This window comes from Zonotrichia leucophrys, chromosome 5, assembly GCF_028769735.1.
Source record: "Zonotrichia leucophrys gambelii isolate GWCS_2022_RI chromosome 5, RI_Zleu_2.0, whole genome shotgun sequence".
Taxonomy (NCBI): Eukaryota; Metazoa; Chordata; class Aves; order Passeriformes; family Passerellidae; genus Zonotrichia; species Zonotrichia leucophrys.
In genome coordinates, this window is record NC_088175.1 from 28,369,175 (window position 1) to 28,512,468 (window position 143,294).

The window sequence follows — 143,294 nt, forward strand, 5'->3', positions numbered from 1 at the left end:
TACCTCTTCTTTTCAAGGCTCTAGACTAAGAGCCTTTTCAGATTTTAACTTTGGCTATACCAATGGGTGCTCACTTCCCTTAAGAGAGTATCCTGGAGCATCCCACCTCTGTGAACCACAAAGTAATATCTATGGGACTCTGATCGAGGAAAAATCAGTTGCCACACAACACCAGAGAGCTGGCTGTTGGGTTAAACAAATCCAGCATGTGTGTAGGACCCTGCTGAACCTGATCTCAGGGTCTCCAGTGATGTATCACACCTACATACACACATATGAGAGAAATTTTAAGTCCGAACTGAAACATCTGCTCTGGACCTGGATCTTTCCAGATCCACATAGTGCAAGAGATTTCTAGAGTGGAAAAAGAGACAATTGGTAAAGACCATGTTCATCCCTGGTTACAGGAAACTGCCATCACACTACACAAAAACATCATTCATTGCCAGTGAAACTCTCTATTTTAAGTCCTTTGTTAATCCTGAAAACCAAGTTTTGTCATACATTATTCCTTCCCTCATCACTCCCTCAGGGTCTTAGGCCCAGCAAATCAATAGTAGTGAATATCCTTTGAACACCTTGAGACTACCCAGACAGAGTTACCATTAGCTGGTATTCCACTACAGCATGTAACTGGCCTTGTTCCTAACCCCAGCCTGTCAATCCTTGCACTTTCCTCTTCATGCTGACCTAAGGCCTGAATGGCTCCCTGATGTTTCTGCTGCATCCCCTCCTTTAGGCTGGCATGCATGAAGCCTTGTGCCAGGTATAACTGTTGGCTGATCAGCAATATTGTCCCAGTACATCACCCGGGGTGAAAGGCTAACAATTCTCCAGCAGGTTTGCAGAGAGGAGGTGAAGGGGGACCTGACTGCAGGACTGGAGAAATGGGAAATGTGCCCTCGAGTACTGGATGCACAAAGCACTTTGCCAGCAAACAATGGCTATGGAGTGGAAATGAAGGGAACAGATGGGAAATGACATGCTTCCAAAACCTCTGTAAGATGACTAATTCCACTCTGGAGCTGTACAAGTTAGCTCCAGATTGAGGAGTGGCAGGAGGTGGCAGAGTAGAGAAATTCCAGCCCTGGCACTCAAGGCCCTTGACCCTTTGCGGGAGCGGGGCAGAGCGATGCAGGTATGGATCCTGGGGCTGCTCCTACTCGGCATCACGTTGTTCCTCCAGCACGGTTTTGAAAGACGTCCTCGAACACAGGCCACACCCTTCTCAGCCCCTTCACAGTCCCAGGAGCAGTGGCACAAGGACAGCCAGTAGATGGCACGAGCTGGAGCCAAACCTGCTCAGTGAGGAATCCTGGCCTTCCTGGCAGGAATATTCCTCCTCCTCCTCCTCACCTCCTTTTGTTTGGCAACCACAGCTGAGCACACACACAACGCTCGCTTTCCTTTTCTCATCAATAAAGCAGAGATGTGATGTGGCCAAGCACAATAAAGTTTATCTTCATGAACCACTGGGATACCCTTGGATGAAAAGCCGTGTGTTAAACTGACAGAAATGTATTTGGTAATAAAGAAGTGCCATAAACATCACAGAAAATATGCTCTTGTTTTGGGGGGATGATGCAGCCAGTTGCTGAAATGCAAATAATTGCAGTGCTTGACTTCCAGGTGAGTGTACCCCGTGCTGCAAGCAGTGCGTGCTGTAGGATAAGGCTTCCTTCCCTTAGGAGGAAAATGTCCTGTGGTAAGAGAACTGCTAGCACATCATGCCAAACATTGCAAAGAAGGAAAGAATAGTTTGGGTGGGAAGTGACCCTAAAAATCTAGTTCCAAACCCCTGCCATGGCAGGGTCACCAGCAACTTGGCTTTACAAAGGGTGTTAGCCTTGAAGCCTTATATGTACACAAGTTGTGTAGGCAATGTAAGAATCTCCAGTACAGTATGTCAGAAGTGACAAATGAATTTACCTATAGTAAGATTCCAACACCCATGGCCATTTGGTTGTTGGTTCCTCTGTTGAAGTGTCAGAGCAGAAGGTATCACACAAACCTGTTTGCAAGGACTGCAGAAAGAATCCTTTTGCCATTTATTCAAACAGCCACTGCTGGCCATGACAGTAAAATCCTATCCTGTCCTCCAGTTAGTCAGCATCTGGTCACTTATAACTGGTTTCTAATTTTCATTTTCTTGCTTCTATACAGGTATACCTACAAATAAATTTCTTTGTGATCATGTCAGAGAGACTAAAGTGAGCTACAGCAACAATTAAACAAAACTGCAAAATAAGCCAGAAAAAGGATTGATTTTATTAGGAATGGTACATTTAAATACATGTAAGACTTTGGGATTAATTTACATATTTCTTCCAAAAATGTTTCCCTTCTTTGACAATACAGAAGTTAAAAAAAATTATCTAATTCCAAATTGTAAGAACAACAGTATTTGCAGTGGAAATTTCTATTAATCAAAACAAGTGTGCATTCCGGAGATTTTGACTACACTTTTCCTGGGAATTTTTTTTGCTGCTCTCATTACTAAAATAACCTTCCTTTCCATCAAGACTATTGCTAGTCATACACATGTTATTCAGTATCACACTTTTGGGTATGAAAGCTATGTCACTTTTATAAACATCAAAAACATGGACATGCATATTGACATTTCTGTGCAGTTTTATGAAGTCACCTGTCAAATAAGGCCTATACATACAATACCACATACTAGTGAATTACTGTAAAATTATTATAATGGATTCCCAATAAACCTGACATCAGGATGGTATGTCTCATTTTAACAGAAAATTCCAGCTTTCATTACTGCTTAACATTGTATTAATCCATTATCCAAGTGAGCAATATTCAACTAACCAATGTGTATTCCTGAAAGTCTTTTGCAAATTAAGCATATTGTCAAGGTCATGTAAAGCTGGAACTTAAACAGCCTGTTAAGCCAAGCAACAGGGAAAAAGGGGAACTCTAAACTAATTTTATCTGGTCCATTCATTCTCGCACAGAAAAGTAGCCACAGAACCTTAAAGGAATTAAATCTATACTTCCTGTTCTCAGACTTAATACCAAGGACAAAAGCTAACATAGTATTTTGGAAGTCAAAGGCCTTGGAGGTGGAGGGGAAAGTAGGGGCAAGAGAGGGAGAAAGCAGCGTATTGTCTCATCCCATTACCTCAGCATTATGTGTACATAATATATCTATGATAGAAATGTTTACTAATAGCAGGGAAAAAAATAAAAAAGACTTCCCACTCCAGACTTCACTGAAAGAAGAAAGCTGACAGCCAGCCCCTCCTCACAGAGATGGCCTATTTGATGACAGGCACTTTGGCAATGTAAGAGGAGGTCACCCTTTCATCATGTTAACTCTTCCCCTCCCAGATCTCACATAAAACTTGTCTCAAGTCTTGAAGAAACTTGAATCAAATTAATTAATACATCTCTCAAAGCAGGTTAACTACGGCTGTGAGCAGAGCTCGACCTAGAACGAGATTTTCTTTTAGAAGAAGAGGGAGAGGGGGAAGAAGCTATCAAGCTGGAGCGGTGGCTTTTGTGGGAGTAACTCTTTTTAGGAGTACGACTGCGAGAACGAGAGCGGGATCGAGAGCGAGAGCGGGATCGAGAGCGAGACCTGGACCTGGAGCGGGACCTGGAGCGGGAGCGGGACCGGCTGTCCGATCGGGAAGATCCCGTAGACCTGGACCTGCTGCGAGATCTTGAGTAACTCCTTGACCGAGATCTGCTTCTAGAAAAACAAAATTAAAAGCTGTAGTCTCACCTCTTGCTAAATTTAAAACAATTGTGTAAAATTTACAGCTTCTCTGTACGCACGGCCCATCCATGTGAACCTGTGAAAGCGCTATTCACAGCATTCAGCCATTTCACAGGGCTGCTAGATTTCTGCTCTGCTCCATCATGACAGCATCTTCCTAGGTGAAGGCCAGCAGGAACTGCTGGCCTTGACACTCTCTGCTAGTGGCACAATATGAACTGCCTAATAAAAGATGACTCTCCCCAGCTCCTGCCAGGAGGAGAAATCAACTTTTAGGCAGCGGAATCTCTATCAAAGAATAATTCTTTGTCGGCAAACATCCTGCCTTGAAGTATCATTTAATTTATCAAGAAAAACACAGAAATGGAACTTTATACCTGTGGTGTTTATTCTCTGTAGAAATGCCATGCAAACCAGAGTTTCTTTCAAGAGGCTAAGTCTCTAAAGGTGTGGATCACCAGCACACTTTAAGGCCATAGAGTTCTAACACCTTCACTAGTAATGCATCCCTTTTTTCATGGAAAGAGATAATGAAAGAGCTGCAGCCAACATGTTTTTTAGTGACTGAACAGCAGAACTGCTTAGGAATAATGCAAGCAAGCTAACTGATTATCTTTTATTCTCACGAACAAGTTGGCTTTCACAACTATTTGAGAAATATTTCACAGGACTGTGAAACAGCTTTCCTTTAAATAACATTTTTAACACCAAAATTCATGTTTTAAGAAGTTCTTTCTTTATAACACCACAGTTTGTCTTTAAAAAAAAAAATTTACATCCAAAAGTGTTCTTTTTACCCTGTTTAAGCAAGTTAGTTCTTATCTTAATCTGTTTACACTGCTAAAAAGTGGTTCTGTGCAGTGATATTTAGTTTGGGGCCAAAAAAACTACATAATCAAACTTTGGCACAAATACTACTCAAATCCATGCCCTCAGCAGAAGTTTATCATGCCAAGTGACATACCTATGCCTTCTGTGGTCTTCAGTCAGTTTAATTCTGCGTCCATTCAGCTCAGTGCCATCCAGTTTTTCCAGAGCACTCTTCATGTCACTGTAAGATGCAAACTCCACAACCCTGTATACCATAATGAAATGAAAGAAAAGTTACAGAGAAGCAAAAAAAGTAAGGAAAGCAGGTGTTTTTTAATCTGTTGATTCACAGCTGTTTTATCTTCTGAAAGCTAGTTTTTAACATTGTAAATAAGAAAATATGACACCAACAGTCCTAGCTATCCATACCTCTCACATCTACTTAAACAATAGCAGAACTGCCATCTGCAAGGAGATGGAGAAAGTGCAGAAAGCTACACAAACCTGCATCAGCTGAGAAATACCTTTCAGTCCTCCACTAAACTGCATCCCAAAGCTGCCCATGAAACAAAACAAGTTTGCAGACTCTTCTGACCTATTTAAGAATTTTAACAGTGAATAGAAAAGTCCAGTCTTTATGGTTTTTTAAGTTTGAACTCTAAAAAGGGTCTATGTTGCATTGGTTTGCAGTGGTCCAAGAGCAGTTTTGCCAGCACAGACACTTTATTCACCCTTCCTTCCCTCCTGCTTTGTTGTGCAGGACCTTTGCAGTCTGCAGAACTGAGAACGGAGAGTGGGCAGGTAGGTATTCCCCATGGAAGTTGGTTATGTTCATTTCCCATGACTTTGACTGCTGAACCAGTGTAGAGCAGCCACAGACAGGAGGTGTTTTAGCCTCAGGCCTCAGATCATAAATGATTATATAAAAATAAGACAGGCAGGGCTTAACGTTTGAAAGGAATTCTCCCTTCCTTTCCTGCTTTCATGACAGAGAATAGAAACTGAACTCCTAGTTAGTTACTATCAGTTCATGTTTTGGCTTGTTTTGGTTCCTTAACTGGAGAAATTTCAGCATCTAAGCCACCCCATAGATTTATATTTCACTTTTTCTGTATTAGAGGAAAAATCATGCCCTTAGTAGTTTCAGCTATCATATCACACAAAGACACAAAATGAACTTACCCTTCATTCCTGTTGTTTCTGTGTGCATCCACATAAGTGACCTCTCCTGCCTTTCTCATGACATCTTTCAAGTCCTACAGCAAAAGTTAACATTTTAGTTTGAACAGGACACAAATCAGTCAGGTAGCAGAATACTCCCCTAAAACTTTCCCTGCTGAAACTGCTTAATGCTTTTTAATTTCTATATATTAAAAAAAAATATATAATTTAGAAAAAGTTTCTGAAACAGCTTATGTAATAGCAGCTGCATATAGAGAGGATGCATCATTTTACAGCTACAGTGAATAAACCACTGCTTTCAAGATAATCCTACATCCCAAAACCAGCTGTTATGAAAACACAATGCAATACTTAAAATACCAACATGTCCCCTGAAATCAGAACTGAGAAGTGCAGTAGTATTAAATCCAGATTTTCATAACTAAAGTCCCAGTTAAATGACATTCCAATAAGTGTAGACAAATTCAACCTTTATGCTCACCTCCCCCAGCTTCAAAGCAAAATTAAAAGCAAAAAGGTCTAACTACAATGTAATTAAAAATTTTACAAAGGAATTTTTCTTTAAAAGTTTCATTTGAATATCCGTCACGCTACAGTGTCACATCAATAGACATCCTTGTCTTAAACTTAACAGAGGCTAAACGTGGACAAGTAAAATTACTTGCTTAGCAATAGGAGAAAGTACAAACAAATAATGCAAGAGGTCACTAAAAAGCTAAACATTTGTCTAAGTTAAGGCAGCACTTTTACCCAACAGTATCTGGCATTTGATAATCCCACACTACTTACCGCAGCACACCACAAGTGGCAGGTGATATAAGAAGGTACCTTAAGCAAAGAGCTGCTTGTCCAATACCTAGCTGGCCAAGAGGAACTCTCTTACATGAGAAAGGCAGTGATGGCTCATAGCAATATGCTTCACGGAGGTACCAGAGGCCCTGAAAGCACTGGACATAGTCTCCAGTCTCCAGAAGTGGCTAAAGAACCCGAGGATGATCTGTGCTAGCCAATCGAGATCAAACCCAGGCAAACCAAGATCTAGACTGCCAAAAAACAGGAGTGTCATAGGAACCAAAAGGAAAATTCAGAACAGGCCAAACCCTAGAATTTCAGCCACTAGAAAACCCCCAAATCTTTGGTTCTTTTTCCTCCACACAAGAAAAATGAAGGTTAACCAAATCAAGGTTGTTAGAAGAAGTTCAAAATGCACTTGGTTAGAATTAGAAATACGCTTAAGGAACAAAAGACTACAAAACAAAAAGCCAAGAAAAAACTTTGTAACACTTGCCAGAGAATATAAAAAAGCTCAGTTTTATCTAGTATTTTGATTCAATAGTTTTATGTTAAAAACTGGTATATGGAAAGTAGTAGATGTTTTCCTTGTTTCACAGGTCTTAATATAAAGAAACCCTAATAGCAAATGAAAATTGGTCCCTATTAGTACCATTAAAAACAATACTTCAAACGACCTCAATTTAGAGATGATGGACAAAATTTTGGCTCTGCTCAAGTCAATGAGACTTTAACCAGACCAGGACTGGTAAGTCAAAAGGGAGTTAAAAAATGTTAATCTACACAATTATTTCCCAAATCAGTAACTTTAGGTTTTAAGACTGAGGCTCCCACAATCCTGCCACACTACGTGCTGAATCCTAAGAAACATTAACATGAAATATAATTTGCAATCGCAATGTCAACACAATTAAGACGCCAACATTACTTCTCAAAAGAGGAAGTGTGCATGTGTTATAAAAGCTCAACATTCTGTAATTAGGGAAATGTTTTAAAAGTTATCTGGTATCACCTAACCAGTGCAACAATCAAATTTTATCTTAAGTTTACTGTTCTGGGTCACCTTAAATAGCACAAGAAAACCCTGCTGTCCTTAGCACCAGAGAGATATAAGGTGTAGGACAACCATAAGTAGGAAAATATATCTTGATGTAATACAGACCTACTTTTCTCAACTGCTTGAAAATTTGATACAGGGAAACTGATGAGGTTGGTTGGAAAGCTCTAAACATGCAGAAATACATGTTTGCTAAAAAAAAAAAAAGGAGAGCATCTAGCAGTTTGTCCACTACTTAGAGATGGGATTATCTATTAACAATACAGTCAACAATCTGAGGAAATTGATCTGAATAGAAATTTTTCTGGCTTTTTCTATGTTTAAATATCCCAACACGGTAACTTTTAAGGGAGATAAATGATCTCAAAGTATGGGGATCTGGACACACCAAAGATTAAATTCTGTGTGCAAGTTTAAAAGCAAGGGTCCATAACGTGTGTGCTTCCTAGCAGGGATTAGAAGGGAAGAATAATGGCACTACTGTTAATGGATTAGCTATTTTAATGTGTTATACGTAGCACAGTTAGAAGTTAAAACACTACAGTCAGTACCAAAGCAGTACAACTTCAAAAGTAAATGTAGCTTGCATATGGTTGTTACCTTCAAACGATGTCTGCTTAGGCAGGTATCGAAAAGTCTCTTATGATAACTTATAATATATTTAAGAGACATTAAAACATTTAATTAGAATACTAAAAGATTCATCAGTATGAAATCTGAATTGGGTGGGCTTCAGATTAAAATGTAAGTACACATAAAGCCATTATAAATATTCACAAGTAAAAGAAAGTTACAAAAATGTTAATTTTTTTTCAAGTTATGCATTTAACACTGAACAGCCTTATAGGATTTGTTTTCCTTAACACTCCATTATAGCTTACTTCTCTGGTCCCTACTGTTGTTTCCAAGTGACAATCTCTTCATATATGTAACTGCGTAGCAAACCCACAAGATATTTAGATTAAATCCAGTTGATGATCACCTCAACTCAGCTGGTTTTCTTTAGTTATTCAATAATTAACACAACTGTTCTGTTACAAACCCTTTGAACCTGTCATGCAGAAGATAAAGTGAGTTCGACCGTTGATCTGAATGGATCGCACCCAACTCTTACGAAACACATCAGCAGAGCTCCAGGCAAACCAAGAAGCCTCCTTGTGGGGAAGCAGCTCCAAGGCCGAGGCTTTGCACATTCAACATGTCCTACTGCATCTTTCAGGACTTTAATCAAAGTCTCTTTATTCAAAGAATATATAGCTTAATGAACAACACTAAACTCCACTATTCACTCACCTTTTGTAAATAGCATCTGTTGCTATGTCCTTACAAAGTGAACTTTCTATACACCGTACACTACACAGAACATAACTAAAACAACTGATTACATGGCTATTCTGTTAAAAGCCAGCTAAATATTAGCAAAACATTAGCAAGAGGTGAAAAAACAACAAAAAAAAAGAAAGATGGTAAGAAAGCTTCAAATTACAAGTACTGAAAGTTTGGGTTCTAAAAAAAAGGATCTACAATAAGCATACTCAACACAGTCACTCTCTTAAAATTTCCTCTCTTAATGATGTATTACCAGAATTCTCAATCATTAACTGGGTCACAAAAATATTTTGCAAAACGTAAGAAAAGACTATAAATTACAACCAAAACAAAGGCATGCATCTCCAGGTGTAACAATATAAAAGAAAGACATAGTTTGAATTAATGCAATGTTTCAATATTTTAGAAACAATTTAGAGTCTTTTAAAGTTTTACCAGCTGGCAAATAGAATTAGGAATCTGTTCCCAACTACAAAATCTAGTTACAGAATATTTGCACAGCTTTGAAACAAAGGACTTCTGTAAGTGCTTGAATGCTAATTTTCACCGATCCCTGAAGTTTTTTTCTTATTTTTTGTTGACATTAAATATTTATGATGGCTTTATTAAGAAATTAGACTGAACACAGTCTACTTACGGCGTAGTAAAATAAGGTGTAAAAAAGCGAAGGCAAGATGCTAACTCACCTGCCAGCTGATACGGGATGAAAGGTTTTCAACAATGATCCTGTGCTCAGTACGAACAGGAGGCCCATACCGGCTGGAAGAATTCAAAGGGGACAAAAAAGAAAAAAATCTCCAGTGTAAGGAATGTAAAGCTTAAGAAATCTGACATTTTCTACAGGTCGCTGAAAGATTCAAGTATTTTCCTTGCTGGACTGCAGACTTGATTCTTCTTAGTCAAGAGTATATTAAAGACTCCGCTAGAAGAGTATCCCGAGCTCTTTTGGAACACCCGGATCTGCCAAGTATTTAAACAAGAGGACTCAGAGATGTAACAGTGGCAGGATGACTTTCATTTTTCCATTACTGCAAACCTCTTCTTGTCCAGTACTAGCAGTCTGACATCATGAACATGATCACAACGTCAGATGCCCACGACCTTCAATCAAACAAACTTGCTACTTTGAAAATTCACTTGTAGCCAGGACCTTGGAGCAATTATACCACACCAAGGTTACTGCCACTAAAGTAAAAAAATCTAATTAACACACTTGCATATGCAAATCAGATGTTCCAGACATTGGTTGGTAACTGGCAGCAATTCTGACTTTGCGACAGATGGGAAGGTTTATGTCCCATGTAGCTTCATCTTTCTTCCAAACTCTACTCTGCACAGGCCACAGCTATGAATGTTTCTACAGAGTAAATTCTTCCACACATATTTCCTTCACACACGTAGATATAAAGTAAAAAGATGTAATGTGTAGTTGGCTGGCAGAATACATGCAAATCTGCAGAACTTTCACTGCATGTTGGCACAAGGTTCACCACTGGCTCTGATCACTGAAAGTGAACAACTCCACAAATACTGTGTGTCCTCTAGAGGTATTCTAGAGATGAGCTGTGTCCTGGTTTGCACATTCCATCACTGGAGAGAGACTCTCCTGCTTGGTCAGCAAACGCAGTCAACTGGTATTTACTAACACATGCAGAAGTGTTTATCCTGTGCCCTAGAACTGCTCCTTTTCTGGGCTGTGCTGAAATAAGCATTTGGATAATCATACAATTGGAAATGTGAAAACTTGGTTAGACAGTAAATACCTTGAATTACTGCTCTACAATATCCTACTTATCATGTAAGCTCAATTTGGTGCCAAAAGCTGCAATAAAGAAGCTCTGCATTTCTCTTGACTTGGTGTTAAAATCAGCCAATCCACTGCAGCAATACTCCTTCACATCATTTACACGACACCAGGAAACAAGACCGGCATAGTGCCTACAATATGGCAAAGGCACATTTCATAACAGGTTTGTGAACCTCTGCGAGACAGTTAAACTGCTTTAAAATCCCCACTCTCCTCAGCCTGAGAGGGCAAGTAATAGTAATGAATCTGCAAGGTTTGAGAACATAAAACTTTTTTTGTGAAGCTATACAGGGAACCAGAGCTGGATCCCTAAATCACAAAAAGAAAACTCCAGCTCTTTTGTGACTGGAAGTGGAAAAGGACACAGTTCTTTTGTGACTGGAAAAGGAAAAGGACAGAGAGGCCAGACCACCTACCTAGATCCACTCTGCGACTGGTAATAACTGAACCGTTGTGAGAATCTTCCCCTTCCTCTTCGGGCTCGAGCATGTTCAATTGTGACCCTTATGACAGGAACAAAAAAAAAAAACAAGCACATAAAAAAATTAAAACAACAAACTTTAAGTATTTGACATTGACTGGAAGCAAATGTGCACAAGCAAGAATTATCTTGCCCTTGCAAGCAATGATTTATAACACAACCACTGGCATTTCTTAAAGAGCCAGACCAGTGTTTTTTCTCATTGGTCTCCCTCAGATTTTCATGACAATTTTCATTGAGTCTGTAATTCAGACAAACACTTGAATATGCTCAACCAGTCCAGGAGTATTCACAGAGAGAAAAGAATACTAAAATAACCACCAACAACCTAATGACCTAACATACAGCTTCCATAATCACAATAAAAATTACTGCAACATTCAGTGACTATAGTTCACATTGCTGCCAACTGAAGGGCAATGATCCAAATGATAACAGGCTATCATCAGCTTGTCTTCCGGTCAATAGGCAGATAAATACTAAATAATTTCAAGTCACTGTTACTAATATTCCTAATGAGAAGATCCTGAGGTACCTCTGAAAGAGAACTAAGTGCAAGTAGAGAAAATGGTTAGCCCTGTTCTAAACCACTCCTCCCCCAGCCCCAAACTAATCTTTGCCTTAAACAAGACTGGATCCCAATGAGTATCTTGAAAGTTATGGAAGGTACACCCCACCATAGAACCACAGGAAATGGGTGTGAGAGAACAAGATGATGAACTGCATTTAGATGCAAAGCACTTTCTCTATTCTTAAGGGAAAATATGGTATCACACTTACCTTTCATCACACAGCTCTTTACCATTTAGTTCATAAATTGCATCATCAGCATCCCTGTGGTCTTCGAATTCCTAAGAAGAAAATAGAAATAAAAATGTATTTTCCCTCACAGTACATGCAAATACTGATAAATATGCTTCTTTATAAATTTTACATTTCTACAGCAAGTATCACCAAGAACTTTGAATAAGGAAACTAGCTCCTGGTACATTTATGACTGAAAAGCCAACACATTCCTAGCCATGATAATTTCTTCTCCCTCCATCCCACAAACTCCTTTTGCCTCCCCAGTTGTTTCAGTATAACTTATTTGCAGGACCTAATAATTAAATTACCTGGTTTGCTAAAAAATATCTAAAATACTTTTGGGGACAGGTAGGGGAAACTACTTAAAGGCATATAATTTAAAACACAGCTCCACATCCAGGAAAACTGAATATAACAGCATGAGCTAATCAAATGTGGGAGAGCTGTGCACTGCCAATACTCCCTTAAGATTAAATTCTTACTGAACCGGCAAAGAAAGAGTGAATCAGAAAAAAAAGCCCTCCTAATTTTTTCAGAGTGAATTCAGTTCACTAGCTGGGCAAAAAGATGCCCATGTAGGAAGCATATGAAACATAAGCTCTTCTTCAGCGCTGGCCACCTGCAGGTCCAGATCAGCCGTAACAAGCATAATTCCCTTCACTGTTGCAATGGAATCTGTCACTTTGCTTTTGGCAGAAATGCTGCTTTAGTCAGCCTGAGTAGCCTCTGCCCACTATCCAGCCTACTGGTTCTTGGCAAAGCTGCTTGCACAGCTCTGCAGGAAACTAGGTCAAGAAACCTACCCAGATGAAAAAACAGCCCACTGTGTGCAGGAGGTGGGGGTCAAAAAGTGTTATTTTTCAATCAGATCAGCTTCCCAGGTAGGTTCATTATGTGTGGCTGGATAACTGCAGCAACACCACGAGAGGCAAGGGGACAAAGGAAAGAAATAAAGCAGAGAGAACAAGCAGCTGGGTAGGGACTGCTGGCAGCAACAGTGCAGATGGAGAGAAAAAATTGTGGAACTGCAGCTTGCAAGGAACGAACAACAGAGAAGAAGCTTCCCAAGTTGAAGAAAGTGTTTGCATAACTATAAACTGCTTTTCAGAAGCAATACTGGCTTAAGCAATCTTCCCCCTTCTGCACTGAAATTTGCTTCACTACCAAGTGAAACATCACACATCCTTGCATAATGATGCAAAGATTATCTTAGAACACATAATTTAAGTCCAGCATTTAAAAGTATCAATAGCTGGCAACTGCAAGTTCCATTATGTCAACTACTTTCTAACAAACTGACCATGTGCAAGTCTATCTAGCTTTATGGTCTGAAGTTTGAAAACACTATGTTCTGAAATCTACAAAATTTAAGTAAACATAATTAGCTTCAAAGATTAAGCAATGATTTTAATCAAGCACAACAAAACATGCTTTTAGCACTATAAGAATGTTCACTTGGTTTTATAATATGTTTTATAAACACAAGTCTTAAATAACAGAAAATAAAGATGGAACTGACAGCACAAGGCCAATAAAGTGCCATGAAGGATAATGCCATTCCATGTGTTTATAAATGACATGGATGACAGGATCAAGCACAGCCTCAGCAGTTCTGTGTCTGACACTGAAGTGGGAGGACAAATAAATTTACCAGAATGAAAAACCATCCCACATAAAGACCTTGATGGGCTGAAAGATTAAGCAAGCAAGAATCACAAATCTTAATGAAAGACAGTGCATGACGTGCTGCATGTGGCGTAAGACAATCCCAAGCAGCAGAAGAATGGGCTGGGGGCTGAGAGGCTGGAGAGCAGCTCGGCTGGAAAGGCCATGGAAATGCTCGTGGAGAGTCAGCTAAGCATGAGTCAGCAGCACGGCCTTGCTGCAATGACAGCAAATCGCATCCTGGGCTGATCCGTAGGAGTAGAAGCAGCAAACCGAGGGGTGCTATTATTCCACCCCACTTGGCATTTGTTAGGCCACACCTGGAACACTGTGTCCAGTTTTGGTCTCTCCAGCTCATAAAAGACATTGAAAAATTGGACTGAGACTAGCAGAGGGCAACCAAAACTCATCAGAAGGTTGGATAACAAAGAGAAGCTGAGAGAGCTGTGTTTGTTCAGCAGGAAGAAAAGGCAGCTTCAAGGGAATACAGTCAGTCTTCCAAAACCTAGAACACAGTTACACAAAATGGAAGTGATTTCTGATATGGGTGCACAGTGATAGGATGACAAGTATGGGAAGGAAAGTTGTTTAGCTGCAAAGAAAAAGCATTTTATTCTGAGAACAACTGCATTATTTATATAAATTTATGAGACAATTATTCAAGCTTACTAGTGATCTTTGCAAAGAAAATGGCTCCACCTAGGAACTAGAGAGAAGGGAGGACTGACTGACTCGCTTACAGGAGTTGAACAGAAGCTGTTCCTGAATGAGTCAACAGCCCTGCCCAGGAAGAGAAGAGGAACACTCAAGGAAAGGGGACTGAGAAGTAGCAGCAATTGGAAAGAGCACTCTAAATATAAACTCAGGCTCGTGTCTACATCAGCCACTTACCTCCAGACTTTTAAGAGACAGGTATTTACCTGCTGGCAGTCAACAAGCAGCTCATAATGCAAGGGAACCAGAAACCACTATGTGTAGGAGTTAAGGAGCAATACTCCCATGAAACTAAAGTAGGCAAAGCCTGTCCTTTTGTTCCTTTCCAATAACTTCACTCAAGGGATTGATCTTGGCAGAAAGAGTGACATGTAAGCCTGCCATTATGTGAGGGCAGTATCAGCCTTTCAAGTCTGAACTAAGTGCTGCACAACAGCTAATTCTCAATTCTCATGAGATAAGTTAAAACACAGGCTGATTCTGAGTCAACCTGTAAAGCTGCAAAATTTGGAACTTAGGAGCAGAGAGCTCTAGACAGCAGTGGTAGGTAACTGAGATACAATGAACTGTCTATTTCATTTCACAGTCTGACAAGCATATATGCCCTACAAACATGTACTGATGATGAGTATGTTGAATTTCAGCTGCACAAGCCTTCAAAGCTGTGCTGCTTGGATCCACCAGCCAGCACCCACTACACCAGCTGTCTTAGCCAACTACTCTGCTTTTATATCAGGCCATTATTTAAGAAATATGACCAAGCAGACTGCAAGGGCTGAGTGGCACTTAAGTGGTTCTTATAAACTCTTCTTCTGGGTCAAGACTGCAAAACTTTGTACTGCCATAACAATATTTATACAGTCTCCCACGGAAGACTATGATCAAACAATGTATTTAATGTAGCTGGAATATTACACAGAGTTTGAGCAAAACCTGGCCAAAACTGTAATCCAAAATTATGAAAAGCTTTCTGAAATGTTTATTAATATTTTCCATTTCCCACTGCAAATGTTAGCTCAAACATCCTCCTTCCTTGACATCATCCTAGCAAGGTTAGTACCTGCAAGAAGAGCAAGGAAAACAAAGCTGTAACTTACCACAAAGCCAAATCCATTTTTCAGATGGATTTCTCGTATGCGCCCATATCCCTTGAAGAACTTCTCCACATCCCGTTCACGAGCACGTGAGCTCAAGTGTCCAACAAAGACACGGCAGCCACTCATCTTAAGGGTGATGCTAAAAAAGAAAACAGCACCGTTTAGCAGATTAACAAACTTAAAATAGGGTGATTAAGATCACTTTTACATCTCAGAAATCTTCCTTAAATAGGATTTGATTTTACTGCCCTCCAGGTACACATGTTAAAAGCCTGATTCTCTACAGCCAGAGAAAGGATAAAATCCTGTCTTGCTGACTTCTAGCAGAACCTACAAAGAACTTCCAGTTTTGCACTTCTTAATCATAAAGCTTAAAATCCCAAATCTGTAATTTCAAAGATTTTACTGGGTTAGCAGCTGCTCGGAAAAAAAAATTCGTATGCTAATCATTAGAATAACAACAAACAACAAAAAACATTCTTAAAACTTTTGCTTTCATCTAGAAAAATCTCTGCAATAAAATTTTATCAGCACACAAACAATAAATGGTAGCCATCAAATTATTTTCATTTCCAGTAACCATAAATATAAGTTATTTTAACAGTCTATCAGGCTTTGAAGAAGAATTTTGTATTATGAGATTTCAACAATGGCAAAAATAAAAAAGGCTATTTGAGGCACTCAAATTTTTAAAGCTATCCACTGATCCAGTATATATAATTAGAGATACTCTATGTAAAACTCTATTTTTAACCTTAAGGTGTCGCTTTTTCAATTTATGTGGTTCAAAAAATTTTAACATCTCATAACTGGGAAATATTATTTGTCTCACTCAATGCACCTGCTGGCACAGAAAAAATGCAAAGATTTTGAGCCCTAAGGAATGGAAATATGACGTGATCTTGCACGACAATACTGGGCTATAATGCAGGCAGAGTAAACAGACAACATGTCACGTTAGCTGTGAAAATAACTCCCGTCAGTCGGGATGCAGTATTTTTAATTAATGTGATTTACCTTCTCTGTTACCGTACACCCATTAGGTTTCTATCGAATACTTTCTTTACTCAGCCTTACCGTGCCCTCACAGAAGTGCCGGAGTTTTGGAAGCCTGGCTACTGGGCCTTTTGTGGGGCGAGGGGTTGCACTGCGACAGCACTTACTTAGATTGGCCTCAGCCGCGAACCTCGGAAGAGCCTACGCTGCCCTTTGTAGCCATTCTCTCCTTTGTGCTCACCCGTGCATTGTGATGCCCACAGGGAAATCCAGTTCGGGGGGGGGGCTGGTTCAGCTCCCTCGCGGAGTGCCCAGTGTTCAGCACGCGGCTTCCCTGGGCGCCCTTACCGCACCAACACCGGCCAGGCCAGCCGCGGGCATTAGGGAAAGGCAGGCCCTCCAGAGGAAGGAAGGACAGCCTTACGTAACTGTATGCTTTAAAACACGGCACGAACAGCCACTTTGGTAACAGCGCTCATTTTGGGAACAACAGAGATTTGAAAGATTAAAATGACAGCGTAAGTGCTGTTGGGTATTTTTAGTTCTAGAAAAATAAAGCGGGGAGAAGAATCACAAAAGGAAATGAACACGGGGTGGGTGGGTGGAACTGATCACCGCTGAAACTGTCAAATATACTGCGAAAGACTTACGAACAACCCATCCGCGCGTTATTTACTCATTATCAAGGAGCACAAAGGATGCGAGATCTGCATTGACACCTGCGAGGCGCGGAGCTTCACGCGTCGCTCCTACCACAATGAAATCGAGCTCGCTCGCTGACGACCCAGTAGGTGCGGAAAAGCCCTCGGGAAGCACGGACCCGCAGCAAGCGGCCATCTGCTCCGCCCTCCTTTCGAGCAGCCGTGAGGATCCGGGACTGCGCCAGGCCTGCGGCCTGCCCAAGGCGGCCGGGCCCTCTTCACACACAGGCCCGCCGCCATCACGGCGCCGGCCCACGCAGCGGCGTCGGCCCTTCGGCTCTTCGAAGCTTTGCGCTCGCCTCCAATCCGCGACGGCTCCTCGCAGCCATCCCGCCGGGATCAGCCCCCCCGCTCGGGGCAGCGATGGATGGTGGTGCCCTCCCCCTCCTCCCCCCCGCCCGCGGCCCCGCCGAGCGCTCGGGCCTGCGGCGCCGCGCGGCGCCAGCGCGGCCTCCGCCCGCCGCCCCCGGGCCTCGACCCGTTCCCGCCCCGCCGCAGGGTACCGCCGCCAGAACCCCGCCGGGAGCTCCCCGCGCCCGCCCCGGCCCCCCCGCGGTGGAGGGGCGGCCACGCACCGTCGCGGAGCGGCGAGTCCTGCTGGCCGTGAGGGAACCGCTCTGCGGCCGCGGCGACAATGGCTGCCGGCTGCTCCACCGACCGACCGCCGCGCGACCGCCGCGCCTGCGCACAGCCGCGCGCGCCGCCCCGCCCGCAGCGCGCCGCGCGGCACGACGGGAGATGTAGGCGCGGGGGGGCAATGGCGGAGGGCTCCGAGAGCATCCCGCTCCCGGCCGCCGCCGCGGACAGGGACATTTCCCGCTACACCGGGATGCTCTGAGCCCCGTCCAGCCCGGCCTTGCACACTGCCACGGATGGGGCATCCACAGCTCCCATGGGCGGAACTGCCCGTGACTTTTTGTCTAAGACCTGGCAAAAGAGATAAAACCAATTCTGCTTAACACGTCGAGGAGAAAAGTCAGACGTGCGGAGAATTCATCCGGAGTGATGCCCTCGGCAGCTCAGCCCTGCCAACACTCGTGTGCCGCGGCCAGCCCCTCAGCACCATCTTCCCTTGGGCACACAGAATGACTCCGCTTTGGACAACGCCATAATGTTTATTGGTAATCGCTGACACCAGGGGGAAACCTTGGCTGGGGAAAAGCGTCTGGTGAACATCCAGGCCTGGATGGCAGAAGCAGTTTTTCCATGAATAAACGGCACACTCCTGCTTTATCAGTCAGATATATGACTTTATGGACTTCTTACAGTGTCATTAATGACAGTTTACAGTATGATGACCAAGATGAAAATGATCTCTTTTGTCAATGTAGCATAGCTTGTTAAGTCTTCACTGTCCCAATGCTTAAAATATATCTACGGTTTGGTTTGCCCATTTTCCCCCCCTTGTCTGACAGCATCGTGTCTGGATTTCCTGTTTTAACTTGAAGTAAAAATCTAAGTTGCATCATTCAAATATTTTGCCCTCTCTAGGAGGGAGATAACCTAGACATTAAATATCCACATAATAAATAGAATCTTTTCGGTTGCAAGTGATCCTCTTCATTCTTTCCCATTCAGGTATTGACACTCATTCAGCCTTCTCCAGCTGAGCAATCCCAGCTTGCTTGGCCTCTCCTTACATGAGAAGTGCTCCAGTCTCACACTCATCTTTGAGGTGATGTGCTGGATTTGCTTCAGTGAGTCCATGTCTCTTTTGTGGAGATAACACTCCAGATGTGGCCTCACCAGTGCTGTGTGGAGGGGCAGAGTGACTGACCCTCCAGTGATGCCCTGGCTAGTGCAGCTAGTGCAGCCCAGGATGTGGCTCTTGCCACAAGGCAGCTGATGTGAACTGAGCTACCTGTGGTTAAAATAGAAAATGTGGGTAGCTGTATCTGGTGCAAGTATGTCTTACAACTCTGAATACAATGTGTAGTTGTAAGGCTGCTTTATTTGATAAGACAGTCCAGGACACTCAAAAGGCAGTGCTGTGACGTTTTGTGCAAATTCTGTGTAGGTGGCAGAGCTGGACTATTACAGGAGCAGCAGCAGACTCTGTGTGACTGTGTGCTTGAGCTGCTGTGTTAAGAAGCTCAGAAGCAGAAAAAAGCTCCTTAAGTGGCAGTCTTGGAATGGTGTGGATGTAATAGGGATTGGAGTTACTGGCAGTAATGAAGATAAGTCATGCTAGAAGCCCAATTAAAGATTTTTGGTTTTATCTTGCTTCTCCTCAGCCTCTGGGATGGTGTCAGCAGGGAGGAATGCAGCTGTGCATCTGGAACACAGCTCTGCTGCTCCGGTAGTGCCTGAGCCAGCCTGGAGTCCTGCTTTCCTTTCTTGGACACCCTGCATGGGTGGTAAAGGCATGAAATACATCAGTAGGAGAATCTGCAGCATTGCCTCTTGTGTGTGGGTAGTGTTTCTGGAAGCTATCACGTGCAAAATCAACTTTAGTAATAATGCTGTGTTTTAGCTCCCTTGTTATTTTGCTTGCATTGAAAGGCTGGTCTCTCAGAAGCACATCTGAAAGCCCACTGGGAACTATTACTGTCCTGGCTGCACATCTACAGATGTAAACAAACACTTATCTGGAATCAGAATACTTAAAAACCACAATCTGTTTATTGTTGGGGTAAATTAACTGCTTTCTCACTTCCCTGAAGAAGAAATTTTGTTTTCTCTGTCCCAGAAAGCAGGACGCTGTGGCTCGGCACCACAGATTAAATATTATGTCCTATTCATTAAGGAATGAAAGTCTTCATTAAAGTGATGGTGATGATGGTGATGATGGTGATGATGGTGATGATGATGACTGAATGTGCTTAATTAGTAAAGGTATAAAATGCTTTCTTAACTCTGAAGATTAAAGCAGTAATTTTTAGGCAAATCTGTACAATGAAAGCCACAGGGTCATACAAAAAAGCCACAACAGCCATAAAAGTCTAGGGGATGATCTGAGAAAAGGTTTTAACTAGTTGTAGGATGGCTGCAGCACTCAGGCTGGAAGGTGACAGAGCTGGGCCAGTTCATTGCTCCACCACGAACCTTCCTGAGCACCACAGGCAAGTCACCCCTGCCTGGAGGCAATAACCACTGCAGCGCTTAACAGGTGCCAGCCATCCAGAGAGAATCCGAGCCAAGATGTAAAGCTAGATCTTGCACAGGACGTTTGGAGACCAAAAATGCTAGCAAATGAAAATGCAAATGAGTGAGGTGCTGCTAGGAAGCACTGGTGAGAGGTGTAGGTCTGAATATCCTGCCCCTGCTCGACAAAAATGCACCTACCTGCAGCTGGTGCCAGAGCCACCTTCTACCTGGGATCCAAAGGATGGTCTTGTCTCCAAGAAGAGTGCCAACTTGTGTTTGTAACAGGGACTAACTAGGGCTTGCTCTCTTCTTTGGCTGCCAAAAGATATGTACAGACCAACAGCTGCATTTTGTAGAATGCCTTATCATTTGAAACACTCATTACTCTGGAAGCTCAGGTTTGCTGTTTTCCTCAGATTGAAGATTCAGGCTCCCACCCACCAGAATGTCCTAACCTCTGTGTGAGCCTGTGGAGGAGGGAGGCTCCTCTCACTCAAATTCTGCCACTGTGGAGCAGACAGCTGAGGGAGGGCAAGTGCAAGGAGAGAGAGGCCCAGTGCTTGGGGTGCTGGGAGAGGCGTGCTAGGGCCTGTCTTTATCCTGTGGCTGTTTAACAGAAAATACCCAAAGATACCTCTGTGAGGGACATAAATGCAGCATTCTTTCTGCAAACCCATTGCTTAAACCATGAGGCTATGGGCTCATTTTTTCTCTTCTATTGCTTGAGTGCTTATTTCAGGGAGAGGCTGAGGGCTGAGGAGATGCTCCTTGGCCAAGCCATTAGGTTTGCTGCTGGTTAGGGTGTAGGGCTAGAAGATGTGCATCCTGAGGAGGGATGAAGTGTTGAATTTCCATTATTCCCCTAATGTGAAGATATTTTAGGAAGCTAGGCTTCTATGGAGCAAATGGGAGGCAAACCCACCTTGAAACTTGGCAAAGGAAGCAGCCAGACTTGCTGGGTTGTACTGCTCTTTATACATGAGGTGAGATTTGTGGCCCCTGGTGATAAGGGCTGTTTGCAAGAGGGGTGCTTGGGCTCTGAAAGGGACTGTCCCATGGGACCAGGTGTCCAACAGTTTCTATCTCCCACTCCAGACATGCCCTGAAGTAGAAACAGATGTGTGCAGGGAATGTTTAGGTGCAACAGGGAAAAGCCTAGTGAGCAATACCTCCAGATCCGAGCACCAGTTTGGACTGCAACTGTAAATAAAGGCTTCATATTTCTACCTTCTAGTGACATCTAGCCCTTTTCCCTGTGCCTTCTGTATGTGCACAGTGGGAGTAAGACTCGGTGTTTGCTGCAGCAGCAGTGAGAGATCATGCCTTTGCAGACAGTCTGAGGGTCAGGGTCACTGAGGCATAATGGTAACTAGAGGTCCTCAATATTTTGCTTGAATGCTGGCATGGCCACCAGGATGTGAACTACTAATAGAAAGCAGCTGTAAAGAGACTTGCTAAGAAGAGGTAAGAGGAGGTAGTGACAGAAGGTAGTGCATTTTGTACCAACATATTTTCATGCATGTCCCAGAAGTCAAAGCAGAGAACAAAACTGAGATCCCCTCAGTTTTGTTCTCTGCTTTGACTTCTGGGACATACATACATATTTTCTGGCTGTTGCATGGTATTCATAGATAGGAAGAATCTATTTTAATATCTTATTGGTGAGATCTAGTCTGTAGTAGCTCAGAGCCTTCAGAATATAGAAGAGATTATTTTTCTCCTGACATTTTCAGTGGGTTTAAATTGCTGAGATTTAAATCTATCTGAAATAGCCTTACAGATGTACAGATGCAATCATCCAACTTCATCCTTTGCAATGGCTGACTTCTCTACCGAGTGCAGCACTTAGCACATTTTCTAAGTGTCTGCTGGGGAATGTTCTGATTACCTGTTTGCACCAGGATATGCCCTAGACTTTGTTAATCTATGTTTACTATGCTAAGACTTTCCCAGCAGCTTAGTGCTAATGCAGAGGATTTTAAGGGTTTGCACAGTAGCAACTCTTTCAGGAGCCAGAGTCACCTCGAGGGTTTAATTAATTCAACAGGATTAAGTTTTTTCGTAATCTGTGCTACCTCAGTATCTGTAGTGCAAGTAATGTACAAATAATCTTCAATAATGTTGTACAAATAATCTTCATGTTGTGGTATGAAAATTATATTTGCATTTTGTTTTCTTAACAAAGACATTTTAGTTCATGCTGTTCCTTTTCACAGCCATTACAACCCCCCACCCACTCCTTTATTTCCCTGATAAGACCAGTCAGTCTGATTCGTCTGGATGGAATCTCCATGGATATATGAATACTTCTTTGAAACCAAGTTCATTCAAGGTTGCAGACTAGTTTCCTTTCATTGTCTTCTGGCTCTGCTCCTGCACTCTACTCCAAACCAGATGCTGGCAGCACTGAAGACATGCAACAGTCACAAGATTTGAGAGGCTTTGGGAAATGTGGTTGACATTCTGGCTGGCAAGACAAGACCCATGTTGTTTTCTGCCCTGTACTATCAGATAGACAGGCTGAATAAGGCAGGTCCTTGAGATCTCAGCCGCCAAAGATATCAACAGTCATGAAAATAATTTCTTGGCTAATTTCTTCAAAAAGTATTTCAATTTCCACACCTGAAATAGTAAGGATGGGAGACTGACAGAAATGGTTTACCCCTGAATGGAAGGAGTAAGCTTGAAGTGGATTGTCCACTTATTCTGTTCCTAGCAGACAAAGGGGCAGTTGCTGAGCTGCAAACAGCTGCTTCCAGAGAGGAATTTCTTCAAGGCTGATGCCAGGCCTTGGCTAAAGAATGGTATGTTAGCTGCAAAACCATGAGCCTAATACCAAAAGCTGCTTTCACATTTCAGCATACTAAGTGCCACAGACTGTTAGGCCACACAATTGCAAGACAAATCTTGTGCTGCAGATGAGGAAGGTGAATGTCTTGCAGCAGGTCATGTAAGCTCTAGCCAGTTTGTTGGAGGCTGTGCCATCTGAGAAGAAACATGCCAGTATATTTTAGGCACACCTATTGCCAGTATTTTTACCCCATTTAAGTATTCAAGTACTCAGAAGCACAGGCCAGACCCTTCTGTAGCTGTTGACACCTCAGTTTCACCAAAGCAGTGCTGGGGTGCCAACTTTCACAAGGCTGGAGCCCACACATTGCCACCAATCTGTAGTGTCACCAGGGATGAGCCACCTGCTTTCTGGCATAAAACTAGGAATACTTACACCTAGCTGGTGCTTCCTGTAACACCTGGTCACACATTGCAACACTGCCACAGCTCAGAAAAAAGATTTTTATGAAGACTTCTGGAATCTCCAAGTACAGACTTGCAGAGTGCTTGTTGCCAGGATCACTCAACATAATTTGGCTTCATTCTCAGAGTGGTGGTAGACCTGGGCCCAAAATGATGGCCCAAGGAGCAGCTATGCTCTTTTCTACCCCTTTTTCAAAATAACATGGATCTCTTCTCCAGACAGTGGTCATTTAATAGCCCAACAGATATTCCCATTCTCCTCCACCCCAGTTTTATGTTTAAATAAGTAAATAAAAACGTATTAAAATATCATTGCATCTTCTGGGAGAGGTACAACCTACAGAGATAAATTTTTTTAAATCCATTTTTTTGACAGTGCAAATTTCCATTTTAGGTGCAGCAAATCAAGGACAGGGCAGCTACTGTGGAAGAGGAAAGAGGGTTACCAAAGCACGGGCAATGGATATTCAGAGGCAAACTTCAATATATATTATCTGTTCAGGCCTCTAAGTCATCCTCTCTGCTGTTTTAGCTTTCAAATAGATGAGTACTATGCTATATACTTTAAAACATGGCAAGGGGAATCAGTCTACCACACCTTTGAAGAGGACAGTCCCATTTGCAGCAACATAGTAGTGACATAGCTGAAAATCAAATGGATTAAATACTGCTCCAAGTCCTACATTACTGACAATCCATATCAACCCCTCCAGGCTTTTTAGTATCATGGGTTTCAACACAGGAGGCTTCAGCTCAATTCCAGCCCTCATTAACAGCACAACGATAGCTAAGTTGCACAGTGTCTCCTTTAAAGACAAACTGTGTCTATGTATGACGCTAAATGGCATTAATTTGCATGTTCCCTGTGTTATCCAGCCTGCAGGAGAATGCAGGTCTTGGTGTATGCTGGAAGTAAGTGTGGTAGCAGATATTAGCATCCCCTCTCCACACAGTAGGCAGATACTGTCATGTTGGGATACATCACAAGGCGCTGCTGTAATTTTACTGTGTCCTACTGAAGGTCAGGAATAAACCAGAAAGCTGTGCTGAACCCCAACCCACCCTGTATAATACCTTCCTCAGGTGGGTATGCTGAACCCAACCATGTACAATACCTTCCTCAGGACTCAGCTCTGTCCTGGGGAACAGAGGACAATGTTTCCAAGAAGCTCTTGGCGAATCTGACCAAAAATCCACCATTTCTGCAGTCGTTACTTCAAAATACAATCTGCCTTTGGGACTAGAGACAGAGGTATGTGCTTATACCTATAAAACACTTACTTGAAACATGTCATGAAGCAGTAATGTTATTTTAATGTTATTTCTCCTAACCCTATGTTTCCTAAGAAAGTTGTGGGAATGCAGGAAATGCACCTGTAATATGAGATGGCTGCTTCCCTTTTCTGGTTTCTGAACACATGCATGAGTGTATTACTTTATGACTCAATAAAACTCCCACAGGAGTTGTCCTAAAGGCTGCTTTCTTTTGTATGTCCAGTAGAAAGATGACCCCTGGAGGAATCTATGATGTCAGAAGATGCGGGATCAAAATCAGTCAGATGTTCAATATTGAGCATGGAACAGTAGATGAATTTTTCATGGATGGTTTAAGATACGGTGGTTGTTTGTACAGATCTAGTAACTAATTCTGTGCTAGCTTTTAAGGACTAACAAGAATAGTGCTTCTAAAGATAGGGGTGTATTGGGGATTTAAAGTGGTCATTTAAGCTGTGACAATTTCAACATTATTCAGCGAGAATGAAAAGGCTGTGGGGCTGAGAATATACCTTTATATGTAGTGCAACTTACTTCTCCTTACCACATTTAACTAAATAGGATTAAACTATTCCACTATACAAATGAATAGTCTAGAGTTGTTATCACAAGAAATTTTTAATATGATTTGTGACAAGCAATATCAAAGTTATCAACTCTCAAGCTTCATGTTCTGAAACCAGACAACTCTCAGCAACAAAAAAAGTTGTGCACTGATAAACATAGGAGGCGTATTGTATTTTTTAATTAAATATGAAAACATGAGCTGTGTACATTATTTTTTCCCTAGAAAACACAGCAATTTCAAAAGTTTATCATAAAATATTTTCATGAAATGAGTGAACCAGCAAACACATGCACTTGTGTGCCTTCCCCCCTCCCAAGATAAAAGTGATGAGAGAGACATACGCAAATGTAATAGTTAACAGAACAAGTGGAGTTTTGCCATAGTTTGGTTCTTTTTGGAAAGGATGGAATGTAACATTGTGCTTCCTATGTCACAACAAAAAATATTTGGTGCAATATTTTAACATTTTCTTTTTAAGTTTCAATCTGGTGGAGAAAAATACCTTTTTCTATAATAAAATATGTCTGTTCTTTTTAAAACGTAACTTTTTTTGCACAAAATAATTTTGTAAACTGTTATTTCAAGGGCAAGGTAGGCGGTCCCATGTCAATGTCCTCCCCCCCACTTAAAAATGTGATCTGTTATCTGAAGCAAAACAGGAAAACACAAAAAAGAGCGGAGCAGAGGTTGCTTTGCAAAGAGAAAATAGGGCGTGTTGGACGGGGGAGAGGGGAGGGAGCGTGTGGTGCGACAGAAAAAAGTTAAAGGTCACTTTCGCCGTAGAGCGCTGTGGAGAAGGACATGTAGTCCAGGGCACCAGGTACAGCATCACGGCCATTGTAGGGTGCCATCCTAGCAATGCAATATTCCGCCTGGTCAGGAGGCAGCTCCCGCCGCAGTTCATCCACAGTGATGTAGTTCTGCAATGAGGACAAAGGATAAGGCACTCGTCACTTCCTGGAAACTGACTTTCCCCGAGGGACAACCAACCCCTGTCACACCAGGGCAGCAGGTAACACTCAGGGACAGCATCCCAACCAGACCTGTACACCCACACAGGGAACTCTCTGCTCTTACACCCTGGGAGGACATGCACTCCCCTTCCCTACTGTTTGGACAAGCAAATGGTTTTTACAATGAAGATTGGTTTTGCATGAGAGATGCTGGTGCAGCTAAAGAAAGACCTGGAGAGAAGTCAGGCAAGTTATTAGTGTTAAGAATGTGCCTTCCTGCTGACAAAGGAGGTCCTGCTGAAGGCAGATGGGAGAAATTTAATTTGGATGCTGTTGCTCACCAGCAGCAGGTAGCAGCTGCTTGTGCTCTTTGGGAGTTGCTATTCCCTCCCTTCAGAGCAAGGGAAGGCCAATCCCCACTAGTTCTTGCTAGTGCACCAATACAAGCAGCAGACAAGCAAACACTTTGTATTGATTCCACAGTTCCAGCAACAGTCTTTTTACTGTGGACATTTTTAATGAGCAGGCAAAACTTATGTAAATTCAGCTTCTGGAGACTCACTGTGCTGAGCTGCGCTGAGCTAGCCCAGCCTCCCTCCAGGCAGCAGGTAACAGTAGCTGCCTGTTTGCTAATCATAATCACTATGTTGTCTTTAGCTAACTCCCTCACAGCCATTTGCAGTCTGTCTCAGCAATAGCTCAGGTTTCACACCATCCCTCTCTCTCCTGTGACTTCTTATAATTTCTTTTTCCCTTTCACTTTAATGACTGGGGTATGAGGGACTTTTCTTCATAATGAAATATTAATTCATGGTACAGCCACCAGAGCATGTTAAACACTGACAAGTATATGTAACATACTGCACAGAGTAAACAAGTTAATAAGTAATACTGCATCTCAAAGTACCTATTTATTCAGTGGTTAGCTTATCTGAGTAACATGGAATTTTCTGGCCTCAAAAGACAATGGAACTGGCTTTTGTCAGGTATATGTCTAAAGGACAGGTATCATGGGTTTCTAGATTATGATTAAAAAAAGATTCTTAATGAAGAATGGAAACCAGTACTGGATTGAAGGATAACTCATTACAATCTGAGAAATGGTATCCAATATTTCATGTGAGATAACTAGAATCATTAGCAAATAAAGACATACATTGATATTACACGTACATATTATTTGTTCAGTTACATAAAAGATTAGCGGGCATCGTTATATAAGAAAAATAAGATTACATATTTTATCAGCTGCTTCCCCTGATGATGTAAATTCCAAAAATTAATACTTTTCATATCACCCTAAGTTTTCCTACATTCAACCAATTTCTATGGTTAAAAGATGTCCCCTCTGCAGATACAGCATATCCTTAATGAAAGTCTATTGATTGAATATCCTCAATGAAAATCTATCGATTGTGTAACAACTGATAGAACTGATAGTGACATGTAGATCTGAGAAAGATTATCTCAAGTTTACAGCTGTCAATAATGAACTGTTTTCAAGACTAATCAAAACCATCTGCTGAACTTGTTAATTTTAAAATAACAAATTGCGACCAAGCTCTTAATTAAAATTTTGAAGCAAGAGTGGGCTGCAAAGTTCTGACAGCTGAGCAAGGCTTTTGAGTGCCTTAAGAGACTGCTCATTAACCCACAGTTTAACCCTGCACTCCTCCAGCACTACAGAATGCTCCTGTGAAAACAGCCTCCCATGGCAGAGTGCTTCCCTTGACACTTTCTCTCAGAGACAAGAGCAAAAAGAAAGCAGAAGTTAAGCAGCTAGAGGAAACTGAGGTGTGGAGCCTGACCTTGTCTCCAGCCAGGATCTTGAAGGAAGCCATAACCTGGTCAGCAGTATCTGTATCTGCCGTCTCGCGGGACATGAAGTCAATGAAGGCCTGGAAGGTCACGACACCCATACGGTTCGGGTCGACGATGCTCATGATGCGGGCAAACTCTGCCTCTCCCTGCAGAGCAAGAGAGTCATGTCAGCCTGGGGACTCAGGCAGCACTGCTACCAAAGTGAGGAGAAACTGTTCAGCAGCTCATCTCACAGGCTAGAAAACAAAGCCAAATAGAAAACACCTCTGTTTTTTTTTTTTTTAATCAGGATGTTCTTTTTTAGCTTGCTGTTGTGTACAAATGCTTCCCACTCATTTGTCCTCTGGAATAAAACATTGCCAGCTATGCCTGAGGATAACATCCAGATCTAGGACAATGCTCCTATTGGGGAACAATACCAGCTGACTTCAGAGGAAGACCCAAATTTCTCTATACATGTGCTAGATGTCTGTAGCACTATTTGAAGATATACACTCCTTGAATCCTTTTACTTTCATTTACTTAAAAGAGAACTTCTACAGTTTTTTTCCGCTGACAGAACAGAAGAGATATCTCTGGGGTATTTCACAGTACTGTACTTATCTTTAATAGCAGGCTTTGCAAAGAAGGACTTGCATATCTGGAGTGGCCTAGGGAAACAATCTCTACAGGGAAGATCCTACACAGAAGTTTTGCTACAAAAGCCAAAACATTATAGTGTAGTTTTCTTTATTTCCTTCTGCATTTAAATCAAAGGTCATCTGTTCTCATCTCTGGGATTCTTTCCTCCCCAGGTAAAGAGGAGGGAAGAGCAGAGCAGAGTCTTCTCCTGGGAACAGGCTCTCCTAACATATTCAGAACATTATACCTTCAGGAGTAATTAAGATACCTAATCAAATGTTACAGTCTTGGCACACTACACCCAAGAGTCTGCATTTATACTGGGCTGATGAGTAAGATGATTAAACACTGCTTTGCCTGATATCAGGAGTAAAGACACCAAGAGTGCAGGTGAATATGCCTGCACTGTGCTCTTCCCCTGCCCTCTGATGAGCATCAGTCTTTGGTGAAGCTCTTCCTATTAGCTGTCATGCCTCTCAAAGTGCCACAAGTTACTGCTCTGAATATTCAGGTATTCTGGTGAGGAAAAAGCTACAGGGAGAATGACTGGAACTTGAACTTACATGTCCAGGGAAGGAGATGTGAAACAAATGGCAGGAATGAGAGGGGCAGCATTTTGAGTGCATTCAGAAGTGAGGTCACATACACTTCTGAATGATTTCAACTGATATTCAGGGCTGGGGAGGTTGTGTGTGCTATGCAGAGAGCAGGCACCAACATGAGGAAGCTTGCTGATTCTTCCACTAGTAGCTACACAGTTTGATAAATATAATTTTTATTTGAAACATACAGGAATTAGACAATTATTTCTATTTTTGTACCTTTGGCTAGAGCTGTGAGACAAGAGTTTTACATGTACAACTAAGACTAGATTTAACAATGCTGATAATTCTGGAAAATAAAGCTATATTTACCTTGATTCACTACACATTCTCCCTGTATTTCTGAAGGTGCCTACAGAATCACTTTGAATAGGAGTGACAGAGGGCTCTACATTACCATATTGTAACCCATGGAGATAAGGCAGGCTCGGAAATCTTCACAATCCATCATACCAGTCTTCTTCTACAGAGAATGACGCAAAGATGGAAAAAGCCAAAAGAGAAAAGGGAGACCAGTCCAGGGAGAAATGAACCCACAGGAGACGTTACAAAGAATGAGTTTCAGGGGGGAGAAGATAGAAGGAGGATTTACAGGACAATGAAATTAACAGAGGAAAGGTAGTTTGTGAAACCATGAAGAAGCAAAGGTGGTTTTGGACATGGAATAGTTTATACACAAGAAACATATTGGTGATGAAAAAAGGGCAAGAAGATATTAAGCAAGATAGATTGAGGAATGGACAATGAAAGGAGTTTTAAGTGACACAGAAGTAAACAGAACAGTTTGAAGACATAAAAGAAATTATCCCAAAACAAAAAGTTAAGGAATTAAAAAGAAATAGATACCAAAGTGCATTTAGAGAGGAAGTAGTATAGAAAAGTGATGTATACATAGTCAAACACAAGAACAACAACAACAACAGATGGATTAAGACAAACAAGAAAAGAAAGGAAAAAACCTGTTATTTTTCACAGTTTAATATCTGGCTGTGTTCACCACTAGCTTTCAGTACCTGTGCATCGTTTCCAATATCGTAACCCAAGCTGATGAGACAGGCTTTGAACTCCTCAGGGCCAAGTGTGCCGGAGTGGTCCTGGTTATGCGGTGTGCCAGGCAGCAGGACATGCAGTGCCAGTGCGGTGACCGTGTGCGGCGGGAGGAGGGGACACACAGGACATCAAAGGCAGGTGAGAGGACAATGAACAGGTGCACCATGCAGTGGGTGAGGAGAGAGGAACAGGAAGAATGACATGCAGATAGAAAGACAGGGAAGAAAAATAAAAAGTGCACAACATTAGATATCACAATGACATTTCAGGATGTGCTAAAAATGCTCTTGGAACAGTTCCTTCTCAGAGAGCTCATGTTTAGAGCATCTGAATGACAAAAACAGCTGATGCTCAGAAGCCTCAAGATCTCAATCTCCCAAGTGAATTACTTGCATCACTGCTTGTTATCCAGTGTCAGAAGCCCTGTGTTTCACTAGTAACCCAGAGTGCAGGTAAGCAGGCAGAGGCAGTGGAAAGCATTGCCTTAATCTTACAGTCAACAGTTCCACTAAAGGAGTAGGTGAGGGCAGGTATGTTTGGCAACACACCCAAGGAAGCTTAGCTGTATCCCAGGAACAGACAAAGAAAACCAGCTGAAGCTCAGGGGAGCGGCGTTATGGCTGTATTTATGAGACCTGCACAGGGGGTGGAGCTTTGCCCGGCAAAGCTATTTCAAGTGCTCAGCTCTGCCAGCAGCACGGATGTACAGTGCACACAACACAGCCTGGCAGCTGCTCCTCCCTTTGCTCACTGCCCGCTCCCCCAGTATTTGGATGTACCCCTCAAATAATACACAAGCTACTACAGGAACTAAGAATCCCCATCCATCCTGCAGAATTTTAGCTTAGAACAGACTCAAAGCACTGAAGAGCCCCTGCCTGCTGCCACCACCTCTGGATAGATCAATGGAGCTACAGACAGGATGATGGGGCCAATTTCAAGTGACTTTCTTCAAGAAAAAACAGTTTTTTAAGTCAATGTTAAGCCTTCATAATCAAACAGTTGAAAGTGGGAAACCCCTATTCTGTCTGCATTAAAATTCAGACAGTTGTGAAGGAAGAGGCAAATGATATGAAGGTCAAAAAATAAAATCTACAGGGCTTCATGGGTCCCTCTCCTAAGAAAAGAACCCATGGTTTATTTTTCTTAGACAGCTAGGGAAGGGCTGAAATAGCCAGTGTTCAGCAATTTAAAAGCATTGCCAATCTCTAAGGTCAGGCTGTCCTCAGATATAGCAGAGATGGTATAGAAGACGGAGAACAGATGGTCCCAAGAATTTTATAAACCAAATAATAATTTGCTCTCTGGAGAGGAATGGATAAAAGTCTAATTGCCTAAAAAAGCCTTCAAACCTCTCCATAGTCTTGCTTTATCAGGAAATTTTGCAGTTTCCTATGAAGACATACCTCTCCCAGGCTAACAGTCACTTGGCAGTCTTCACAGAAATGAGTGATCCACAGGAGTGGCATTTTTAAGAATGAAACATCTTCTGTGACCCCATTTTATCACAGTGACTGCTTGTTTTTTATTGCACTGTGCAGTCCACATGGGAGCTTGTAGCTGCAGTCAGCACTGACTTACCCTGTCAAAGTGGTTGAAAGAAGCCCGGAACTCATTCATCTGTTCCTGGCTGATTCCTTTGGCATCACGGGTCAGGATCTGGTTTTCCACTTCGTTGATGGTTCTAGCAATTGTTGTTAGTAACTGCTCCCAGCCCACACGGATATGCTAGTAAAAGAGGTCAGGACAATATCGAGATTAAGAAGTCGCTCTTCTTTTTCTGAGGCCAGTGGATCAGATGTGCTACTTATTGCAAATTAAACAGTCCCAGTGTGCAAGGTAGTCCCTGGTGTCCATTCCTCAGAAAAGTCTCCTTCAAATCTGCAGGTGTTTAAAATCTGAATTTTAACTGAAAAAACCCATACTGAAGAGGCTGATTTCTGATCTTTCTTTGTCTTTGTAAAGAAAAACTTGGTCCTACTGCAAAATTCCTTTGCCTCGTCAAAGCAGCATATTGGAGGCCTTTAACACAAATGAGAGGCAAGCCCAGTGCTTCTAGGACTTAAGCAGAAGACTCTCCTTATCAAGTAACTGAATAAAACACAGTGTTTGGAAGACACTAGTGCTCCCCTGCTTCTGCTCTTGATTAATGGAAATGGCCAGAAACAAAAAAACAAGTTTCAAAGCCTGTGTTCAGCTGGACTAATGTTGAACTCTGATTGCTCCCAAGAAGCCTCACATTATCAACAGGAAGCCAGTCTCTGACTTTAAAAAAAACTTCTGTTGAACTTGTTTCTTCTGCCAGGTAGTGGCAGCTCAAAATCATCAGCACTTCCCTTTCTAATCCCAGCTAACACAATCAGGTGGCAGGAGAAATGAGACTTGTCAATTTTTCAAGGAACACTGTGGGATTCAGGTTGTTTCTGTTGTCTATATTTGGAAGTAATTGGAATGGGTTGGCATGAAGTACAGTAGGGCAAAAATGAAATTTAGTGACATGTCATTGCACACTTGGCCATATTATCAAGCTCTCTGTTTTCCTGAGAACCACAGCACATTGCCAGAATTTACCTCCATGGTGTAGTTGGTGTGCTTGTTGTCAAAGATAAGCGCCTCCTGGATCAGCTGGTGGTCTCCTTCCAGCTGGTCAATCTTTGGTTTGTAGTTCACAATGCTTTTCTCGTACTGCCGCAAGTGGTTGAGCTGGTCCTCCAGGGTCCCGTGCATCTCTATTGAAATGCGGCCAATCTCCTGCATTAGCAAACCCAAAGGAGTTAAGACTCCACTGAAAGGACAAGCTCCAACATGCTTGACATTTATTGCAGCAATTTCACTCTCACACAGCACGATGATTCAAAAAAAATAATCTCAGGGAGCAGTTACTTCACAGGAGCTGAGACAGTGTCAGCAAAAAATTTAGCACAGTGCTGAACATTTTTCAAGTGAGGTGAATCATGTAAGATGTGTCTAATACAAGGATACAAAAGAAAGGGAAGTTGCAGACCATAAGCTAGTAATCTACCAAGCCAAATCTTTTTTTGGTGTACGGTCTGCCATTAAGTTAGTTCTTCATAGAGACACTGCTGTAACTGCTCTCTTCTTTCCAGTTCCTGCCATCAGTAATAGCTTTATATTTTTACATTTTATCAACTCCAATGACTTTAATTCACATCTTACCTAAAGAGAGATCTCCCTTAAAAATGTCTCCTCTGCAGATGTTTGGTATATTAGTTGTATTTATTTAGTCACATGTATCAAGACCATTGCTGTGTAAGCAATTACACGACCTGTCTCTGATTTAGGATTTTGAGTTTCTTGCATATAAACACAAATCTTGAAATACCAGTGTTTCCCATTGTAAGTAAGTAGTTTTTTCTGGTACTACAGTTAGAGGAAGAAAAGTACAAGCACCTCAGTAACCAATATCAATCTTGGGATTCTTGATATTTTCTATGTTTCTCTTTCTGTAACTTGAAGAAAGAATGGCTGTGACGGTGGTCAGCAGAGATAATGAATAATAGTATCAGCGAAGACAGAGGAAAACAGTGTTTCAAACTTTGCAAAGCCCTACCTCCATCTTGGTCTGGATCCAGGGTCCAATGACGTTGGCCTGTGCACCAAACTGCTTACGAAGCCGTTCATTCTGCTGCTGGCGGGCGTGTTCTTCCATCAGGGCTTGATCCCTCCTGGGAACCAGCTGCCGCACCTACAACAAAGAGTAACAACTCAGTGTGCAGCTTGGACACACAAAGGCACATGTGCAGGAAATGCAGAAGTTGCCACAAGGGAGGGAGGAGTGGGCGTTTGCACTGAATACAAGCAGTCACATGGTTTAAGTCACAGTGGGCAAGCTCTCAGAATGTGAATCCTATCTGCTGTAGGATACACACAAACTCGTGTCAGGCCATGGAAGACCAGAAGCAGCTTCCATTCATTATTTGGGATTTTGGTGGCTAATGAGAACTGAGTTGCAGAATTCTGTTCAGATCTCACATGGGTGATTTTGTTTGCTAGTAAGAACCATAAGCACAACGGGTAGGGACAGTAGCAGCTCTTTTAGGATTACAGCAGAGATAGGCTACTTGGCTGCAGAGACAGGAACACCCGAGGGGCTAAATGGTGACAAAGGATATTGATTCACATGCTATACTTACCTGTAGGTCAACTGAAGACTAAAACACTCAAAGCTTTCAAATCTAGCAACTTTCATTTAAAATTAGCATGTAAAAGGGGGTCTGTGCCTTAGGCAATTGTACCAAGTATCTTTTCCACTTTCCAAGTATACAGCAACAGAGCCAAAACCAAATGACAAAACCCCACTAAACTCAGCAGTAAGCACAAGAGAGTAACTGCAGAGTAAATAATCCATTTCCTGGGCCCACAGTGGTTGAGCAGTGACACTGTCTCCCACTATCCTGCAAGGCTGGAAAGAACTCACATGTTCCCATTTGCCATTGATCTCATGTGGGGTGATTGTAGTGTAAGGATTCGTTCCTGCCATGTTGACATGGTATGTCTGGACAATCTTTGAGACTTCATTGTGGATTCCCAGGATGGCTTGTCGCTCCTTGTCCGCATCTGGCAACGTGGCTTTGAACTGCTCATGAGCTGTGGTCAATCCCTGCAGAAGGAAGGCAGCAGCAAAGGGAGGGTAAGAACATTACTTATGGAATAGCCTCTTCAGCAAATGTACTCCTGAAGTGACTGCAAAAGCTAACATATTCCCAGGACACAATGCAGGCTACTCTAATACACTTTTCAGGTTCTCTCAGTATCATTAAATGGGAAGTTTTAAGTAGATAAATTATGTGAAGTCTTGTTTTCCTTCTCTTTCTGTCCCATGTTCACCAGGGACAGAGATTACATACCAAAATAAGGAATAATAATGACTATAATTTAGGGGAAACTATTTCTCCAACGCTGCTTAGTGACTGCTTGTTAGCCTCTTTGGGGAAGAAGATCTGACTACTAGAATTACTATTAAAAAAGTCTCACTAGTTTAAATGTGCTATATGCTCTTCTCCCACTAGGTATGCACTATTTCTACACCCAAAGTAACTCCAGGTGAGTACTGATTCAATTTGGTCAGAGTCAGGTAGAACCAGGTGAAGGTCTTCCAGCCAACTACAAACTTGCACAAGCATCAATGCTCCTGCTGCTGGAAAACAGCTCCTTGTTCCTGACCACAACAGGCCCTTCCTGCTCCCCATCTCGCTGCGGTGCCCAGGCTGTGCTCCAAGGACTGAAGTTTGGGGCGTGCTTGCTGGTAGTTTGCAGCCAGCTGACAAGCCAGCTGGTCCTGGCTCATCTGCCACTGCTTCTACAGGCCTTTAAGGTACTTCATCCCAGAAACCTAGAAGATCAAGTCCAGGGAAAGAGGCAGGGAAATGCATGGGAAACAGAGGTGTGTGCAGGGATAAGCAAGGGAACAGTGTGGACAGAAGAAGGAATGAAGTAAACCATGTGATTGACTGCCCTCTCTCACAACACACACTGTTAAATACTTTCTGTAAAATTCCTTCCTTACAGGGTGACTCATTGCTTTGCAGCTGCTGTAGTGGCCATAGAGACTAATACAAGTCTGGGGGCTGGGAAAGACATTGCAAACAGTCACAAGGAGATGATGGAAATGGTTAAGTGCTGTTTATATTATTTTGCTTTAAGAAAGACTTAATGAACCCCTTTGTCCAAGAGGGAAGGATGGAAGAAACAAGTAACTGTCACACAGCAACTGTCACTACTGCCCCGCAGTCCTGGCTGTCCTGTTCCCGGTAGGTCTCCCATTTGCTGCCTCACTGATGATGGTCACACTTCTGTCAGCTATTCTGGCAAAGACCTGACTTGGATTCTTTTCACAAGCCCATCAGGCAGGTGAAATAGAAGTCCCCACTACAACTCAGGAAAGAATAATTCCTGCTCTCTAAGGTCTGCAAATTACCTGTGTATACCTCAAGTTGCTTTCCTAACATCCTTTCAGAAGGGGAAAAACTGAGATACTGTCTTTGTTGTCTTAGAGAAGGCAAGACAACTTTGATTTCAAATGGTAATTCAGCACCAAAATGGACAATTCTGGTTTTTCTTGTGCTCAGCACCAAAAACCAGCTAGTAGCTCAACTGTACCCACAGTATGTCCTATCACATAGGACCAAATGACCTGGACACAACATTCCATGCGAGAATTGACCTGCAGACCCTGTAAGCAGCACTAAGCTTTGCTCATGTGGGTTAAGAAAAATTCCACAAGACCCTAAAAGGTTCTTTCAGTTTTCAGGTTTCCATTAATATGGCTCTGGAGTTACTCTGAAAAATCTGTTGTCAGTTTTTGTGTCCAGCTAGGATGATGTATGTATGCTTTATACCTATTCAGATCCAAGTTTTAGGAGAAAATAAAGGAAAAACATACTTATTTTTGTTTATCTTGATAAGGCTCACTCAATAGAGCAGAAGCACCAAAATATAACCTATAAATTCATACTACTCTGAATTCATACAACTCAGGAGACCCCAAACTTCTCACAGTCCCCACCTAACTGGTACAAGCGACTGCTCTGTACCTGGATCTCCTCAATGGTGTGAACGATGAAAGTGTCCTGCAGGTCTTCCATGGCCCCTTCCATCCAGTTATTGAAAGGGGCAGCTCGTTTGGCATACTCCAGGTACAACTGGTCAATTGTTTCCAGTAGTTTCTCTGTCCTCTGTGCATGCACAAAAAAAATAAAAGAAAGAAAATCAGGAGAGATGGTTGGAGAAGAATAATCACATAGATACATGGGTTGTCTAAGCTGCTCCTTCCTTTCACACCTCCTTGGTGCTCCCTCCCAGGATGGCATAGCAGTAAAAATCTCTCTGCTGTTAAGAGATTACACACTGGACAGAATTATTCCCTCTAAGGGAAATAAAACAAATCCAAGGTCCTTTGAAATAAAACAAAACAAGGCAAAATTTCAGGCAGAATGAAATTACAAAACACGCTAAAAAGCAAAAATAAATCAATAGCCTGAGAAAACAAATGGCACCATATCTGAGCTGAAGAATGGCAGCCTAAGTCTACTGAAATGTAGGCCATGTTTACAGTGCAGGATGTTCCAGGAGTTCACAAGTGAGCTGATATTGCTTGTGCCCACTGCAGCTTGGCCCCCATGAATGCACTACCCAAAAGGTCCAACTTGTGACATGTCTCACCTCCAAGGCTTCTCTACGTTTCTGGGTTAGGGCACCCAGATTATCCCACTGATCACAGATCTTCTGGCACCTGGCATTGACACTGGGAGAGTCGTAATAGTCCAGCTCACTGTAAAGGGTGGGGAAAAAAATGACAAGAAGTCAAATAATGACCTGCACAGAAATAAGAGAAACCCGTTAGAAATCTTCATCCGTCTTGAAGACAGATTCAGACGAAGAGCTCATGGTCACTGCAAATAAAGCAAGTCAGGATGGTATCAGGATCTAGTTTAGGAGACACTATGTTATGCTGAACCAAACAGCATAGAACAGGACCACCCAAGGCCTCAACAAATATTGGGGCTGGCTATCTGATGGGAATAACTTGCCAAAAGGGGGAGGGAGCACAGACTTTTGCTCAAACTGGAAATAAGCAGATTATGATGAGAGCAATCTGCTCCTGTATTCTGCTTAAGAACATTATGCAGTCTAACAAACTGTGTCTTATACATCAGAATGGAAACAGAAGATTTTATTAGGAACACTAAGAAACTGCTTAAGATTGCCTTAAGAATTGCATAGTACAGGTGGCAAGGAATAGCTAAATTACATAACCCAGTACATTTATTTAGGACAATCCCAAAATAACTGCGTAGTTTCTCTCCTATATGCCTGACAAGAAGTGCTTTGCTGACATGTCTATAGGCTGACACTCAAGGAACACAGGCTGGTAAAAGTATGACTGGGGAAAGGAGAACAAAGGGGCACACTAAAGCTTGTAGCCTTGCATTGCTTCGTGCACTGCACATGGGCAAAGAGGGAGAAATCTGCAGAGGGAGACCAGCCAACCTGGGAAGTGTCAGCCTTGAGAAAAAACCCCAAAATAAATCACTAGGAATAAATCACTGAGTGACCCTGAGCCATCTGATGAGCAATTCTTTAGGTAGCAATGCTTCCCCCCAGCCTTATTTCTTCATGCCATTGTATTGCCCTCCTAGGGTATGTGGGCACAGCTGCTGGTGGAGTCCTCCAGTAAACTACCCAGGTAACTGATGTGGGCTAAATATAACTTCATTCCCAGGTTTTAAATCCAGATCAGTTGCTTGATCTACTTTGCTGCAAAGCCAGCACTGCAGATGAAAGAACTCCTTCTGAAAGCCTAACCTTTAACACACCTGTGCTGGACCACTGCAGCCAAGGAGGGCAACATGCCATGGCCCCAAATATTCCTGCCATGGGTAGCTGCAGTGGCTTCCTCCACGCCCTCTGCATCTCTGTAAGTGTGTCTCTGGGGAAGAAAAGAGCTCTGCCATGATATTTCAGGGCATGGCCTCTTTGCTGAAATGGAAGATGGCTTTTACAACATGAGCAGAGCCTGCTGTTCTCACACTTGAGAAGAAATAACCTCTCCCATATCTTAAGCCTCAGTCTTCCCTGTTGCTCTTAGAGCTGCAGCTGCTTTGCCTGACATGCAGTGTGCACTTTGGAAGTGGCAGGTCAGGTAATGCTTGCTGACTAGACAGACTCAGTTTTAATCTTACTGACATGGAGGATTGCCTTGAATCCTCCTCCTGTTCCAAGGTCAATCCTCCAGTGGAAAAGAGCAATTCTGTAAATCTCTGTTGTTAAAGAAGATAATGATCTTGATCCAATAATCCTAATTTTTTAGAGAAAAACAGCTCTTCAACCCAAGAGGACTGATCTTGGCCCAGACTCCAGATAGGCTAGTGTGATGTATAAATCTTTTAAAAATAGGAAACAGTCAAAACCAAGTAGTTCAGACTGTTTGTTGCCAAGAAACATGCAGGGTTTCAAAACCTCCCTGTGCTGCAGCTGCTAGCTCTTTGCCTGCCTGGTACCTCTAGCAATCCTGATGAGCCCCTCATTTCTCCTGGTAACCTGTATTATTCCAGGAAAAGGAGTGGAGCTGAAGGTTTCCAAGCTGGAGTGAAGCAGGGAAAGAGCTGATCTGCTGCAAGGATGCCCTGCAGCAAATGCTGAACAGAATGCACACAGTGCAGGTACTTGTGGGGGAATGAATGAGACCACGAAGGGCTCTTTCCTTCTGTTCCTGGAGAAGTATGACAGTATAACAAGTCTTAAATACAGCATGTGCCAGCAGCAGGTCAGACTCTGTAGGAAAGGGCTCATGGCAGCATAATGAACTGGAAGAGGATGGAAACTTGGCTTAGGAGTATAATTCCACCACCTCCTCAACAGCACCCACAGCTCATCCATTTTCTGGCCTGCTTTTCTGGTGTGTCCGGATACTGGATAGCAGTATCCTAGATACTGTTTGGAAACACTGGGAATTCCCAGCATTTTTGTATGGGGATGGATTTTTTGCTCTCCAGAGGGCAAAGCTGACTAAGCCTCCGTGGCCCCAAGGATGGGATGTGGCTGGGGTGCCGTACTTGAGCTCTTGTGCAATAGCAGCAATCTGTTCCACGCGGTCCTGGTGTGCAGCCAGGTCACTCTCAAAGGCCTCATGTTTCTTCAGCAGGGCCTTGATCTCCGACAGGGTTGCAGTTTCGTAATCCTTCTGCTGCAGCATTGCTTCCTTACCTGGGGAGGGAGCCAAAGGACACAAGAATGAAGGACAGGACCCAGGGTGGCCAAAGGCAGCTCTTGCCACCCAGGCACCCTCGAGGGCCCTCAAAAGGCATCAGCCTCACTCCAGCTGCCCCACCCGAGGCTTGTCCCCGTGCCTGCTGGCATAGAGAAGCTCCATGCTCACTTTCAAACCATGAAGTGTGAGTTTGCCATTAACAACACAGAAGGGCACATAATGTAGCTTAAGCCAGCACTGTCACAGTTTACACTGGACTTGTCTCAGTATGTGCAAAATGGGTTATGCTGATCCTGTTAGAGCCAATGGCAGCATTTACTGTACAGGAACTTCTCCTCTGCTCTGTGGCTCCTCTCTTCTAGCCAAAGTTCTCACTTTGCAGTTAGGAAATGCTAATGTTGACTGCATGATGCAGAACAGAGACCAAGCTGGTTTCCATACACTGCTTTCTAATAAAATAAGAAATAAATCTAGCCCTCTCAAGAGGAAACTCTCATGGAAGGACCCATGCACAATCCATCTCCTCCTCCCTACACAACAGTCAGCACTGTGTCAGGCTACAGGAAGCATGTAGGTTGGCATTACCATCTGTCCAGGACTCATGAATGGATGCCTTCTGCCGGAACTTCTCTGCCAGGTGATCCAGCCTCTCTAGCCTCCGGATCTCATTCAATAACCACTCCTCGTAGCCCTTCTCAGCCTGCTCAAGGCCAGCCCAGGCATTGTTTATATCCTAGAGACAGAAACATGAGAAGGAAAGGCAAGTTAGAAGCTGGAGGGAAGATGTTCACCAGCATTAATCTCAGTGAGCTACACGGCTCCAACTGATGGGAGGGAGTGAGCATGAGCTTTTCATCTCACAGGGCTCTGCAGACAAGTCAGGGAGACAAATTGTCAGACTTAAGGCAAGCAGGACTAGAAGCCCAGGATACAACCCTTTGCAAAAGAAAAGCCTCTCTAAACACCTCTGGAGTTTTAAGTTCCCCTCCATCAAACTTTAATAAAACTCAATCGTTTCTGAATCAGAACAACAAAAGCCACTGAGACATCTCATAAAGACATGCAACTTGTGAAGAGTCTCAGAGTCTGATTTAGACACAGGGAAGCAACAATCACTTGATCCTCTCCTATCATGGCCTCCCTGATCTGTATTTTTCAGGGTTCCTCTCACAGAATATGTCACTATGAAGGTAGGCATTCTCTGCCCACTCATGGGCAGAAAGGAGTTTTCATTTTTTAGGCATGTTTGGGGTATACAGAAGCAGTCCCCCGCACTCACCGAGACCATTTTCCCTTCGGAGGGCATGAAGGCTGGCCTATTGCTGAGGCGCAGCTTGGTCTGCAGGGTGTTGAAATTGATCTCAAGCTGGCACTTCTCCTGGACCTTGGGGGGCTTGTGCAGGCGCCGGTAGTCGCGGAAGTCCTCCAGCTTCTGCTGCATGGCCTGCATGGTGTTCTCCGGGGCCCGGTTCTCCAGCCAGGGGATGGTGCGACGAATCCACTCCAGCAGCTGTGAGGAGCAATAAGAAGCCTTGAACTGAAAATTGTGCTGAAACTGCAGGTGTTGCTCTGATTTCATAAGGGACCATTTACTTTTATGTTTGCTGTCAGAAAGATTCTGCCACCAGCAGGGTTCATAAGGGAAAGTTGGCCAGCTTTTTTGGAAGTACTTTTTTTTAATGAGCAGCACATTCCCTACCACACTAAGTAGTATTGCTAGCTGCAGCACTGCCAATCCAACATGCTTAAGACACAGTTTTTGCACAAGCAGGACCAAAACCATTATGTTAAAGCCCTTAAGAATTTTGGTGGACTGTTGCATAACTAAAAGATTCTGTCTTCAGAATCTTCAGATTCTGTCATCTTATCTCCAGAAGAATCTGACAGGAGAAATCAAGTTCTTGCCTTCAGTTCAGCCTTACACTTTGCCCACTCTAGTTTCCTCAAAGTCCCTGTTGCTTCTTGAATATACCTCCATAACAAATCCATCTGGAGAGCTGGCAAAATGCTAATGCAATAGGCAGTCTAGAGTGTGAGTGGAGAAGTGTCCTATGCTTTTCACATCAGGCTGAAACCAGGCTTATGGGTTATATTTGCCCTTCTATTGTCCATCTTTTTCCTACTTATCTACCACAAACATACTCCAGTCCACATTTGGGCTCTTGTAGTTTCCCTGTTTGTCAGTCTGTCAGCCTTCTCAGTTAACAAAGGCAGCCTCCAGCTTGTATCTGATACATTGTTTCCATTATCAGTAAATGCCTATTTCTTTCTTCAAGTATCACTAATTTTTATTCTCTGATCCAACTCCTGACTTCTACAGTATATTAAGATACAAGTTGTATGGAAGATGCAATGATCTTGTATAGTCCTGCCAAATTCAAGTTAAAGCAACTTGATTTTTCCTTCCATTTTAGCATTTCTGGGTTGGCTCCTAATAAACAGAGAAATTCAACGTCTCTCTGTGGAAACTTTTTGTTTTAAAGTAGATTGTCTTAAAGGTAACTTTGGTCCTTAATTTGAAGAGGAAAAACTAATTTTCTAGGGAAAATAGCAGTGGTTCAATAGCACTCCCCAAGATTACTTATCAGCATTAAATGCAATTCTTTTCTGCATATCACCACTCAGAAAACAACACCTACATCACTGGCCAATTTTTCGTAGTCTTCCATGAGCTGTTCATTTTCTTGGTTGACTGCCAGCACCTTGCAGATCCGATTTGCTGCTGTCTCCGCCTAACAAAGAGAAGAAAAATGGAAGAAGGGGAAAATGTGAAAAAAAATAAAACCCAAACCAAAACCTGCAGCTTAGCTTCCTGCTACATACCTGCAGGTACAATCTCCTACCCTTAGCTCTCTCAACCTATCTGCACTTTGAGACATCTGTCCTGACCTCTCTGTTTTCCATTTGGCCTTCTACAATGATTTGGTTTTTCCCTTCTATAATGATTTGGTTTTTCCCTTCTTCAGAGGTTCTCAGCTGTACTGATTCTACCCTATATGTTGTGGGACAACCAATGTTTCTATGCTTTTTCTGGAGCTGCTTCTGTAAGAGGGCCTTGTTGTTTGCTTACTACCCTGGCTACCTCTTCACAAAGACAGGTAGAGTTTCTGCTGCCATCTCCACTCCCCACACCAGCATTCTGAGCTGGAACAGCAGTAACAGACTAATGTCAAGCTGATGAGACTGTCTCCATACTTTTATCCCAGGAAAGAACTACCCAAACAGAGTTAAGCCACACCCTATACTTAGGAGAAAATTCCTAATTTTGTTTGGAAGATAAAATGGTAGATACTCCACTTAATCTTAAATTCTGCCCAGCAGAACTGTCTTCCAGTTTTCACTATATTTCTGGCACTGATTACAGGGCCACCTCCATGGTGAAGTATACACCTACCATATATTCAGAGTCTTATGATCCAGCTGAGAAGAGGATTTCTTTTCCCCCTACTTTTCTGGGTGATCTTTCTGCTTACTCTTCCAAAGCAAGTCTCACAATAAAAAAATATCCTACTGCTACTATTTAGGTTTGGAGTTTTTTTCTTTCCTTCTTTCTCTTCACTGTGAGACCAAAACCTGGTTCTCTGCAGGGAGCTCAACGTGTCAGAACATGAATTTGGAAAGTAAGGATCAGAAAAATTCCTGCTATGAACTCAGAAGCAGTGTCTGGCATGGGGGACATACAAGCAGGCTGATCCTTGTACAGAATGTATCTGGGGGTCATCAGCTTCCTTTATCATTACCCATGGTGTGTGCCATGCCCCAAAGCCTGAGGAGATGCCCCTGTGATGCATCAGGGGATTCCTCAGACCCCACAGTGCAGCTGTGGCCCTGGTGCCTGGGGAAGGTGTTACAGGTACCCACGGGCCCCACTGGGAGAACTACTCCTTAGAGAGGCTGAGTGCAAATGAGGAGGAGAGGCCAACACTACAGCAAACCAACTATGAACGCTGTGTCCTGCCTCAAAACTACATTTAGAACTGATGCCAAAATAAGTTTTGCTGAATTTATAGCTGGTACGTTTCAACCTTTTTCTATTTTTAAAAGACCTTTTATTATCTGTTTATTCAATCTTCAAGGACATTTGAGAAAAAAACTCTAAATTTTGCAGCTGATGTGAAGCAGCAAGAATAGCAATAAAGTCATAGGCTACACAGTGATGTAGGGATTGCTAAGGTCCCAGGGGACACAGCAATCTTATTCATTTGTAGAGTGAAACGGAGCTGTTAAAACATCTATTCAGTCATCTGCCCCTTCACTAAAGTGGACCAGCTATGAGTTACACAGATTATCAGCTAATTTAAAACACATCAGAGAGACCTGTACAGAAAAAGGAGCAGTTTCACTTAAAAAGAAACCTGCAAAAAGTGCAAACAATGGTTACATTTAAGAAAGCTTGTACTTTGACGTATTTTTAACTAAAGTTTGTACTCTAATGGAGTGGTTTCTGATATTCAGAGAAAACTATAGACATGGGACCAAATAGTATGGCAAAAAGACATTGCTAGAGCCCTACCATGATATGCCTAGTGACTGCAGGGAACTGGCAGTACCTAATGTTTATCTCAATCACTCCAGGAGAGGTATTCATTTAACTTTCTTACTCTTATACCCCATGAGCTCACTGCAGCAGCAGCCAGCTGTGCAGGCAGGATCCCCTTCCACTGAGGCATATTTACATGTATCTGATGATAGACTTTCTCCAGCTGCCCAAGTTTAAATATGTGTGTGTATATATGTGTGTTGAGCAACTGTCCAAACAAAAAGACCCCAAGAATGTCAGCAGTTACGACATTATTTGTGTTATCCTAATGGCAGGAGTGTAGAGGCTTTCTTTACCAGTACTTGCCACCAGTACTTGCCTCGGAACTGCTACTGCTCCAGGCAATAGTGTGCTGCTGCTGCTGCAGCCACAGGAAAGGCTCCTGGTGGCCACAATCACCATTAATATCACAAGCAACACGTTACAGTAGGACAAAAGGATGCCAGAGCTTTCAGGCAATCTTCACAAATACCCTCCACACTACTGCTAATGAGCTGATCCACAGGGATGGCAACCTCAAAACTAAAGTGAAACACTTTCAGGTCAAAGAAGAGTGGCACACCAAGATGTTTACATGAGGCCAAGGCAGCTCCCCCTACACCTTCATTAGTTCAGCGGAAAAAGCTGTTTTGGCTTTTTCCCCACACTGCTAAAGGCAACGATGCATTTAGGATGTTCACGCTAACTCCAAAAAAGCCAAGATGCCCACAAGGCACAGGGCTGCACTGAGAAGATGCAGAATCCTGGGCTCTGGAAGCTGCACACCTGTATTCTCGGAGAACCTGTGTGAGCTCATCAGCTTCAGTGCAGCACTGTGCTGACACACTGTACTGCTTGCACTCAGAGTCTTGGGGAGGGCAAGCTCATTTTGCTTTATACCACGCTGCTGTGTCGATGCACATGCTGTCTGGTGGAATCAAAACGAAAAACTGAATGGCAGCAATTTATCTGACTTTTGTCTTTTCTGTGCTTCTCAACCATAACTTGAACTGCCGAGGATAGGTGTAGAGTTTGCAGTCTCTCTAGTTCATGGATCCAAGTCTTTCTGCTGAGGAGGACCATGAAGGAAGGCATTCCCACAGTGCACTATGTAGGGATGCCTGCCTGTTGCTGTCCTCTAGCCTCAGGGGAAGATGCCTGGCTGCTGCTGTCCTCTGGCCTCAGAGGACCACTCCAAAATACTATACACCAAACACAATCTCTTAATAAAACAGTAAAACATTAGTTAGAAATTGCCACAAGTTTACAAAATATTAAGCCAACCAGTAGTTGCATGCATTTAGTGTGAAAGTCAGAAGCAGTTAGAAAACAAGCAAACCAACCAAAGCAAGTATACCTACAAATATATATATTTAAAAAAAGGCATAGAGAAAAAGCAGCCATCTACATACACAAGTCAGGCTGGGGACCCTGTACCTTCAAAGGCTCAGGATAAGAGAATGAAAGAAGCAGAAAGCAGTTCATGGGACTCTCCCTTCAGGCCTGGTGGCAGTAATGAAAAATCTGGGTGAAAAATTGAGCGATACCACAGTAAGTCATCTAACCCTGCATGAGATGGCAACACAGTAACATCTGGGCAGGGGCTTGTACTCAGCAATCACTTTGCATTTGCCTGCGGGTTTGAATCTATGTCACTTAGCTGGCTAATTTATGACTAGGGCAGCTCCAAAAAGGAGCTGCGCCCCTCCTGCCAGGGCACAGTTGAGTTGCTGGCCCATTAGGACTGCTAAAAAATGAATTATGTATTAAATCTTCACTGTAAGCCTGTTGGACTACGTGAGATTGAAACATTAACACTAAGAAACTTCATGTGTAGTTTTTGCGCCAGCTACATGGTTCAGGTCCTGAGGCAAGCAGAAGACTGTTTTCAGTGATCCCAGCAGACTGAGCATCCACATAAATTGCTGATCAGAGCATGGAACCTGCCGAACAGGTTTCCAACTCATGGAATAGGTGCAGAGAGAAAAGGAAGAGATTGGTAAGCGGAATGGCTGTTTCTGCAGCAGGCTACAACTCTCCTCATATTGTGGTTTGATGTTTCCTCATCTGGAGCTCCTCAGGTTAAGCAGACTGCATGGAGCAGTCCCTCAGGGGCACCTGGCAAACATCAGGCCTTTTCATGAGGCTGGCATGATTTCTCAAACTACAGTCTTCCTGGGCAAGTATCAGCTGGCTAGAGCTTGCAGACTGGTCTTGAGTGTTTTGAACAAAAACCCACAGGATCCTAGCGGAAAAGTCATGACTACACCAATTATGCCAAATGGGCAAGTCTACTGCACTGCCGTGGGACACATTCCCAGTTCCTTGGAAACAAGACAGTATCATGTAATTTATATGAAACTGGGCGAAGAACAAAAAGCTTGAACTAAAGAGCTGCTCCCTGGAAACTCCTGCTTGCATTTACCCTCTGAAAGCCAGCATCAGCATGGAAACTGAATCAATGCTGGGACCATCAGCACTGCTTCGAACAAAAGAGATGGAATCTTTCTGGAGTCAGATTAGCCCTCAAGCTGGGCAACACAAAGACTGTGTTTCAAATAGAAAAGGCCTGTCTGTAACATGAAGAACATAGTCTTGGATTTTGGATTTTACTGATCTAAAGTCTCCTATTTGAAATTAGCAGTAATCTTGTGGAAGGGCCACAGCCCAGGCAGGTAATGACATGGGAGAAAAGAATTGACCTTTTTCCTTCATTCAAAGGACTGCTAGGAAATTGCTTGCCCAAAAGTGATCTGCAACTGTTTAGTTCCAAACATCCTGATGTCAGGCAAAGGGACTTTGGAGTAAAGACGAATCAGAGGAAGAAGGAAGGCCTGAAGCTATGGAAATGGGCAAGGCAGAGGAAAGATAAAAAGACATATAGGTGGTTTGGGAAACAGGAGAATTACAAGGGAGAAACAAAGAATGGAAGTGAATTTGGGAAAGCTGAAGGCCTGGTAAAAATAAACTTCATGGCTGGAGCACAAAAGTGCTATGTAACCAGCTCACGGATGATTCAGCCTAGGAAAAGACCACTGATCTAGTGGAGTGTGGAAGGCAGGATGGCAGCCCAATAGGGACAGGCTGTGATTTCCTGGAGTGGGCAGATTTGACTGTGGTAGTTCTGGAGGTGCACTGCCTGGTCAGGACAATGCCCACTAATTACTGAAAGGGTACTGCCTCTGTCAGAGCAAACATCCGTTCATCTTCCAATGCCAGCTTTACCTAATGCTTTCTTCTCTGCTGTGCTGTGAGACTGGAGGGAAGGAGCAGCTCAAGTGTGTCCAAAAGGACATTTACATCACTTCTCCAGCAAGATTACAGACGGCATATCCAAATGCATCACTGGATGCACTGGCTGCCCTGCAGACGCCCTGGGGCGGACGGGGGTCTGGCATTCCTCACTGGAGAGGACAGGTGGGCAGGGCAGGGTGAAGGGAGGGGTTGTTAGCAGTAAAGTCTCACCTTCTGTGCCCCTGAGAAGGCGTGGTAGTAACATGAGACATAGGTCATTATGGCCTTCTCATCCGGCCTTAGCGTGCCTATAATATCTGTGCAGAGAAGGAAAAGAGGTTGAAAGGATAAAGTAAGAAGCAGCACATAGGATAAAACAAAACAATCATGGGTGGCGTGAGAGAGGGGGAGAAAACTTCCCATCATGCATTGCAGGACAGGCCAAACAGATTTCCATGCGGAGAGCTGGGAATTCGGACCAGAAGGTGGCTAGCAGTGTTGGCTTGTGGCTCAAAGCGGCACCCCTCCCTACCCCCCAATCCAGGGGGCTCCTGAGACGAGGATCTGGGCTCTGCACCTTCACAGCTGCAGTCTGGGGGCCCGGCCCAAGGATGCAAACAAGTTGTTTGGAGATCTGAACGCCCGCGCTCGAGGCCCTTCGTACGCCAAGGAGCTGGAGATCAGAGCCTTCCCACGCAGTGCACTTCCTACACAGGAGCTGCTCTGCTGCAACGTGCACTGCCTGTTCCTACGGCACTCAAGTACAGGAGGCTGCTTGGTTTTGGCAAGAGATGTGTACAAGGTTTCACCTACAAAATGTTTTCCCTAAGTGACTCCATTACCAACAGGAAAATGGCTAAGCCAGAAGTAGCGAGGACTCAACTGCCTGGTTTCCAACATGGATGAGAAAAGAGGGGGAAAAAAGGAAACAAATGAACAAAACCAGGCATCTCTGTCATGATGAGCAATGCTCTGTTTACAAAACCACCGTGGATGTACTTGTTAGACCTGCTTTATAAGCCCCAGGTGAACTGGGGCTGAATTTGTGGCACAATTTGAGAAAGCAGCAAGTTCAGACCTTAAAGCAAGGGTGCTGGAACCTGCAGCATACATAAGGCAAAGCTTTGGCCATTCATTAAACCCTTCATAAAACCTCAGTCAGCTTTGTTTCTCCATCTTTGGAAAAGACAAAAAAAAAAGTGAATAGGTATCTGTGTAATTTCCCATGGGGGGAGGCTGCAGTTTCCTGCTGGGCAGAGCATCTATGTGGTGATCTTTACTTTTTGTAAGACCAAGCATCCTAGCTCAGATTTACCAGGATCAAGAAGTCCAGGACAGCAGTTCATAAGGCAAATGGAGAAGGCAGAGCTCCCCACTCCCTTAAATTTGCATGTGTGCCAAAGTGTGGCATACCTAAGTGCCACTGGAAGTACTGCTGACTAGAGGGAAATGGGATTCCTGGCTTCCTTGCCCCGTGTATTGTATTTGGGGCACCACTTTGAACCAACAGCCAACTCTACCACGAACATAATAATAAAGATGCCCGTAGCTAGAGAGGAGAGAGAGAAAGAAAAAAAGGTTTGGACATTAGCAACGGCAGCAGGTGTGCTCTGTGGAGGGAGCTTGGGATCCTGCGATACCTTCTGGGCTCCTGAGAAGGCGTGGTAGAAGCTAGAAACATAGGTCATGATGGCCTTCTCGTCAGGACGGGCAGTTCCAACAATGTCTGTCAAAAAAAACCTCATGTTAAGAGCATAATCAACTGATGGGAGGAAAGCAGAGGAGGAGCAGAGCCACAAGTGTTCAGGAGGCCTGCTGCGGCGCAGGCGTGTCACAGCGATTTCACAGCGCTTCCCCAGGAGATGTGTGTGTCTCAGAACCCAGGATCACCCTTCTGGTTCCCCTCCCTCATCACACAATTTCCTCCAGAGTCTGGCCAGGCTAAGGCAGCCATACATCAGCATGTTTTGTGTCACAGCACTTCCCTGTCCTGAGAACATTACTGTGATTGGTGGATTGAATCAACCCAAACAGGCATCAGGTTGACATGACTTTTATAGACATATTACATTGCAATTCCTCCGTGCAGTTCTCTTCTTCTGGAAAGATACTTTCTCCCTTCTTTTCCATGTCTCCCTCCTCCATTTCAACACAATGATGGCTTGAATTTCAAAAGGCCCTTTCATTAGTTTCAGTGGAAACTCAACACCTCCAGAGATCAGAATTAATGGTGTGGAGGAATGCACATTAGCTTGACTCCACGAGGGAGGAGAGAGATCAGTAAGGAGCAATGAGAACTCCTGCCAGGGGCCCTCTTCATCACTGCTACTTTTGCTAAGATCTGAAGCTAGATCCGCTTATTTTGGAGGTATCTGTATTTCCTACAGAATGGCAGGAAACGTCTGAATTTACTGGAAATCTCATGGTTTTTTTTAACCTCAGCATAATGAATGCAGGGAAAGCAAAACTCATCTCTGGGGACGGGAAATACCTCCTAGGAATATGAACATCCTAGTTACTAAAATACAGGTTCACTGGGTTTGGCTGTCCTATTCCCACCTTTCCTCTTTGCTCCTCTCACTGCTTGATTTAACAAAAACATTTAACTGCTTCCCCTGTCCAACTCTAGGCTGAAATACAGCTTCTACCATTGAAGCCTGCTGGCTTTAGGCAAACAGCCAACAACCAGAGAACTATTTCAGGCTGTTGTTTGCACTCCAGAGTTACAGTCTTCAAAATCTGTTGCCAAGCTGGTCCTGACAAGACTCTGAAAAGTAATCCTGGCTGTCCCAGGGGCCTCAGGGATGCAGTTGTAATCAGCACCAAAAGCATCTCTGAACAACACGGAATTCTGTCTTGGTCTCCAGACCCAGTCAGTGAAGAATCTTCATGCCAAACACTTCTGAGTAGTCAAGAAAAAGTAGTCTATAATAATGATAATAATATCATGCCCTCAGAAGGAAAAATACCAGCATGTCAGAAAGACCACAGAAAAAAAAAACCCTGGAGCAAAAGGAACACAGGCCTACATCATCCACTAACTCAGTATTTGGCCTGATAATTAAAAGGGAACACTTCAGTCAGCAGATGACAGGTGTTAGTCATCTCTGCCTTGTGTGTCAACCCCAAGCTAAGACCTCCACGCTAGACTTGAAAGACTGAAGGACAGAGGAGGAAGAGGGAAGCAGAATATGTGACTCATTATTCCATTTTAACTTTTTCCCTATACATTTACTACACAGTCACGCAGGGAACATTCCGAGGTTACTGGAATCTTGTACAAAAGGACTCCACCTAGAAGAAGTGGAAAATTTCTTGAGAAAAAACAAGTTAAAAGCTGTTGGAGTGTACTTTACCTTCTGCATCCAGCATCTTCGGAATATCCAGATATTTCTCAGCCACATCAAAAGCTGTGTTTAGATTAGTGAGAGGATCATCCTGGAAAAGACACAGAGGAAGAGCGTCAGCAGCAACTTTTAACAAGGTACACAGCATTTCTCTAAGAAAGAGCTTTGGTTCAGGTAACTGTGCTTGCCAGACAAAAATTGTGTGTGAAGCCTCATGCAACAGGATGAAACAATTGGCTTCCCTTTGAAAGAAGAGCCTGGGGACTCTTGGTATGATAATCAACATACAGTCTATGCACTTGCAAAAAAAAAAAAAGGAATAATGCATTTTGTCTTGAACCTAGTTATAAGTAACGTTAGCTTCACATCATACTGATAGTAAATGATGAGACCACATCTCACATTTACATCTCATGCTTATATTGGGTTTGCAAGTTCCATTTTAAAGAACTGCAGAGCTGTGTATCTGTTAAAACATCTAAGCAATACTAAAATAGTAACAACATCTGCAACGGGTGCTGTCCTTAGCTAGTGTACAGTTTGTTGAACACTAGTTGAGTGGGAGGAAGAGAAATGTTCCAACAAATCGTTACAGAATAAATACATATAAAAGTACCCATTTTGCCTTGAGTATGGCTTTTCCTTCTGCATGTCTTGTAATTTCCCTAGTACATTTCTATTTCTCTCTATATAAACCTTCTGCAGATTTTAAAGTGCAGAAACATGAAAAACAAATGTAATTGAAAATGAAAGACTCTGAAAACTGTGTCCAGCATTCAAACATAATAATCAGCAACAAGACACTTGACAACCTGTGTAAGATTCTCATAGCAACTTGTTCCTATATTGTATGTATAACCATGACACTTCACTATTCTGAAGGATCAATCCACTTCATAGGTGACAAATGACATTTGCTTTATCAGTTTCTACTGTTGAGACATGTGGCTTCTACTGGATGAAAGGTTGTGCATAAACTGCTAGTGTTCAGCCATCTTGTTTGGTGTCTTTTGGGAGGGAGGAAAGATGGGGTGCTACTCTCCATATTGTCATTTGTGCTGTTCCCACTGAGACCCACATAAAAAACCAGGAAAAAGGCAGTAAAATTATTTCACCTTCTTTCTAGAGCAGCATCCATGTTCTGTTTATTTTCTATCTGAATCATGTGCCTTTGCTTATTGCACTGACTTGGAAGATTAAGCTGTGCCTCAACTCTAATCAACAGGCAGCTTCCTTTGAACACACCCAGCAGGAAAGATGAAGCTAGGCAGGCTTGGGCAGACAGAGTAAGGGCATGAATAAAACTTCCTTTATGGCACTGGTCATTATGTAGCCCTCAGATTACAGCCTCCATGAACTAGGAAACTGAGCTGCTCTGAAAAGCAGTTTCCTGCAGCATTTCCCTAGGAATTAAGCACGTATTAGGCTGGCATCCAATATCAGCAACATATTCCTTTGGATGAATGTCTCTCTCAGGCAATGTTTCACCTATCAAAGTAAATCACACAGAAAGGCCACTAAAACAGACAGTGATCTGCATTAAATCCACTGGAACAAGTCAATATTAAGCAAGGTAATGTTGCACAGGCACTCTGTGATGAAGCCAGCAGCTGCCACAGTATGACATAGTGTCAAATCCCTACACTCCTATAGAATGGTGACTACATCAGATATATCTACATCCATCTCTTCAGAGCTGAGCAGTGTATTTTTACTATTCTCCAGCTACAAGGAACCATCCTATGCTATGGAATTAGAGGAACCATTCAATTCCAACCTACTTGTCCTTTGTGCTTGGTGTGGAGAAGCCTCTGTGAACCCACAGCATAAGCAAAAGCCTTATCTGAGGAGGTGAGACTAGGTGGTATATAACCTACTTTGTTCACTGAGTGTAGACACCGCCCTAGCTTCATTTAGAGAGAAAAAAAATAACAGATTTTCTTTCACTCAAGTGCAGGAGCATGCAGAAATGCCAAGTGGCAGCTCCCCTGCCAGTCTTCCCCTAGTACATGTGCCTTTTTTTTATTTCTGTAGAAATGTCATCACTGTGTAGCAAATTTGACCCCATGCTAACCGTGACCATCAGGGTTATTAACCATCAGAGTGTTTAGTATTAACACAAACCCCTCCTTAGCACAGACCCATCTGAACAAGCTGCATGAAGATCTGCCAGCCTCTCCTGGAGGAAAAGGAGGAGCAAATCTGTCCCTGCAGATAGCTTTCCTATCAGTTTGCAAGTAACAACACCAGGAGTACTCTTGCCAAAGGTTAAAAAGAAATTTTTGGCTGAAAGCTGGGAGAGGTTTCCTGATGGGAAAACTTACTGAGCTTGGGCAGTCCCAAAGGAAGGGCTGGAATTTTTAACGTGTGAGAAACTGGAGACTCACCTAGATAAAGCCAGCAGATTTCAACTTCAAATGCAGAAAGATGTGTGATCACAATATCTCTTAGGGAATGAAACTAAAGATAGCACTACTGAAAGCAAGCTACTTAAGTCCAAGACTAGCTTGGAGACGAGCAGAGAGCTACACTCGAGCAAGACTCTGCTCCCAGCAGGAAAACCTTCACCCCTCAAGAGCAGTGGAGCAGCTCATCCCAACAATGATACTTCTTCCTGCATGAGTTAGGGTTCCCTGGGGCTCTTCCAAGACTAGGGTCTCAAGCCCTATGAAATTCCTCCCAATTCCACCACTTTCAGTTCCATCCTACTGTACACCAGCTAATCATTATTTCAAATCACCTGTTTCAGCTGATACCCTTGAAAAGGGGCAAGGTAATAAAGACTGGCCAGGCAGCTCCAAGCCTCACACTGAAGCACCACAGCTGCAGGCACACTTTAGGGACCCAAACACAGCAGATCAAACAAAAGACAAGCCACCTGTCCCCTGATTCCTTCCACAGCTGAAACACACACCCAGAAGAGCACTGACCCAGATGAGGCTGTGGAGATGTCTTGGTTGCAATTCCATTTACATGAACATAGCAATGGCAGAGGCATGAAAAGGAACAATAACTTGCCAGACTCTAGCTGAGTAAGCCACAAGGAAATCTATAGCTTCACCATGGAGAAGGTATTTTGTCTTAGTGGTGGCAGACAGCAAACCTGCCCTAGAATGAGCCAACCTGGCTCATTCTCTGCTTTTGCTGACTAAAGATTATCACAGCTCTTCATCTTTCAACCCTAATTCATGCAGGGACTCCTCTCTTCCTCCAGCTATTTCCAAGTCCTTGCAGCACACAAGGTTGCCAAGGCAATTATTGCAGTAACATAAAAAACATTATCTATTAACTAGCAATCAGGAAAGGAGATGGAGGGGAAGGAAAATTCAGAGAGAGCAAGCACTTATTGTATCTGCCAGAACTGAAGACACTAAGAAAGAAATCCAAAATTCATGTTTTCAGAAATATCTGCATATAACACAGCAGCACACAGACCACAGTTCTATACATACTGTGGTATATGAGGGGGTGTCAGAGCCAGCAGTCAATCACTGTCAACACTGACAGAAGTATCTTAGATGTAGCTCACAGCTGACCTACAGTGAAGGTAAAAGGAGGAAGGGAAACCCCATCCTCTGCATACCTCTCACTTGCAGACCACGAGCTGAATCCCAAGACCTTATCCACAGTGAGCTGAATAATAGCAGACAGATTTGCACTAAATAGAAACTATCTAACCAATTAGCTGGGATGTCAGGCTATCACCAACACCAAGCTGGATTTGTCCCTGGTGTTTTGAGGCCTGGACTGTACAAATAACTTCAGCTAGGCAGTGCCTGTATGCAGAAAAGAATTGTGCTTATTCCTAATATAGCTAGAATAGGAAAAATAGCCAGGAACAAACTCAATACAAAAGAGTGCTGACAAAAGAAGTTGCTAAATTTTGGGAAAACATGTGGCTATACACTGGCTGGCTACCTTTTGCAAGTACACACTGCCAATGCAGGCCTGTAGCCTAGACACAGCCCCAGTGACAGAGCAGAAAACACAAGCTGCAGAAGAATGCTGCCCAAACAAGAAGTACAGTGCAGAACTCTGGGCAGCTTGGACTGATTTCACCTCTTCATCTCATAGATTTCTGTGTATGTGTATACACAGAAACACACACAGCATTGCCAAAGGCACACACAACTGAGATGCCCCTAATTGCTCCCTAGAGCTGGAAGAGAACTTGAGGTGGATCTCTAACCTACTATCCACTGCAATGGCTGTCTCTCAGCAGCCTCCTCTGTGTTTATATATACCTCAATTGGTTTCAAATATCTAGCATAAATATTACACATATCTGATGTGTGCTTCCCTTCAGCACACATCAACTGCCATAGCTAAGGACTAGGCTCTTAAGTTCCTCCCAGCTATTTGCTCAAGATTTCAGCTGTTGTAGAGTTCTCCAACATACATTTAATCTCACCTCTTTAGAGTAACTGAGGCAGAACAACAATAAAAATGATACAGAGAGTGTGAGAAGACTTCAGAAGGTCGGAGGGAACCAGATGAAGGACGGGATCAAAAGCAAGCAGAGATCAAAAGATGCTGGTTCCATTTAACCTTACTCCAAAAGTAAAAATCCCCTCTCGTGTACATGGAATTTGGCTAGAACAATCACACTATTTTTCACCCTAAAAAGCCTGCAGTCAATATCAACAAATAACTCACTTTCCTTCACTCTGTTTTTGCTTGGCTTTGGCTTAGGGCTTTGCTGGTAACAGAGTACTCTGCAGCATTTACCTGCCTGGGTTTGTCAGGCACACATTGCTTAGCTGCATTATTTTCCCAACATTAGGCATGGAAATGTTACTCTAATAATTCCTTTTCTTCTTGCTGCTGTTTGTGTAAACAGGTACAGTCTTCCCCCCTGTGCTGACTCCAGACACTAAAACTGATCAGAAAAACGGATTGCTCTGGAAGACAGTAAAGATCTAAAAGGTTACTGAAAAGCAGATCAGGCATTGAACAATTTATGGACTCTGGGATGCTAATTTGATTAGGTCATTTACATTTTGCTCATTTGCATGGTGATCCAGGAGCCCAGGTTTGCTGGTGATGGGCTTCAATGTTTATTTCCCTAGCTAACACCAAGCACACATGCACTTAACGCACACAGTCCAGCAGGAGACCTGATGGACAAGCTTTTTGTGTTAGCCCCAGCAATGGCACACGAATTACGCTCTTGGTGACATTTCATTATGCTCTTGGTGATATGGGCACAGATGCAGTGAAAAAGTGGATCTCAGCAGACTGCAGGAATGCCAGTGGGACAAGAACCCAGTTTGATCTTCTATTGCACTGCTGGGTCAAGACACTGGGAGCAGAATAAACCACTAAGTGGTTATTGCAATCATCCATTCATCAATCTTGTCTCCAAACCACACAGGGAGAAAAATTCGGAGCAGCTTGGTTATCATGCTACCAGAATAAGTATTTAAGTAAAATTAAGTTTTCTGACAAATGCTTTTTTGGCACCTGATACCTACATGCCAGGAGAAGCCCAGAAGCACTGCAGATGACTCAGTGCTAAGCTGGAAGCATGTGACAAGCGTCCAGTGAGGGCACACAAACCCTTCAATGAGCATTTTGAACACCAGAAAACTGGTTTCTTTCCAGCTCTCCACAGAAATGTTAAGCCTGATTTGACTCACTAGTCTGTGACATTAGCACAGAACTATTCTCACATTTGGTGTTACTGAGTTTGCCAGCTTTTGCTCATCAGCTGGGACTGGGGCACGTGTGCCTCATACCAGGCTGTCTGAAAGCAGGGAATCAAGCAGGAAGCTCATTAAGTTCACGCTTCACCAAGAAGCCTGAATGTACTGATTCACCCCTCCTTCCTTCCCCCCCAGTCCTGCAACTGCCAGCTTGTGCTGAAGTTCTCCAATTATGTTTATCAAGCTAATTCTTTTCGTTCTTTACTTCTAAGGTGCCAAGCATCTGGTCTGATAGACAAATGGATTTGTACCTTTCGTAGCTTGCCGTAGTCGATGAGCTCTGGACGGTGTCTATGAATTAAAGCACAGAAACCAAGGCCATCCTTCCAACTATGAGAGAAACACAAGAAAAAACAATGAACATTGCTCAGCCATGGAGACACACAGTGGTGAGCATGAGGGAAGGCACCAAGGCAGTGAGACACCTAATTCTGGTTTAGTTTCCAACTAAGAGTGCTTCTGTAAGTGCTGGGAATGAGAGATATCTTGTACGTGCATGAAACTGCAATGAAGATTCCTTTCAACCCCTACAAAAATCCATTGTGATTACAACTTGCCCAGTGAGTTGGGACCTCATTTTTTGCAGTTCTCTGTGCTGAACCCTCTGTGCATGTCCTGTGCAGCACACGAGCTCGAGGTTGAAAAAGGGTGTAGACCCAAGCCACAAAGGACGAACAAGGACATTCCTTAGGGAAAAGGCAGATGTCCCCAGCCAGCTGCACTGATGGCAGTTAAGCTTAGAAGTGCTTTACTTTGTATGGCTCATACAAGGCTCCAAGATGTGCTGGAGAAAACACTATTATGTAGAATCTTCACTGGAACATCTGCAAGATTGGAAATATGAAAAGCAGAGCAAGAGAACCTCTTCTTCCTTCCCAGCTCTGCCATACTACAAAAGTTAGAAGGCAGTCCTTTTGTCATGGCTGCTAAAGCGTTCTGAGTTTTCACAGAGCAAAAGCTCTCTTGCTTAGCCCATGCCACAAATGCTGCTCTTGGAGGACTCAGTGCCCTGAAGAACTTTATGAAAGGAGAGACTGTAACCTGAATGAGGTACTTGGATCCTCTTAGAACCTCTGCCTCCAGTTTCCTAGGCATCTCTCTGGACCACACTGTTATTTGTGTAATGTGCACATGCATTGTCATGGGAAGTCTGCCAGGAATATTGTTGAACATATTGAGAGACATCAGAAAATAACACAGATTGTAAAACTAAGTTCTTGCCTGTAACTCACCTGATATGGAAGTTCTGGATGTTTACATTTTTGTAGGGGGCTGTCTTCCTCTGACACCATAACAAAAGTCCTTCTTTAGCAGATGTTTCTAGAGAAAGAAAGAAAAAAGGAAAGAAAACACATAAATTAACTAATTTTCTTAGAAAACAGGAGTCTCTGGAGCATATGCTAGAAAGCCATCACCAAATCGTCTTTGGTAGAGACTGCACTAAATTGTGCTTTATTAAATTTCACTTGTCAGAGAATTTCTTGTTTGGTAAAGTGTACTAGGATAGTTTTGTTACTATTATCTTCTTAATGAAATTCAGTAATAAGGAGATAGCTTTTTGGAACTAGAGAGTCTTGTAGGACTCTTAAGTGATAAGTTTATTTTCAGGCTCAGTCATCCTTTTGAGCTACCCTTGAAATCTCTTGTAGGAGAAGCATCTGAAAAACTCATCTCACTGTGCTTGAGCTTGGCCATGAAAGTTCATGAGATGACAGGGCAGCTTGGGAAGGGTAGCTCCCAAGGATCCTTCAGTGACTTACTTAAGAGGGCATTTTGGGCCATTTAGGTGGCAATGCCATTTAGTTACTCCAGTTTTCCACTACTGAACAGTGTCAGGAAAGAACTAAAATTTACCTTCAACTGAGATATCCTGAATGGCAAAACGAAGGATGATGGTCCAAATCATTCCAAGGGTCATTTTAACATTGCCATCCACGATTTCTGCGGAGGGGAAAAAAAAGGTAGAAAGAGAAGAAATAGACAAAGTTGCAACTGCAAATCCTTGTAAAAAAGGAGCATTGGGGAACATTCCCTTTTGCATATGGAAGGAATGGAATTCCTGCTAAAAACTGTTTTTCCCTGTCTTCCCAGATGTTCTGCTGATAGGTACAGTACCCCATAATCAGATTTTGCAGGACAATACTGAGAGCAAAACAGACACAGATGATCCTAAAGATTGGGAATAAACACTGATTTAGATCAGTGTAATTCCCCACACAGGCCTAAAAGCACCTTCCTCAGGTATAATTACTATTACTTAGAAGTCAGAGAAGTCAAACTGGGAAAAGGAAAAGCCTTACTTCTCTTATCTCATATCTACTCCAAGTCACCTATAGAACTGCCCCAGCATAAACACACCAGAAGAACCAGTGACAATTCCCAGAGCAGATGAGCTCTGACAGCTGGTTTTGTCCTGTGAAGATAAAACCAAGAAAACCATACACCATAAACATTTTGATTTCAAACAAGCCTAAATACATCAGACTTCCTGTACAGGACTTCCTTCAGTCATGTAATTGCCAAAGGACGATTTCTCAATGTCCACACATCCCGGTGGAAGAAGAACCAAGGACTCATGCTGACCAGTCAGCACAGAACATAACATAAACCATGACTGTGAGCAGACTGTGCTTTACTGCTCATTAGATTCCACAGCATAAATCAGCAAGGGTCAACAACTTGGAGGCTTTACAAGGCAACTGTGTGAGCTATAATCTGTTTAGGATGAAGGATCAAGGTCCTGAGAACAACAAGTGCTTGGGGCAATGCTGGCCCAGAAAGAAGCTTCCATCATGTATGGACTAGAGCCAAACAGTGAGCAGATGGGTCTCAAGTACTGATCCTCAACATCTACAAAAATTCCACAGATATATATATATATATACCCACACACAGTTACAGAATTTACAGCCTTCACATTTTTTGGATAGTGAAACCAGCTGAGCTGTTTTCTCCTACTCATTCTCTGACAGGTCCCTATATGGCAGGATCTTTCACAAATAAATGACAAATTACAAGAGTATTTTCAGTAAGAAAATGTTTGGAGGTAGAATAATTCAAGTCCTAAGAAGACTGTCAGGAACCATTTTTGTACTACTGTAGACTCCTCCATGCCACTTCTTTCATAAAGCTGCCCAGCAGGAACTGGGCTCTGGGACAAGCCCAACTTGTGGTATAGGCAATTGACGCCTGTCTGGATAACGCCACAAAATTAACTATATTTTAATCTTTCCTTTTAAGCTGTTAAAAAATTGCTTTTCTTCTTATGAAAAAAATTCAAAATGTGAACCTCATTGTATTCAAAACCAACATACCAGCAGTACACACCCCAAAAACAGATTTTCAGAAATTGTGTCCAAATTCCTGAAAGCTTGTGATTTAGAGATACATGTCATGCAACTTGCAGTGTAAATCAGAATAATAAGCTCTACTGTCCTTTGACATACATCTGAATTAGTGATTTACAGATGCAGAAGACAGAAAACAAGACATGCTACCTTGTTCTACTGCAGTAAAACTCTGTCTCTGCTCCTTTCTAAACTTCAGAGTACACTAAGATCTTTTATTGGGTCATCAGTTTGCCCAAAATTAAACCGCCAATAACTTTTCAGTTCAGTACAAAAAACATACAGTTATTTTGCTGGCATGAAAAATCTGTGTTTGCCTGTTGACGGTTTTCACCCAAATTAATTTTTTACAGACATTTTGAGGTCAGGGGGTTGTCTGCTAGGCTGATGCAAGAAAATGCCATATGATGGCAAGTGTATTCAGTTCTGTACTTTTTGTATTCTTCATCCCTCCAGTAAAGCACTGCAATCAAGGAGAATCCTCGCTATTCTTACAAATACCTGAGATACTGCAGCTAAAATATACAAGACAGTATCTGTATTTTCAGCTTGTTTTGTTAATGTGATTGATAATCACTGGGATCTTCAAAAATCAAAAAACCCAGTGCTTGTAAAACCCCCAACAGTTGGCAGGACCCTTCTAGGATATATTTAAGACCTGAAACTAAATGGAGCTCTTTAATGGGCTTGATTAAAATCTGATGACAATACTTTAATGCTGAAAATGCTTCATGAATAGTAATAAATCAATCAGTGAGCTGAAACAGGTAATTAATATTACTGCTCCATGGATTTAAATTGGAAATAAAGGTCCAGACACTTATATAAAACCGACAGTGTAAAGTTGCTAACATCGCGTAAGAACTCAGCACTACGTTCTGGTCACATTCTAAAATTCTGGTTTTATAAAGTCAGCTGGTGGAATTAACGTGGAAGCATCCCTTCTTTCCCAGTGCTCTTCACAGCAAAACCCATTTAAAAAGAAAGATGTGCTCCCTGTTCCCATATCTGATTATTCTTTAGCAGTGCACCCAAACAAAGCTGTTGTGGAGGAAATCCAGAATGTTTCTACCACTTCATCTCTACATGTCATTTTACTTTACACAGTGCCACCATGTACCAAGCAGATACTGATGTCAGTGAGATTAGCGAGTGATCCATCTCAGGATACACATTTAACAAGCTACACAATCCTCTATCTTTTTTGTTGTTGTTGCTCTTTGAAATAGACAAAATGGTTATTATTTATTAGAAGCAGGCAAGCATTTTTCATTTCTAGTGCTAAAACTCCTCTCCTGGAAACCTGGTTACAAAGTCAACCCGACTGATCAGAAGACTCTATGCTCTTTGGCCCTCACTCTCTTGGTCTTCCATCCCAGCACTCCCTACTGACAAACTCCTTTTCCTTCAGAATTCACCACCCTGCATCTGCTGCCAGTCTTTTTCTAGTATAGTAGGATAAGCCAAGAAACAAAAGCAAAAAACATGGCTGCAAAACAGGTTTGCATGGAGCTTTCTTGCTTCCTGGTGATGAAGAAAAAGAAACTCCACAAGGATTGTTAAAAAGTTGAGTACAACACTATAAAGCTAGAACAATCTAATGTCTAATTAAAGACAGTATGCTTGGTCCCTGCTGATATAAGGAAGACTCAGTAATGTGAGAGCAGTTCACGTATTAAAAGGCTTGTAATCAGACAGTATTTTCTAAAAGCCTGACTCTGCTTTCCAAGTGCTCTTTCTAGGCAGGGCCTCTGCAAGCACTGTGTGCACTTCAGCACCAGCAGCTGTTGCAGGAACAGCAGCACAAGCACATGTTATCAATGTGATTTACATTCAACTTGAGGGTTGATCAGTTGTTGGCTGAAGCTGGTGAAGCATCTGCATCCACTAGAGGGAAATTTTTTGCACCAGTGAATATGCTTTCACCCAGCTCCTATCACTGCACCAAGTACCAAGCAGGCAAGAACTACAGTACTGTTGGCCACAGAGATGTGCCTTTTGAAATGCCACCACCTCTTTTAAACGCATGAACTCATTTTGAAAAATGCAAAAATTATTAAGCTTCCTTTCCTGCCACGGATAGTTAGAAGCAGAATCAGCAACACAGAAACTGTTATCCCCTCCTAGATACTTCTGAGCTGTCCATGAGAGCAGAGCCTTTGGTTACCCCATGGAGAAAAGTTGCAGGGCATGAACAACTGGCAGGGTAGCATTATGATCTGGGAATTGGAGACCTAGAACAACAATGGTGACAACAAAAAGGCTGCTCTGCATTTTGTTTGTCAAACAAATGCCAAATATGCGGACAACTATCCATGTTCCTGTCTTCAGAAAGCATGTTGCTCCTGATAGTCCTGTCAGATTTAGGACAGACAGCTGGCATTGTTAGTGAGGGTGTAGCTCTCAAGTCTCCAACAGAGTGGACAGGACACAGGGACAAATAAATGCTATGCTTCACTCACTGACATAGGGAGACCCTATCTTCCCCTTTTTTAACAGTGAAATAAATGTATCCTTGCACTGCCTGGTGCTTCAGTAGGTGTTTTACTCAGACGGGACTTTTGCAATCACTGAAATCCCTCAGCTTTACTTCTCCTTTTAATTGTGCAGGTGAGAATAGGGGTCAGTTCACCCAAAGTTATTTGTATGTTCAAGTAAATAAGATCTGTTTAAGAAAACAGCAACCTTCTATGTAGATTTTAGTAAAAATAAACCTGTCCTAGGGTGACATACTTGACCTATTCAGCTTGTTAAAGCCCAGGAGCATTTGACATGAATATGGAATCTACTACAGCAAAAGAAGGCTCCTGAGGTGTCAGATGACACTGAGATTTAAAAGCAGATGAAAACCATTTGGCTAGAGTCTTCCTTGATCCAGATTACACAGATCTGCTGTATGCCACAAGATACTTCGATTCTACACACATACTTTGACTCTGGCTAACATGCTTAGATTAAAACAAAACAAAACCAAACCCCTCAAAAAACCAGGACATTGATGGCCAATATGTACAGAGATCTACAGCTGGACTGCAGATCCTTCACACAGGACCTTGCTGCCCAGCAGACACACAAGAGATGGAACAAGCCCCTGAGGTAAGGAGTGTGCTCCCTCAGCCACTACCACCACGCTGCTGCTGCATGCTGGTTTGCTTCTCTGGGAGAAAAGCTCCCTAGAAAACCTTCTACATCAGTCCAACCTGACCACAGCATCTACAGCTCTTTGCTTGGTGCAGAATTATTACCAGCTCTTTGGTTGGCAGACCTTCTACCTTGCTGCTACATGATGTCTTTTAAAAGTCTCAAGCAAGTCCCTAAAATTCATGCTTCAGAAAGGTTCATAATCCCTTTCATGGACAGAATAAACTTCCGTGCTGTCCAAAGTAAATTCCATTTTTACAGCTGATGTGCAGTTTACTGCCCAGCAAGCCCCTGACAGGCTGGGCAGAAGTCCCTGCAGCAGGCTGTGCTCCTTGGTGACAAGCAGAGTGGCCCGCGCTCGCTCTGTGTGCAAGGGCAGGCACTGGGATGGGCAAAGCCATGCTGTGACCACACTCACATGGCCTGAGAGGCATCACAGCACAGGCCCAAGCACTCTGTATAAAAATCAGAACTAACCTTAGGCTAAACTGCAGTGCCTTGGCACCTTTGGTAGTTTAAAGAAAGCCCCATGTATTGTCCATATAGCTGCACAGGCACCAGGACAAAGGAAAGCCAGGAAACATTTGGCAGGGGAGTTCAAGATCACTATTCAGACTGATATGGATCATACTTCTGTCACAAAATGGCACTTCACAGCCTGTTTCTGGACAGGGTAACTGCTGTCAGTCCATACTGAATAAGTGGGCCCTGGTGATCTTTGGTCACAGATCACTTGACTTGCAAATGACTTCTAAGTGCTGTGAGATGCAGTCACAGCTGACTCAGGAACAGGACTCAGGAGATGAAAAAAATAAATCCCTCAGAAGATGATGAAAAGAAACAAGTGCCAGGGAGAACAGATTCAGAAGGAGAAAAAAGAGGGGGGGGGATTTAGGAAGAAAGAAAGATAGGGTTACCTATACTCTGGGAAATTTTAAGGAGCCATTTAAGGTAGACCACCTCTAGGTGCAGATCCAGCTTCCAGTTTTCCAGTCTGAAAAGGGTCCAATACAGATATGGACTATTGTATCAGACACTGCATGCATCAGTCCTTTTGTAAAGGCACAAAATGACCTCAGATGTGTATTTGTGTTCCATAAACCATACTCACAGCCAACAACAGCCTCAGGTTTCTACTGCTGAAAAAGCTGAGAAATTTGAAGGAAAGTTTTGCATGCAAAAATCAGTATAATTCAGCCATTGACCTCTTGTATTTTGCTCTTCAGTACCAAGACAGTGAAGAGGCATCTGCCATGTCCCTGACATTAGTTCCAAGTTATTCCAAAGTCTCCATAAGTTAAAGCAGTGTGCTGAGGTAATCTGCCTGATATGACATGGAACAAATGAACCATAGGATGGGTGCAGGTCTTGGAGATGCCCCAAGAGAATGTTTGAAAATTCAGAACTGGGGACAGTATGCCAAGACTGCACTGACCTCATGAGCTGAGAACAGGCAGAGCTCAGCCCTGAAGCCCCAGGACTCTCCCAAAGAAGGAATACACATCCAGAACTGTATCATGGGCTCATTTCCTGGCTGTGTCATGAGTTTCCCTAGAGAAACCAAGTACTTCCATCTGCAAGGTGGAGATAACAAACCTCCCTCATTTTCCATGGTCACTGTAAAGACAAACCTAGAAATATCTCAGAAGCAGAGTACCTCCACAGCAACAACGACAACCTGAATCCATAGGAAGAACTTACAAACAGATCCAGAACAGAGAAAAGTGCCATGAAAACCTGTAAGCCCTTCTGGAACTTGGGTGACATATCTGTGAAACATCCACCACCTCTGCTAAAAAGACAAAAATCCTACACAGCTGCCTGGCTTCTGCATGGTCTGCAAGTTCCTGAGGGCATCCCAGAGACTGCCCACACTGGTCTCAATACAGTGATAAAGGCTAAAGGCTTCCAGCCAGAGCATCCAGCTACGTAGGGTGCACAACCAGAAGCCTGGAAGCCATGAAAACTGGAACCTATGGGGTCCTTGTCCTATCCTGGGGACTGCACTTGGCTTTGACCCATGCAATGTCCTCCAGCAAGAGATCCTTCTCCAGCAGCTCTGAAACAAGCTAAATACAAATAGTTGCTATGCTTCAATTCAGAGTTTTCTTAATTGGAGAAAGAAATATCTCAATTAATTTGTTTCTGCCATTGCTCAAAGTTTTCCTTAAATCATGAGAGCCAGGAGAAAAGCAGGATGACCTGACCAATAATCCCAAATGGAAATCAGGTTTGGCAGCCTGGTGTGAAGCCCAGATCTAAATCCAGAGTAAAAGCCTACTATATCCCATTTTTAACTCAATTGTTTATTCTGCAAGAACACAGTAGGGCTAGGGAGGTGCAAAGGGAAATGACATGCTGCTATGAAAGAAAGGCAAGGGCTAAGCACAGCTTGGGCTCAGAAAAATCAGATGGTTCCTTTACCTTCTGCTCCAATGGATACTAGCTTGACTCCTTTGCTGGCAATGAAATCCAAGGCCTTGTTCACATTGGATATTTTGTGCACTCGCATTTTGCCTCTTTCAGGCTTCGCCAGACGTTCTCCTAGTAAGAAAAGAGGCAAAAAAATAGTATTAGAAAACAATTCTGAACCTGCTCTTCCTTGGTGCATGTTTCCTGTGCTGTTGCTCCCAGTGCTCAGCCTGGCAAAGAGACTTCCCTGCATCCCTTCAGGACAGCCATACTCACCATTTTAAGCACCCCAGAAAAAATCAGACAGAAAAGTATCTTTTTGATGCATCCCAGGTAAGTAACACAGAACCTGTCCTTTTCAGAGGACGTTTGCATCAGAGAGGAAAAAAATCTGTTAAATCTCCACCGAGTTTGGCAATGGAACCAACCTCCTCTAGCCACAGATAACAAGGCCTGGAAAGAGCACAAACTCGCCCCCTACAAAGACAGGTGAGGAGCTCTCCTCCAGCATTTGCAACACCCAACTTACACAGCAAATCTCTCCTTGGAACTATCTATAGTCAGCTATGAGGGACATCTTGTACCTTGCCTTTTCTCTCCCCCAGCCAAGATTCAGACCTCCTATCTCTCTAGTCTCTCCACTGAATGGCCAAAACTGCCTGAAGCAGGAAATAAAATTACTTCTTTGGCAAAGTGGCTTTAAAACTGTAAGGACTGTCACATCAACTCCTTTTCTTTAAGTCTGATGTATTTCTAGCTCTATACTAGGTCTTTTACACAAGTGCATTTTAAATGTTTATACTGAGGCACAAAGAAGGAAGCAGCCTAGAACAGGTTAATCTCTGACAGAAATCAGTCTTAGGATAACACCCAGCTCCTGACTGCAACAAAGCTGGTAGATTTGGAAAAGCACTTCCCAACCTTATTTATTTGAAAGAGGTACATTAAGTGCAATCATGTCCTTCTTGATAGACTGCCTGTAACTACAGTCTGCTCTTATTAACAATAACCCAAACATTCAGAGTAAGCAAATTAAAGCTTGGACAGGTGGACCTTCCAAAGAAACCTCTATCAGGAATATAATTAGATGGGATTTCAGGAACTACCTGTATATGACAACATTAGAAGTGAACATCCACTTCCAGATCACAAGCTCCAGAATGCAAAAACAATCTAAAGAAAACCTAAGCTGGTTTTGTACTTAAAAAAGGTAAAATTAAAAGGAGATCAAATGGGCAAGTCTAGGCAAGCCACTTGACCTATTCAGTTCCAAAAGTCTCCTGCTACATCTTGAACTGAATTTTTAAGTCAATGTAAGCTGACTCAAACACTTTTTTTTTTTGAGGTTTAAGTGTGAGAAAGAAAAGCACTTGGCTTGTTTCCTAACACAGGTGTGAAGAAAAGCTAAAGCAGAGAAGAAAATACTATCTCCATAACAATGCCATCTAAAGGAAAAATGTCTGGAAATTACAATCCTTTAAAAGTGTTTCAGTGGTTACTGTAAACTGGTGCCATTACCTCTCACACTAAAGCATAAAACTAGATTCATTTTTAAAAGAAAACACTGATGTCTGACAATTTAAGTAAAAAGATGTATTTTATGGTACTGCCTCCTTCCTAGGATTAAAAGAAAACCTGAATTCTTTTGCTTTAATGGAACCTCAAGTACATGCCACAGCAGACTGCTTTATTTTTCCACTTGGATAATGCTAGTCATTCTGAAAAAAAAGCCGAAGCATTTTTGTGACAGTTATTTGCAACAGTTTCACAATGACATTTTCATGTGTAATTTTACAATAAACTTAAGCAGTCTTATGCAGCCAAATGTCAACAAATGGGCTGAGCCAGCTAAAACTTCCTTCAGCTCAACGTGACTGTAAACTAGCCTTGCAAAAAGAAAAATAAAGACAAGTGATACATTTCAGCTGGGACAGCAAGCTGATCCAATTCACCTCGTGGCCCATGTGCAATGCCAGTGCAGGGGAGAGCATCTGACCTGCCCTCCCTGGGGCTGGGGAGGGCAGGATTGCTCTTCCTGACAGCCATGAGATCCCCAAGTCACTGATGGTGATGGCAAATCTCTCTCAGATTCCAATCCTTTCTCTGTGAACTTTTTTAGCTTTCAAAACCCAATGACCATTTCCCTCAGACTTGGACTTCATTAGAGACTTAGATTTTCAGAAAAAAGCATCATTTGGTTCCATGCCATACATTACTAATGATGTGGACTGTTAAAAGGAAGCTGGCTAGAAATATGTTCTACTTTGAGCTACTGGCATCACTGGCTTTATTTCTCAGTACTTCTCCTAGCTGACAAAAGGAAAATGGTCTACTACTTGCTTCCATTCTGATTCTCATGTAGTAGCCCAAGGCAGTGCTGTAAAAGCCAAGCAATGCAAGGATGTGTTGGCATAGAAGTTGTTCCCTGCAAATTTGTTCAGGGAAAATTTCAATTAGTGACTCTGTCTGTTTGAAGGGAGGAAAAGTACCTTACAACTTTATTTTAAAAGCACTAAATGTAAATTCAGCCTTTTTCCGTCTTTTATTATTTCTAAAATGGCTTTATCAAGGGAAGGAAATATATATGGTGAAAAATGAAAGTGTATCCTTTGGGGCAGGGGGTTGCAGTTGTTACTTCCAACCACAGAGGCCAATCAGAGAGGACCTGCAATGAGGCATCCCAGGACAGTCCATGGAACTTCCCCTGCTGTACAGTGACTGGGAACAAGGGGCTCTTGTGGGGCTCAAAGGGGACCTGTCAGCAGCACAGCTCACCACCAGAAGGTATCACACTGAGTAAAACTGAAGCACTCAGACCATCATTGCTCCCCATACTTTGGGAAACTGCACTGGATAGGAAAACTGCTTCCTACTTGCCCCAGATGCCTGGCACCAATGTGTTCCCAAGGACAGCTGTGAGGATCTCCCTCCCTGAAACAGGTTTCCCACAGTCCCAGTGCAATCTCTCTTCCACCCCGGGGTGTGAGGAAGCTTCCCTGCTGAGGCTCCATCCCTCCTGCCACGGCAGAGTGCAGCAGGCACCCTGCAGCAGGGGCAGAGGGAGGGAGATAGTGCTCCCGGCCAGGTGGAGGAGGCACTCAGCTCCACAGGGCTCTCAGCCAAGCTGACCCAGCACTCTCATGGCTGAAAGCTCTTACAGCCTCCTACTCTGGGTTAGAGTAGATGAGCTGGACACAGAGTAACCCTGCCATGCCAAATTCCCATCAGCAGCCCCCCAAAGTATGTGAAGAGGAAAGTGTGAGCCAAGAGCTGAAAGGAAAGGCCAGAAGCTGGAACTGGAGGGCTAACAGCCACCCAGAGACTCACTATTTTGGCAGATGATGAGTGGCCATGGCAAAAACGTACAGGTGAGCCCTTGCCAAACATCAGGGGACTCCTGACCCTCATACATTGCTCCCCATATGGGCTGCTACTGCCCCAGCTATGGACTGAAGGGGTTGTTAGAGGAGCTGGAAGGAGGCTCTGCATGAGCAGGGGGACTCACAATGGACAAGGGAACTGCAATGATGGAAGTGAAATGAGGAAACCGTGTGCTATGTTTCTCTTTTTTTGCCACTGTACTTAGGAGAGCTGCACTGTAGCTTCTGCTGCCTCTAAGGAGAGGATGCTCAGTCTTAAGAGTGTGAAGGACCACGGCCTCTGGTGGGATGCACTCCCCAGCTGTCCCCCACACCTGTGCCCCCGGTCATGCAGCTGCAGGCACAGAGCCACTCTGCACTGGGACAGGGACATGCCATGCCCGTGACACTGCAATTGGAAGCCACTGGCTTCTTCTCAAACAGAGGTGGATCTGACAGGCCTTGCCAGTGAGCTACCAAAGGGACAACAGCAGAGGAAGAGTGGGAGATGACACCAGGAAATGAAGCAGCATGAGATACAAGATCCCTGCTTTAGCACCAAGCCTCATCAGCCTTCTCCTACACATCCTTCTCTCCCCTATCTTCCAATCCAGCCATTAGAAGCTCAGCCCTCAAGGCCCATCTGCCCCAGAGTCCTCTCTGAGGGAACATAAATACAGAAAATACACTAACAGGACTCTGCCACCTCATTTCTTACAAGCACTGCAGAAACAATGTGCACACTGCAAAGTTTTGATAGTGTTTCAAACTCAGATCCCTCCAAACCACCAGCATGGGCAAACTCCCTGAGATTTCATTCTATATTCATAACTTTTTGAAAAACACTGACAATAAACTGACAGAATCTTTACATAAAATGGAAAAAGGGAAGGTAAGGAAAGAAAAGGGACATAGGACAAACTGTCTGAGTGCTACTATCATGGCCCTTTAATTGAAAAATATACCAAGGTCAGGAATTCAAGTCACTGGATTGCTGTAACTGGCTCAAAAGCCATCAAAACAAAGTCTGTGAGCTGGGGTGAACAATCCCAGTTTGATAAATACAGTCTTGCCTTCCTTCAATCCCTCCTACAACACTTTACTAAGGTATTTATTTCATGAGCACATCAAAAGGGATTACTGCTTACATGAAATAATCCCTGGGAGATATCTGTCTAGTAGTGGGACAATTGTGACACAGAATAAAAACAAATCTGACCTAACTTGTTCATGTCCCTGCTTTTATTTCAGAGAGATTTTGCTTTTCTTTGGGATTTTTTTTCCCCATGAAGGTTTGAGCATTAAGATCAGATTGAAACTAGAATGGAAAAACTTGAGTCATGGCTGAAACTGAATGACACAGAAGATTTACTGGTTTGACTCCCTTCTTCCAGTAACTTCTATCATACTCCCACTGCCATGATCTCTTAGTGCAACATTCCCACACTTCCCAGAGCTGCTTCATCAGCCCTGCCAAGCAGTAAGAGCCCTGCCTGGATCTTCACAGGAGGCTGCGCATTCCTGACAGGCAGAGAAAAGCCAAGAAGCCAGAGCAGGAATGCAATAGGCAGCCTGCACAGGCCATGAGCTTTGGAGCACATTCCAAAATGGCCAGTGCTGGAGACATATATTTGTAGGGAGAAATTTGTTCCGAATCAGGAAGCAGCTGTTCTTCCATTCCAGCAAAAACTGCAGCATTACAGCCCTTGCAATCAGCATCCTGCACGGCAGCACCACACAGAACCTCTCTCACCTGAAATGACTTCCAGAAGTAACATGAGTTTAAGACCATCCCTGAAATCTTCCTCTATGTTCTCAATCTGCGTCCCAGCCTTGCGGAGGTGAGAATTACACCATGCTGTGAATGTCTAAAACACAGAAAAGGAAAGGGGGGAAAAAAAGGCAGTCAGTAATCTTCCCACAAACCAAACAACAGTTCCCAACCAAATCAGTGCTGTTAAGTACCATGACAAACGCTCATTAAGTTCTCATCTCTCCATCCAATGTCCCTGTGGAGCACAAGCATTTGCACCTCTAAATACCCAAAAAAGATGCAGGATGTTTCTGTAGCAGAGGGAATCTGAGAGTCATTTCACAGCTCCAGCACATCTGATGTTCTGGAGAGGCTTCTCATTTTCTGTTTGGCTTAGAATACCTTGAAAGCAATTTTTAAGCATGCTAAGTGCCCAAATTGCTGAAGACTTCCAGTGGTATTAGATAGCACATACTAACATGAAGAACAGAGAACAGCATTCCAGATGATCTTGTCTCTAGAGAGGTGCTTGGGAGAAAAAAAGAACCATTCTTCAACCACTCTGATCTACTCCACCCCCAGCAACCCTTAGACACTGAAGCAGAGCCTGCTGAGCTCCTCAGGCACATAAATCACATCCCAGTAGTGTCTGTCCCGCTGCCTCCATTATCCCTGACTAACTGCTAAGCAGACCTCCTTTTCCCGTGATCATTCCACCTTTCCCCCCCATCACATACATGGGGGAGTAAATACTTTCTGAATGAGGATAATATCACCCATCTCAGCAGAAGCGCAGGTCCTAGAAAGGATATAGGTAACCATTACTTAGTGACACTACTCTCTAGCACAGCCCCAAACTTCCACTTACTTGAGAGCCTCTGGCAGAAGCACCATTGCAGCCATCTCAAAAATGAAATCACAGCCACTCTGTAATTAGTGATACCATGCACCACCACTGGAATAACAATCCGAGTCTGAAGTGCAGGACAGACGGAGGCCCAAAGTACAATACAGCCAGTACTATGCAGGCTAAACAAAACTCTTTTTTGAAAGCACCTTCTGACTTCAGCTAGTCAAGACAAAAGCATCTCTCATGTGAGAGAAATTAATTTCACCACAACAGATGACAACACATTTTTTGTGGTTGCAATCTGTAAGCCCATGCTCTGAACAATGGGCAAGTGGGGCACTGACAGGGGAGAGACCATCTCTTCCAAGAGATGTGACAGGAGTTATCTCAAAAGAGTACCATGTGAACTAGTCTGAAAAGTTTCATGATCAAAGCACAAGGAGCAAATATATAACATCTCAGACACCTCTGTGTGGCACAGACTTAGATAGGTGAATCAAAGAGCTGAATCTCATCTGAACGTGCAGAAGCTGACACAAAACTACTGTTTGAAGAGTAAATGGTAGCAACCACGAAGACAAGTTTGTTCGAGTGCTAATTAATGTGTTTCCCAGTGTTTGAATAGCAGACCAAGTAAACCCTTTCCTTTGTACAACCTGATAACCCCTCTATCACTCTCTAAATAGAAGTCTGAGGTTACTCAAAAATGAATGTATCCAAAAGCTCAGTGGTACCACAAGGAAAGTCTTCCCTCCCTCTCCCAGATGTGGTCCTGGAGACAATTCAACTCACTGACCCAGCAAAGAAAATTGTTTACTTTCTTAAGGCTGGTCTTCTGCTCAGTAGTGCATGGAGGCAGTTCAGCAGAATTTTAACAAGCCTCTACAAAAAAAAAATTGGGCACACAAGGGCCAAGCAGGAGGGTGGAGTGGACCACAGCAGTCATGCCATTTTAAGCTGCTGGGGAACCACAGAAGGAAGAACTCACTTAATACTGAATCACAGCACAGCAAAAATTTAGAAAGGCTTTACTACTTATGCCATGCATGGGATTTCAAAAGAAAGATTACTCCAAATGACAACAGGATTGTTCTTCATTGTCTGAAAGCTGGGCTTTCACTACTAACCTGCTCTCATTTGAGTTCACCAGACCACAAATAGTGTGGCAGAATCTTTCCTTGGAAAAAGCATTGCTCAACAGCTGCCAAGCCTTCCACTGCTGTGCTTTGGCCTTATTCTCCACTGGGACTGTGGAATGGGGCAGGACAACAGCACAGCTGTAAATACTTTTATGGCAATGGCCCTTTGGACAGATGCATGCATTGTGAAAGTCTGGGATCTCTTTTTTCAAAATGGCCTGGTTTCCTCCCAGATTTGGAAGCTTGGAAAAAAGAAGAGTAAGTAATTAAGCACCTTTCATTGCTTTTTATTGTTAATCCCCTGAGAAGAAAAAAAGGTGGTGGGTTTTTTTGTGATGTTTTTGGTTTTTTTGTGGGTTTTTTGGAATAAGAGTGGTTTTATTTGGAAAAGGGCCCTGTATCCTGAAGTACATCCTTTTGGTGCTATTTTCTTCATTCTACTACTTGAGCTGTATTACAAAAAGAGAGGTTAATTTATTTGGCTCCCTTTTGCAGCCAGGCTACTTCACTCTTCCAGAAAAGGCAATGAGAGCAGAGATGCTTTCAAATGCTATACCATCATCATCGTATGTCAAAGTATGAGAGTAAGTTTTGTCAGAAAAGTTGTGGATGTCCATGAACCTCCTTCTCATATCTGGACAAAATACCTTGAGCTAGCGTCTGGACCTGGGTGACATTACAGAATTCATGTTGATTTGAGGAGGAACCCCGAGAGCTAACTCACAGGCCACAAGGCTGCGCTTTTAGTTCTTGTCTGACTTCTCTGAAGTAATTTCAGTTTTGTTCTCCATCAGCCCAAAGCAGATCAGAAATCTCTGCTTTAAATCACTGATAATTCCAATGGAGCTCTACAGGGCATCTCTCTGCACAGTTTGAGGGTGGAAGAGAGTCACCAATTCTACACTTCAAAGAAACATAGATGAAGTTAAACGCAAACCACAAATCTCCTAAACTTTGCTTTATTAATAAGCCTGGCAGAATAACTAGATCAGTGAGAGTATTTTTATTGCTGCAAGAGTCGCCTAGGGCTTGATAGGAAACAAAATCCCAGAGCCAGCACCAACTTCTCAGCTGGAACCATCTCCATCTTATCATGGCCTCAGACAGGCTGAGTGACACAATCCCACAGAACACTGCCATTAGCCATGAGTGGCAGAATGGACACTTCAGCTTCTCAAGAACACGGACCATGAAGAGTGAATAGATGGAGCACAGACAGTTTCCATGAGACTGTTCCCAGATGCACAAACATTTTCTCAAAGCATCTTAAGGTCCCACAGGAATTCCAACGAGCATAATACTACAAGCAGCACAATAGCATATGTGAACAGCAACAACCAGCATCCCAGTGTGGATGCATTAGGCCATTTTAAAAGAAAGCAGGATTATGAATGCATTTAATAACTGCAGTGGGACTCACAAACTCTATTCACCACAGATCAACCCAGAACAAAATCTATCAAAACATAATCTTCAGAAAATAGCTTTATGTTGTATTTGCTGTACATACTGCAGAGGGGTAAAACACCTTCTTACTTCAAAGCAGTAAACCAGAAAGAGATCTGACAGATAGGAGAAGCCTGGAGAAATCAGAAAAGCAAACGGAAGCAAGAGAAGGGAGAGCTGAAATTTTTGCTGTCCACTGAGTCTTGCAATCCTGGCAGTCTTGTTTAGAGCCATTTTTACTGACTTGGCTTCATGCATCTGCACAGGATCCTTTTTGTTATTCTAGGAAACCTCCTGAAACCTCCCACTCACCCCAGGCACCTTCTGGGCAACACAGCCGCTCCTCCCCACGCCTTGAGTCACAGCTACCAGTGGCAACTGGCTCGGTGGCAGCTAAGCCCTGCTGTGCTGCCTGGCACCAGCAAACAAGTTCTCAAAAGGGGAAAGGGCTGTCAAAAGCAGCCAGCCACCTTTCTGGTGCAGGCCTGGCCCTGGGAGCAGTGAGGTAAGGAAAAAAACACAAAAAACCACCACGCCTGCATTTGTTGTGGTGAGGTAACTTGCACCCAGTTCAGAGGGCAAAAATACACTGCCAGGCAAGAAGCTGCTCAGAAACAGCAGAGGTTCTTCCTTGCTCTTTGCAGACACTGAGTCTGGAGATTATTCTCCTGCTTACTTCTAGCTCCCTGTCCCAAAGACAAGAAAACAAATAGTCTGTTAACCTTGAGGCTTATGGAAGTTTTAGAGCTGGAAAACTACTTACTGTTAAATAATAGCACAGAAACCTCACACCATAAATTTTCTGTGGCAACTGCACAAGAGGTGCAAACAGACCTGTGTTTTTTGGCCCTTGGATCTTTCCATATATTGTACTTGCAATTTTATTTTTGGACACAACAGATTGCCAAGATACCCCTGCAGGTTTGCCTCTTGTTCACTATGGAAGATGTCTGATGAAGGAGCACATGTGTTTGCAAGTACATGGATGCATTTCTCATCAGTGCTCTCTGGACTCCCTGCTCCTATCTAGCTATGATTCGTAGCTTTTCGGGTTTGTGGTTTTGGGATTTTTTTCCTTTTTACATCCCAGCCTAAGCAAGATCCCTGACAACAAGATCAACTCTTGCTCTTTGGCTGCTGGGTCCTGCACAAACAATAGCACATTGGTATTCTACCACAATACAACCTGTCAGATAACAAAAAGAATAACAAATACCGAAAGTAAGCAAATATGATTAACTGTTCCGCTGCCTCAGTATATTTACTGCTGGGGTATCCTCTGCAAGGCTACCTGTACACCTATTTTAATAGTCATGCACACCCTTTTTCTTGACACAACATGAGAAGTCCTTGCTTCTTCAGTGTATTAACCCTTTCCTAGTCACGAGCTAGTTAAAACAACAGCCAGATGATAGCTAGTCCTGCAACCAAAACACTAATGAGACAACATCTTCAGCTAGATCCTTCCAGGTGTCTCTAAGTCCTGCCAACTGCAAACCTACCACTTGTGCATGTACACATGCACTCTCTGGTATTCTCTGCACTTCCCCAACATTTGCTTTTGTTCCTGAAAGCCAATAACCTTTCCCCTCCACACTTTTTTCCAATCTGAGTACCTTTCTGGTACCAAAGTGGCTCAGGTAGAAATCCTGAAACCTAGGGAAGCAGGACAGTAAGTGAACATTTTGAAGTTTAAAGAATGTTTCTTCCCCAAAAGCAGCAGCACCAATACCACTTGGAGCAAATCTAGAGAGCTCTTTGCTGAAAGAAGGCAGTCATAAGGCACTTTGGCTGCTGAGCAATTTTAGCAATGTAAATGTCGAGGCTACCACAGCCACATAAATTACAGATACTAAAAAAATAAATGAATGGTCAGTTTCATCTCTTTGTGGCTGTGACAGTGACATTCCAGCTTTATCTGACCTTTCCAGATGCCCTTTACTTCTCGCCTTGCTAAATAACCCTTCCACACAGCCCTGCTTTCCATGGGTGAATGTAAACTTTCTGACACAGCCAAGGGACTGCCATATTTGTGTAACAGCCCTGGAGAAGCTGTAAGTGAGACAGAGCAGGGCTCATTGCCTCTCTTCTGGCAGGAGAAAGGTCTGGCTGGAGCAGAAGAATTCACTGGAGCACAGCCTCTCCAGACCACCACCACTGTGCTCAAAGAGCAGCAGTGTTCACAGCCACCAGGGCACCCCTCATTCCTGGGATCCTGTGCTAGGGGCGAATTTTAATCAAGTACTTCAACACAGCTCTGCTGTTGAGATTTGTTCACTAAGGTTTGGCTCCTGTTAAGAGGGGGATAGAGATGCTAGCACACAAATCTCAATCTAGTGGCACAGTTTGATGCTGTCTACACATGCTCTGCAAAGGGAGGTCTTGAGTGGGCTGAAAGCTATGGGTGCTAGCCCAGGCTTTCTCGTAGTGTTGTAGGGGAAACGACAGCAGGACTCCCTTTCCAGTCACCAGAAAAAAAAGCAGGGTGTTCAAACAATATTTCATACATGGCTGAAAGACAAAATCAACTTACCCAGCTGCAAGTGCTGCATTTCTGCTAGCCATGCAGTCAGCAGTGTCCCTGGGCTTCTGACTGCACAGCTGGGCTGCATTCCCTGCCTGGCCTGACACAAACCCTCTGAGGCTTCTGTTTACTGCAACACCACACATTCCTTACAGCACTGCTGGGACAAAGCAGCTAATTCTTGCAACAACTTTTACACCCAAGTCCATGCTGAAAGGAATTTTATTTAAATTATCTGAAACAAGGACTGATGCAATCATCTAATAACATTTAATAGTTTATTAGAGCAGGCAGAAAACTGCACACAGAGCTTTTTTTAAGCAATAGGATTACTAATAAAGCAGTCCAGCTGCCCCTTAATGGGATCCTTTCCACCTTGGTAGCCTGGAAGCAGAACATACTGTGTCAATTAAGGAAGATGCTAGCCCATGGCCACCACAACTCTCCCTCTCTCTTGCTACTTGAACAGAGAGACCAGGCCATCATCAACTTACTAACTGGAAGGATTTGGCTGGGGAGGCCATGAAAAATAAAGCTCCACAATCCAGTTGCAGTTTCCCCTCATTCAGCAGTAACTAATTTACTAGCATTACCTCTCAGGTTATCGTGATTTTCCCTTTCCTAATGCTACTGCTCTGAATCCTCCCTTCACATCTTAAAGCACTTGGAAGAAATGCTGGGGTCTCGTGGGTGGCTGCTTAACACTCTCCTCCACACTCAACACAGACTCAATTGACAGGCTTGGTTGCAGCTTCTTTTTCTGCACAAGTCTGTGATATAAGCTGACAAGGAGGTGCTCATTTAATTGGGCAGCAAGTACAAAGCAACCCTAGGCCCTGTCAACACCCTGGCCAAAGAAAGGCTATCGCTGGACATAACTGATCACACCAACCACCCCAGTGAAGAAAGCTGGGCTGTTCATGAGATACAGCTAAACCACGGAATATTTTCTCTGCCTATGTGCTGCATGTGACAGAAGCTTTATACACATACAAATTATTGGTTTTTAATAGTGATGGGTGAAGTGCAGACCTACTACAACCTTACTTCTGTATCCACCTCCTGGATTACTCCTTGGTGTGCTTGGATATCTGCTAGAATGCCCAAAAATACTCAAAAATGGTTGTCCTCTCCCCTCAGGGGAGCCCTAGGAATTGCAGATCCTCTACACAAACCTCATCACAACTATAGGGAGCCACCCAAAGGGCCTTTTATTCGAACCTGAATTAAGAGAAAAGTCACCATTTGCCATACTCCCCAATCTCATCTTCCAAACTGAAATACCTTCACTACATGCTGCTTTGCACTGGAAGCCACATTACAATTTTGAAAAGAAGAAAGGTATCTGATAAGCCCTTTTGGTATTTATGTTCCAAGCCCAGCCTCCAGGACACAGGGGTAGTTCAAAGAGCTTGGTTTGTGTTGACAAGTTACATTATCAGCAGCTGACCTCTAAAGAATTACAGGTATGATGCTCAATGAGATGTAGGCTGCACAATGAAGAGCTTTGCCTTCCAATAGAGTTGGCCTTTTAGAAGGGCTGAAGGAATTATATGGATATTCAGAAGGAATCATTACAGACACTCACAGCACAGTTTCACCACTTCCATAAAAGGAGTTCAGTAATACTAGCATCAGTGCTAATGCACTGTTCTGGCTTAATTGCAGCTGCTGAGTTCTAAGCTGAAAGACAAAATATAGCCCACACTACTTTCTCAAGTGCTGTGCCCTGAAAACAGGAGGTATCATTACACTGTACTGTGCAGTACCAGCATCTGCTCAAAGAACCATCTGGTGGCTGCATAAAGAATCACTGAAGGTCAAAAGGCAAATTTTAAGTCTACTTGCATTTACCAACCCCACAGGTTGGTAAATTTACCAACCCCACAGGCACAGCCCCTGCAATTTGGAAACACAGAACTCAGTCACTTTTTAGTCACTTTCCAAAACCCATCTCTGCAGTTCAGGATGAGTACAACAGTACAGCAGTAAGAGCTCCACCCCTAAGTGGAACAGCATAAGCCAGTTTGGATTTCACTGGCAGTGTGAAGTTCTCCACTGAAGTCTCTCTTTGTCCAGAGGAGCTATGAGCTGCTGCACAGAAAAAATAAACTCTTCTGACAGCCAGTTCATCCTTTTGGTCACTGGCAATGAATCAGCAACACATCGCTTGCAAGAGGCACCAAGTAAATTCAGGGCAGGAGTTTTTATTTTTGCTCAGTGGAATACAGTCCTCAGTGTCTTGCAGAGTTTTTAATTCTCAGATCCTGGAAGATAGGACAAAAAAGGAAAAACCCCAAGTCTGTTCCACATGGGTTTCCCAGTGCATGGTGTTAACTGCTTTGGAGCAAGAACATGCCCTTTTATTAGCTAACAACAGGCTAAAGTGGCGAGGGCAGAAATCTCAATCCAGCACACTTCCTGTCCAACACAGGGTAAATATTTGTTCTCTTCTACATTTGTGCCTCTGGAGCCTTTAACCCCACTTCTGCTACAAAGCTGCACCATTTCATGAGGAATCTGCTTCTGGTATTTGAAAGCTACTGACCATTAAATCAATGAGTTGACTGGTATTTCAGACCAGTAAAATATGAGCTCTCTTTATTCCTCAGTTACCAGAGAGCACTAATAGCTAGGAAAACACAAGAAGTTTTTGAACATGCAAAAACAATGAAAAAAACCCCAAAACTATACAAGGATATCAACTGGCTAGAAGTAAGGTCTTTTGGAGTTTACCATGAAGTTCAGACTAGCAAGACTCTTCATTATATTCCTCTTTCCCATGAAATCAGCTCATAAATGTCAACTTGCCTCCAAGCTCTCTCGTAACAAAAATTAAACAGAGCTGGTCTCTGCATTTTATATGCTGAATTTCTCATGTGCTTTATAGCATTTCAAGATATACTGGAAGAAATCACTTTACCACACTAGGATGCAACTATTTATAGACTGAAAAGTGGCAGCAAACCACTGAAAGCCAGACTGTTCAATTCCTGGTAGCTGAATTCCAACTGCTCAGCACAGGATAGGGCCAAGACACCAGGATGAAAGCCTGCAGCCTTATATTCCTGAAGGCAGGAATATAAGCAGCCTTATATTCCTGAAGGCAGCCTGCACCTTATATCTCACCATCCGGGTTTATTCAGACCCAGTACTGATTTCCTGGTGAAGGTGAGGTGTCACCCACCTGGTCCCAGGAACAGGCTGGGGGCAGGACAGAAAACACCTGGCACTGTAACACAAAGCAGGACATGCAGCTCTGCTCCAGCCCTGGCCTATCTGAGAGCTGGGGCCAAAGGTACAAGACTTCTTTTAACTTGAAGTAGGTCAGGGAAGCACCTTCCCTCTGGTGGACTCCCAGGCAGACACAAACACAACTGCTCCAATGAGGACTCATCATGCTCCTGCCATGAAGGAATATGTGTGGGGCCTGGCAGTTCATTCTAAGTCCAGAGATCCAGCAGTGCAGGAGCTGATCTGGCTACAAGCCCCTCTGCAGTGTAGGTTCAGAGACATCTGGGACTGCCCAGGGCTTCCTGGGAGGATTCACAGGTGGTGTTTTTTCTGGGGCTCTTCCTTGGCTGTTTACCTTGCTGATGATGGGAAAGGGAGGAAGAGGAAGTTACAGCTTCATTTATCCAGGTTTTTAAAATACAGAGCTATGTAAACAGGGTGACTAATTGAAACAACTGAATGTATTGCCCACTGCTCTGTATGAACATTGCAAAACTAGCAAAAAGTACTGTCAAAAGTTTAGGGACTCTGCAGCTCTAGAACATAAAAATCTTGAAATAATCTGGTTTTCTAAGGGCAAATGTTTTGGATAAAAGATATGATAGCAGCATTTCAAGCAAGAAAGGGCCTCCAGAACAGTGTTTGGCCTGAAGCCTTAGATGTCCCTGTCAAAGAGCAAGGAATCAGAAAGGATAGGCTACATGGCATAGATGTACTATGCATTTGGGCTTCACTCCCATCACCAGTAACACCAACTCTTGGATAAAACATACAGAAAAGAAGTAAGACTTTTGGCTACATTTATCCCCTTAGCCATCATCACTGTCCCTGACACAATGTGCTGTCAACATTCAGAGATCTCACAGTCATTTGCAACTGTGAAAATGCATAATTCCCAGCTCCAGAAGAGTCAAGGTCTGCAATTGTTAAGGTCATTCACCTGAAATAGGATTTTCCAAAATTAAAAAACTTGCTCCTGGGTCAAGATGACTCTGATTCACATGTGCTACCAAAGAATTAAGGGCCCTGAAGATGCACAGGGATCTTACTGTGCTAGAACTACCCTGCACAGGGCGAAAAGCTGCTCTGTGCTCCAAAGCACTTCAGTGTGACACTAAAGATGAGGGTGGAAGTAAGTAGGCAGTGTTAGTCAGGCAGCTTGGCAGTGGTCTCAGAACACCCACAGCCTACCTCTTGTCATTTCCCTATATCAAGATCATAGTAAACTAGAGATTTGATCCACAAAGACTGATCCTCTCTGGAAAAGGAACAGTTCACAACCCCTACAAGCGACACCAACGTGTCTGAACTGCAGCCTCCTGTGCCTGAATCCTCCCCACTCTCCAATGCTTGGAGCCATCAGGTGTTCTCAATAGCCACATCCATGCCACAGTGCATTCTGCTCTGCTTTGGTCCATGCTGCTGGTGCTGCCAGCCTAACCTGAGGGGAACGACGTAACTGTGCCAGTCTGCAGCAGATCACACCTAACAAGTCAGGCAGCACAAACAAGAGCAAGAAAGCAATTGGAAATGCAATGAGCAGACAGCTGGCATCAGGGGCTGGTACAAGTGCAGGCTGATGTCTCAGCAGAGGCTGAAATAGGGCCTTAAACACAGGTACCTCATATTTAGAAAGTGAAGAAGGGGATAGTACTGAAGAGACATGAACTGAAGGGCATGTTTACAAGTGATGGATGACAAAAATTACTGCTGCAGCTGTTTGGGTGAGTGTGATTGGATTGCTTCGTGGAGGTCAGAAAAACAAAGTTTGCCATTACTCAAACATAAGATAATTGAGAGTCTTCGTAAGAGTTGCATGGAGATTCATCAGCCATTCTGGAATAAATAAAATGTCAGGTCAGAGCAGGGAATGTCACACCTATTGTTGGATAAAAGGATTTAATTGATCTGGGGGAAGGCAAGATACTGAATGTTTACATGAAGGCACTGTAAAAAAGTCTCACTGCTAACTCATGTGAGCAGTAAATGTCTCCTGAAATGCAAAATACAGAACTGAGCCTTGGGAACCCTGGAAAGGGACCATCCGAGTATCCCTTCTTCCTCCCACCTGCACCCCCTGCAACACAGAGTAACAGAGAGACTGAGAAGGTGGAACTGCTCCTCCATCTGTCCCCAAGCAGATGTGCTCCTTTCATTCACACAGAGCAGCAGTTGTCACCTTTTACTGCTGTTACCTCTGTAAAGCCGGCACAGACAATTGGTGTGGGACTGAGATCTACACTTTCTCAGGAATAAGAGCAGGTAAGTCTTTAGCGTGGCATAAGCTTTCCAGTGTGTCCATTCCGTGTCCAATTGAACCTGCAGGCCTTGAACAGTGCACAGACAGGCAGTGTCAGGATTGTCAGATCCTCAGTGAATTGCTGGGAGTTGACAACAGGAATTTCTCCTCCCAGGCTTTAACTCTTAGGTTGCCTCACATATTTGCAGTTCTAGGTTCAACAGTTTTTTCACTTAGTTTAAATGAAACCACTAATAACAAATATTATATAGATCAGTGTCTCTGCGTCCTGTGGTTGTGGGCACAAGTATTTATTAAGGTAATAGCCATATTTAAAATTGAACTGTACTGTCACTTTCTTTTACTTGGATACCAAAAGTATGAAAGCTACTGTGAGTGGTGAGATTATGAAGATGGTCTTTTCTAGAATCTCAAGACATATTCTGTGCTTAGGCATAATTATGTCTAAGAGTAGACTAGAACAGGATCTAAACTCTCTACAATAGCACTGAATAGCAAGTTATTTCTCAGTGAACATCACAGCCCAGGATGGGTCTAATTAGTGAGCATCTTCATGGGCCTTAAGGCACCTGCATGGCACTGCAGGCTTCCAGCACTGACTTACACCACACACAGCACAAGTGAAGGGATCTCCTATCTTCATGCAGTAAATACAGTCCTGACTGGTACTGAGGTGTGCTTTGAGTGATCTGTGCCAAGGCTGTGAGTACACCTGGACAGCACAGTGAAAAGCAGCGTAGAGCATCCAAGCCAAGGCACCAGAAACACTGGTGGTGGTACAGCCCAGCTTAGCAATGACTATCCAACATAGGGGCTGTAACAGGCACCTAGGGCACAGTCCCCCACAGAGACTGGGATCCAGCAAACAAGGGAACTGAGGCTGAGTAGTACAACAAAGTAAAGAAGGGCAGTTCACATCTCCCCAGCATGTTGCATTCAGACCAGGATGTAGATCTTAAAACAAAGTAAGAAAAAAAGGACAGCTGAAAATTAAAAATGATGATAGGGCATAATTACAGCAGGAGTTTTGTTCCAGACTGCTGTGGTTCAATGTTTCAGACATCCCAAGAGACCAGCAATTGCATTAAGAGAGATAGAGGCAATGCTGGCTCACCCAACACAACATCTGGCTGAGGACAGCACAGCACTCTCCCGTGGGTACTCCAATCTGCTGTCTTTGCTCCTTGGCCTTGCCCACAGCCACCAAAAATTCAGGCTGAGAGTCTAGGGACAATATACTTAACTTTAAGGGGATGCAATCTTTAAAGAGTGTCTTGATCTCATGAGCAAAACCTTGTATTTTTATCTATTTTTATCTTAATTATATTGTCTTGAGACCGTTTATGTAGTTTATCAAAGCAAGAAACACTATCTGAATGAAGTCAGACGTGGGACTGATACCAAGGACTAAAACCAAAAGAGAAACATTTCGGTTTGTCGGGTATTTTTGTCTTCTTTCTTTGATCTTTTATTCAACAGGAACCATTATAGTTCTTAGGAGCACAGTAGCTCTGAGCTAATATCTGTTAGTATTGTTTGCTATTTTAAAAGGTTGTGCTACAGGTTTACAGTCTGATTTTCCAAAACTTTTACGAAAAGTAGAAAGGAAGCAAGACTTAAAGACACATGCAATGCACCAGGGATCTGCAATACTTTGGGAGGGTGTTGAGCTTGTTAGAACAGCTGCCCTAGGTAAAGCCTGGGAAAGCAGCAAACTTTCTGGACTTAATCCAAAAGCTACCAAGGAGAATGTTTCCACTGCTGGGAGTTGGGTCCAGGCCCTGCACTGTGGGGGAGAGTGGCAGAATGACAGAAGAAGTCTGATGACTCTGACCACGTCCAAAGGAGCCGTAAAGAGCTGCTGCGTTATTTAAAAGCAGTCACGCAGAACACTTCACCAGATATTACTGGGGAAAATTGATCTCTTTTTAAACCTAGCAGCAAGATTTCCACCACCCTGATGACAGGAAAGCCTAAGGGAACATAGCAGGAAACACGCTGCAGGAGGAACTGGGAGGAAAACACAGCTAACCAGCCAGTTCAGCCCATCAGGAAATGTTTACTCTTTTTTATTTTTCCATGTCAAAACGCTGGAGGCTTCAAACTATGCTCTCTGAGAGACAGAGAACAAAGGGACATGGGGACACAAATCCCAGCATCAATGTCCTGGCCAAACAGACATTGCCATCGACTGGTGAGGACTTGGGGACCAGCCCAGGACTGCCTTCTGTTAAAGTCATGCTCTGCTCCACAGTCACCCCCTGAAAAGATGTGACAAGCCCAAATGTAACCCGTATTACTGACACCACTCTACTGTGTCTGGCTAGGGAAATTGGCACACAAGGCAGCCAGGAAAGCACATGAAATATTTGAACTCAGAAGCTGAATCTGTAGCAACTCCAGTGGCTGAGGACACACTGTGATTGAAGCACTGGCCACAGACGCAGTCAAATTCTTGTATTTTCCCATTTCTAGGAGATGAGGTCAGAGAGCTCACCACAAGAGAGGACATATGATGTAAACTGGATAGTGAGTGCCAGAACTATGCAGGGTTTTTTTTCTTCCTGTGCTCCACACATATCCAAAGCCTTTCCATTTATAGGAAAGGCCATTGGTATAAAAGGTGCATTCTACATCAGACCAGAGGAGGCATCATTCTGGGTATGAAAATGTTAGCTCAGTTAAGGAATAGGAGGAAAACCTCCAATGTTTTCCCTCACTAAGAGAAGCCTTCAGATGGATAGAGGACTGAAAGAGAGAAGAAAAATCATATATTTTCACCAAGTAAAATGAATTTACCTCTGAGTTTATGGTGTGCTAGCAATTCCTAATAAAAAGCACTAGATAGCCTTTTTTTTTTTCTTAAACCAGCTGGAAAAAAAGAGGATTGGAATAATTCTTATTTGCCCTGACAAATGTCCCAAGTTACTGTGTACTAATGCAAGTATCTTAGAAAAGAGCAAAGATAGAAGAAGAGTAAAATCCCAACAGAACCAAAGTTAAATTTTTACAGGCAACTTTACATTATTTGTTAGTATTTTTACTTCCTTACTGTAGCTCATTTCAACCCTAATCATACTCCCATATACTTGCTTCCTAAACTGTGAGTGTTCCCAACTGATGGCTGCAAATTCCCCATTTTTAGAAAAGACAGTTTTGGGATAGCTCTTACAATTTGGCCTTTTTTCTGCTCTACAGAAAAGGGTCTGTTTACAGCAAGGGTGCATATAATAAAAATATTTTGCTACAAGTTGCAGAATTCTGCTCTAGCAGTGGAATAGTGGTATCTTTTGGGAACTGTAGTTCAGATGCATTATGCTCCCCCTTTCTTGTGGAAAGAAAGTGGGAGTTCTGCAGGAACTTGTTTAAACGCACTGTCCACAATAAGCTACCCAGTAGGATGGTACTTTAAGGGAGCTGTAATTCCCCTTGGAAACCATCTCACAGATAAAACAGAGGAATTGCTGATGGACTCCTTACACACCAGCATTCCCCAAAGCACTGTCAAGGCACAGGGCACACACACAGCGCTGCCATTTTGTCACCAACCATGCAGTTCCTCAATGCAGTGACAGCAGGCTGTCTCTAGGAGGACAGCCACTGGGAAGTGAACGTGGCAGCTCACAAGATGATGGTTTGCTGAAAGAGGGGGGCTGAGAGGCAATGGTAGGGCTTAAATTTCAATTCTCCTGTAGGGAGATGGATGATGAATAGTTGAGGTGAGCAATTTGAATAGGGTCAGGCAAAGATTATTATTTGCCTCTGATACTGTTTGAAAAGAAGAGGTGATGAAAATTGCAAGATGGTAACTGTTATTGACTCATTATGGAACAGAAGGAGGAAAAAGGGGAGATGGGGGGCTCTAGTTCTGTGTATTCTTGCATGAGAGAAATTGCAAAAATAGCTGAGTGAAGAGGGTTGTGTTACAAGTGTTAACCTCAGTCTGGCAGTGGCGGCAACAGGCTTTGGTCCAGCAGCAGCTGGAGAGAATGACCATATGAAAAATCTTTACCATACATGAACATAAATATAGAATTTTCCACTTCTCTTCCTTTTTCCTGGAAGCATATAGCATTTATTCCCAAAAGTTTCAAATGGCAGACACTGAAATGATCAGTGGCTCAGTGAGCAAGGAATTCTATTTCCACCTAAAAAGAAGTTGTATTTTAGCCTTGAACATAATAAAATCCTGCAATACGAGATATATTATCAGGTGATATGAAAAACAAATTAATTTTTAACCTCCCTGTCAAACAGAGCACAGGAGCTCACTGTGAGTCCAGCTGTACATTTACAGGATTCATGACCACAGGTACAGTCAGTCCTTACGGAGATACTCTACAGGATGTGCAAGCTACTGCTGGAGGTGAGCATTTGCACAGGTTGCATCCACAGGTCTCTGTAAAGCTGTGCTGCATTCTGATGAGCAGCTCACCCCACTACTGCTACTAGTTCAGGTTTCCTTTTGGCACTGGGCTCTGCAGAAACTGCTCAGAAACCACAAACCACATTTTAATAAACAAAACACATACACACAAAATAGAAATTCCACTACAACTAAAACTCAGCCATCCTTCTACTCTTTCCACCTCCCACACTGAGCTTCAAACTTGCATTTAGAAAAACCCAAAGTGACCAGCTCTGTTCAAAGCATTAAAACAGCTGGAGCACAGACACATCAGCAGTTCTAGTCTTTGTACATAGCCACTGGTAATATGTCTGCAGAAACTCCTTATAAGGGTTTCTATATTTGCTTCCATTTCCAGGCTAAGCAGAATGGGAAGAAGCCACAATAAGAAGCAGCATTAGAGAACTCTAAAAGCTGGAGAGCTCTGCTCAGAAACCTCAGGCCCCCAACAGGGCACCCCTCCGCTCTGCTCAACAGCTGGGGCGGGATTAGTTAAAGAGGCCAGAGGGAGCACATGGAGATGGCTGCAAGGCAAACCCTCAAATCAGAGCTCCCCAGAAACAAACAGTTTGAGCACCCCCCTTGTTATGCACCAGAGAGCTTCACTGTAAACACACCCTCTACTGAGGCAGAGAGCAGTAATACAAACCAGATGCTGTAGGGAATTTTTTCCCTCTTCGTCTGCACTAAATTTAAATACTGAGCTCTTCTTTTGCCAATTTATTCTTAAAGGGCCTGTATGCTACTCTTCATCTCTATCCCACTTGCTTGAATTTAACAGAACTCAGTAACCCTCCGTGCACTTCAGCCACCCTGAGAAACAAGGCCTTGAAAGCTGAGACCCAGCTTTCCAGCTACTGGGCCAGGACCCCTCATAGCTTCTCTACCCTTTCACCTGAGAACAAATGGAATCTTGCAGGTGAAATCATGGCCTTCAAAAGCTTCCTCCTCCTTGATATAAACTGTACTTCAGGTCTTTATCTTCTGAAGAGTGATGTGGTAGAATCAACGCAGGAGCTCCATTCCCACTTAGACAAAGTGTTTTGTACTTGCTTTTATAAACAGGCCCGATGAACACCAAGAAAGCCCCACCAAGAAGTTAGTTTAACTACAGTACCAAGAGCAATCCAAGGGCAATCCACCAGCCTTCTGGACAGGGGACCAAAATGAGAGTTATCCAACCACAGGCCTTGCCTCTGAGACAAAGGAATGGAAATCCATTGTTCAGAACACCCTGCCACATGCCTGTCTCAGAGGCAGGGGAGGACAACACTCAAAGAGCAGTGCCCCTGCAGACAGTGGCTCCACCTGCACTACCCCCATGGCACTCCAATGTGCCCACTACCACAGCAGAGTTTGAGTGACTGCACCTGCCACAGCCATGAAGCCAGCACCACCTTCCTAGTGAAGGCTTTTTAAATGATCACGGCTAATCATTAAAATGGAATCAAGCTGCAGCATCGTGGGAGCTGTGGCCCTGGCTCCTCTTCCCTTTGCTGGGCTATCAAAACCCACAGGTGCTTTGGTTATCAGTAGGACTTTTTTCCCAGGAAGCTGCCTTAGCCACTGACCGCCTGTAAACATCAGCTGTCCTTGGCGACTCACACAAATCACTACTAATGAAACAGACAACATGCCATTCTTGAAAGATGCAAAATAATGCCAGTGCATGTTTTCCTACATACAGTTGTGTTCAATTCCTGATCAGTTTCAGCGCTTCCTGAAAAGTAAGGCTTCACCCTCAAAGTCAAACATTAACTTATTTATTCTTTGATAACAAGCCATTCAGGAAGCAGCAGTACTAATGAATTCTGGCTCCCTACACTACTCCAGTGTGCTGGGGTCTAGGTAAGGAACAAGCCTATTTGGCTAATTACATCATGCCACACCTCTAGAAACGAGATGCAGCTTGCATCTTTCCTCTTTGTTGCCCAACGTTTGACTTATTTTCTCCATTGACATAATTGACTTTTCACAGGGAAACAGCTCTTTTGGAATATAAACTAGGCAAAGGATGGAAAATGAAAGCATAAAGTGGCCAGTCTCAGCTGGGGGGAGAACTAAGTAGGGGGGGTTACACAAAGTCTCATACAAGCGCAAATATCACCTGGTGTAATTACCAGTGACAGACAAAGATGATGATCAGTAAGGTGTAAATATATTTTGGTTTATAAATCCTAGCTGTGAAGAACTAGATTTAATCAAAGACAGGTGAGTAACAACAACAAAAGTAATGGGTGATAACTCCTCAAGGATTCAGCTGTATTGGAACTACACTAACATCTTACTGAATCCTAAATTAACTAAAACTGGGACAAAACTCATGCCCTTAACAAGGACCAGTACCCAATATGTGAAACTGCAAGTACAGGTGAGGAAAGAACAGTATGAACAAGAATTATGGACATAACAGTAAGAGCATTCTGCTCATGCTGAGCCTGCATGCAGAGCACAGTGAGGTCCTGAACGTGCACAACCAGACAGCAGAAATAAAACTTTTTGGTAAGCAAACTCCCTAAATCATCTGAGGTGTTCAATGTACTTCTGTTTTACAGTTCAGTAGGGAAAAGGAGGACAGAATTATGCAGCAATTGTTCCATATATTTACAGCAGATTTTATGTAGTGTTTGACTTAAGTGAAGGTCAGATCAATATTCTGTGGCTTACAGTTAGCTTGCTTAGCTCTTTTAAGGCAATACAAAGGAAATCTCTCTTTTCCTGCCCCTCCCTTGCCACTCTTGGAAAAGACATTGTCAAGGTACAGAAATAATTGTGGAAACCTAGACTTTCTGTGGACATTATGGTTGCATATTAACCACCAGCGACAATAGCAGCTCTGAGGGCAGGCAGCACGGGGAGGTGCCCTTCTCTCATACAGAAAAATGAAACCATTCAAAGGCTGGTGTACTTTTCTACCTTGTGTATTGTGACCTGAAATAATCTTACAAAGATACAAATTTTGGGTTGATATCAGAACCGGACTACTTCAAAAAGTCCCCAGCATCCCCCATAAAACAGGGCATCAAAACCAGTGTGAATCATCATAACACATTATTTGCCTAGACTGAGTACACATGCAATCGTATCTCTTAACTCATACTCTTCCTCAGAGTTTTTTCTTCCTTTCTAGTAAGCTCTGATCTCATCTGAAATGTATGCTCTTTTAGCTGCAAGGTCCCCAGCCAGCATATGCTGCCTTTGAAACTCTCAGATGTGGCTCCTGACCACAGGAAGCCATTTGCAGTCTGGCTTGCAGTCAAGAAGAACAAAGTACAAGGATGCCCGCTGCTTTATACTTGCAAATGGGTAGCTGGAACCACTACTTTTACCAGGACAACAGGCACACCTTGTTTTCTGTGATGCACAGAATCACAGAATAGTTCTGGTTGCAAAGGACCTTTAATCCAGTCCACCCTCCCTGCAGTGAGCAGGGACATCCTCAGCTACACCAGGTTGCTCAGAGGCCCACCCAATCTGACTTTAAATCTTTCCAGGTGCATATTTCTTCCCAACACCTCTCTGAACAACCTGTTCCAGTGTTTTATCATCTTTAGTGTAAAAACCTTCTCTCCTATATCTAATTTAAACCAACCCTCTTGCCTGCACTGTAAAGGCCCTGAAAGCTACACAGGGTGCCTGCTTACACACCCCATTCACTTGTTAGACACCATTTGCTTTCCACCAGCTGCACAGCCTTTGGAAAAGCAGGTGCATCCAAGTAGCACTTATTTTTTTTAGAACAATCTTTTTTATTAATTGCAAGGAGAAGAGTCAGCAACAACAGCACAGGCTTCTCCAATGTCTGCCAGCAGCACCTGCCTCCAGTAGCTTTGGAGAAACCCAAGGGCCTGTTTCACACTATGTTCATATGCATGGTGGTGAAGGAGACAGGAGGGACCAACAACAGCACTATTTCTGTGACAGAGCAACACAGACCCCTTACTATAATGACTGAAAGAAACTCCACAGGTACAGCAGGGAATGAGGCTGGAGATGCTCCCACTTCTGATGTGAAGGATAAACATGAGGTCTCTGCTCAGGAAAAGGTGAATTATTTACACAAGGCATTTAATTTGAGAGTAGGATGAGGTAGCAGGGACTCTGCCTTTATTTGTAAGCTTGCAACAAAGAGTATTCCTGATAAGAGGACACAAAACCACATGGGGCAGACAGAATGACATCAACCACAAGCCCAAAGCACAGCAAGTGGCACACCAGTGCTCATCATACCAGATCTGCTGAGACCCATCACAGTGATGGGTCCTCTCTCCACATCACCTCTGGTATCCTTCCATCAGAAAGGACAAGACTTGCAGAAATACCCAGGCCTCAGGTAGGAAGCAAATTTCAGAAAAAGATAACACCTTGCTGAGAACAGTTTCCTGCATGGCCTGGTTCAAACATGGAAGTTCTCATATTGGAGAGCTCCTGCTTGAGCTGTGCTGTCACCCAAGAAAAACAGCAATTCCCCCTGCCACATGATAGACATTTAAGACAGGAAAGGAGGAAAATGCAGGTTCTGAGGAGAGCATGCTGTGCTTCCAACTGAGCCCTGGCCTGTAAAGGCAATGTAAAACCTCACTGCAACAGCAGGATACTGGGAAAAACAAAACCTCTACTTCAAGACTGGGCAAGCAGTCTGGGCAGACTACTACTAAGATGTACCTTGACTCTTCCTTACATAACTTTTTTTTTTTTTTTGCATAGAATTTAATAATCAAGTAAAAACTAGTGTGTAAGACATGTGCCAAGCACCCTCTCACATATAACCCAGCAGAAAGTCTCCTGCACACGCTGAGGTGCATCACATGTGCCAGTTCAAGGGAGGTTTATTTTGCCTTTAATCATTTCTCCCATGAATAAGTAACACCTAATGAAAGTGCTCTTACTCTGACAGTATTTGTATTCTGATACCCAACTGCTGCTCATATGCCTCTCCTCAGACAACCTCTTAAGATTACAGCAGTAAGGGCAGGAGACATGTGAACACAGACACTGCTTAACACAAACGCTTAAAGCAGTTTAGCTTAGTACCAATTTCTTATTTCAGGCTTTATGCCCAAAGACTGCTGGATTAGCCTCCTTCATGGAGACTAAACACAGTATTCTCTATAATATGTGCACACCTACACATGACAAAATTAACCTACTTTATTGCAAATTCACTCTTCAGCTCCACAGCCAGTAGTACTGAACAAGGACCTCTGCAGACACCACACAGGGTCACTCATCATTTTGCCCCATCTTGCTCTGTATTTAAGGGTGGACACACCAGTACCTCATTCACACTTATGCTTACATCACCATCAACCTTGGCATAATCCCACAGAAGGGAAATCTCAAATACAGTATTGGTCATGGTCCTCTCAGGTAAATTATGTATTTTAGGGGGAAATGTATGGTTTCATGATGAAGAATGACTAAGCCAACCAGATTTCCTCAGTTACCATGGTTGGATGGCCACCCAAATTCTTCACTGCTGCCCAAGGATTGGCAGCAGAAATTACCACCACGTCAAGCTCTTCAACCCTGCTGCCCTTTACTGGTAAACCGCACGCAAATATCTACTACACACAGAAAGCCAGGCTAGCAGGAGCATTGGCACACCTAGGGGATTAGACTGAACTTGCTTTGATGCCTGCTTGTAAATGCTCATATTCTTACATGTTTGTGTAAGAAAATGCCAAATCACTTAGTCACAGATAACACGTCAGAGTACAGCTCATCTCTCACAAAGAGTGCCTTCCATACTCACCATTCCTAATTTTGCTGTTGCCTGACAATTTTCCTTTGCAACAGTTGCTAAGCAAAACATTTGCAGTTCAGCTTAGTATCACAACTGACACTTGATGGCTGTCCTAATGGTTACACATAAAAAAATGCATGGCTGTTCAGTCTGGTTCAAACCACTGACAAGAAATAGATAACTCAAATGGAGGACATGCAGTTCATGCACAGTCCTGATCACTGCCATTATGTTTGCTGTCTGCTTTCTCAAATAAAGAATCTTCTGAGCAAGGCAAGGTACACACAGATAAAAGACAGGAGTGTAATTTCCTATGTGGAAGTCAAATTACCTTGGTACAAACAGCCAAGGAACATTTACTGTCACTTGTTTCAGAAGACCTAAATATTGTATTTCAGAAATGTCCACACAAGGTCTGTCAATATCTACTGAAAATAGGTATCTTGCTAGCACCCTAAGACATCTACCACAAGTCTTCTAATTAGAGGAATTTGACAGTATTGCTGGAAGTAGCTTTCTCTTTCTTTTACAACAGCACAGTTAAGTCTAAGACCAAAATAAAAAAGATAATTCAAGATAGACTCAATGTGCTATATTTTTAATATCCACGGCTAAGAAACTGTACCATACATTAGCAGCCACAGCCAGCACTCAACAGAATAGAAAGCAGGAATTCACCTCCTTTCCTCCTGAAGTACAAAGGAGTAGAGTCACTGAGGTTGAGAAAAAAAAGTGAAGGTCCTTCTGACACTACTAGCCAACATATGGATAGGTTTATTTCAAGCCTGTGCTTAGATCAGAAAACCTCTCCTAATTTTCTTCAGCCCAAGAGTTTCCTAAGCAGGTAGACTCCAACAACACACAGGACAGTCAAGAGAAATCCTTTTTCCATTACCATTGGATTCATCACAGGGAACTGGGGAAAAGGTACACCTCTTCATCCTTCCTCTCCCACGCTTACTTTGTGTAAATGTTACCCACGGATGATGATGTGACTTTTCAGATAAGACAGAAAGAGGGGGGATGGAAAAAGACCTTTAGAAGAAGCAAGGGAAAAAACAGACTTCTGCAATCTGTCTTCAGAAACGGCTGCAATGCAGGTTGCTGCCAAGTGTTGAAGCTCTACAGAGGACAAATGACCTGCTACTACACCAGAGAATGGAAAAGCCACGTGCTGTGTATGGGCAGAGATGAGTTTGCTAGTATGGAGAAAGAGACAGAGAGAACTGCCTTGTGCAGAAGGAGTAATAGAAAGGTAAATCACAACCTGCCTTGGGCCCCATGGAAGTTTGCTACAGTAAAGCCCATGCTGATAGCAAGAATAAAGTATAGATTGTGCTGTGAAATTACACCTTTCCTCTTATCCAAAACCACACCTCAAAAACTAACGTGAATTTTATACTTAGTTCTCCACCACCACAGCTTGTACTCAGCACTGAGCAATACCCACCCAAACTCCTAAGCCAAGGGGCACAGTCTCATTTCCCTGACTGTCACTGTCGAGCCGGTGCTCTAATTTCAGACCAGGGTAAGGCAAGAACCTTCTCTGGTAGAGATCAGGTTGTTATGGTGTAAGTCAATTTCTGGCAAAATTCCCCTGGCTTCAAGCTTAGACTAAAATGAATGTAGTTTGGTCCAACCCAGTCTTCATCATAAAACTGTTCATTTTCTGCTCTCCCCATAGCTCCCTTTGAAGGCTGCAGGGAGAATCATGTCTCTGCAAGAGACATGATGGCAGACTGCATAGCTTCAGAGGAATACAAACATGACACGCATTGTTTCAGGGTCTTTGGTAAAGTGCTAATCATCTGGATTTGGATGCCAGTCCCGATTATGAGAAATATGTAGTAAACAGAATCTCACCATGTGACATGCGGGCTTAACCCTCTTCCTGCTGGCAGCTGCACGTCAGCGCAAAGCTGCAGTGGGAACAGCAAAACAGCCTCCACAAACCTACCGGCCTTCTGTCCTCAGCCTGGTGCTTGCCCCGGTCTCCTCTGCAGAGCCACACCCACACACAGAAGGCGGCAGAAGGATGTGTGCAATTTCGACCACAATCAGCCCCTGGACATCTGATGTTCGGTGATCTCCCCTGCCCTGGCCCAAGCACATGGCTGGGCAATACTGCCTGCAGCTTCACAGGGAAGGGGGTATGGGTAATTAAGATGCCACAGTGGGAGGCTGAAGCTGATCGTCTGTGGGCCAGCAAGAAATAATCTCACTCCCAACATGTTGAATAAGCCGTGGGTGGGCTGGAAGGGCAAGGGTACAGCTGTCCCAAGCCTTTGCTCAGCAAGCAATTAGGCGATTGTCACACGCTCCGGTGGCACTGGCCATCACCCTGGGACACCCTGGCTGCCACACACGCATGTGGCACAGGGCAGCCCTCCAGCTGCTGCCACACCGCTCATCACACAGGTATGGCCACACAGCCCAGCACCAGCACCACCACAGGCTGGGGAGAGTGACTGAACCAGCAGGCCAGAACACAGTAAGTAAAGAATTTCAGTCCTCTGCTCCCATGGGATTCTCTGCCCTTCCATGGGATCACATCTGCTATTACCAAGGCACGCAGGACCTACCTAACCTTTGCAAGACCCTTACTTCCTCTTACACAGTCTGATGGCCACACAGCATTGTGCTTGTAAGGGAAATACTTTCTTCCTGCAGAAATCAGACAATTCAACTTAGAAAGTAGAGTTTTCACAGATTAAATTTGATAATTAACTAGCCTAGCTACACTTATTAGTGGCCCAGGACCTCCTCACATCCTACCTCCTACATCCTATGCAGCATACTGGTACTGCCAGAGGAAGTTAGTCATTTCCACATTAGACAGCCTCCCATGCCATGAGCCAGCCAGCTCATTTCTGCACACAGGTAAGGTATTGTTAAGTGAATTAGAATTTATTTCTTCCCTTCTCAGCTGCCAAAACTGCTAAGCCACTTGCATTGCTTTGCAGGCTACTCTAGCACTTTTTTTTTCCTGATTTCCTGATGCTTAAAAACCCAACCCTGATAATTTAGGGCCTGTCTCCTGCTCTCTGTTGGCTCCTCTGTTTTTAGGACTGCTGTAGGCTGAGGTCTACCCAGGAAAACTCAGAACAGAGCCCTGACATGCTCGTGCTGCTGACTTTGAACTACATTTGAAGCAACAGCTAGCAGAACAATAGATGTTCATATGAACAGTGACAAGGTAGCAAAAGCAGATCAGAGCCTATGCACTGGATATGGGCTAAGGAGCCAGGCACCCATCAGTGGAGCCACTACAGCAAAGCATCTCCCTGCTGACAGGGAATTCCCACTGCAGCAGCAATCAGCCCTACTGTATTAACCCAAAGGGAAGCACCAGCTCCCAGGCACGAGGGGCCAGCCCATAGTACAACCCTGTGTTCCCCAAGCTCCCTACAGCACTCTGGCCCCCGTTTAAAGATGGGGGATCAGACTACTGGTACCTGTTCATGGAAGAAGTCTGGTATTCTGCAAAGCAGCATGGCAAAGTCTTCAGGTTTTGAGCTTTCAATCTTGGAGGGCTGGAAGACTGCACTTGCTCAGCAGCTTTGTTGTCTCTAAGTTTCAGCAACTGAGTTCATGAGAGCTGCACTGAGCTCTGGCAATCTCTGCAGGGCCTAACAGGAGGCAGTCAACAGCAGCAGCTTCTTTCCCAGCCCAGCAGCTGCTGTGCAGCAGCTCTTTGACCAGGCATCAAGCACTCGCTTCCAGAAGGCAGGAGACTGCACTGGACTTGAAAGTGAGACAGATGCCAAATCCCAGTCCAGGGCCAATGCTTGGGGAATCAGGCAATGTGATGTTCAGAACACAGATGTGTCAGTATTTATTTCCACACGAAAAACAGTCCAAACTGTTTTTTTCTTAGACTCTTTCCAGCTTTTTCCCATTCTCCTGCTGCTCCTTCACTGTGGAGAGCTATCTAAGTTTAACTCTTCTTCCTCTTATTGTTTTGGTAAATTTATTTTAACACCAATTAGGATTTTTCATCTGGCTCACAGTTCATGCCCACAAGTAGTGAATGTGGGAGCAATGTAGAGGCTGTGCCTTGCAAGGCAGGGAACAAACAGCTATTTCTCAGGCAGCTTTGGCTAATTCAGCCCACTTACTCTGTCAAGCAGTAAGCAGAGTCTCACTGCTTCCAACAGGACTCATTTGTGTCAGGCACATTTTCATTCCCTACTTCAAAACCCTTCCTCAATCTCAGATATTTGCATGCCTAGAGGTGGGCAAGTTTTAAGCTGCATTCCTACCTATGGAGAGTTAGCAGACACTTCATTCTTTTCACATGCAAGCTAGAGCTATCACCTGGACCAAGCTGCAAAAATTCAAGGAATTTGGGCAGGGCTTAAGTAAAGTGGGAAAGCACTGCCTTGCTTTCCAACATAGCAAAAGGTATTCAGAAGCCTGGAACAAAGCACAAACCTCCTTTGGCTGCCAGGAGCAGGGTGCCCTCTCCATTTGCTGCACCTCCAAAGGGATTGGTTTCACGGCTGACACTGACCACTTTACTGACAAGTCACCATTTAAGTGGGCAGTCTCACTCTCTGCACTTACCCTTCACTTCCCCCACCCTGCTACCTCCTTCTCTTTACCTTAGGGTCAGTAGTGATCAACTCTGATCTGGCTCAAAGCTCACTTTTCCATAGCACATTCAGGTACTGATGCATCCAACTGAGAAAAAGTGACAGACAAGCACAGTCCAACTGGACTAGAGACTCTGAAACTGCATCTGGAGTTAGTCTTGTCCCAAGTAAATGAGGAAGGGAGAACATTCAGCACTTGCATATGCCAAAGTTAAATAAATTAGCTGTGAAACAAGATTTTGGCAGGTATTTGGAATCATCAGGAACTGTAAATTTGAATATACTTTATGTCACCCTCTGGCAAATTCTCTAGAATTCACTTTACAGACAGCAATTACACAATACATTTATTCACCCCTTTTGTAAGCCTGCAGAAGTAGCAAAGTTTACAAGTCAAAAAGCAGATAAGCACTATATAAACTACATTCAGAGCTCTGGAGTGCATTATCCTGAATATACATATGTGAAATATTTTGACCAACTAATAGCTTCTTGGGAAAGCAAAGCAAGCAGCAAATGGAGGGTAAATTAGATCCCAGTTAGCTTGATAGAAACAAGCATGTCTAGTTAATATTTTTATTCTGTTCTCTTCTACTAAGATCAGAATGGTGGTGGTTGTTCTGGGCACTGCAGCTTCATGACAAATATGCATCCTTAAAAACTGTGTTAAGGGCTCACATGAGAAGAGGTCAAAGGAGAAGATGACCTACCAATCCACCACACAGGAAAGTCAGAGTGGAACAGAAACCCAAGTGAGCTCTGCAGATGGCTCACTCTTCATGATAGCATGAGGACAGCACTCATTCCCAGAGGCACACTTACCCAAAGGACACCTCTTACTGTGTACAGCACTGATGAAGAACTTTGCTCTTTGCCTAGAGAGCTGCTCCTCTGGATGGGCTGCGCACCCTGAGGACACACCACCTTCAATCCCCACAGCCTGACTGTGCCCAGTACAAACACTCCTCTACCTCAAGCACCCCACTGCTGCCGCACTCAGAAGCAGAGCAATGCTTGCTCAGAGGCTGCTGGAGCCCATTCCCAATGCAGGGGCTTCTAAATAACCTCTGGAGGACAGAGGCACCACCAAAATAGTCTCTAAGTGAAATAGATAAAAGTAATTATTAAAATCTTGCTAACAAAAAGTTTTAAAAGCTCTCTCCAGCAGCACTTCATTTTGTTAATGTATCAGACCATGAAAGCCAGCAACTCACCTAAGCAGAACAGCAATCTTCAATCCAAAGCACGTGAGATCACTGAACACAATGGCAGAATAAGATGGGAACACATTTCCCTTCCCAGCGCCTGTTAACGAAGGTGAGGGAAGAAAAGAAAGGAAGAGGAGGAGGTAGAATTTGGGATAGGGATATACAGGTAGAAAAAGATATCAAGGAGTACTATAAGATTGCTTTAAACTCAAAGCAAAATTTAACAAAATATAGTATGCGGTGATTTTATTTTCTGGTTACACCCACATCAGAAATACACTACCAAATACTGCTGTACTATGCTAGAAGATTGAAAGAGTGTTAAGAAAGGGACATGTAATTGCAAATTTGTAGCGATGTAGTGAAAGCAAATATCTGAAGCTAAACATGACAGAAACACAGAAGAACCCCTTCGAAGTGGCCATCACTAGGCTTGGTCCTGAAGAGACACTTGGGAGCACTTAATCAGGGTGTGCTGACTGTGGCTGCACCAACACCTGAAACCAAGTCAAACACATGGCGGTATTGCAGAAGAACATGGAACTGAAAATCATTTCTTTGAATCCAGCGCATTACACCCAAGCATCACATACGGGATGTACTGAAATCAGCACAAGTGGTCTTAAAGTAATACCTAAAAGCAACAAAAACTAAGGTAAATTTAAAATCAGTTACCATCTTTTCAGTGCTCGTTGCCTTGCATCATCTGGGAACCACGCTCACAGATCAGAGTTCTGTGGTGCAGGCAGGTGTACAAACACAGCAGAAACATGGTCCCTTTCCCCAGTTGTCCTGCAGGCTACAAGCCCCATAAGAGAGTGCAGGAAGATGTAGGCAGCTGCACAGGCAGAGTGCAAGGCAACAGGCAGACTCTGCTCAGGCCACCAGGCAGAGATCTTGGCACACCTCTGGCCACTGGCACTCCAGGACTTCCTCTCCAAGTGACTGACCACTCTGCCCTGTATGGCAATAATTACATTTTCAACCTTCCACACAGCTCTGAACAAGTTGAGTACAGGACAGCAGCAGTGGAGGCTGACAACATGCACAGGGTCCAAAGGGGTAAGGACATCTCTTCTGTCCTAGGCTAAATCCAGAGCACATGGAAGAAATACATTCTCATCAGTTCTTTTTCTCCATTTGACAGGCCAGGGCCTTGGGGCAGACCTGCCTCTATTGCCCAGCACCACACAGGAATAAAGCCTGGAGACTGTACAATAATTTCTGAAGAGCAAAATGAAAACCCTGCAATGAGAATGGGTTTTGGGTGGACGCATTCTGTGTTATTTTGGGGTGGTTTTTTGAGGGTGGCAGTAGTAATCGTGTTTGTTTGATTTGGGTTTTGCTAGTGGTGGTATTTGTTTTAAAAACCTTCTCCTTAGGCCAGAAAGATTTTTAATTTTTCTGACTCCATCACAGGCCAAATATTGCCAACAAATACCTTCCACAACAGCTGAGTACAGCATGCCTGCCAGCTGGACAATGAGGAATTTCACCACTGCACAGCCTTTGCTTGCTGTACTTGCATGTAGTCACCCACCCTCACTCCTCCTCATCCAGCAGGGCCCTCCATTTCAAAAGCTGCCCACACTCGATCCTCACCATGGTCCTCCTCCTCCTCCAGAAGGAAGAGCTCAAGTTACAACAGCTTCATCTCAGGAGGTAAACATGAGGAAAGGCAACAAAGGCCAGAGACAAGCATGCTGACACTGCCCTCCTGCCAGGGTATAAAGGGAGAGCAGGTGAAGCCCTCAGGAAAGCTGTCTCACTGCTCCCAAGAGAAGTGGCTGAAGAAAGCTGCAAGCGATGTGTTTGCCTGGAAACCCTGCAGGAATGAATTTGCAGGGCCAGAAGCTGAAGTCCCTTGGCCTTGCCCATGAATTGAGTGCTTTGGCAGGGGGAGGGAGAGCACAGGCACTACATATTGGGACAAGAGGCTCCCTGACAGCAAGAAGACATTGAGCCTGCTGTGACAGTGATGTTCTACCCTGTATAAACCAAACGTTAAGTACCAACACATCACACCTTCAATGTCACCTGCTACCCTGGGAGTTCCACCCAAGGCCACCATCTTCTGCCACAGCCTGCAAAAAGAAGGCTCCTTTTTGACAGCACCACCCTAAGCTAGGCACACCAGCTCACACCCATAGGGCTCTGAAGCATCCCCCTGCCATGGAAAGGCCACATGGTGCCCGCTGGGGCTTGGCACAAGAGGCAGTGGCAGCTGTGCCAGGCTTGCCCTGTGTCCCCTGCATCCCTCTGAGACAGCAGCAGCAACTACCTCTCACAAGACTGCAGGCAGAATTTGTTCCAAGCTCTGCAATCAGAGGATATTCTGCTTCAAGTGCTTTAATTACTGTAAGCAGTTCACTAATTACAGTAGTAATGATTGGATTACGGCCAGTTAACAGCTTTAAAGAAATCAGCCATTATAGGAGGGGGAGAGAAATTCTCTTTTGGGTTTAGGACAGAAAAAGATTTCAGCAGTCCACCCTGTAGGAGGCTGTTGGTAGCTGGCTTGGTCAGACTATTTGCAACAAGCTGCAACAGCAAGGAGCTGTGTCATGTGTCACTAAATGATATGTTGGCACATGAAAATTATCAGTGTTGGAGGAGGTGAGTTTGCAGGAACAGAAGGTCTTTTGTTAGTGTGCTGACCCCATGTGCTCCAACACCTCTCCATGACTGGACCCAAAAGACACGATGCAGGCAGGTGTGTGCATCCTACATTACTGACATGGTATCATGCCTGAGATGCTTTATCTCATCATGCAAGTCATGGATACAGGCCTTTTAGAGTATCTTAAGAGAGATCTGCTAGCTTGAACCAAACAGCTAAAGGCAACCACTCACACTGCCAAAGGCCAAAGGTACTCACCAAAAAGAATGGCAATTTCCTTTTACTAGCAATTGCTGCCAGCATTGGGAGGATCAGAAATCCATACAAGTAATGGGCAGGGAGGCTCCCTCCACACCTGACACATACACCTCCTCACTCCTTCCCTGACTACAGAGCAGCCTGCAGAAAAGCAACTGGACTAATGGATCCCTGCAAGAAGCCCTATCCCAAAGGAGACACTGCAACAAGGGGGACTACCAACTCTGGAAGATAAAGTTTTTTGTGGCCATCCCTTTTCTGAGAAAGGCAAGAAGACTCCCAGATATGAGGCAGGCAAGATTACCAGACACACAGCCTCCCCACCTTGAAAGGCACCTTCCACAAAACAGGAAAGCAAGATCCTACTCTACAGAAGAAATCGCCAGTGTGTTGAAACTACAATAAAGGCAACAATACTCATTCACAGGTGACTATCCTGATGGTACAGCCAGCCAGCAGTGTGCCATGCCCTGTGGGTCAGGTAGCTCTGCCTAACCAAGAAAAGGCAATCCCTTGCACCACCAGCAGCCACTTTTACATCTCTACTCGCCCTAGGAAGTGCAGGTCTCTACACCTCTTGCAAGCCCTCATCCACAACAGTCAGCCCTCCATGGTAACACACCACCATTGTACCCCCTGCAAAAGCTCTTCAGTTATTCCCCTTGCCTCCCCTCAGCAGTATCTCGTTCTGCTTGGTTTCCTTATTCTCTTTTCCCTTCAGAGGTCTTCAGCTGAGGACTGGCAGAAACTGAGCTTGGTATCACTGGCTGGAGGGCGAGGATTTCTGGCAAGAGAAAACCAGTAGATCTGGGCATCTTGCCCAGAGTGAGTTCACACTTGGCTCACCACAGCTGGAAATAGTCTCATCTCTGGCCAGAGTTCCCCAACGGCCCAACAAAACCCTTGGGAAACAGCAAGTTTCCACACGCTGACCATTTTGAAAGAGCCTGAAACACGGGTGCTCATGACTGCACTACAGGGCTGCACCCAGGCAGCCTCCATGCACAGCGCAGAGCCCGCAAGCGCCACTCCCAAGGGGGCCTGGTGAGCAAGCCCTGATGAGAGAGCCACAGGCTCTCTGGCTTTGTGTGCAGAACCAGGTGGGGCCAAGACCAGACCTTCCTCTGGAGATGCTCCTCTTGTACAGCAATACTGCAAGCAGGGCTAGAGGGAAGGCAGAGGCTAGCCTGGCATAGATACGCTCCAAACAGCTTCAAACAGCCTCCTTTTTTGGCACTGCTTAGCAGTTAAGAAATTAGCTTGCTTTTTTGTCAATCATGGAGTCACTTTTTACAGTTTTCCTGGGGATAATACATTTAGGTAGCAGAACTGACTTGCCATGTACTGAAGATTTAAATAAAGTGAGTGAGGGGGATTACAGGTAAGTACGTACTTGGGTAGCAAGATAAACTTTGCTGCTGTAGAGCCAAGGAATCCGGCCAGGAAACAGGGCTCTAGGATGTACACATCATTTTCCATGATGAAGAAAAGAGCACTCAGCTGAGATGCAGAGACCATACATGGTTCTCTCACATCTCTCAGAGGCCTTTACGGGCTAGCTCCTGCAGGGAAGATGTAACAGCACAACTTCCATTTACAGCAGCAGTGAAGTCCAAATGCTTAGCATCATATGAGTGAGGAGTAGCAAGTGCCCTGGCTGCCTGATCCAAAGGACATGGAAAGCAGAAGTCCTGCCTCTACTGCCAATTGGCCTTGGTTCAGCACCTCTGTAGGACACGAGGGTCATCCTCAGCATTATAAAAGGAAACACCAGTATTCTGTGTGAAATTTCTCCAGCCATCCAGCACCGTGTTGATGGAAGGAGCAGAGCAAGCCAGCTGCCCGTTCACACTATGCCGTGTGACACACACAAGATTTCACAGGGGTGCCTCTGAAAAATGAGGGCCATGCATAGGACACATGAGCAGAGCCCACCGGTGCTGTCCAGAAGGGCAGGCCCCACACTGCAGCAGTGCACAGCCACTGCCAGGTCGGACAGACTGACAAAGCAGCAATCAGCTGACCCACCGAGTCATCTCCTCCTTCCCACTGACCACATAAGTTATCTAGGAGGATGTGGAAAAAGCTGCTGCTCAAGAAGCCTGCCCTGCAGCCTCACCTGCCTATGAACTATCCACACTGGTGCTCCCAGGAGCCCTGGATTGCTGGTATTCAGAGCCCTACTTGAAACCACTGCAATCTGACTGACAGGTGATGCAGAGACACACATTAGTGGTGTTCACTGCAGTGAGTGTAGCCAAGACACAGTCTTTCCACTTGCCAACACTTCCCATCTTGGCTCTAATACCATAGAAAAATGACAGGTTTGTTGTCATTTCTCACACCACAGGGTTGAACACATTGCCAGTCTACACAGATAGAATGACAAGTCAAAGACTTATCTGGATGAAAGACCAAAATCCCCTCTGTTTATGGGCGCATTCCCCAGCCCTGCCAATGGAAGCTGTTTCAGATCACTGAGGGTTGAGAATGTCTCTGCACAGTCTCATCCATGCTGTAGTGCTTCAAAGCAGCCATGGATTTGGAAGCAGCATAAGAGAGGACAATTGCAGGTAAAAGCATGAAGAGGGCAAGCTGCAATACGTAGGAGAGCTGGCTTTCAAAGGCCTGACCCAGCCCTTACCAGTAAGATACACTCATGGCCAGCTGAACGGCAAAGACACAATGACAGTAACCCAGCATGGGGAAAAAATGGTTCTGCTTTACCACCTAATAGGGAGCCAAGAGGTTAAACTGGCACCAGGCCACACCACATCCTATGACCAAGTTCTGCTCTCATACAGTAGGGGAATGAGAGCAGGGAAGGCAATGGCAGGAAGGGAATTGGAAGTAATTTAATTAAACATATTCTTAATTAATTTTTAAATTAATCATATTAATGCTAGTGCCTTTGTTCACCTAAGCATTTTTTTGATTGGCCCAAAACGTCCCCAGTTCTGTCTCAGGGATGTGAGTGACTTTTGGGAACCCGTGTGTCAGTCTCATGCACCGTGGTCAAAAAGAAGTGGTGGGTGGTTCCACTGACTTCAATAGAAGGCTTTTCTGGCATGACTAACACCAGACAGACAGTACTGCTGCTGACAAGTCCATCCCACCACTCTTCACCAACTCATCCCCACATATTCAATCTCTGAGTAACAATGCTTCAGCCCCAAAACGCCAGAGTCAGAGCAAATCCTATGTCTATGTGAAGAAAAGGTGACTGCCTTTCTTGCTGATGTTATGTTTTTCCCACCCTGGCAGTTGTCAAGCATACTATACCTGCTTTTTCCCCCCTCAGGCACAGTTCACATATTGCTTTGATGGGATAACAGGGTTTTACATTGTTATAGAAGACTTATATAAGTCATGCTAAGCATATTCCTTATGATAACCATCATGCTTCCAACAGTCAGACATGGCAAGAAATCAGTTTTATATTCTCATACAGAAGAAGAGCAAACTCTTGCACAGTCTTCCATCCTCCTCAAACACCATTTCTCAGACTGTACAAAATACCTCTAAAAATCACAGCAATCCATCCAGCAAGCCCCTGGGGCTGACACAACATATTCAAGTGAGACCAGTGCATTGTATGTAGTATTTTTGCAGCTTCCCAATGTTTCCCCAGACAGTTCTCCAGCCTCTTTTCTACACTGACTGCTTTCTGCACCTCATTGTCAGAAGGAGCACAGCCATTCTCCAATAGCATAAGTGCACCCCAGAGAACAGCCTAAGTGTCAGGCACAACAGTGATAATCCACAGCCAGATGGAAAGCACACTCAGTCCTTCACCAGCACAGTTTTCACCATCTCTGTCACTGCTGTTTGTGCCAACCTTAACTCCAGGTCAATGTTCTTAGTGGATTTCAGTGAGTAGCCACAGAAAAGCACACAGGCTCACAAACTGGCTGGCGGGGCCAAATGAACCCTGCTCCTCCTCTGTCACCTGACAGTGCATGAGAGCTGCACCTCTCGCACAGCACACACGAGAAGAGTGAAGTGCCTGCAGCAGGAGCAACTGGGACCTCAGGGCTAGGAAGAAAAGTCAGTGGCTCGCTACTGTAACATACAGTTTCCAAAAGTGTGACTCCAGTGTTCACTTTTACCCAGCAGGTTTACTGCCCCACGTTCTCAGTTACCACCCAGCTATACCTGAATTATACAGACAACACCATCTCCTACAAAAGCATGTGCTTCCAAGGGGACAAGTGGGGACAAGTGGGGACAATTCTTGCCCAACACACAATAAAAACTGGTTTCCAAACAGCTTCTTCTTAAGGATGCCCTAAGTAGCATGCCACATGCCCCAAGCTACAAGCACTGCAAGCGGTCAGGGCAGAAAACAATGTTATCCTCTCTAGCCTTTGCACTCAATGCATTGAAAAAATGTCACTACTAAATCACATGTACAAGAATTTAAACTGGTTGCCTGAAGCAGTCAGCAAGAAATTCCCCAGACAGACACACTTTACATCACTGGGCTGGTAGCTGGATGCCTTTGAGGCGTTTCACCCTTCCCTAGAGGGCAGGAAGGATAAGTTCAGTACAGATTGATGAGTACCATGTTCTCATAAACTGATCCTTGGGATCTGTTACAGACTCCCCCTGAAAGAATCTGCAGTCGCCATCTTAACCCATGCCTGCTTTCTCCTTAGCCTGCCCCCTTACACAGAATTCTGAACAGGAGGGTAAGTCACAGCAAAACAAACACGCCTCATTCATCATCCACCATGAGGTTACAATGAATAATAATGTTCTCGTTAAAAAAAAACCAAACACGCACATCCTGACAAAACCTGATCATAGAAAGTATGAGGCAGCTCCCACACTCAAGGACAAATAACTGATGTACAAAGCCAGGTATTTCCAGAGTTCCCTACAGCAACTCCTGAGTTTAATGTTTTGAAAAGCAAGTATCTGGCAACAAGATACCTATGTTAAACAACAAAAGCTTGATCTGAAAGATAGGAGATATCTGGTGACCTATATTGCCTGCCTGCAAAAGAGCAGCTGAGCAAGCATTCTTACAAATTTCACCATTCTGCTTCAGCATCAATAATGGTCAGTGTGAAATAAAGCACGCAGGATAATTGGGTGCAGCAGGGCCACCGTCCCCACAGCACACTCACACTGCTAAGACCATGCAAGGACCATCCCTTGCTATGGCCCACACAGGGTCACAGCAGCAGCAAAGCAACGCAGCACAGTGCATTCATCAACAATGCACATTTATTTACCTCACGGCTCAATCTATGATGGCACTGAAAGAAATTTCAGCAATCTTCAGTTTAGGAGTGGTATCACACCTTTTTGTGGCTCCACAGCAGCTACCACAACCGTAGCTTTCTGGAAGTTTAGATACCTTTCTCAAAATAGACCCTCTCTGGACAGGAGGACACTCAACACAAATGAAAAGGAAACTATGATTGTGGCTTTTACATTTTGTCAGAGATAATAGTCACACTCATACCACCTGACTAGAGCATGCTTACCAGGAGGCTTGGAGGTGGGGTGTTTCTATGATGGCCCTATTTAATGAGTACTTTCTATCATTAGCAACTCCACCTCAGAAAGGTGATTAGAACAGCAAAATTCAAATCATAAATGCAGTAAGGCCTGCAGGATGCAGACACAGCAGGGCCATGAGACTCATGCGGTTTTTTTTTACCCTTTTACACCCTTTTTTTTAACCCTTGTATTTATGTGTATCTTTACATGCAGTGCAGGGCACAGAATAGTGAGAGAGGTTTAAGAAGACTTGAGTTTCTAACAGGCAATTTCTGTAAGTTCATGAACAACTGTACTTAGTAAGCACTACTTTGGCACAGAAAAGGTGCCATCAAAGTCTGTGCTATCACTGCTTCTGCAGCACCATAAATCTGACCAGTCCAGATCTCTAAGCTAGAGATATCATTTATTGCCACATTGTCAGAGATGCCAACATGGCAAGGCAGAGCAAGAGTGGGTAAAGCACATGGCCCATTAATTTCACCGATTTAATTTTTTTCAAATTTTTTTATTTTTTTAAATAAAGATAAGCATTATTATAATTCCTTAGAGCATGAAAGTTACATATGGCTATCTTCTACACACTGCAAATGAACACTGCTTCCTACTCCGAAGAAAGCAGTTGTCAGGTCAAAAAGCAATTTGGCATTTAAAGTTTCCCTGCCAGCTTTACAGTTGAGACAAGTTGCTTCAGGCAAGATTTTAAAATAAACCTGAAGGAGCTGTACCTTGAGCAACGAGCTCATTAAAAGAGAATGGCCCACATGAGAGCCTGCTGTATGGAGGACCTGAAGGCTGGACCCCTCCCAACACCCCCAAACAAACCCAGCTTCACCTCAGTGTTATTCCTGACACTAAGGAGCTGGAGATTGTCCTTCTCATCATCACCCTTCACCTTATCTGTGAAGATGAGCCAGGCATGCTGAACACCACCTGGCTAACCTAGTCCCTCACACCAAACCCACCAGGAAAGTCTGAATGCTGCAGCTGATAACTTGTCATCAGGAGGTAGTAATGTCTTTGTGGGCACAAATGACAATCTCTTGGCCACTAAACACCCACAGATGTACTTCTTACTAAGCAACCTTGTCTATCTCGGCAGCTAGGTGAGTCCACTGCAATGGCTTTCAGCAAATTTTGCTTTGCAGATCTGGGAAACCGCAGGATCACTCCTGTTGTGCCTTAGCTGCTGCTGCTTTGAGGCTTGACTCCAGACAGGAAAGAAGAGAAGGCAGAGGAAAAAAAAGGCTGTTACAAGAAACTGCTGAGATGAGTTCAACAGTTCAAACCACTGAGATGTAGTTCAAAGGAGAAAGCATTTTAATCCCCAGAACAGACCCCTGCTCCTGCACAAAAGATTGTCCAGAGGTATGTATCGGTGAAAAGTAGCTGAATTTGTTCTGCACAATTTTTTTTTTTTTTTCTGCTTAAGAACAGCAATGCTGGGATGAGCTCTTTAAAACCTCTTAAGAGAGTCACTTCTGATAGACATGAAAAATTGGCTTCATGTGGAAAGCTGCTTTCCTCTCAGAACTGTCACTTTATCCCTACACTGTAAAACAGCAGCTTCCCAGGAAGGGGCAGGTAGGCAGGTGTGAAACCAGTGCTTCTCCTCTGTATCACATTCAAGAGGCCAACTTTCACCCTTCACATATGAAATTCATTCTGCAGTTTGCCTATTTACCCATTTCAAAGCAACATTCCAGACAGCAAAGGCTGTAATATCTGTCTCAGCACAGGTAGGAAACCTGCAAACCAGCTCCCAAAAGCTCAACAAACTTGTCCTTATAATGCTCCTGTAGAAGACATTACTAAAATTCAGTAATCTTCCCACTTTTGATGTCTGCTCAGTTCTGCTGAGCCCGTGCATCCAGGAGAAGGGGAGCTGGATTTAATTCACATTTGAGTAACATTACTGGACTGCTCTCTTCCCAAGTCTCAATGAGTCCCAGCTGCACAAAACCTGGCAAGACAGCAAAGTGGCACAGCTACCCACAGCCCAGAGAGCCTTACCGAGCCAGGACACCAGGGGCAGGGCTGGAAACAGCCAGCAGGACACACACACTTCTTGCACAGACATTTGTTGCTGCATTACTGGCCGTGCCACCACTTTAGACATGCTGTCCTTGCTCCCAGACAGGGCCCAAAAAGCAAAGTTTAGAGTTTGCCTCAGCAGCTGGCCTCAGTGATACAAACAATAATAATGATGATAATTCAATAGCACTTAAATCAGACTTAGGTGAAGAAAAATCTAAAATATGTGAGTCAACAAGAAAAGACTGAGCCTGAAATGTATCTACAGGAATATTTGGTAGGCATCAATCTCACTTTTCACACTCAGTAAGCTATTAACTAACATGTACTGTACTGAACATTCAGGCTTAATTACTGCAGTGATTTCATTCCACAGGTAAGAAGGACTGACAGTTTTACTACGCCACACTTTTTGCTTGGTAGATACTGTTGCCTTCTTACATCTGAAGGACCCAAGCCCCAAGACCCCAACAGGGCTTTTGGTCACATTCAGACCCCCAGAAATCCCTCAATATATGCACAGGCTGCCCCAGCTGGGGCCCAACCACCAATCCCTCTGAGGGGATATTAGCCTGACGGGCTGTGACTGGGAAGAGCCATCACTCCCAGACCTGATCCTCCAAAATACAGAGGTGGGGGGGTCACCATAAAACTTTGAGCTTGCACCCACTGTAGAAGGGAACAGCTTCAGCTGTTCATCAGCAGAAAGAGGAACAATAAAGTGATCCCACCACCAGCAACAGACACTTAACTACAGAGAGTCCTCCAGTCTCCAGCAAGCTGGAGAGTGACTCCCACCACATCAAATTCAACTGGTAGCTGTTGACCAGCACAAGAAGTTGGCTTTCATTACTTAAAATTCCCTTTTGGCTTCTTCCCTCTGCACAAGTAACCCACGTTAACAGAACAGCTCTCTGTCACCCTCTTGTGATAGGACCAAGAGGACTTAAAATCTCCTGGAAGGAGGTAATACTAAGAGAACACGACATTTACAGCATGTACAACAACCCTGGGTTTACGGCTTTTGAGTCCAAAGGTTCCACTCCTGCTTCTGACAACCAAACCGGTGTACCCCTATATATAAAATATTCTACCTCACCCGGCACCATAAAAGGCAAAAAACCCCTACAGCGTAACAATCATTTCTCTTCACAGCCGTCAGCAAGGCTGGTGATCTTGCTCTGGGCCCCAGTAGCTGTTTCTAGATGTATTGGCCAGATACAGGCATAGGACTGGAAACAGAGATTGCAGCCAGGCAGAAGAAACTTCCCTCCTCAAAGGAACTGAGCTCTGACTTCCAATAAGCCATCCACCACTCACAGCCCAGACCAAGACTGCATTCCTCACTTTTCCTTTGGCAAAATCTAACCTCATACACCATCAACTCTTTCACCAGTAAATGCCCTTGATTGTGTACTTTAGTTCTCATGCTATCTACTCTTAGCACTCAAGTCCCTGAGCAAGGAAACCACTGACAGCAGCTCTGCAGCTATCACCTTCAATCAACTCATCATACTCCAGGGAAAAAACTTCTCAGTGGCACCATTTCAGACAGCTCTGAACAGGAAAACCTGAAAACCTTTGATCTGGAAGTGGAGGAGGGGAAGAGGAAAAGGGTTAAAGAGGAATAATCATCTTCCCACTGTTGTGCTCTCCTTCCCAACTATTCCCAGCTTTCTACAGAAAGCCCCACACCTCAGGCTACATTATATATGTTAATATATCATTTGTGCTAAAAAAGCACTATCATCCCCTCTCTCATGGAAGGTCTGGGGTTCTCTTCCCGGCTCACAGCAAGGGGAGAGCAAGGCACGATCCAAAACACGAGCCAGTGACTGGCTGCGAAGCCAGCGGGAGCCTGCTGCACCCCGAAGTGCCCCTGCCATGCCAGCATCAGTGCCGCTCCAAATTCTGCTTTACTCTCGTCCGATAGAGTGACTAAAACGGAAATATTTCGGGGATTAGGATTCCTGAGTGATCTAATACAGGATGCTTTTGGTTTAAAGGAGGAGGGGAAAAAAAATATAACTAGCTAGCGGCGAGGCAGGAGCTCCTCCTGAGCTCCCCTCCCCACCGCCACCCTTTCAGTTTAAAAAGGGGCAGAATGTTACCATTTTTGGACATGAGCTCCGCGCGCAAGCCCTGCCCTAAACCACACCATTCAAACCAGCAGCCAGTGACTGTCCCGCCGCCGGGGCCGGGGCACGGGCGGCGCCGGGGGTGCGGGGGGGATGCGGAGGGGCCCCGCCACCGCCCGCCGGCGTCCCGGCCCCGCCCGGGCGCACCTGCGGGCCGGGAGCCCGTGACCCGGCCACGGCCGCTGCTGCGGGGGGACCGCCGCGGCACCTCCCTCCCTCCCGCCCCGCCATCACCTGCCCGCCCCGCCCGCCCCCGCGTCCCCGCCGCCTCGCCCCGCCACGCCGCGCAGCGCCAGCCCCCGGCCGGGCGCGCACCGGCCCCGCCGCAGCGGTGGAGGGGGCGGCGGGGCCGGGTCCCGGCGGCCCCACGGGATGCACGCCAGAAGAGAGGACGGGGCTGCGCCCACCTTCCTCTGCTGCTTCTCCCAAGCTGGGTCGAGGAGCAGGTCCCGGTCCCAGTCTTCCTCCGGCTGCATATAGTCATTGGTCTGCTCGTAGTGATCCATGTCTGCGGCCGCTGCTGCCCGTCGCGTCGCGCCCCGCCGGTGCCGCTGCCCGCTGTGTCCGTCCCGGCCCCGCGGCCGCTCAGCCCGAGCGCGCGGCGGCGGCGCCCGCTCCCACCTCTCTCTGCCTCGGCCGCGCGCAGAGCCGCGGGGGCGGGACGCCCCGCCCACCACCCGCCTCCGCGCCGCTCATTGGCCGCCATCCGCGCGGCCGAGCCTTGGCCCCCGAGTGTGAGCTCCTGTTTCATTGGTCCTCGCGGCCGTCCATCACAAGATTTCTGTGTGCCGTGGTAGGCGGTTCGCGGCAGCCCCGCCCTATTCACGGTCCTCCCCGCCACCCCCCCGGCGTGGGGCGGAGGCCGGGGACGGGTGCGCTATGCCGTGCCATGCCGTGCCGTGCGATGCCATGCGATGTGGGGAAGCTCCGCGCCGGTGTGGGAGCATTTCTCTTTTGACGGCTCCGCGGCTGGATGGGGCGCGGGAGCCTGTGCTGGGGTGTCCTCACCGGCGGATCCGAGCGGCATTTTGTCACAGAATCACAGAATACTCTTGAATTGGAAGAGACCCACAAGGATCATCGAGTCCAGCTCCTGGCACCACACGGGACACCCCAAGAGTCACCCCTGTGCCTGAGAGCATTGCTCAAACGTTGCTTGAGTGCTGTGACCACTGCCCTGGGGAGCCTGTTCCAGTGCCCAGTCACCCTCTGGGTGAAGAACCTTTTCCTGATATCCAACCTAAACTTTCCCTGATACAACTTCAGGTGCATCAAATGCTGGCACTGTGAGGATGTTTTCGTGTGGCACAGCTGGTGCCCATCCTGCCGGTCCCGACGTGAGCGCTCAGTGACAGCCCCACAGTCCTGCTGCCCGACTCCAAACACAGCTCGGGCGTTGTGCAGGAGTGCCCGCAGCCATGACACAAAAGGAAAGGGCAGTGTCACCTGTTCTGAGCGGCAGCCGCCGCTCCAGGCTGGCATTGCCAGCACTGGCAGCCGGAGCCCTCAGGGCCTGAGGTGGGTGCTGCAGGCCAGGGACAGCCTGGGCCTCCCAGACAGCAGCACCTGCTGCTGTCTGCCCGCAAATATCCTGCTCGACAGGAAAACGCTCAACTGAAGTGCGTTTGGCTCATCGAGCAGCTTCCTAGAAAGGAAACACAAGTTAAGGAGTGTACCAACACGCAAATACTTGACACGGGCTTCCGTCAGTTAAACGAGTAGAGGGGGAAAAGGACAGTAGCATTGTTTGTTCCCCTGGTAGTCTCGCTGAGAAGCGCTGTGGCATCTCTCACAGAAGTGGAGGAAGCCCAAGGAAACGCCGTTCCGCAGCATCATGCAGGGCAGGGCTTGTGTCCCAATTCCTCTGATAACAGAGGAAGCAGAAGTTTGGAGCCCAGGAATGTGGGAGAGAGGGGGTAGCTGAGAATGGACTAGAAAGATGCTGCAAAGCACCAGGTTGAATTGAGCTGAAATGTTCCATATCAAGCTAGGTTTAGCCCTAAATTACACCAAGGAGCTCCACTTGCAAAAAATGGGATTTTTTTCCCCTGTGTCTTAACAAACATTGGGGGTGAAATTGGATATATTCTTTACTTCTTGGCATAAATAACTGTGCAGTCTATAATGAACAGATGTGTGATATAATGGTATTCTGTACTGGACTCTGTCTTCATGTGTCATATGATGTACCTTTATGTACACTTGCAGATATCAAAACCACAAATATAATTTTCAGAATTATAACAGTTCTGCACCATTCAGAGACTTGTATTCACTCTACCATGCATCACTCAAGATGAAGAAAGATTATTGAAATATGTAAGTACAGTAACATTCATAATTTTGAAGAGGAAGGGCCAATTTTTATTTCTTACAACCATTCAGTGAAACCCCAGTAACAGAATTTGTGAACCAACAGCTACAGCCTGATCACAGGCGGATAGAGAAACAACATGATGATAGACAAACAACAAAGATGTCTAAAAGTTTTGTTCCTTTTTATTATTTATGAAGATCTTTTCCACCTGAGGAATCTGGGAGAGTGTGGGTATCGGTAGAGATCTGGGGAAAAAAAAGGAGGAGGGAAACAAATGTATTCCTTGAAAGAAGTTGTAAGCTTTGTATTTTAAGGCAGGGGGTCCTACTTGCTTCACCACCCCTATATTTTAAGAGCCCATTATTGAAAGCCACTTTTCAGACCTTCACAAATGTGGTGAGAAGTCTCAACTGCCTTTTAGTTAGCGGGGACTCTCAGCATTTCCCAGGAAATGCTCAGCACCACAGAGGTCCAAGCCCTGAGACACGCAGTAGGTTTCTGTGAGGCTGAATCTTCTAGATGCTGCCCCTTTGGTTACCTGGAGTTGAGTTGCAAAGTGACTGTGCCTATATTCATAAAGTTACTGTTCTTACCTGTGTGAAATACACCCAGTGATCTCTTACAGAGTCTGATGATACTATAAATAGAAAACTATTTTTAGTTGCCAGTATCCTATTCATGTACCTATTTCTTCTTGCACAGGGCAAAGGATGGATTAGACAATTTAACAGACAACATAAGTGCAATAAACTATTATAAAATCAAGAACTAGTGTGAGGTTTCTATTGCCTCTCTCCTAATTGTCTCTGACATTTGTATTTCTAACTTCATCATCCTTGCTTCTAAAATTCTTTCTTGGATTTCTGGGAAGTACTTAGTTTTTCACTCCTAAGCCCATCCCAACCATTAGCTTTTTACAAACTCCTTAACAAAAGGAAGTGAGTGTTCTTGGCCAGTTTTATGAATTTACGAGCAATAGTGAGGGGTGAAAAAACACTGTTTCCAAATTTGGGATAGTTCCCAGATCCACTTGACCCTCTGCCCTTGCAAAGAGTAGTACCAGCACCACGAAGGGGAAGAGACAAGCTTGCAGTGGGAGAGGGAAGCACAGCAGCAACAGGACCCACAGAGCCCAGTGCTACTGATGGGAGAGGTACCTCTAAGCCCAGCAGCACTCTGGTCTTCCTTACTTGCTGTCATTACTCCTAGAGTTCTCTTCTCTTCTCTTCTCTTCTCTTCTCTTCTCTTCTCTTCTCTTCTCTTCTCTTCTCTTCTCTTCTCTTCTCTTCTCTTCTCTTCTCTTCTCTTCTCTTCTCTTCTCTTCTCTTCTCTTCTCTTCTCTTCTCTTCTCTTCTCTTCTCTTCTCTTTTCTGTACAAGATTGCTGCTGATTTCCATGGGCATTATTCCCACCCCGCTGGACCGAGTGGGTCTCCAGTAAAGTCTTTCTGATCCAATGAAGAGAGAGTGGCCTTTCTGCAGGGCAGGGGACAGAGTCACCATGAGAACAGCCGGACGTACACCCTACTTCTTCAGCCTGCAACAGATGAAAAGAGGAACAAGCCCGAAGGCATTAGGGTATTTCTGGTTACTGTGTGCTGCTCATTCTCTTTGTGCTTTGCATATTAGCTACAGGTCACGAGTTTCCCTGGGGACATATCTGTTTTCTTGCCAAGAACATCCATAAGCTCCTGTAATGAGGCCCGGCAGGTGAGCTCAGTCACTGTACAACAGTGAACAAGGCTGTGTTGGAATGGCCCTTGACTTTTGTTTTGGGAAGTCTCACAGCCAAGTTTCAGCACTTATATTCTGCAGATGCACAAAAACTTTGTTGCTCAAAGATTTGGCACTTAAATTTGAACTGTATGTTGGGCTGTCACAGTAGAGAATTTAACAAGTTAAATTCTTTTTCCTAATTTCTATGTCACCAATTCAGGACAGACTATGAGTAAGAGCTCAGGCCCTAGGAAATGCAGGCATTAATTTGGTTGAGCTCAGTGGGGTATACCATATATGATATCTCTGTCTGGCCCAAACAATAAAAGGACTCAGGAACCAGAGAAGATAAAGACAATAACATTTTCCATGTTCCTACAAGAGACAGGGAATGGATTAAAGTTTAGAAGAGAGCACACTTCAAACTGGACACCATAAGTACATACATCCCTGACAACTGGTGTATCCACGTACAAACCTACGGCTTGATCCAGGCCATGCTCAGTGCCACCTCTCCTGGTGGAAGCAGAGGAAGATGCTGCCCTGAGGCACAGGGGAAGCCATGGTGCAGCAGCTGCTGCAGAAGCTACACACCTCCATGTGGAGTGCTCTGAAAGGCACAGCCAACCAGTGCCTTCCACATGGTAGCAGGAAGGCAAGAGCCTCTGGAGATTGCAAATTAGGTATGAGACAGCTCATTCCTGCTGCCACCAAGAGGGAGCCTCGGGTTTGAGTCTCTTGTTCTCACTTTCTGATTGTGCAGATCTTGCCTGATGATGTGCCCATAGCTTAAAGAGGCAAGAGGCAGAATTTATTGTTTCTCTTACTTCCCAGGCACCGAAACTGACCATGGGAAAAGCGAGACAAGCTTTGGAGGTAAACATTGTGAAATTTTTCTGGAAAGGGAACAGCTGCAACATGGTAGGAGAATAGCAAGCACATGGCTCCACCCTTGCCTTCACAGAAAACCTTTTCCTATGCAAGAGTCACTGCGCACTCAGACCTATCATTATTTAGCTCCAGCTTAAAAACTTCACTTAAAATTCATTCACTTTGATGTTCTCCATAATTGCAGGTCTACTATTTTGTAGTAAAATGCTTGAAAAAAAACCAGCCCTCCCCCATCTTCAAGGATATCACTATTACAGTGGTATCTTCAGGCTATTTTCAAGCAGAACCCTTTTCTGGCCATGGCTTGGAATCACTTTCCAGAGAGAAAGCCAACAAAAATTTAATTCCTTCTGAGCAAGGCAGCTGCCTCATCATACTTCAGCTACAACACACTGAACTGGGTTCTTTCCCACACGGCTCTGCCACAAACCTGTGAGTCTAACACTGACCAGAGCAGCAATAGTCATTGCTGTGACACCCATCACTGCTCTGGGATGTGCTGGGTCCCTTACAGATATACCCAGTATGGGTAGGCATGCAGCTGTAGGTCACAGTTGTTTCAATAGTGAGTCAGCAATCCCTGCCTGAACAAACCCACAAGTGCACTCAGATATGTTGAGAGCAAAGCACTTTGAGGATGCTTCTCAAGATTTCGCACACTGCTGCAGGGGTCTGTAGCTGTCTGCTGACCCCAGACTCCATCCATGGGACAGTTTTGCACAAAAAAAGCATTCCTGGGGGAAGATCTGCAGGATGCTGCCACAGAAATGCATGGCCAGCATGCTCAGAGGTCACATAGCCCCATCATCCCTGTCAGGTTGCAGAGAGCTGATGTAAGACCTGACCATACATAAAGTTCACTTGCTCGTAATTTTTGCTCCGTGAATGATGCAGGCCTGGCATAATCCTGTAGGGGAAACCATGGAGGGTGATGGATGGAAGAAATTTGATACAATGCAAAATGTGATACAAGCAGGCCAAGCATGTACTGCAGTCTTTAATTCTTTGTGGAGAAGTGCATGGTGTGAGAGTGGAGGCTATGTGAGTTACATATGCGGAGCAAACACAGAAGAGCACACATCAACAGATCTGGAGCAGACTGTACTGCCAGCAGCCAGGGAATGCTGTGCAATTGCAGCAGCATGGCATGGCATGAGTGCTATGCAGGCAGATGGTAATGCCAGAGCTGCAGCTCTCTCAGGCCTTTCCCCAGGAAATCCATGTCCACAAGTGCATGTACAAAGCAGAGTCATTTGTAGAACACAAAAAGCAAACCTTCTGTCCCCCTTAGCATTTGTAAGGCTGTGGATGGAGTCCTGTGGCTAGCTCTGGGTGCCAGGTTTTAAGACAGATACACATCAGTTGGAGAGAGTCCAAAGGAGAAGTAACAAGAAGGCTCAGAGGTCTAGAAAACCCGACCTTTGAAAGGAGACTGGAAGAAACAGGCTTTGTTTAGTCTAGGGAAGAAAAAAAATTGAGACACAGTACCAGTCCTCAAATACGTAAAAGTTTACTGCAAAGTGTAACACATTACATCATTTGCTGTGGCCACTGGCAAATCTGTGAACAGTCAGGATAACAAAGAACTTGAGGAGGCCACCAAAGGAAGGTGCTGAATTTCCACTGCTGGATATTTTAAAGAGCAAGTACGGCAGTTATAAGAAAGGCCAAACTTTAGGGACAATCAATTCCATCATGGGCTTGGAAGGTGAACCCTCCAACTTTGTTTCATACTGTGCAATACTATCAGCTCCAGGGGTTAAGACAGTACTATGAAGCAACATGATTAGTGATTGAAGAAAGATTAGTGATTGAAGAAAAGTCTTTACAGCTGTAGGAAAACAAAAGTGTAAAATCAGACATATGGACCCTGACCTAGATAGTCTCATCAGACACCCATATGTAAAGCACATTGCAGCATAACTGCTTCAGGATCTTCACTCAGCTGAAAGAGTTGAGTAAAGTGAAAGGGGCTGTGGGAAAAAAAAATATTTTTTTTACACACTTACATGGGCAACAATTACTTTAAATCCACTTCCAGCTGCCTCATGGGAACTTCCCCGCAAGGGAACTTCCTTAAGTGGCAGTTCTCTGTGTTACAGCTACCAGCAAAACTCATCATCACTCCAAATGCTGACAGGACATGCTTCACTCCTGGTTTTGGCTTTTAAGTGCACCTCTCATGGAAGTGCACTTAAAAATGCACCCTCCCTGAGAGGTGCACTTAAAAATGCACCTCCATCTCCTCATGCTTTTAGCATCAATTGTTTATTTCAATAGTGAGATGGGTCACAGTGTCATCAAACTGCAGACTATATTCATAATCCATGCTTGGGTATGGAGCCACAATGACAGTTCAGAAAGGGCTAAGAAAATGCAGATCCATGCCACTCTAGAGAGGTCCACCTTCATCACAGTGCACTAACAGGACATGAATGCTCCAAAATGCTCTAAACTAAAACTAAGTGCAGAGGAAGTTGGTTGATTCTTACCTGTTACCTGTGGTCTTTAAGATGCTAATCAAGGGTCTTGTAGTATCATCTAGTGCTCATTAGCCTGTCCTGAGAGATCTGGGAGAAACACCAGAGATTTTCAGTTTTTCTGTACATTGCCAAGCCACCTGCCTCCACCAGCAGCAGAGGTGGCACAGCTTAGCAGAGCATGGTGTGGAGGAAAAGCTCACTCCCTTTAGAAAAGTAGTTGGTACAGCTGAAAAAACATACCAATGGCCTTCCAGGCATGTCAGCTTGTTCTCAGCACACAGTGGTCCAGCAGTGAGTGGGGAACATGATACTGAGTCAGTGAGGGCTGGGATCCACATTCAAACTTTTCTCAGAATTGGAGCAGGACCCACACACTGACCCTAAAGTCATTGCTCCATTAGCTTGCCTTCCCAAAATAGACTTCCTGGAGTCTAAAGCTAGCCTTTCATGGCTATGGGCTTTGCTTGAAGAAATCCCTTCACTCCACTTCTCTGGAGGGTTAAGGGAGCACCTGGGTGGTTGGCAGTCTGCCTGTCTCTGCAAAACAGGTTAAGCTTCCCTGTTCCTTAAGCAAAAACTGCTCATAGAAGCAGCTATGGGTTATGCATGCCTTTGTACAGAAAATCATCTAGTGTTCATTATTCTTGTCTCCTAACTAGCTAATGGCTGTTTCTTCTCTGTACAGTGGGAGCAACTCTGCACAGGTACTGGAAATCAAACTGCACAGTGCAGTTACCTCTTGTATTAGAAAGCTCCTTATTGGGAAAGCTGCAGGGAGTGCCATACCCTTCCATTTGCAGTGGCTCCACGTTGAGGAAGGTGACGCTTGTGGAGCAGTGTGCCCAGTGCTACAAGACAAGTGCCCAGTGCTATAAGACAAGTGAGGAGGATGCTGCTGGGCAGCCCCAACAGCGTACAGCAGGCACAGCCACTCAGTAGGCAAACTAGGTGAGCTGCTTCCCCAGCTTCCTTTAATCTCTTCCCTAAGAGGAGGCTCCAAACCAGCTGTGCAAGCCCTGCACTCCCCTGTAGTGCATTGACTCTTTGAGCCATGACTACCCGCTTGTGCCTTCCCTGCAAGCCTCTCATAAAATTAGCTTTGATACACAGCAAGCAAAGAGGGATGTGAGAAATACAGACAGTGGCACTTTCAGACCGAAGCAAGGAGGCTCTCAGGACAGCCCAGCCATCACCTCATTAAGGCTGGGCTGCTGCCTGCGTGCATGTTCCACCTCTGCTCTCTGTGGCTGTAGCCCAGCAGGCAGGGCCAGAGGTCATCTTTACCATTTAGAGTTTGTTCTACAAACAGGTCTTCTCCCATCCCTAAGGGCCCTTCCCAGGGCATCCATTTATATATTGTACTTTTAAATTTTTTTGTTCTGTGAGAAACCCTAAGTATTTCTTCAATAGCAGAGAGGGAGATGAAATGGCTGAGGAGTAATAAATAATATAGAGTGGTGGAGCAGACCTCACATTAAGTCTGATGTCCACATATCAAGACATCCGTCTCTTTTGTCTTTTTTGGACCAACAAATTAACCCAAATGAATCAGTACACGTTTCTTTCCTGCCTTTAAAAAAATTATTTAATAGTTTGGCAGGGCAGGCATCAAGCAGAGGCCTTCCATGTAGTTGCGCTCCTGTCCCAGGAAGCACGGATGCCCTTCCATGGCACGCCTGGGAATCAAACTGTAGGCTTTTCGCATGGCAGCTTTAAGCAGAATTAGCGCGGCTGCTGTCCAGCCCAGCAGTCGGTGACCCTCGCTGGGTCCCCTGGATGAGCGATGCACACACGCCGGGTCCCGGCAGCACTGCTGGACTGGACGCCCCTCAGGTCACTCTGTCTGTCTCCGGCCCCAGCAGGGACGAAAGCCGAGAGTCCCTGGTGGGCCGGGCCGCTCCCCCCGCCAGGTTTCCCCACCCTGGGCCGTGCCTGGCCCCGCGGCGTCGGCCGGGAGCCCGAAGGTTTCCACAGCCATCAGCGGCCAGGCTGGCTGCCGCGGGCCGCTCGCCGTCCTGCCGGAGAGGCGGAACCCGTCCGGCCCCGGGAGGAGCGGCAGCGGGGCCGCAGCCGCCCCGCCGGCCGAGGGAGGCCCGGCCCCGCCGCGGGGTGCGGGCTCCCCGGGGCCGCTCCGCCCGCGGCCGCTGCAGCGCCCGGCTCCGCCTCCCGAGCCGCAGCGGAGGCCCTTGGGGCCTAAGCTGGGAAATGCGGGGCCGAGCCCCGACCGTGTGCGAGAGGACAAACACCGAATGGGGAATCTGGGGCTGGGCTCATCGCTTCAGACGTGCGCTCTTTAAATGACTGTCGAGGTAAAGATGTGATGCTGTTTATTGCCTTCCAGGACACTGACAGAAAGCAGTGATGCTCTCCTCTCTGGAAAGCAAAAGCTGCCCTAACAGCTTCCCTGGAACTTCCCCTGCTGAAAAAGGAGAGCCACTTGTTAACATAAAGGAAGATTTGTTTTTTCCTTGTGTTCTGGCCAACAGCAAACTCACCATCACTGTTCCTGTCCAAAAATACCCTGAACATCCCTACCCTATCCCCTTCACAGAGCAGTAGATGTGGTTTCAGCACTCTCAGCTGGCTGGGAGGCAGCCTCCACAGCAACAGCAGCCTGGCCTCTGACCCTATATATTTACTGAAAGCAGTGCTGTAGCAGAGCTTGACAGCTTTGGGGTGAAGTAGGAGCCTCATCACAGGCAGAATGGTTCCGGTGTTGGGGCTGACACAGTGGGACCTACTCCCACTTGGACCCCCTTGGGAAGAGGTGGTTTCAGTCCTGGCAGGGGCCTAGTACATCTCCTCTGACACTGAATCACTGGCCCTATCTCATCTGACCCACATAAGCCTTGCCTCAAAACACACTGGAAGACAAACACCCGCTTTTCTTCAATCTGCAAAGAGTTGGAAGCCATTTTCATTCAAATTGCCAGAGAAAGGCTAAAGGCTGAAGTGTTATCTCCCCATCCCAAGCAGCAATATGCTACCTCATGGCAGTCATATTTTCCAGAGGAATGAACCTTACAGAGAGGTGGCAGCTGGCTGTCATTTGGAAGAACAGGGCCAGTCTCACCCGCAGAAGCAGCCCTGTAGCTGTTGTGCATCCAGCATTTTTCCACTCAGTGAAGGCCATTCCTCCAGCTGAGATGCTTGTTACCATTGTCTCCTTCTCCATCTTAGCGTTATCTTTGGTGATATGCAGCCTGGTATATCTTGCTGCTTATAGCCACAGGTCTGAGAAGCTGATCCCAAGCAGTCACCACTGCCTCAAAGTTGTTGGACAAGAAGTAAGGACATCCCCATCTGGGGAAAAGAGAGATGACAAGAATGAGCCACAAGGGCAGTGTGCTGGATTCTTTCTCTCAATTACTTTATCTCTGACTTTTTTAAAAAACTTCTTTATCTCACAGGGTGTTTTTTACTGCAGTAATTCCTGTGATAGCTGACGTTGAAGGTATTGGGAAATAGAATTATAGTCAGGGACAGCAGAAGGCCTTCCTCTGTTGGTGGCAGTGCACAGACCATGGGGCAGAAAAGATCATCAAGGATTTTTCTCTTGACATAATCACTATGCAGGTTATGCACATTGTACCCAAATGGTTATGGAGAAGCTGAGCTAATGAGCCTCAGAAAACTTCCTTGTACTGTTGTGGTAAAGAAACACAGGTGCTCTTTAATCTCTCTTGAAAGATTGAGCTGAAAAAAAATACTGCATCAGCCAGGACTTTGAAAAGTAGTGATGAAAATAAAAGCCTGGAAAGAAAAAGAAAGTGACCTGGTCTTACTATAAGACTTGGCAGCTCTGGGGCTGAGTTTTTGGCACTGTCCAGTTTCTCTGAACACCCCTCTGACACCTAACGTCTCTGGGCCACACTGTTCACAGCACTGCAGTCTAGCAGACTAGGAATTCAAAATGCCAAGATATTGAGATTTTGTGAAATATCCTGGTTATTTCTTATGAAGTCCCATTCCATATCCTCCACTTGTATGAGTGAACTTAGACAATTCTCAAGATAAGCCCCAGGCAAGAGCCCTATATTATAATCTTTCTTTATAGCAACACCCACATAAAAGAAAACCCCTTGTGGCATACTCTGCCTGTCTGTGTATAAAGGTGGTTTACTCCTTTTAGAATGGCAAGTATTTTCTGAAGGCAAAAATGGGAAAAAATTCAGAGAGCTGTGAATTGTGTGAAATGGGCTGACAATATTTGTATGGGAAATGCAGTGAAATATATTATTTTCTACTACAAACCATTCCAACTACTGATATGCACAGTAGTAATGGTTACAGTCATCTCAGGTACAGCCAGAAATATGCTCTACGAGAAACATTTCTAGTTCCCTGCTGAAAGACCTCTACCTACAGCTAATGAAGCATCTTTTAATCCCTGTTTCTTTCAGACCCAAGCTACATATGTGCACCTCAGTTACCTCAAGTATGGGGTATCCTGAAGAATAATGGAAATCAAAACCCAAAAGGTGTGCATATTTGACTAAGAACACAAGGGAACTTAGATGCAAATTACACTTTTGCAAACCTTTGCCAAGGCAGTGCCGAATTCAGCCCTAGCACTACACCAATATACATCACCTTGGTTGATGAGGGGGTTGGTTGAAAAGTTACGGTTAAGTCCTGTCCTCTCAGCACCTTGCTGTAGTATCCTGTGACAGGACAGAAGATAAAATTTGGAAATAATTTTCATCATATGTGTGCATAGACTCTGTTCCACATACTCATAATTTCTGGAACATACTGCTTTGGGGTTAATAGTGTTTCTGGGATCTTTATTCAAGGATGGTTTTCTGATAAGGCAAAGAAAGTAACCAAACAGCCCCCTGAATCCCCCTGAATCTCCCAACTGTCATTCTTTGAAGGACAGACAATGTGACAAGCAAAAAGTACACAATAGATACAGTAGAAAATCAATATAAGTATTTCTTCATCACCTGACTCAAGTAAGTCTCCATTTTGGACTTTGAAAATGCCCAGGTCTCCCTTGTGCTGAGTTCAGCTTAAGATCATAGCACTCACTTCAATGAGAGGAAAGCAGAGAGTGTATGAGCCTAAGGTTATGGGAATACCACTTTATAACATGCTCAAATAGCGTCTGCTCATAGTGAAGCTGAGCAGAGCTCACAGTATTGTGTCATCTCTGTGCCCATACCCTCTGCCCAGGGGCTTAGGCTGAGGCTGCAGAGCTGGAACAGGCTGTGTGGGTCTTGCTGAAAGACATAACTAACTTCACTCCTTTCTGATTCTGTTTTATTAAACCATGACATTAGCCGCAAATTACGTTGCCTTAGCGAGAAATAAATGTAAATATCAGGGCTTGTCTGCAGACATCTCGTCTCTTTGTGACTGGCACCTGAGATCCCAACACATGAAAAACAAAGTGGAGAGTACAAGGCTCCCCATTTTCTCCATGCTTTTGTGGATTATAGTCTGGACATTTGTCAGCACTGTGCAATTGCTGAGTTTCCTGTCCAGGGCCAGTTTCCTTGTTTGCACAGGACTTTCAAATAGCTCTGGGGAGAAAAAGTCCACCCCCTCCTGTATGACCACAACAGAGGAGAGGTGAGTCCCAGCCCAGCTGCACAGAATGTTTTTGGGCATGACCAAGGCTCAGGGCTCTGGCTCTTCTTTTGGAGCACAGCAATGGCACATCATGTTTGTCTATGGCATCTGGTTTGGAATGAATCCCTGACCTTTATTATTTTGCATCATGACCCATCTCAGGGCAGTTGCATCCCAGCCCTTAGGCACTCTCTGGGAGTGACTCCATTTGCATCATAGCTTTTGCACACAAGGGAAAAAAACACAACTATATACAACAATAGTGGTAATTATGGCAAGAGCAATTAAAAAAGGAGGGAGAAAGAAGGTCTGGGCCCCATCCAAATTGTGTATGCCCAATACCAAAACTAGCATTACCTTGAATGGGACTGAGTGCTGGTTTCTTCCTAATTCCCAAATAAAGCTGCAGAGGAGGCACACCTTGGATTTACAGCAATATTTTCTCTTGTACCTGTTTATCTGCTTTGTTCATTTATCTGTGACTTAACATTCATATTTCCAAAATCCAGCCCATCCAACAGGTTTCTGGGAGCATAGTCACAGTGTATTGCATACATCTAAAACACCCTGAGAGAAAAAACCAGCTCCAAGGGCTTTTTAAACATCAGCAGACTTCAGTTCTGCTGGAGCGTTGGTGGAAGAAATTAGAGATGGGTGCAAATGAATGAGAAATTCCTGCCTCTGTTCTCCAGTCTGGTTCAGCAGAAGTACCAGTGGAGCAAACTGATCCTTCCTGACAGCAGGTCTGTTTTCCCCTGGTCTCTGCCTGCACAAGCCAGAGACCTCCCTCCCTCCATGGTCATTATTGATCTGGGTGTTTCCCCTGAGCACAGCCCAGAGCTGCATGTGTGAGCATCCCTTCAGTTGGTACCATCCTCTTCTGTTAGGTGCATTCAGACCAGCCTGGTCCCAGCGTAGGTTTCTATTTTCAGATTAGCCTGGGATGGATACTCTGAAGAAGGAACAGGGCCAGTGTCTGCCTTCCAGCTTCCCTCTGAGAGCAGAAGCAGCATTCACTCCATGTGTAGTCCCACTGAGAAAAATTGAAGCCTTGCATTTGGATGTATAGCTACAGACATATCTCTCAGTCCTTCCAGCTCTGATAGAAGTCTTGGAAAGAGCTACCACTGCAAGGTGTAGCTTTCAGCTTTCACATGCATGGACTGCCAGATTGGAGGCGCTCCCTGAACCTCTAGGCCAGGGGATTGGCTGCTGGGGAGCCCCACACCAGGGGATACCCTGGGCTTGATGAAAAACAAAACCAGAAAACCACATCTAGTCCTGGGCCTGTAATTCAAAATGGAATTAAGATCTTTCATCTCACTCTGATTTACTGTCTGTGGAAGTTCAATTCAAATTTTTGTGCAGGCCAATAGAAGTCTGTCATTCTTGAGCACAGTCAGGAAATCCAGTTTGGAAGGGGCTCTGGGAGGACGGCTGGTCCAGATGCAGGCTCAGAGCAGGGCCAGTTTTCATCAGGCCAAGAAAAGCAGGATTCCACTAACTCTCTTTTTCATCCTATTTGCTGGCTTGAGAGACTGGATTGTGTTTTTACCACATTTTAGTTACACTAGCAATAGAAAAACCACTGCAGCTCTGCCCAGCTGAGGAGTCAGGTTCCGTTTTGCTTTTTGCCTGGTTTATATGAAAATGCCAATTGGTAAGAGCCCAAACTGTCCTCAGCTCCACCAGAACAATGCCCGTTGTCCTGGAAAGAAAATAAATCATGCTGATCCCCATTATGCTACTTCTAGTGGCCACATTGTCTTTGATAAAAATAACCCAGGGCTATTCTTTAAAAAAACATGGTCTGAGCTTCTCATGAAGGATGAGGCTTCTTGATAAAAAGCCATGCCTGAATAGCATGGCCTCACAGCACCACGGCTGCAGTACTGCTGGTGACCTCTTCTTGTGGTACCCAGGTTTTGCTTTGGCGATGTCCTGGCCAAACAGAGAGTGTGTTGGGTCCGGGCTTCCTGGGGACCAGGTGAGTCTGTGGCCCTTCCCTCAGAGCCCTCTGGTTTCACTGGGAGTCCTGTGCCTTGTAACTGCTTTTTCTGGGGTCCACGGACTAGACAAGGGAGGACTGATGTTTCAATGAAAGCACTGAGAGCAGGCAAAAGGAAACACAGGGAAGGAGAGGCTGTAAAGAGGTAAAACACAAAATAGGCAGGAGCACGAGGGATGGAAGCAGGAGGGTTTTAATGGCAGGATTAACCAGGGAGCATGCAGAGAGATGCTGCCTGAAGTGACACGTCAAGAGAAGCTGAAGACCACACAGGCTCTTACAATGGGACAAGATGTTTCTAGCTAGACTTTGGATAGAGTGTGGAGGAAATAGATGGAATTTAACAATTGGCATGCTTATATTCTATACCAAGAAGCAGCATTTTTCTCTTTGCTTTTAAGGGAGACAAACCATCTTAAAACAAGGTTTAAATGATTGAAAAATCTCTTCTGGACAAACTTTGTGGGTGTTGGTTAAGAGGCAAATGAATTGTTTTGATAGCACAGCATCTTCCCCCACTGAACTTTCAGAGGCATAGAGGGTGCTACTTTCAGAAAAAAAATGTATGAGGGAAATGACAACTGATAGATTGAAAGGCTTATCTCAAAATCCTCCCTTGCTTTCTCCCATTTCAATGTCAAAGATAGACAAAAACAGGTCAAAAGAGAGATGAGGTCAAAAATAAAGATGGCACACTTGAGGGTCCTAAGGACTTTGGATTTTTTTCATTTTGTCATACAGCTGACAGAGTCAAGCTTTCAGCAAACAATTTTTAAAATTGATATTGTATTCATGTCAGTATAATTCTCCAAGGCACAAAATAGGACACAGGCAGGCAGGCAGATTTCCAAACTGTCTGGCCCCTTTACATCATTTCCTCCTCCTAACTCATTCTGTGTATTGTACCTCTGACTTGCCATCTCCAGCTTCCTTTAGATAAGGGAGAAATTCTTGTGTCACGTGAACTTCAGTTTTATCACCAGTTTCTCAGATAAAAGGCTCACGTGAAGCAATCCTTGCCGAGCTCACATTCCTATCTTCTAACAGCAGAACATGAAGCTTTCCCACCTTATAAGGATGGGTTCCGCTGCGTGTTTGAAAGGTGCAACAACTGCTTTAAAAGGTTTCACATCCTGAGTATTACAGAAGAAAATGTACCTGGTACCTGCCCTTCTGGATTAGCCAGCAACCTGTCATTCCTGCCATGCTGTTCTGTGTGCCAGAGCAAAAACCATTTGGAAGGTTGTATTCCATACTTTTTTGTCGACAGATTTTCATCCATCTCCCAGCACAAGCTGATGCTGGCTGCATTTAGTGGAATAAGTCAGAAAATGTCTTCACTGAATCAGGAACTGCTTTCAATTCCCTGAAGTCTGTTCTCCTCACTCCATGGTTGAACTCCAGGCTCTGAGTACATCTGCTACTGGTGCCTAAAAATCAAGCACATTAATGTGCTTCCATGTAGAAGAACCTCAAAGCGTTTCCTTTTTACTACATGTGAAGAAAATTGGAATATAAATTTATTAACACAATAAGCACTGGCATTTAAAACGAAGCAGAGAAACCAGATGCTCTGTCTCGTTCATTATACAAAGAAAGAAGGAAGTGTCCCAAAAAACACCAAATGGCACCTGTTGTATGGAGACCAGACTGTCTATTCAGACTTTTATGCAATAAAATGGACTCTCTAAGATTTACCAAATATGTAATTTAGCCTTTTAATTTTCTTTCATTTTTGTTTCCAGTTTTCAGGCTACAAGTCCTTGTTCCACTCATAGTAAAAAATCTGTTTTGTAAACCAAGGAGATTGGGAAGGAGGGGAGAGGCTCCCTCTTTGGCAGCTCATTTAAAATCCAGGCTGTGATGATGAATGATGCATTACAGGCCATTTCATCACGGGCCATGCTGTTCTCACAAGGCTTCCTATTTATCACAAGCCTCCTTGCTCATGGAAAGGAAAGCTGAAGAGCAGAGCTGCACAGGGTGCCATGCTCCTCTTCACTCCTGGGCAGACGTGGGACTGTGTGGTGCTGTTCTGCAAGAACTCAGCTGCTCTCTCCTTTTCTCCTCTCTGCATTTTCCTTCTAGTTCCACTCATGGGAGATTTCTCAGTAGGACAGGTCAGGAGCAGTAGGACAGTCCTCAAGGGTTACACTGAGTGGCAGGCAGGCAGAAAGGTCATCTCTGGGTGGGAGCAAGGGCAGATTAGAGAAGTTGGAGGTCATTGTCCAGCTCCAACTGCTTCAGCCAAAACTGATGTCAGGAGAAGAGTAGGTTATTTTTAATTAAACTAACAACAAAGAAGGACCCATGATATTGTTCTTGAATAGAAACTATTTAGAGGAATAAATCATCACCATGGAAACGGGGAGCTTTGCCAGAGCAAGGCAGGAAACGAAGCACAGAGAGAAATACCCAAGGAATTTTCAGCCATGGTAACTGCAGCAACTGCTCTTTTTGGGGTTGCACCTTTGGGGACCCCAAGTTGCCTTCCTAAGCTCATGGAGCACAGGGGAGTCTGTCAACCTAGAAGCTTGTGGTGGGATGCAGCACCTCTGCAAAGTTTCCCACCAGTATCAGCACCACATATGCCTGAGGTGGGACATGAAGAAGAGCAAAGCCTGCAACAAGAGCCTGCAAAACATCTTTGGGATGTAAAATTAACTGCACAGGGATTAAACCAAAATGAATCCAGAGGACTTGAAGCCTTGAAATGTTATTAGCTTGTCTGTTTCTCTAAGTCCTGATTAGATCCAAATGCCAGTTCTTTATCTTGAAGTCCTAAAAGGCAAGGACAAGAGCTTAGCTGAAAGGCAACACAGCCTTAATCACATTTAATAATTTCTTCTGTGTCTCACACTTATGCTACCACTACGGAGAAAATATAGACACTCCATTCTTGGCTGTTTGTGCTGTCAGAGAGGCTGACTCCTGAGTGTACCTTTTCACTCAATATGATTTTGTCTATTTTTGAGCCATTTCCATACTCAGGAGTCCAGCCTGGGCAGCTGGCATCTCCTCTGCTGCATTTGAAACTGAGCAGGATATATGGGCAGCTGCCTCATGTTCTTTGTTGTGTGCTTCTTCAATGCAATCCCAACCATGAGTGTGTAGGCAGAACCAAAGTTAAAGGCACAGAAAACCCAGGAAAAAAATATCCATTTGTATAAAACAATTTGGAGAAGTGACAGCATCAGAATGCCAGGAAACACTATGGTAAGCAGAAGGTTTAGGGAAGCCCAAAGGAGCCAGCACCACCACCAGCTCAAGAAGAGCTTGCTTGATTGCAAGTGCAATAATTGAGCCTCCTTGACACTTATCCTAATATTTCACGTTGTGACAAGAAACTCCATCACTTGTGCATGAAAGCCAATATGCAGCAAGGGCACTGGCAACCTCAGAAGTGACCCCAGTTTAAGTGGCAGCCTGGAGGCTTGCTGCAATGAACAGGTGTCTGTAGGCTCTTCCAAATCCATCATGAGCAGCAGCTCTCTGGTGTGATGGAAAAATGTTCTCTGCGTACAACACATGGGATTTAATGCCAGTTCCAGATCCCAGGACAAGGCCTTGCTAGCTTAGCTCTCCAGGTGGATTGAAGCAAAGCTGGGGAAAGCAAAGCACATAACAAACCCAAACCCCTCTGTCTGAGGGTCAGAGGGTTTGTTATGTGCCTGAGCAGAGGGGAGTCCTTCAGTGTCCTCCTTGGTTGGGAGCAGCCTGGAGACACATGGCACTGGAGTGCCTGCCCTGGGCCTCGGGCAGCAGGGCTGTGCACAGGCCAAGGCAGCAGCACACCAGACAGAGGCTAATGTTACTCTTCCCAGAGGTTCAGTAGGTCACTGCTTCATCCTGTGAGCAACTCCAGATTTCAGGGCAGTGAGAGAATTGTTTATATTGGCTACTTGTATGAATGCTAAAAAAAAGAGAGGGTATTATGGGACTTCTGTTCTTTAATTCCAAAAAGAAATCAAACATGTCTAGACTGCTGCATGCATGTGGCTTTCCTCCAGGCTTCTCCCACCTGGAGCAATAAGCAGGCTTGAAATTCTCCATAAAAGAGTTTTCAACACCCATTTTAAAATGCTGTCACCGCAGGCATACTAACCAGTATTGACCAGTCAAATTCTATTAGGAGGCAACATCAGATAGAGAAAAAGTTTCCAGGCACAGCCACAGAGATCCTCTGTGATTTCCTCACACCTTTTCAGCTGAGGGAGACAGTGGAACCAGCTGGCAGCTGTCCCCGGCCAGAGTGCAGGCAGCACAGGGGGCCGTGCCTGCATTCCTGCAGCGAGGCTGTGGGAGCAGCAGCCTCACAGGCACCCCCGGGGCACACACTGCCCTCCTGAGCCACAGCTCCATCCCCAGGCACCCAGCCCTTCACCAGACCACGTGAAGCAGGGCTGCAGTGTAGCTGTGGGCTTTTGTTATTGCTGTTACCTGATACCTATTGCTGCTGACAAGAGGTGTCCGAGCTGGTTGTGGAGAAAGACATTTTCCTTTTAGGCAGGAATCTGCCCAAGTTCAGACTCCATTGATACCAGCTCAGTGAGGAGCCAGGATGGCAGAGGTGGGGGAGGACCAGCAGTCAGGGAATGGGTGCTCAGTCCTTGCAGGTTGTCTAGCCTGTCTTCCTTGACAAGGCTGGTAGCCAGGGACTATCCGGAGTCCCTGTGGAAAATGGAGGGCTGTGGAAAATGATTAGCAGAAGGGACAAGGGAATTACCATATTGATTGAAGCCTGAGGTCTACCTTGTCTAGCAGCAGCCCCAGCACAGCAGCTCAGAGGGAGAGCCGTGTAGTCAGGCAGATGTGAAACCATCTCATACTGTCAGTCTTGTTCTTTTGTGAGGTTCCCTGAATCTCATAAACTCTCAAGCTATCATGACCCATGTTGTATTCAATCTTCTTGCCTAAGTTACCAGTCCCAGACTTTTCATCCTTTCCTCTCCTACTGAAGGCAAGATTCTTCTTAGCCCAGTGCCGTAGACATTTGTCCAGCAGAGGCTGAGGTCAGACACCAGAGTACCTAGATAACAGATGGGAACAGCCATAGCAGCTGCCTCGGGAATACCCCAGCACTCCAATCCCTCCTTTTTCTTAGCAGATCTATAGAACTACCTTTAGCTGTTTTCCCTGCATGTCCTTGTTTACAAAGCTGTAGCTCTTTGCCATCATCACCATTATCCAGACTTTCCACAGATCCCAGGGACATGGACAGAGTTTAGCCACATTGGAAGAAGAGGTCCAGGGGAACAGGCAGAGTTTTTCACAGTTCTCTAGTCCAAAAGGAGGTCCAGATTGTAATTTTCTGGACATGATGCAATAGATAAATATTTGAGAGAGATTTTGAGAGATCTGCTCCCACAATGATGAAGAGCTTCTGTACTCAGACAGCAAGTTTAGTCCCTGAATGAAATATTGCTTAGCACTGGTGGAATGTTGCTACACAGCAGTGGGGTGTAAATGGACCTAGATCATCAGACAGGAATTTTTCTAAAGCTATAAAACTTGAAATAAACAGAGAACTGGGGGCGGGCTGGGTCAGTTCCCCAGGGCTAGGAACTAGCAAGGAAGAGTCCCCTGCTTGGGAAGGGGGTGCTGATCCTGTCTGCTGGTGATGCTCTGTCTGAGCACACACGGAGCTGGAGTCTGCACAGCTGACGGCACCAGCCCCAGTCCTGCACATATCTCACAGACTTGCAGGGAGCTCTTCACAAGGAATAAAGGTAGAGATCTCTAGGAGATCAAGGAGATTTGATGGTTTTTTACTGTGTCCCCTGCAGGCAGGTGAGGAGAGGAGCTTGGACTGTGACCACATTTGTTGCCTGGAATCCACTTCCATTGTTTCTCCACAAACCCACTTCTAAAGACACCAGGCCCAGCCCTCAGCCTGTGATGATTTGTTTCCCCAGAGTCTGTGTGCTCCAGCCTGAGTGCAGAGCCCACTGCTCCCAGCTGCCTGTGGCAGATGGCACTGTGGCACACAGGCTGCAGAGAGCCTGGGGTGAAAGGGTCACACTTACTCAAATGCCAATGCAGGTGTTGGGCATGGGAGCCCCAATCCTGCCTGCCCAAGGGGCAGAGGGGACCATCATGCTAATTCAGCACTGAGCACAACACTGTGCACCCACCCTGCTACCAATTCACCCTGCTGGTGGTCCAGGCCTCTCCCCCTTCCTACTACCACAGCTGCATAAAAGCACAAGCAGCAGCATCCCAGCAGGCCTCAGCCAGACCCCCCAATGGGGGAGTCAGGAACCATCCTTGCCAGCTACCTGTGACCAGCTGTGGTCCAAGACCAACCATGCTGCAGTTCCCTGATGCTCTGGGGCTGCCACCTGTCCCCGAGGGCCAGTGTGGTACTAAACACCAGGGGAAGCTGGCCAGGCAGGATGAAGAGATGGAAACACTTTTATCCCAGTGGGATGCTCATACCTGAGTTTTGCCCCTTCTACAGCACCTCTGCTGGGAGGGAGGCCACCCCAGTGTGGGATGTCTGACACGGGAGGATGACAGAGCACAGCTGGGCTGTGCAGGAGCAGACGTTTCCCATCTGGCGGAGCCGGCAGCGCGGAGGTGGGGGGATAACACTGTGCTTACACAGATAGGCTGTGTCCAATCAGCGGCTCATACATAATTCAGGGCCTATGTGATGACATGCTTTAAGCCCTGCAGAAGAATCCAAGATATGTGTGAGACTACCAAGCACTTGCTTTGATGAGTTATCCCAGCTGGCTGCCTTGGTGGCATCCTCGTGCTCAGCACTAGCCATATCCTCCTGTCCAGCATCACTCCTCTGCCATGGCGATTTTCCATGGCCAGGAACAAGCTGGATGGAACAAGGTAAGGAAATTATAATCATCAACATCCTCTAAAAATAATTTCTTTGAGAAGCTGAGTAATTTGATCAGATGCTTGTATCTTCTACCAACTGCCCAGGGCCAAGCACACTGCTTTCTTCGCCAGCAGGACATTGTCTTGCTAATATTACAGGAGTTATAAAAGGATGAATGAGTGATACCTATAATTTGATTCCATTTCCTGCATGGAAAAAGCATAATTAGATTTATTTAAGAAAAGAAGAACAATTGAGATATTATTCATCACAAAGCAGTCCATTGGAAACTCCTACAAAGCAAAAGAGGAAAAGCCAAGCCCCAGAGTCAACTCTCTGAGTTAAAGTAATAACATTTCTCCAGGAACATTCATAGATCTTTCACTAATGCTAATTCAGCCTCTTCCTCTGTTTATGCAATGATGAATTCTCTGACTGAATAAATCAGCTCCCCCATCATACTTTTCATGAGAAGAGAACTTAAATCAGTTTTCTTTGTTGAAGGTAATCAAGAACCACCTTAAGCAAAATCCAAGTGTTTGGAGCAAAATCCTCAAGCTGCTGCTACTTTTCATAGATAACAAACCTAGTGAACAACAGCACGACTGTTTAGTGAATTCGTTTATTAATTTTCAAAGAGCTCAAATGCCACCCCATAAGTATATGAGAACAGACTGTGAAGCCAAAATATTTGTATATCCCGTCCTCCCTTGCTCCTGCCTTACAGAACTGGATGCCCCCATGCCTGTTTTCCAAAGAGCTGTTTGTGTTCATAAACTTGGAAACATTAACGATGGAGCTAACAAGTAATGGTCTCAGCACAGTGCCCCGGGCAGCTCCTCAGGGAAGGACACAATGATGTTATGATCATGTTTGCCCTGATACTGGGCTCTTTCCCATCTCCTTGTCTGGTCATTTAGCACTGGGGAGGTTTTGCTGCTGCCCAGCAGGGTGCTGCTGGCACGGATGGCTCCAGCTGCCTGCTCGGCAGGGCAGGGCTGAGCAGCACAAGGGCTGGGGGAACTGCAAAGACAAGAATCACAACCTGCCTTAGCAAAGAGCTGAAAGGCGCTTTTGTCTTTGTACACAAGGCAAATATGGCTTTCACTTTAGTTTAAAAGCAGGAAACTGGACCAGTCAGCTGCAGTACTTTAGGAATCGCACACGTGGGCTTAATGTAGCTCCTGAAGGATGCATGCAGAGTAGTTATCTGAAAAAAAAACTGAAAAGCTTTTTCAGGAGTTTCTCAGCTTGCCTCTCCAGTACATCAGGTAGGTGCAGGTTTACCTCTGCAGAACATTATGCCCTGCACCATTAACTGCCAGAAGGAAGTGGGGCTGTCCTGTACAAGATTACAGGGACAAACGTCTGCACTGCTCACGTGTCAGTGAACACCTGCAGAAGTGTTGGCAGCACACAGCCACCCAGACATGGAGCTGTGGGAAAGCTGCTCCCTCTGGGAGAAGTCCCCAGCTTTGACTTGTGCTGCACCGATTAACAGATAGCAATGAATCTGTTAATCAGTGGAAACTGCTTGGAGTCTGGTTTCACCTAATTATTCTAAAAGGTGTCAGGAAAAGGTAACATTGACTTGTCTTTTTTATATGCCTCAACCATACAAATCTCTGCTTTTCTGTCTGTTTTCTTCCCACACCCAAGTGGCCCAGGTTTATCAGGGCCTGATCTGGGACAGGCTGCTTGGCTGCTGAGCCATGTTGTTCTCACTGTCTATCTTTTCTGCTTGTAATACAGGCTGCAAAGGACATAGTCACCCTTGTGCATGTTGCCCAGCCATTAATAAAAACATTGATAGATGTATGAGTACCCTGCTGTCCACTAAAAGTGTCACTAATGATTTGCTGCTTGGGCTTCATAGTGATTAATGATGAATGCAGTGAATGTGGATTGCTCTAGTTTAATAGAAAATGTTTGGGCCCTAGCACACTGAAAACACCTCTCCAGTAGCCCAAGTATTATTGCAACTTCTGCATTTGTCAGCTGATCTTGAAAATATGCTTAGTCAACAGAACCCATTTCCTACACCATTCCCTATCAGTTTGCACTATTTAATTAGCCATGATGATATTTTCTTGCTTCTCTTTTAGCACTTGCCTCATGTCAAATCTTCATTCTGTTGGCACTGAAAGCAAGCCAGTGGGACTGGAATTAGGTCATCCTGTTTCCATGGCTGCTTCCCAGACCCCCAGAGCTTTCCTGAGTAGAAGGCTTGTTAATACCCCCCCCATTCCATATTAGCAGTTCAGAGGTGTCTCTGTGTGGTTAGCTGAAAACTCCCAAGTGCAAACTGTCCATTCCTGTTGGTTTGAAGGAACAGGAGCCATAGCTGCTCACTGGCTTTCTTGGGGCAGGGTGGCTCACCTCAGGGTCCTGCCCATCCTGTGCCACTGCAGACAAACTGTACTTTCAGCTCTTGGCAAAACAGCAGGTTCCTTCTGATCTGAATTTGACCAAACACTCTTATTTTCCCTGTACTTCTTTTTTTTCCTCCTTAGGATGTTTGTTTCCCTCATTGCTTGCCCATATTTCCTTATTTCTAATTCATATTTATTGCAGTGAACTTCCCCATTTCACTGTTTGCTAATTGTAAATACCTGCTTCATTAGTACATTTACTGCCCCTGAACCCAAGTTCATTTGCAGATCACCAGTACCCACCTGTCTCAGTGTGGTATTTGGACTTTCCAGGGTAACATCATAAACCATTTAAAGTCAGGGCTGGATAGGAGGAAGCCACAGGTGCTCCATTACATGCTGCTATCAGCAGTAGTGAAATGAGCTCTTCACATCCTGATATCAGCAAAGATGCAATAACAAGTGGAATTGCTGAGGGAGAGAACTGAAGTCCTGGTAACTCCCTGCCCCTCCTTTCCCAGTGAATCACTCCATGGGGCAATGCTTTTGTGGAAGAGTTACCAGGTACTATGGCCAGCAGGGTGAGGAAGGGGATTCTCCCCCCCAGCCCTGCTCTGCTCTGGTGAGACCCCAGCTGTAGTGCTGCATGCAGCTCTGGGGTTCTGAGCATAAGGACTCAGCCTGCTGCAGTGAGTCCCAAGCAGCCCCATGAAGATGATCAGAGGGATGGAGAACCTCTCCTGTGAGGAAAGGCTGAAACGCTCAGAGTTAGGGTTGTTCGGTCTGGAGAAGTTTCTGAGGAGACTTTATTGCAGCTTTCCAGAAACTAAGGGGAAATGTGGCTACAGGAAATGTGGAGAGGGACTTTTTACAAGGGCATGTAGTGATAGGACAAGGGGTAATGGCTTTCAACTGAAGGAAGGTAGGTTGGGATTAGATATTAGGAAGAAATTCTTTACTATGAGGGTAGTGAGGCACTGGAGCAGGCTGCCCAGAGAATTTGTGGGTGTCCCATCCCAGGAGGTGTTCAAGGCCAGGTTGGATGGGGGTTTGAGCAGCCTGGTCTGGTGGAAGGTGTCCCAGGCCGTGGCAAGAGGATTGGAATGAGATGATCTTTAAGGTCCCTTCCAGCCCAAACCATGCTGTGATTCTGAGAGCTCCCTCACTAGCCACTGATGACAGGAGGAGTCACAGCACCCCTCTTTGAGCCTGGTACCACCAAACACTCCTGCTGCTCCTTTTGGGGCTTTCCTTTGAGTCAACAAGTACAAACACATCAGCTTTCCATGGGCTTTGGAAGTTGAACTGGCTCACATAGCAGCACAGGACTGCCTGCCTCTGTCCTGGAGGTTTCCCCTCTGCAGCAGTTTCCTACTAGCAGATCTCAGCTGCTTATGCAACCATCAGCTTCCTTTTTACTCAGAGTTTATAGTTTAAAATATTTGGGGATTTTTTGTTTGCTTGGTTAGGTTGGTTTTTTTGTTTCCCAGCTGTAGACAAATCCTTCCCTTTAGGCAGTATAATTGTATAGTATGATCAGCTGAGTATTTAATTTGGTTTAAACTTCAGAAATGTAATCAGCTAAGCAATACACCGACTTTAAGTTCTGAAATAATTTTCATCTGGCAAGAGTAAGATTAGAGTAGGCTTACCCTTGGGCTGGAAACAAACACTGGCTTTGGAGACTATAGCATAAAATTGGAGAAACATCAAAGGTATTTCAGGCCTAGCTGTAGGAGACCTCAAGATGTGTCACTCAGACTGAGACCTTCCCATGTTTTTGCAGATTTTCAACTTCAGAGCATAAATTAATGATCCATTTTTCCTGCTGTCTGCTGCTATTTGTGTGTCTCTAGCAAGATGGTCTACTGTCCCAGCAGGTTCATTAACTGTTGGGCAGATGGGTCACAAATGATCTGTACCTTTTGCATCTGTATCATTAGTGGAGGGAAGAAGAAAGCTGGAAAACAGAGGGGAGATGAAAGGTGAAGAGCCCTTGTGTTAGATGACGAACTGCAAAAGTTTTGACTTTAAAAGTATGTGTAAGTAAATAAAAATCTCCATCTAAGGCTGCAAATTGCTTCCAGTGTTCCTCAGATAGATTATCATTCAGTCAGCCATTCAGGAATTCAAAACATTGCTACAGACTTTCCCAGATCAAAAATAAATCTTCCACATCATCAGAAACATGTATGAGCTAAAAAAAGCTTATTTATGGAAAGACTAGAGATCTGCCCTGTCGGACAGACTGAAGCACTCTCAGTCCATGAATTAAAGGAGATGCAGAACTTCTGCTGTTGTTATCCCTGCATGCAGATGAGTGCACTGCACAGTTGGGGGGTGTGTGTGTAATACAAACTTTGGGAATAGGGGGCTTATAGCCAGCTTTAAACATGTACATCCTTTAATTCCAAGACTGTTGGAGCTTAGACCATCTTTCCTTTCTCTCCCTCCAAAGCTTGGATATGTGGGAAACAGACTTTGTTCATGCTTTGGAGAAAATTGTATTCAAGGATATAATTCCAAGCCAGGAAATGCCAGGTCTGGCCATAATATACTGGAAGTGTCACTGAAGCAGAGCTATGAAGTTTCACTTTTTGCTTTCTAGCTACCCAACACTGGAAGTCTCTCCAGGTTCTAGAGACGAGAAAAATGTACAAGACTCCTGGAGGAGACGTAGAAATCTCAGGAAGGGAAAGAGAAGTCAGGGGAGGCTCATGTCTTGTACTCCTCTGTTCCTCCTGCAAGGATGCATTTATTTTCCTCATTTTAATAGGCTGCATAAAGATCACCCTGAAACATAGCCCCAGACCTTCCCTCCAAGATCCAAAGGCAGACATCAACTAAGGTCCTTAGAGGAAAGCACTTTGGGTTTTCTTCAGCACATCCCAGACAATATGAATCTAAACCAGACAGCTGCTGTTAAAACAAGACAGAATCAGCTGGGCAGAGCCTGGGGCAGCCTTGCTGCTGACAGCCACGCTGGCTGCCTGTGGAAGAGGGACCCTGACTGGGTAACAACGTGTGGCAGGTCCGTCAGGAGAGCGATGTGAGGCCTGGCTGTGGCTTTCTGCCGTCTTCAGATCAGTGGGTTTGAGCTGTCAAGCTCAAGAGTGAGAAGTCAATTCTGTTAACTTATTGCTCAGGCTTTTAGAAGTCACTCTCTGAAGCAGGCAATGAACTTCTATTCAAAATCTAATTGGGTATGAGGGGCTTGTTTGTTTGTTTTTAAATACATTTCAACTCCTTTCGTATTTCCTGACAGAATTCGCGGTTCTGAAGCTCTGAATGCTATTTCCTTTTCTGCCACACAGCTAAATTTTAAAGAGTTCAAAATGTATCTCATGAGTACTTAACCTCAAATGCTGAACCAAAGCCAAAGCTCTTTGAAAATACGCATTAGGCTTTCCTTGAAGCAACTTTTGTTTCAGCCTTTGTTCTGGAAGCAGGACACTGACACGTAGGACCTTGCCAAAGATCATGTGCTTTGACCATTTAGGAATGGCCAGAAGGTGAGCCCTGGAGGTACCTAGGAGCTGTTAATGCTGCTAATAAGTAGCTGTGGTTTGTGAAGTAAAATACAGTCCTGGGACTACATTACACCTGGAAACCTGCAACTCCTGTAGCATCCAATCACAAAAGTGCTAGACATAGGCAGGGGCACTGCCCATCTGCAATGGACCTGCTCGCTCTTCAAAAGTTCCAATACAGGCATTTTTTGGTGGTTATAGGAGCAGTTTTACTCATCTGCACCACACAGCTCCAAGCAGCCAAAGTGCAAACAGCAGCTTCAGCAAAGGCACAACTCTGATCAGCTCTGAAAGCTGCAACAGTGCCAACCTACATCTGCAAAGCAATGCCAGAGCTGCTGATGAGACCATGCAGGACTAGAACTTAATGGGAAAATATCCCTGAGACAGAAAAGCTGAGCTTGCCAGCCATATCCCAGAACAAATAGTTCACTGACTTGGCCAGTCAACTCAGGAGGTAGGTATTATGTGTCTACAACAAAATAATAACATTTTAAAAAATCATACCCACACCACCCACTTTGCAAAGGACCATTCTCCCACATTCAAGACAATGCTAAACACAGAGCTGTGTCAGCATCTCCATCTGCTCCCTGGAACAGAGATCACACAAGGTGGAGAAAGGAGAAAAGGTCCTCCAGCATTTTCTCACCAAACCATAAACCAGCAGGGCTGGGCTCAAGGCTCTGCTCCAGGTGTTTGTGTGTTGGAACTCAGGAGCTGTGGAAGGAATTGTTTCTATTTCCTTTTCCCTTTGCATTCCAGACAAAAGAGGAACAAACCCCATCCTGAATAATGCAATAGGCTGACGCATTGGATGCTCAAGTGAAAGGTAGGAAGCCCAAGTTCAAGTCCTTGACTTCAATCAGGTGAAGTAGAAACACCAAATTAAAATTATTTCCTCTGATCACAGAGCACACTGACATCTGGGATTTCTTTGCTTTTGATCTGCACAACCACTGAAGAAAACTTTGGCAAACTTGGAGCCTGCTATAACCAGTGGGATGTTGGTTTGGGTTTTCTACTGAGAGGGGGGTGGTGGTGGGGTTTTTTTTCCTCTTTTTTTTCCCCCTAGAGAATTGCCATTTTCTCAGATGTTTGAAACTGAGTTCTTGCTCCTAAGAGCAGAGCATTAGCTGGGCTAATTAGTGCATTCTGACACAGCTGCAGGAGTGAGCTGATGTGTTTTATAAATTGTGTGCTAGGATTAGTTTATTGAAGAATTCCTGAAGAACCATGTGCATGTGCACACAGTAATTCAGCTGTTGCAGCTATTTGCATTTCTCTGGTACTCTCAAGATCCCTCAAGATCCAGCCCTGAACTTCCCAGGTCTGACCAAGACGCACAGATAATCTGAGTGGCTCAAAATGAGAGAAAGCATCAGGTGTAAGGGTACCTCTGCCAGTACCAGTGCCTGTAAAAAGGAGATGAAAACTCACTAATACAGAGCATTTTAACTCAGTGGGGTAATAACAACAATCTGGTCTTGCTCTCTTCCACAAACAGCAAAATAAATTAACTGCAAATGAAAGCAGCCCAAGACTTCAGTAATATCAGGCCACATCAGCTTGTGATGGCCACAGTGAGCAAGAGACCACAAGGATGTGACAATGCAGGCAAGTACAAGACCTCAGAAGAGAACCTAACCACATTTATCTGCTATATATGTTTGAGGAATAGTAATTTCCTAGCTACCAAGTGACATAGGTTATAAGCAGAGATTAGGATCGTGTTTCAGTCACGTATTCTATTATGAAACTTAGCAGGAAAAAATCCACTGCAAATTTTGGAGAAAAGGTTCTGAAATAAGTTGTCCTTCCCATTAATTGCTCCAGCTGAAACAGGCTGGATTTCAGAATTTCCTGCAAGCAACTGGTAAAAACCTGTGCTCTTGCCTTCTCCAGGCAGCTGTATCTTTCTGCTATGCTCAGTCTGTGAAAGCTGCTTCTGAACAGCAAAGTGTCATCTCCATTGAGCCACTCACCGTGGAGAAGAGTCACCAGCTTTGGTAAAATGTTCACTGGAGAGCTGAAAAAACCTCAGATGAACTTCGGTTGATAGGTTTTATATCCTCCTGCATCTCTACAAGCAGCTAATACCCCAGGCCAGACAAGGCTCATGCTTGCTCTTCAGAGGAAGAGTCAGCTTTAAACAGAGAAAGCTGAAGTAAGCAAATACAGTCTGTGACCTTGTAGAAATATAAGAAAGAATTTGGTTTAAAAATCAGTATTTCTCTGTCTAACATGTTCTGGGGAGGTGTAAGGGAGGGTTTTTCTTCCCCACTGGTAAGGTTCTCTGGACATGAACTGTACAAGGTGGACTTGCAAATTTCCTGCCATAACAAGCTGCATGGTAAGCAAATAGTGACTAACAGGGTAGTTCAATATTTACACAACCTTTTTGGGTTTAAGTACATGGCAGATTATTAGTGAAGGTAAAATCTCTTCCGATAAATTAGTAAGATTTTCCACCCAACAGTTTACACTTTCCTCAGAAGTAGGGAGTGACAATTCCAAGTACACAGCAAAACTCAGATGGAAACTGTGGGCACACAGCAGGACGAGCAGTGTGGGGGTGGAGAGCAAATATACAGGATCAATGAGAGAGTGAAGCAACCTGCACAGAGCCCCTCTTCTCAGTGCTGGCTCCCTGGAAGGGACATGCTGCTGCCTCCTGGCTTGCTTTTTTTGGGGCTCTTTACCACATAATGGAGCTGCCTAATGCTGATAATGTTTATTTATGTGAGGAGGTGAATGCACTGCTTCAGAAGCTGCAGTTCTTGTGTGCACTGAAATTTCCTGTGAACAAAAGGCAAAGATTACAGCTTGCCTTCCTCCTCCTGCCCGACAGAAACTAGAAATAACAAGAATACAGACAGCATGGGAGGTTGTCTATGGGGAAACCACCGCAATCCTTTAAGCCCAGAGCCTGTACAGGAGCAGGGAGGTTGGATTAGATGACCTCCACTGGCCTCTTCCAACCTTACCCATTCTGTGATTCTGGAACACCAATTCTGGGAGCTTTTATTCTGTTTTTTAAAACAAACAAAAGAAACAGAAAGTGAGACCACCAGGCATTTGGGAGAACAGGAAAAGACAATCATGTCAAAGAAGAGTAGAGATCCTCCTTCACTAGAAGTGAGGGATGAGAAAATTTTCAAATGTAAAGAACTTTCAAAACAAAGTTTTGACTTGGCAACACCAAGATCTCGGCTAAACCCCAGAATTTGCAGTAAGATGTTTATACAACTAGTGAAAACACTCCTATAGTGATCTTGATTGCAGGGATGTACAATATAGTAAGTACAGAACAATTTTTTCAGTAAGGTAACAATGTATCAGAGCTTGTTCTTATTGCCACTTTTGCCTGTGTTTGCAAACATCCCTTTGCCTTTCTCACCTAGAATAGCACGCCCAGTGTGGGCAGAGAGCCTGTGACAGACTACTTACAATAGCTGTAAGACAATGTTTCAGGTCATGTTCTTCACTCTCCCTCCCACACATATCCCTCACAGCATCCCTTCTGAAGTGCTCCTTCACTTTCATCATGTTTTAACAGGGCTTTTTCCTACTTTCCTAAGGCACCTAAAGAGTTGTGGATATGAAATAATTATTCTGAGGCCACTGCTCTACAGCAATGTACTGCTACTGTATTGAAAGCAAACATTTCCAATTCCTTAAAATAAACTAACCCTTCCTCAGCAATGGGCTTGAAAGCCTTTGAAAGTGACTGTCCAAAGAACCTCTTCCTCTGTTGCACATAGATGTAGTTTTTGTGTCCTGTATAGATGGTTTGTTTTCCCTTCACACAGTGACTACTCTTACCTTGTTTCTAGGGAAACAAGAATAACTCCACCAGTTCCACATGCCAGAATTGAGATGACTTACCAGATACTCCAATCAACAGTGCCCTGGTAAGAAACTTCTCTGTCCACCACAGAGTACTCCAGTTCTTGGCAGGAAGAGCTGTTCTCTTGTTCAAGTTCTGATTGCCAGACTTGAAGACCCAGGCTCCCCACATGCGGAGATGGTTCTCTGCAGCTCTCCCTTATATGCAGAACTCTGCTGAATACATCTACCCATGTTCAGCTTCAAATATTAGCAGCACAGTGGTGGAAAACCAACCCAAATCTGCAACCCCAACCTGTTTTGGGCGGCAAAAACTGCTAAAAAAGCATTTTTCAGACTTTACCAAATGTTGCTGTGAACACGAATCAGTTATATTATCCATACTTCAGCTATTTTCTGTTTGGCTTACTGCTTCCCAAAAGTAAGAACATGGTGGAAGGGTGGGAAGAACCAAGATATATTCCAACACCCAGAACCATATTCTTAATAATGATGATGAGGAAGAAGAATGTCTTTGTGTTAAGATCACAGAAAGGCATGTTTCAATGCCTGATATTTAAAAGTCCTTGGTTAGAATGAGGTCTACAGCATAATACCTGCCTCTTGCCAACAGTCATACTTCTATATAGTGATGACACTGTGTTATTCAGCTCTTTTCTTTAAAAAAGCCCACAAAATTGAATGTCACCATGGGAACAATCTAAAGTTGATTTTGGAAAGAGGCTCATTTCCTATAGCTTTTCTGTTGGCATAAAAAAAATGTCACTGAACTGTATCAGAAGTA

General features: G+C 44.5%; 2 protein-coding genes across 8 annotated transcripts; both read right to left on the reverse strand.

Annotated features, from left to right (window-relative positions):
- Positions 1–2,245: 2,245 nt before the first annotated feature.
- LOC135448080 (serine/arginine-rich splicing factor 5-like) lies at positions 2,246–17,830 on the reverse strand. 2 transcript variants are annotated; one of them, XM_064713548.1, is made up of 8 exons: positions 17,756–17,830; positions 15,484–15,622; positions 11,981–12,051; positions 11,136–11,222; positions 9,599–9,671; positions 5,735–5,808; positions 4,707–4,817; positions 2,246–3,715 (listed from the first exon to the last, which is right to left on the reverse strand). In XM_064713548.1, the coding sequence occupies exons 2-8, from the start codon at positions 15,607–15,609 to the stop codon at positions 3,424–3,426; spliced, it is 834 nt and encodes a 277-aa protein (XP_064569618.1). In that variant the 5' UTR covers positions 15,610–15,622; positions 17,756–17,830; the 3' UTR covers positions 2,246–3,423. The 2 variants fall into 2 exon arrangements, with proteins under 2 accessions (XP_064569618.1, XP_064569617.1); XM_064713547.1 differs by lacking the exon at positions 17,756–17,830 and adding an exon at positions 17,199–17,252.
- A 7,566-nt stretch (positions 17,831–25,396) lies between these two features.
- Positions 25,397–111,561, reverse strand: ACTN1 (actinin alpha 1). Of its 6 annotated transcripts, none has more exons than XM_064713557.1 (22): positions 111,338–111,561; positions 70,960–71,074; positions 65,860–65,979; positions 58,802–58,888; positions 58,180–58,267; positions 57,199–57,277; positions 51,252–51,333; positions 48,127–48,212; positions 42,782–42,874; positions 41,422–41,652; positions 40,728–40,875; positions 39,988–40,138; positions 37,595–37,703; positions 36,967–37,107; positions 34,851–35,033; positions 33,984–34,118; positions 32,984–33,163; positions 31,994–32,140; positions 30,376–30,456; positions 29,760–29,825; positions 28,127–28,285; positions 25,397–26,285 (listed from the first exon to the last, which is right to left on the reverse strand). In XM_064713557.1, the coding sequence occupies exons 1-22, from the start codon at positions 111,434–111,436 to the stop codon at positions 26,127–26,129; spliced, it is 2,739 nt and encodes a 912-aa protein (XP_064569627.1). In that variant the 5' UTR covers positions 111,437–111,561; the 3' UTR covers positions 25,397–26,126. The 6 variants fall into 6 exon arrangements, with proteins under 6 accessions (XP_064569627.1, XP_064569626.1, XP_064569631.1 ...); XM_064713556.1 differs by lacking the exon at positions 48,127–48,212 and adding an exon at positions 49,536–49,621; XM_064713561.1 differs by lacking the exon at positions 30,376–30,456.
- Between the last annotated feature and the right edge of the window lie 31,733 nt (positions 111,562–143,294).

Excerpts from the sequence above, each read along its gene's own strand:
- LOC135448080 (XM_064713548.1), bottom strand. The coding sequence starts at position 15,609 with ATGAGTGGCTGCCGTGTCTTTGTTGGACACTTGAGCTCACGTGCTCGT. Across the intron at positions 11,223-11,980 it reads AAAGAGCTGTGTGATGAAAG|GGTCACAATTGAACATGCTC; the intron begins GTAAGTGTGATA and ends TCCTGTCATAAG. Across the intron at positions 3,716-4,706 it reads GAAGACCACAGAAGGCATAG|AAGCAGATCTCGGTCAAGGA; the intron begins GTATGTCACTTG and ends TTGTTTTTCTAG.
- ACTN1 (XM_064713557.1), bottom strand. The coding sequence starts at position 111,436 with ATGGATCACTACGAGCAGACCAATGACTATATGCAGCCGGAGGAAGAC. Across the intron at positions 71,075-111,337 it reads GGGAGAAGCAGCAGAGGAAG|ACATTCACAGCATGGTGTAA; the intron begins GTGGGCGCAGCC and ends TCTGTGTTTTAG. Across the intron at positions 29,826-30,375 it reads ATATTGGAAACGATGCACAG|AAGAAGACTGGTATGATGGA; the intron begins GTACTGAAAGCT and ends CATTCTCTGTAG.